Source organism: Gordionus sp. m RMFG-2023, chromosome 1 (assembly GCF_954871325.1).
Source record: "Gordionus sp. m RMFG-2023 chromosome 1, tfGorSpeb1-WG-v2, whole genome shotgun sequence".
Classification (NCBI taxonomy): domain Eukaryota; kingdom Metazoa; phylum Nematomorpha; class Gordioida; order Chordodea; family Parachordodidae; genus Gordionus; species Gordionus sp. m RMFG-2023.
Window position 1 is genome coordinate 56363300 of NC_088775.1, and position 115525 is coordinate 56478824.

The window sequence follows — 115525 nt, forward strand, 5'->3', positions numbered from 1 at the left end:
ATTGTTAAGCCTTTTTTAATTTCAAGTGATATAGTAATAATATGATTTGTTGGATACATAAAACAAATTATTTGTTATTCAATATTCGATTCGGTTCGTATTTTACGAATACGAATAACACAATTATTCTATTTGAAAATTCTAATAAGGAAAACTATTCGTAGAATAATTTTTTCATATTATTCAGATTATTCGACTAAAATAATTTATAGTATTAATAAATATTAAAAAATAATCATATATTATCATTAATAATTATATGAAATTTCATATTTAGTAAAATTTCCTAGTGGAAAAATGAAGAAACATTTTATATTTCTAAAATTTATACGAACTGCATCTCAATGGATATATATGATATCAGGGAAAATGGCAAGATAAAAAAGACATGACGATTAACATAAATTATCTAGGTATAAAACTTAATTTACTTCTAACTACTGTTGCAACTGCGTCTGTTATATATCACAAATCAAATGGAATAGAAATAAATATCAATAAAGATGTTTTATTTTTATAATTTGGAACTTATAATCATTGCTTATCTAGATTATAATTATAACATGTTTACATCTGGCATCAAAAATTGAAGAAGAGTATATAAATATCAAAGATATAATTATGGTTTGTTACAAGTATTTATATTATATATAAATATAAACATTTTTATTATTGGTTAATGTCATAACTGTATTTACAACTCAAGTACTCTCTATCTAAGGAATAAAAATAAATATTCACAAACTTTATCTTCTGAAGAATATGAAAAATACATAGATGCTACAGCATTTTGTGAATGCATTATATTGATTAAATTAAAATTCTGTCTCACATTTACGCATCCTCATATAGTAATTAAACAATATGTTTATATTGTATGTTTTTACTAGTATTTCTTCTCTTTTTTAAAAATATTAATGGATTGGATTCCAAACAGTCAACAATTTGAAAATAAACTTTTAAATGACATTCAGATCCAATCTCTTCACATAAAAGTCTATAAAACAGCATTAAGATTTATGCAGGACATTTATAAATCGAATGAAATGGTGTCATTATTATACCCTAATGAAGATAAAGATAATAATATTGATCCTGCTATGTTTGCTCTATCCTTAATATATTTAACTTTTAAAATTTTAAACATGGAAAAAATCATGAAACCAAATATTCTAATCAATACCAATTTTAATAAATTAATATATTATAAACCTTGGTGGCAATTATTTATTGATATATCTGAACATCAGTTACTTATTATAAGTGAAAAAATTTTGGATTTATATGATTTTTGATCCATAATAATATAAGGGAATTATATGTAAATTATGAAAACTACATATTCAACAAAAAAACATAAATTTTTTGTTTATTTTTCATAATAGATAAAATTTTATAATAATTCACAAATTGGTTAATAAAGAAAGTATTATTGATATTTTAATTAAAATTCATGTAAAAACGAAACAAAATTTATATATTAAAATTACATGATTTAATGCTACCTTGATAGTTTATAAGCTTTAGCCTACTGAATTGTTTACTAAGTAAACAGTTTTATTTATCATAAGGTTTAATAAAATAGGAATTATTCTTGGTTTAATATTATATGACCTGGTCAGATGGATTAACCCAATTTGTTCATAAGCTGTAAAAGTAATATTATTTATTCCTGCACCCAAGAGAAAATTTTACATCCTTCCCTCCTTTATTAGGTAAATTTATATCGATGTGAAGGTAAAAATTTTACTATATTTAAGCCAATGTTTATATAAGTATATTAAGTAGACTAGAGATCTGTAAAATCTAGCTTATGTGTCTACCAGCAAAATGTAAAATCAAATTATTGTCCAGGTTAGAAAATTAAAAAAAAATTATAACCGGACAAATATAAAATTTAATTGGTTGGGAAATTTGTATATAAAAATTATCAAGCTGGACAATTTAGTCATAAAACAGGCAGGGTCTTGAAAATCTCTTATTTTTTGTAAAATTTTAATAGGCAATCATGGGTATTAAAATTTTATTGAATTTCAAGCTAATATTTTGATTGATACTATTTGGAAATACTCAATATTCTTATTTTTAGGGCTCTCTAAAACTAAACCAAATTATATATATAATAATTTCACAAAGAAATTAACCAAGTTATTTATAATATGATCTTACGAATTATCTAGAGAGCCATAGATGAGCGATATAAGTCTTAATTGACACTGGGAATTAGTTATTAAAAATGTAATGGCCAGAAATTATGTACAAAAATATTTAATGGAATGGGGTGGACTTTCATAAAACTCAAATGTGATCATCTTTTGCATAAAAAATTTACTCAAAATACCTACAAATATGTTATGGCATGAAAACTCCCCTTCTATTGTCCACCAATCATAGACTCCAAAAAAGATATCCAACAGGGTGAACCATTTGGTTCACACCTATTATGTCTTGGTATCCATGACCTTAAATCCAAATTTGGCTTGAATTTTAATATATGGTACCATGATGATGGACCATCTGCAGATCACTTTCTAAAATATTAGAAGTTTTAAACTTACTCAAATCTAATTCCAAAACATGAGACTTACTCTTAATCGTAAAAACCCTTTGCTTATAAAAGCCATACACAATTATCTTTTCGAAATTTGTTAAATAATTTTCTATTGTTTATTACCACTCTACCGACGCAAAAATTCGTGGTAAGCAATAAACCGCTGATTAGCTTGAAATATAACTTAAAAATTTCGTCAAAGACTTCTCACAATACCAGATCCAAATTTATGTCAGAGAAAAGCGCTCAGCTTAAATCATGCTATACCTTTGTTAATTAAAAAATATGATATAATTTATGAAAAAAAGTTAAGACGTTTAAATGATAATCAATTAGACGTTAAACGTAAGGAGGGTTTTTCACCCATTTTCTTGGCTTGTCGAAGAGTTCCTTTTGAGTGGAAAAAGGAAATCGATGAAGAATTAGATCAATGGGTTAAAGATGGCATCATCCAATTGAATATAGTGAGTGGACCACACCCTTGGTACTGAGACTCTGTGCAGATTTTCGTGTAACAGTAAACCGGTGGGTTGTTGAAGTGAAATATCCATTGCCTAGGATTAAAGAAATTTTGGCCAATTTAAAAAGGGTCAAATATTTTTTCAAAATTGATTTTTCTTCTGCATATTTACAGTTACCTTTAAAAGAAGAAATTCAAAAATTGTTTACAATAACGACTCCTAAAGGATTATTTGCCTTTTGTCGGTTACCATTTGGATTAAGTGTCAGCGCCGATTTTTTAGCATACTATGGCATCTGTTTTCCAAGGTCTTGAAGGAGTCTTTTATTATATGGATGATGTGTTGGTTACTGGTATAACACAGGAACAACATAATCAACGTTTGAAAAGTTTTCAAACGAATTCGCGATAAAGGTCTGAGGGCCATTAAAGAAAAAAGTGTTCTTGGGGTAACAGAAGTTATCTACTTAGGACATCAAATAAATGGAATGGAGGTGAAACCTCTTGATAAAAATTTAAAAAATATAGCAAATATAAAACCGTCCACTAATGAAGCAAAATTGTAATCCTTTTTAGGTATGATAAATTTATTGCCGTACCTTTGTATAAATTATTACAAAAGGGAGTTCATTTTGAATGGGCAAATGAACAACAAATGACATTTGAAATGTTAAAACAGAAAATTGGGGAAGAACCGATTTTAGTATGTTTTAGCAATGATTTAGAAATCATATTAGCTGTTGATGCATCTAACAAAGATGTTGTAGGTGCCTTATTACATTTAATTGATGGTTTAGATAGGCCAATTTTATTTTTTTCTAGAGTTTTCCGAGAAGTAGAAACGCGATATTCGGTTATTGAACAAGAAGCATTAGCCGTTATTTTTGGTTTAACCAAATGTCGGGAATATTTAATTGGGAAAAAATATATAATTTATACCTGAAAAATATCTTGACTTTAACCAAAATAAAATAGTAAATAAAGAAAAGTCATTGATTTGTTCTTTATAACATATGAAGGTGGTCCTACTAATTACGAATACCTTAAATTCAATAATTTAAAAGATAAAGAATTGAATCAAATCAAATTATTTTTAACTGGAAAAAAACCGAAAAAATAATTGTAAAATTTATCAAAAATTGAAAAAAAATTGTCCGTGGTGGATGATTGTCTAATGCGAGGCAATAGAGCTGTAATTCCTTTTAAATACGGGATAAAATTATTGATCTATTACATGCCAGACATCAGGGTCGGGATAAAATGAAATCTTGGGCTCGTGAATATTTATGGTGGCCTGGTATGAGCAATGATATTGAAAAAAATTACGAAATGTATTCCATGTAATACCTGTGTCTCTATGCCCCCTAAAGAAGTAGGCAGATTTGGCCCAAATCAAAGAAACTGTGGGAACGTCTCCACATAGATTTCTTCGATTTAGACAAAAAATCATATTTTTTGGTGGTAGATTCTTATTTAAAATGGATAGAATATGCAGAAGTGTATGGTTATATCACAAAAATTGTTGTTAAAAAATTAAGAGAATTATATGCCCGGTTTGGTTTACCTGATACGATAGTATCTGATGGTGATCCAGCCTTCATCAATGATTATTTTAAACAGTTTTAAGCTGAGTCACAGACGACAAAACATATTCTTGCTCCACCATATCATCCCAGCTCGAATTGATAAGGTGAGAGGATGGTAGCACTTGTTAAAAACTGGATTAAAAAGGCTGGAAACCATAAAGATGAGGCTTACAAGTCTCAGTTATATTATCTCAATTCTCGAAATCGAGAAGGGATAACACCTGTATAATTATTCTTAGGTAGAAGAACCAAAGTGCCCTTAGATTGTTTAAAAAAAAGGCGTTGTTAATATATTACCCCTAGATAATATACATATAAAAATTCCAGTGGGACAAAAGGTTTGGACCCGTTTGTTTGATAATAAACATAAAAAATGGTGGAAAGGCCATATAGTAAAAAATTGTGGACATAAATTAAGCCAAGTAACTTTGGAGAATGGGGTTATAATTGTGAGACATTTTTGTACTAAAATATTAAATATATATATAAAGATCATATAAACCTAAGATCTTATAGAGGGTATTCTTAAACCCGCATATATAATTAATTGTTAATGATAAATTAAATAGGAATATATTACAGTAACAAAAGTAAGTTATATATCAAAGATATTTGATATAGTGATCATTAGACGTAAAAATCATATAAACCTGAGATCTTACAGAGGGTATTCTTAAACCCGCATATCTTATTAATTGTTAATGGTATGATAATTAAATGTGTATATGTTGTTTGTTAAATAACAAGTTTAAGTAATAAATCAAGGAAATTTTATTGAAAGTATTTGAAGTTTACACATGAGTTAAAATTTCAAGTCGACACATGAGTGTATTAATGTGAGTAAAGCCAAAACAAATAATACTATTTAATTAATGGTTGTGGATGAATTTAATGATAAGATAGTCATAAACAAGGGATAATATATGGTGAAGATGTTAATTTTTAAAATAACACAGATTTATTGAAGAACTGGTAAATTTAAGAAATAACGGTTATTATGATAAACATTTTCTTTTCATTTTACTTAAAATGAAAAGAAAATGTTTATCTTCATAAAAATAATTGATCCTTATTGTTAAGGATATGAGGTAATAAAAAATGTGTTATTTTTGTGAAAATTATCATATGCATTATAAAAAAAAAGGAATATAAAAACATGTATATGTAAATAATTACAATGTGTTATGGTATTTAGTAGACTATAAAAAGTGTTAATTCAAAAATAAAATTAATTAATAATATTAAAATTTTTTTTTTTATTAACGACCATGAATGGCTAGACGCGATTCCGAGTGGTAAAAGGGAAACGTTACTCACAGACGATGAGTTTCAAACTGCCATTGGCTAAGACTTGGTTGTCTTATCATTTCTGTAGACACCTGTGCTTGATCCCTTCTCAAGACTGTTTTTCTTGTCTAAAAGTTAGTGGCCGTTTTCTAAGGCACGACAACCTTGCAAAGCCTAGATTTCGGCAGGTTTCCCCAATAGTTTAGAGCCGTTAGGTCTCCTAAATGCGGATGGTAAGCGTCCCGACGGTAAGTCTTTGACGTCTTGGCACGGCGGCAAAAGACTTGTCTGGGATGTCTCGTGAATTACCTCCTTTCCGGCTAAAGAAAATTTCGACCCTTTGGAACTCCAAGAAATCAATAAGTTTAATAAATATAGATCCCTTCCTAATTTATTCATTCCCCTAATTTTTAGCGTTCTGGGAAACCCCGGTCCCCAATCCTTTAAGTTCGTAAAACAATTGGGTAGATAAATTTCAAGGACAATGGTCAAAAACGCGTATCACGTCAATACCGCGAAACTTTTACCGCGAAATGTATTATCGCGAATGCATTATCGCGATGTCGATTAACGCGAAAAGATATTATAGCGAATGTATCATAGCGAATATATTAGCGCGAATGCATTACCGCGAATGTAATACCGCGAATGCATTATCGCGAATGCATCATAGCGAATATATTAGCGCGAATGCATTACCGCGAAAACATTATAGCGAATGCATTACAGCGAATGTAATATCGCGAATGCATCATAGCGAATGTAATATAGCGAATATATTAGCGCGAATGCATTACCACGAAAACATTATAGCGAATGCATTACAGCGAATGTATTATCGCGAATGTATCATAGCGAATGTATTAGAGCGAATACATTACAGCGAATTCATTAGCGAATGCAATATCGCGAATGTATTACAACTAACATTATCACAATGCAATAGTGATTTATATTTGACAAAATTATATTTAACCCATTTATTAAGTTCCAAAAAACCAGAGAATCAGTTTAATTGTCTATATTTATTTAAAGTAGCGTTTTAAAACTATTTACCTCTAAAACACGTCACTTGTAATTTATGAAATTCGTATTTTATTAAAAAATATGTGGAATTTGGTATACTCAATTTTTTTAACGATTAGATTAAGTCGTTTTTTACAAAAGACCCTTTTAATAAATATTTTTATATTTTAAGATTGATTCTAGTAAAAGTTAATTTTTGCTCCAACAAGCCCCAAACTCCAGGCTTGTAGATTATATTGGTTTATTAAGTCTCCTATAGGATAATTGTTATTATCAATAATACACCATTTGTATATAAATAATTCATAAAAAATTTCAAAATGTGATATTTTATTTTAAAAAATGTTTAAGTTTTAATTTTTTTTCTAATTCCTTTGATTATCAACCACCAGAAAAGGGGAAAAAATAGAATTTAAAGCTATAATAGCCAATGAATACTTATTATATCATATTTTTAAGCATAATATAATTAATTCAACCTAATTCTACTAGCCCCTAGTTACTGATTTGATTAACCCTTTCCAGTGCTAAAAAAATATGTTGATAATTTTTAAATTTTTTTAAATAAGATTAGATGAAGGGGAACATTGGATTGAGACCTTTATCTTATTAAATCTTTTGTAATCGTCAAAATTATTAATTTTATAGCTTTATTGTTAAATATAAAAATAATAAATGCCAACTCCTGTTTCAAATATAAATCTTAAAATGATAAAAAATATATTTAATTATATATTTTGGTGGTTTCAATAGAGATGATATGTGAATTTAGTTCAAATTTAATATTTTGTAAGTTATTTTCAAATCATATTATTCTGCCTGAAAGGGAATGCCTACAATAAATATTTTTAAACATAATGATTATGAGACTTTCTGAAATGGGAAAAGAAGATTTTTTAATTTCATATTCTGTCTATTTAATTATTTCTAAATCTCACTGTGCAAATTGGTTTATTATTCATGATACTGTTAAACAATTTCAACTTTAAGAGAGACAGAAGGCCACAAATACATATTTTTATGCCGTTTAATATTATAGTGAAAAACATTTTAATTATGCTTTAATATTATTTACTTATCTTAAATTTCGTATAAAACAATTTATAAAATACAGAGAAAATATTCAAAATAACAAAATTTGAAAATTTAGGGCAGGGCTTTAAATAATCAGAGCTAAAAAATGCAGACCGAAGAACACAGGTATATTAATTTACGACATTTATATTATTTATTTTATTACTAATTATGACATTGAAATATGTTAAATTCAATTTTGTCTGTACTGTAAAAAATAGCTAAATATTAATAAAAGTATAAATTTTTTTGGCTTTGATAAAGCTATCCTTTCAAAAATAACCCAGCGGCTGAAATAATATTTTTCTATTAAAATCTTTAGACATTTTTGGAATTTTATCTTATCTTATCTAGCACGTTGGTCATGGACCTGCCCAAAATGAGCGAACGTGAATTACTATAGAGGCCCTATCCTCCATAATAATTATGCCGATTTTTTCCTCAAGGATACCAACAAACCTTGTAATCCAGATATAATTATTAAGAGGAGTGGAACTCACCCAATCCAATAATAATAATAGCGTAGGGAATAAGATTATGAGCATATTTAAAAGGAAAAAATAGTAGTACTGTATCATCCAATACAAATTATTAGTCATTAGTTAATTATCTAAAATTATTTTTTTATAGTTAGTCTTAATTTTTATTATGATTATTAAATTTTATTTAGTTTATTTACGATTTATTCCCAATTATTTAGTTAGAAGATATAATTATATTATTTTTTATAATTATTTAGTTAAAAATATCTATCTATTTAATCTATTAGACCTAAATCTCATAATGTAATGTAATCTATTAGAATTTATCTTACAATGTGCATTAATTTAATCTGCCTTCATTTACTATAGCCCTATTCAAATAACTTCAACTCTTAGATATATATCAAAGCAATATATGAAATTGTATTTTTAAGTAATAAAATAAAATAACTTTACTTACTCAACTTTACTTGTTATATATCAAAGTAATATATGGAATTGTATTTTTAAATAATAAACTAAATTTAATTTAATCATCTTTACTTGTTACATTCTCAGCAGTTATTCGTCAAGTGTTCGTAAATAAGTCTTAATACGATTTTGTAAGTTTTTCTATCTAACGAAGCACGTTTTATGAATTCCCAAGATAGATCTATGTCCGATAATGATCGATTTATTCTACCAAACCAACTATTTTTGTAGGATAGGAAAGGTTTGAGAGATAATTCTTCCAAAGGGGTAATAAAAAGGGCTTGATATACTAGGTTGTTTGGGGCTTGTCTGAGAATGTGCCCTAATATTTCGATTTTCCTATATTCACATGGTCTATATATAGGGAGAATGTCACATCTGGACCAAAGATTATGATTCGAAGTATTATACGGGTAGAAAGTTTTGGTAATATATCTAAGACATTTGTTAATGAACGTTTGCATCTTTTTACTTTCTTGTTTGGTATCTTTCCAAGTTTCTATACCATAGATTAAGGAGGGGAATATTAAAGTTTTAAATAATCGAATCTTTAACGGAATTGATAATTGATTCGAACTCCATATTTTCATAAAAGATCTATATTTCAGTCTGCCTTTATTTATTTTAGCTATTAGGTCTAGTTTAGTATTTCCTTTTCTATTCAGTATCACTCCTAGATATTTTAATTGTTGAACTTCTGCTATTTTTCTCACTTGTATCGTTAGATTCATGTTTGGAGGGGAGAATATTGATGTCATCAACTTTGTTTTATCAATATTTATTTTTAAACCAAAAAAATCAGCAACTTGGGTCATCATGTCCACTAGCAATTGGAGGTGTGATATAGAATCTCCTATAATGCAAATATCATCGGCAAAAGCAAGAATATTAAATTTTACGATGGGAATCTGAGCTAAACATTGTTTAGTCACTCTTTTTATGATATAGTTTGTAATAAAATTAAAAAGAAGAGGAGAAAGGACACATCCCTGTTTCAAACCTATCTTAACTGGTATTTTTGTTGATTTATGACCCGCATGGATAATTTGTATCGAGTAATCATTATAGATATTTTTTAATATTTTTACCAAAGAAGTTGGAGTATTAACTTCTTCTAATGCTATCCATAACCTATCATGAATAATCGTATCAAAAGCTTTCCTAAAATCCAGAGCTATAATTATTAATTGCCTTTTTCGTATTATAGATTTCTCTATTTGTATCTTTAAGTTGAGAATAGCCTCAAGAGCATTATGCCCCTTTCTAAATGAAACTATTGAATCCACATAATCTCGTTCTATAAAAGGTTTGAGTCGATTTAGGATTATGTTAGTGAAAATCTTATAAATTATAGAATTTAGTGAGATTCCTCTCCAATCCTCTAGAGTTTTAGGGTACTTAGTTTTTGGAAAATTAATTAGGGTAGCCGATAGCCAATCACTAGGGCAGATCCCTTCCTTCCATACTCTCGATATGATAGGGAATAGTATATCGGCGGATAATATAGGGTCCGTTTTTAAATATTCACTACGAATATTATCTTGACCACACGCCTTGTGATTTTTTAGTTTCTTTATTATATTTATTATTTCACTCTTGATAGGATCTATGATTCTATCTGTATTTTGGAATAAGGTAGAGAGGGAAGAATGTGTAGATAAAGATGTAGTATTATGAGTATTATCTTGTGGGAGAAATAATTGTGGGGGCCAGAGGTACGAAGTGGATGGACCATGATGAATGCAAGACTCACTTTGGTTTGGTAAATGTAATAATTTAGATGGCAAGAGATTATAGGAAGAAGAGTTTTGAGGGCATAGATCAGAAGGCCATTTAGGAGGGTTCTGGAGTAATTGCACCTGAGGAGGCCAGGAGTTTGAGGAAGATGCATTTTGGTCAATGGGAGATTCTAAATTTGAGTTGTACGTAGAATTAGATAAAAAATTTGAGATATAAGAATTTTGAGCGGGAAGGAGTTGGGCCAAGGTTTAGCAGATTTGGAAGCCAGAAACTTGAGGTAGATGGACTTTGATCAATGGGAGATATTACTATTTGGTTATTTGATGTAGAGGAGGGATCGTTGCAATTATTTGATGTAGAGGAGGGTTCGTTGCTATTAAATATTTTAGAGTAATGTGAAACCCATATTTCCATTTGTATCTCTGGATCTGTAATTTCTTTTGAGTTGTGACTAAGTTTAAAAAATTGCTCTTTTTTGAAAGAAGTGAAGGATTTCAATAATTTAAAAGCTTTATATGAATCATTTGCACTGAACGAATTACTTATCTCAGTGGCACGATCCTCAAGGAATTTCCTCTTATCTCTTCTGAGTTTATGACTTATATCGTTTAGGATATACATGGCTCTGTTTCTCCTATAATGACCACTCCCCACTAGATTTGAAATAAGATTTTTTGATTCTATTGAGATCCAGTCCGGATAATTCATCTTGGCTGGTAAGGAATTTGATGCCGCATTGTTGAAAATGTCACGGGTATTTTCCCATAGTGTGTCCGAGGATAAGTTGTTAGTATGATCGATAAATTTATGAGAATTATTTCTGATTTGTTTTATATATTCTGTTTTGATATTGTGATCATTTAAAGCCTCGATATCTAATTTGGGACGTTTCGAAAGTGACTTTCCGTTTCTTTTCTTCTTCATATGCCATATCTTCGGGTCTATTACCATAGAGCAATCTATAATTTTATGGTCAGAGTTAAATAAAACCTGATGAAGAACTTTAATATTTTTTATCCAACTCATAGTCGACCTATTACAAATAAAATAGTCTATTTGAGACCAAGTATTGTAAGTTGGGCTAAAATATGTGTATATCTCTCTTTTATCCGAATGTTCGAAGAAAGTATTAGCTATTCGAAGATCTAACTTATGACAGAGTTTTAATAGTAGTTTTCCTCCAATATCGGATTTAATATTTAGTGTTCCTGAACCAAGGGAAATATGATTCTTTATATCAATTTTTCCTACTTTCGCATTAAAATCCCCAGCAATTAGTAAGTTTTCGCGTTTCGGAAATTTATTTAGATATTCGTCAAGAAAAATGAAGAATGGTTGTTTTTCAGTATAGTTCACTGGTATATAAATATTTACAATATTTAAGGTTTTACATCTCATATTTACTTTTATGCTACATACCCTACTATTTACGCCATCGAATTTTGAGATGTAGCCCGATAGATTCTTTTTGATCAATATACAAACTCCACACCAGTTTTTTTCAGTTTCGCCCGAGTTAAAGAGTAGGTAACCTTTGCAATTAATTTTACAAGTATCAATCCAATGTGTTTCTTGTATACAAGCAATGTCAACCGCTAGGGTATCTAATATTATTCTTAGTTGGGCAAATTTATTATTATTTAGGGATCTAGCATTTAGGGATATAATTCTTAGAGAACCAGAAAAATTGTTCATTGTAATGTTAGTAAATTTATTTAGTAATTAAAAATTAGAGAAATAATTTATATTACTAGATTAAAAATTTATTTAACGATTTATAAAACAAGATATCGGACAATATATATTATCAAGATTTCACTATATAAAATAAAGTTTTTCAGACAATTTATTTAACGATTTATAAAACACGATGTCGACAATATATATTATCAAGACTTCACTATATAAAATAAAGTTTTTCAGACAACTTATATCACTATTTATCAAAGCAATTTTTTTGACAGCTTATTACTACAATTAAATAGATTTTTTATCAAGATTTCTCTATAAAAAAAACGGAATTTGAATTATCATAACAATTTCCGACAGCTACAACAATATAATATTTCCAAGAATTTTTCCCTATTTCGTCTATTAATATCAGTTTTAGATATTAGTATTACAACGATATAATATCAAATTTGAGACAGGTTTCAACAGCACTAAAAGTGAGTAATAATAGAATTAATAAATCATACGAGAGAAAAAACTTGTAAATATAATAGATTTTTTTTATCAAGATTTCTCTATAGAAAAAAAAAATGGAATTTAAATTATCAAACAATTTCCGACAGCTACAACAATATAATATTTTCAAGATTTTTTCCCATTTCGTCTATTAATGTCAGTTTTAGATATTAATATTTCACGATATAATGAGACAAGTTTCAACAGCACTAAAAGTGAGTAATAATAGAAGAAAATCATAAATCATACGAGAGAAAAAACTTGTAAATCTGTTGTATATATAAGAATTGATAAAAGTAATTAATCTTTTGAGAAAGTTTCGAGAATTTTAACGATATACTAGGAATAATTATAATTTAAAAGTTATAATAGTATATAAATTAACAGAAGATAAAATTAAAGAAAATAATAATATATATAAAATAAAATAAAAAATAAATAAAAAATAAAATATAAAAATCTAGGAATAATTGTAATTTAAAAGTTTGACGTTACATATAGTATATAAATTAATAGTATTTAAATTAACCGAAGATAAAATTAAAGAAAATAATAATATATATAAAATAAATAAAATAAAATTATTATCCGATTTATTTTGTTAAAATATAAAATATACATTTTGTTTTATAAAAGAAAAGAAAAAACAAATGTTATTTAAAAAGTTTAAATAGAGATTATCAAATTTAATAAATCATCGTATTATCCAAAGAGTTAACATAGTGATTACCTTATCATCGTATTATCCAAAGAGTTAACATAGTGATTACCTTAAATAGTGATTCTAAAAATTACTTAGTATGAATTTTTGTTAAAAAACAAATGTTATTTAGGATAAAAATAAAGTTATTACCAAACTATAATTTACTACTGGCACCTTACTTTAAAAAGATGAAATGTGCAATAATTTTTTTTCAATTTTTTTAAAGATTTATATAAGTTAATTGATGATACTACGAAATAAGATTTATAAATAGATTACATGACTTGTTTATTAACTCATATTTTGTTATATTTTATTACTCTAAAATAATAATTTAATTTTTTTTAAATTCTGGAACCCTAACTGAGGGATCTAGACTAGTGCTTGAGATCTAACTCGTTATATTAAAATTTATTAATGTTTACAGCCCTTAATATTTTTGATTAGTAATTTTTTTAAATCTCACTTTCGCGTTTCAATTTGTATATAGAATTTAATTTTATTTATAAAACTCTTCATATATTATTAAAGATCAATTCACTATATTGCCACAATATACAAATGGTGTATTATTGATAATAACAATTATCCTATAGGAGACTTAATAAACCAATATAATATACAAACCTGGGGTTTGGGGCTTGTTGGGGCAAAAATTAACTTTTACTAGAATCAATCTTAAAATATAAAATATTAAAAATATTTATTAACGTATAACTTAAGTTAAGTGTTTGTTGGGCTATCTCATGGTATTTAATAAATTCAATTATAAATTGTCAAGATTATGATGATATTGACAAAAACGACTACTAGCCCTATTCCTACTATTGGAAGAAAGTTGATAATGAGATCAAAAATTTTGATTATTTACCGGGCGGCTAAAAATCATCGCGTTTTGAAATCTTATTAACTCCGAAACGTGTCATTCGTTTTTTATGAAATCTCCTGTCTTAATATTCTCAAAATATATAATTTAAAGTGGTTTTTAGAAAATTAAGATAAAAAAAATGTAGTCGTACTATATTTTTAAAGATTTCCTTTAATTCATAAACTATAACATAAAAACAAAATATTTTAAATTTTATAAAGTGGCTTTTAGAAAATTAAGATAAAAAAATGTAGTCGGACATATATATTTTTAAAGATTTCTTCAAATTCATAAACTATAACATAAAATATTTTGGCATTATTAAACAAATCTCATTATTAAATACCACTAACAATATAAACATACGTTAATTTTTCTAAATTATGTATTTTATCAAAGATCTGATAATGATGAAATTTTGACATGAGAATAAAAATTGGAATCAAGTTTAATTCCTGAATTCTCTAAGAAAAAGTGGAATATTAATCCAGTTCACCAAGCTAACCCCATGGTTATCATATAACTCATCAATCTCCTTTTGTTTTTCAACTAAGATTTTATCAAGCAAAACCATAGATTCGTAATACGAATTTCACTAGAATTTATCAGATACCTACCCAATTTCTTGATGTTACCTGTCATATTAATAGACATTTTTTGTTTATTTCACAAAGTAAGACTTTTGGAAAGAACTTTGTGATATTATTTTATGTTATCAGCTAAAGCTAAAAAGTTTCTGATGCCCATAATTAGGGGAGACCGGTGTTATAATGAACCCAGGGTTATAGTGAGAGTGGCTTTATTTTCTAGAGTATTAAACTCTAAGAGATAATTTTTACCAAAACTATATACTTATATATTGCATATGCGGCTATAATTTTTATTTCTATCAAACCGCTTGAAGAATTTTTATAATGCTTTATATCATTCGTACCTTCAAAAGTAACTTTTTACACTTTTACTATTTTTCAAAAATAAAGATTAATATACAATTTTACCACACAAAAATCATCTTATATAAAAGAAAAAATCCTATTTTATAGAATAACAATTTACCCGAACAAAATTGATATAAATACTTCAAAATATGATCTTAATCAAAGTGGTGCTACTGGGGCTATTTTTATGGTGCTAGGTAGAACCTTTTTTTTTGCTATTTTTTAAAAATTTGACATGCAAAAAAAAGTCAAGGAGAGACCAACTAAAAGAAAAAAAATCGAAAAATGTTATTATATGATAAATAATTGTTTGGTATACAAATAAATTATATCAAGCATAACAATCAAGACTGCTTTCAATGTCAGTTATTAGTTACATGGCTTTGCAATTTTATTGTTTTTTTATTTGCAAAGATTGTGAATGTTTTAAATGATTTTATATAACACTTTTATGTTTTAAACCATTAAATATATCTTAATAAAAAAATATATAACTTTTATATATGGAAAATTAAGCAGAGTTTATAATAGCCTCGACCAAGCGCTTGTTCGTCACCCGGTAGGGTTCACTCGGTTACCAAAATAAATTCCAGGAAAAAGGATATTTTGAAAAAATTATTAGAGATGTATTTTTGTAATTTAAACATATCATAAAACTAATAGAGCTGAACAAAATGAGATATTTTTTATTAAAAATGATAAAGTACTTATAATTTTCTTAAGGTTTGCCTTTATGGTTCGCCATAACCCCGTTCTCCCCTACAAGTTTTCAATAAATTAAAAAGAAAAAACTTGATGTTTAATATTTAAAATGATTAGATGAAAAAGAGAAATCTATTTTATTACTTAGAATCTTTTTTATATATTTTGAGTCAAAAAAAAGAAAAGCCTTTTTCAATAAAAAAATGTTTTTAGAGCCAATCCCCATTTTAACTTAATTTTCAGATTCAACTAAGTCGAAAAGTCGATAAATATAAAATTGTAACTTTCATGAAACTCCATTCGCGATATGATAATATTTTGAGCTCGGCTAATTACAATATTAAATTTGTTAAATTTGAAATAATATGTGATTATATTTATTTAATTATGGTTATATAATAATTTAAATAATAAAAGTCAATTAAACTTCAACTGTTAAAGCTTAATTAATATTTAGTGAGTTATTGATATTATATTTTTAATACAGAATTTGATTGCAAGCTGACATAGTGAAAATATAATTTATATGTATAATCTAAACTAATAATTAAAATAGTATTCATTTAATAAAAATTTAAATAATCTTATTAATTTCTAAATAATAAAATTAAATCTATATATTACTTAATGGAATTATAAAAGAAATCATTCAAGGAGCTATCAAAAAAATTCATTTTTAGTTCAAGTGGATATTAAGGAGCCATTAAAAAAATTTTTTTTTGCTTCAGGGGGCTCTTCAAATTTTTCAGAGGGCTCGAGCCCCTGCGCCCCCCCCCCTCCCTAGCGACGCCATTGACATATTTTAAATTTATGGACTACAATTTCTTCTATATTCAATTTTATTTATTTGTATAAAATAATTTTGGATAAATTTGATTAATATAATAAAAACATTTTATTTATAATTTTAATAAAATTGATAGGCTATAAAATAAAAATAAATTTTACCTGTCAATACTCAGCTTACCTGTCAATTCTCAGTTTAGTTACACCGCGAGATAGGTGTTATAAGATATGAAAAAAAATAATTATATTGGCACTCAAAATATAAATATTAAACTTGAAAATATAGAACAAAATATATTGCCAGTTACTAATATATATGGGGAGAATTTTGATAACACTCATCCAATCTTAAGAAATCTCTATCAAAATCAAATTCGAGAATCTGAAAATCATCGAAGATTACAAACACCATCCATATCTTCTGGTACATTAATTAACAAGTAAACTTTATTATAGTTGTAATAAGAATATTTTTATAAACAATTAAATTATTTTTTAGGGATTTAATATTACAATAATTTTTATAAAATATTAGGAGAACATTTGCAAATTTTAAAGATAAATTAAATAGTTGCTATAAAAATTATTATTTACAAAAAAATAAGATATTAGTGTATTGAGCTAACTTATATTTACATAGGTAAATCTTACAAATTATAATTTAATAGATTTTATTTCCTATTCAGACATTAGCCTAAGCCCAAAAAAACTAATGTTATAGTCTATAATTTTTTTTTTTAATTTTTTTATATTAATGTTATATTCAAATACTTCTTAATATATTTGTAAATAATTAAGTGGTGAACTCTGAATTTATCTTTAAAAGATAAATAATAGTTATTTATCATACAACAGTTTTGGCAATTTAAATTCTTAAAATAATTATACCATTCTAATTATGGACATTTTATTACAATGATTTTTTGATATACAAATTAAAATCCATATCTGTTCTTTATAAACTTTAAAGAAAAATTTATATCTTCTACCAATAATAGATAATTTATTTAAGAATACCTAATTTATTATAGTTTATGTATATTTGGTTAAATTATTCAATTGGGTCTATAAATTATTAGTTTTAGTTATTTAACTTGTACTTCCATATATAAAAATATAGAATTAAATAAAATAATTTAGGATATATAATTAATATAAATTTTGCATCATAATTTGTTTACATTTAAAGAAAGCATTCCATGTCAAGGTAGAGTAATTAGTTTTGTTAAATGGCACAGTTTTTGAAATGGCTAGCGAAATATTTTAGCCAAAAAAATAATATACAACTTTGAGATTTTGTTTATAGGCATCTATTAATAAAATATCAAGGCTTGCATAATATTGCTTAGCAAAAATATTGGGTTAGCTTTTTTAAATCAAGCCATTTAACAACACTAAAAGCAGGATTGTATATTTGAATAGACAAATACGATTTGGTCACATGATATTTGACGGCTCAAATATGTAGTGTTGTTAAAAGTTACTTTTGAAATTTAACTAGCTACAATTACTAATTAATCCATAAGAAGATAACTCTGCAATTTACTATATAAAAATATAATCACACTGAAAAAAAATACCGGTGAATAGAATATATTTACACTGATGTATATCAAGATATCATTTATTTGCCCTTATTTTTTATTCATAATTCGGGCTTAATACACTTTTATTTACATTTAACAAACTATTTTTATATTTTCTGTCTATAGGGCATGCTCAGCCCTGTCGAAAAATAAGTTTCCCTAGACTGAACAAACGTTATTGGCGAGCTCTTAGTGTGAGGATAGAATTATATTTAATAATAGAAAAATTTAATTTCCTTTTAATTAGTTCATTTGCTAGCCTTAGATTTATTTTGTAAATTCCACAAATGTTAGCTTTATGATATGGTAATTAACCGATTTTTTAAAAAGATCGAATCCCTATCACGATCTTTTCAAAAAAAGAGGATCGAGATCCAGGATCGACCTTTTTTTAAAAAAAGATCGCGATCACGATTTTTTTTTCTATTCAAATTTCTGAAGGAAATTTCTGACCAATGCAAAATTAACTAATATATGTTATAAATTTATTGTAACTGAATAATAATATAATATAACCGATGCAAAATTAACTAATATAAAAATAAATTAAATATGGTAGAAATTTATTGTAATTGAATAATAAATATAACAATTATAATATATTTATTTATAATTAAAATTAGCTTTTAATAATAAAATTTTTTCTAAATTATCATCATTTAAACATCCGCATCTTTCATTTAGAACATGTTTAGCTTTACTAAACAAGTGCTCCACAGGAGCGCTTGAAGGCAAAGGTGTATTTTTATTCAGTAAATATTTTTTTTAAATTAATATAAGTATTAAAAATATTCATGGAATCATCATTTGAATAAAAAATTTTTTAACGGAACAAGCATTTTATACAGTATTTTTCCCAAAAAAGCATCAATGTCATCCATACATTCATTTGAGGTATTCACATATGGTTGTTCCTGCATATTTTCCAAATGGGCAACTAATCTTTCGTGTTGGCAGATTAATATAAGGCCAATTAAATTTAAATTTAGGGTGAATCATGGCTGCCAAAATGTTAATGTCTTCATACAGTGAAGAAAATCTATATTATGAAATGATAATTAATTTATTATTAAATAAGTGTTCATTTTATTCATATAAATCAAATCAAGTATCTGCAAAACTTAACCCTTTTAAATTTTACAGTCAAGTCTGGCACATCATCTGTATGGTAATTTGGGTCATATCATAAATATTGATTAAATGTAAACTTAATACTTAATATACAAAGAAATTAACATTGTAATTTATTTACAAAGAATATTAATCAAAATATTAGCTTAAAATTCAAATAATCTAATAAATTTTTAATGTCTTCAAAGGCCCATTAATATTTTACTAGATATCAGAGGTTTAGTAGAACTGGCCTGTTAAAAATATTTTACTAAATTTGCCAGATCTTTGCAATTTTTTAATATATTTTGCAGATATCTGAGAATATAAAATAATTGCATAAAAAAATATTACCTTTTATCAATACCTCTAAGAACACTATCTACAAGGGGCTGACAATACCGCAGGCAGCTAAATTTCGTTAATTTATCTATCAATATCGATAGAACGGGAGTTAGATATCCCTGTTCCATATTATCCTCCCATTCCAAGATTTTTAACGAGATCGCCAAAGGTTCCATAACCTATAAAATTTAAATTTATTTAGAGAATATCATTGTATTACTGTTGCATACTCTTTAACAAAAAAACATTCCTCTTGCCTAAACATTGCAAATCCAATTTGATCACATACTTGTTCTACTTCTGAAGATGAAAACTTTTCAGAAAGCATCTTATCTATTAATTTCATGGATTGGTAATAAGAATTCCATCTTGTCTTGTTGGGAGCTATTAAATATCTTCCCAACTTCTCCAATAAAATATCTGCCATTTTTTGTTTATTAACTAAAGCAAAACATTTTGCAAAAGTGGATCTAGATATTCGTTTATAATTGAGATCACTATCTGCCATCTCCGCATCTGTTGTTACAATAAGGTTAAGATAATGGCAACAGAGTTGTTAAACGCTATTTTTAAAAGTAGCGCGCTACCGTAATAGCTATTTGTCAAAAAAAGTAGCGCGCTACCGCTTTCGCTATTTGTCAAAAAAAGTAGCGCGCTATTAGCTACTTTTTTTCAAAAGTAGCTTTAGCTACTTTTAAGCTACTTTTTATAAAAAAAAATTTAGAAACAAATGAAACAAATTTTTTTTATTTTTTTTTCTTATAATGTAAATGTATAATAAATAATATATAAAAATCAACATTTATAAATATAAAAATATAGTTAGTTTAGATTATAAAAAAATAAGTAATATAAATAAATATTTATTTTAATTTGTTGCATTTTAATAATAATATCATTTCAATATTATCATCCCCAAGTCTAGAGCGACGATCAGAAAGTATAAGCTTTGCATTACTAAATAATCTCTCGACACTAGCACTTGAGGGCAAGGGGGTATTAAATTTTATATATAAATTTTTAATATATGAAAAATTATCAAAAATATTCATTTCAATATTTTTTGATTGAAAAAAAATATCAATTGAATTTTCTATTAAATCATCTTTAATTTCAAAAAACAGATCTTCTTTTTAAAGTCCTAGGGTCTAACCAATGGCCTGTGATTCCCAAATAAGCTCTAAAAATATTTAATCAGATCAATTTATAAATATAAATAAGTTTTTACCTTCTGTTATGTGTCCAACTATCTGCTATGGTACATACATAAGATATATCTGATAACTCTACTATTAGAGCATCTTTCATCACTTTGAAGTTGTCGGCTATTTTATTCATAAGTGTCTGGCGACATAAACTGTTGTGCCAGGGGATAAAGTTTTAATCATAAGAGTAAATGATGGATTATCAACCAAAGACACTGGCTGAACTGTGTCAATAATAAAATCAACAATAACTTTATCAGCCAATTTTTGTGAAATATTGGCATGTTTATTATCCGTTAATTTGGTTTGGATAGTATTTGTCTTTTTGAATGAAGATTCTCCTATACCAAAATTTTTTATATGTTTCTCTATTTCCTTATAGCAATTGGCGTGAACAGTCTAATAAAATAAATATTATTATAATGTAAAAATAACAATTTACCTTTAGGTGTTTCTTCAGGTTATAGCTATTCGATTGATTTGATGATATATTTTTTTTACATTTTAAGCACATGAATTTGAATCCAGATTTTGTTTTAATATTTATTTTAAAAAATTTTTCAAATTTAGGGAATGGAAAAACGTTATTAGAGCTATTAAGTACATTTTCTTCCATTGAATTTTCCATATCTGAATCACTTTCAAGGATTTGGATATCCATGGACGATGCCATTTTAGATTATTAACACAGATTGAAAATATAAATTAAAAATTGAAAACATATTTAAATTTCAAAATTAAATAATAAATTATAATTAATTATGATATTATATTTAAATTTTTATGTTTATACTTACATTCATTATATTTTTAAAAGTAGCGAAGTAGCGCGCTAAAAAATTAAATAATTTTAAAAAAGTAGCGGCTATTAGCTATAGCTACCAAAAAAGATAGCGCGCTATTAACAACTCTGAATGGCAACAACAACGTTGATGTTTTGGTAGGCTGATAGTAGGAATAATTGGGTCATCAACGGATAATATGTCATCCAAATTTATCAATTCCATATCCTCACTACTATCTTCTTCATTTTCTCCAAAAACTCTAGAAAAAATAAATTTATTTAAATATTTTTTGCTAAATATAAATATTACTTAAATGCCTTGACAAAGTTGGTTACATTGTCAGTCACCATCTTCACCACCTTATTATGAATTTTATAAAACTTGTGGATACCCATGATTTCGTTGGCCAAAACATCATATGTTTGCCAAAGCGGCTGACCTTCTCTCGAGGGTTAACAGACCCAGCCAATGTGCAGTAAGTCCAATAAAAGCCCTAATAAAATAAACATTATAAAATTCATATAAATATAATATACCTTCGATGACCACTCCAACAATCAGCAGTGGTGCAACATAAGAAACTTCAGACAAATCTCTTATAAGATTTGTCGTCATATAAGAGAAGGAAGTAGATATCCTGTTGCCCAGTGTTTGGCGACAAATAATTTTTGTCGCATGAGGAAAAGTTTTAATCATTTTTTCAAATTAAGGATCATCAACGAGAGACAGTGGTTGGAAGGTGTTAATAATAAAATCCATGATAACCTTGTCTGTTGTTTTTTGCGATACAGCTGGAATGTTTAGATTGTTAAAATTTAATTTAGATTGTCTGGATTTGCAACCAGAACCACTTTGGTTTTGCAGTGATATATTTTTTTGTGTAGAGAATTCGTTGAGGTGTTTGGTAATCTCATTTTTAAATTCACTGTGCTTTTTCTTTATAAAAGAAAAAAATAGTATGTATCAAAGTTGGATGAAAATAACTTCTCCTGAATCAAATTTCATTTTTTGAATTTTATATGGAAATTTAAAGTTAAAAAAAACAATGTACAGGCTGAATGTAAAACCTATATAAACAAAAAAATGATAAAGGGTTCAACACAATTGTTAAACATATTAAAGTATATTATTTAATTTATGTTAAAAAATGTTCATATAGGTTATTTTAAATTTTAAGTAATATTGTCTTTGTCTATCATTATTAAAAGTTGCCCAAGATAATATGGGCTAAAGATTTTGATAAAATATTTTCCTATATATGAATATAATTAGCCTTTTTGGTATTTAAGAACTATGGATTAAGGGTTCAACAAATTTTGTTAAACATATTAAAGTATGTTTTATTAGTGGTTAAAAGGGGGTAGGTTATCTTAAAAATTTAAGTTTACAATATTGTCTATCATTATTAAAAGTTTCCCAAGATGATATGGGCCAAAGATTTTGAAAAGTATTTTCCTATTATGAATATAATGAGGCTTTTTGGCATTTAAGAACTTATGGATTGAGTCAAATGATACAAAAAATACTTTCAATTCAAAATATATTGTTAAAAAAAGCCCTAAAAATGTTTCAAGAGGATTATATAATCAAGCTCAAACTGAAACTATAATACTAATTAATTAGATTTAACATATTATAATAAAGAAATAATAGAATAGATATTTATTTTTCTTTTGGTGAAACATTGCTAAGTTCAATACAAATAACATTGAACTGGATGTTTTAATTATATTAAAGAAAGTCAAAATACATTATAAAGGCTTAATTATTAGTTATTACACTTCCATTTATTATAAATACTCTTCTTTTGAAAATTAAACTAATATAATAGTAATATTAAAAAATAAATGCCTAATTATTATATATAAATACAAAACCAAGATTAACTCTTCATCAAATATTTTATTAATTATACTGTATCTAATAATTCATTTTTTTTATAAAGAATCTGTATCTAGATTCTATTTCTGTAGGACCTGCTCAACTCAGGAATGTAATAAATTAAATTTAAACATGTTGACATTAAAATTATCAAATAAAAAAAATTTAAAAGAATTACTTGTAAATGTCTCTTTAAGTTCGAGGATGATATTTTGGAAGATGATATTATCTTCTTACAGAGATGGCATTTGGTGCTGATCATAATTATAAGAGTTGCTTTCATCCATTTCACATAAAGTAAAATACTTACGTAATTTCAAAAATGGTAAAAGATTCTCATTCTCACTTATATCTGCTGTTACATCAATAGTAGAAGCAATAGAATCTTCTAAATCTATAATCGACATTTACATTTACCTATTAAAATAAATATTAATATATTATTATAAATTTATTTTTATATAACTTGTAAGAGCTCTAAATCTCGTAAAATCTAGGAAATGAATAAATATATCTATAAAATAAATGGTGGAATGGAAGTTGATAATGGAAGTTGATAAAATATGAAGATATATATTTTTTTTAAAAATAATATTTTAATTTAATTTTCAAAATTTTTATTTTATTTATTGCTTTTAAGTAAAAAATTAATTTTTAAAAAGATCGGGATCGAATTTTAAACAAAATGATCTCGATCCTCAATTTAAGTCAGAATCATAAATCTCGTAAAATTGACAAATTTGCGATCGAATCCAGGATCGTCGATCTTTTGATTCGATCTTTTAACAACTCTGGGTAATTATATATGCTTTCTTATAATTGGAACACAATTATTTCTATAATGAATCAAGGTGCCCTTACATGAAAGATTTGATGGTCAAATCGATATCCACCATCGCTTCTTCTTCCCATGGCAAATATGGTTATGTTTCTACGAGTTATTTTACCCCTTCCATTTGTTATCATTGCAACCCATTTCACAATGTTCATCAAAAGTGCGACCCCTCGCCTGGATATCACACTTTCAATGCGACTCTGCTCAACAGATATTCTCCTAACTTGCTTCCACTTACTTCTAACTCCTCGAGGAGACCTTGGGATCAGCATTACGTTACAAATCCCAACATTTTTCAAACGTCAATTCATACTAACTCTTCCAAGGAAGGCTTTAGGAATTATAGAAATCACGAGTCTAACTTTACTGCCATGTATATTTTTATTCATCTTTTACCCTAAAAATTTGAATATATAATGTATATGTTAGCGTCAATGCTGTTATTTTTACTACTTAAAATCATTTTTTGAGTGCGTTTTTAAAAATTTAACAATCTGATTTTACCGGAAATGTATGACGTCATGTTTGGAAAACCTATCCTGCGAATTTCAGACAATTTTTCCATTAACTTTTTAACTTAATATAATTTATATTAAATTTTCCATATATTTTTTATATAAAGTATAAATGACTCAAAGGTTAACGGCATTATTATCTACAATTCATAAGATAGGCATTCCAAACATGATAGAATATTATTCCGGTAGAATCCGATTTTTAAATTTAAAAAAACGCGCTCACAAAATGATTTAAAGTTATAAAACACATTGACGCTAACATATATATTATGTTTAATTTGCTTATTCAATACTGTCTGCAGTATTATTTATTAAGTTTAAATATTTTGAAATTAAATTATATCGATTATTAACTAGGACTGTGCCGATCCACAAATATTTCACCGATTGGATCTGATATTATCAAAAAACCGATCCGATATTTATTTATCATAATCAATATTATCTATATTTTAAAAAAACCAACTAATTTTCACTTAATATAAAAAAAACGTAAAATAAAATTATGTCAAAATGTATCTATATATCGATGCAGATATATTTATATTTAGATACAAATACCACATTTTTGTATTAAAATACTTTAAAAACTCTGGTAATTATGTTCATTTGCTACCATTTATTATTATAAAATATATTAATTACATTATTCATAAAGTCGTCCACTAAATATTTTTAAATAAATGAATTTAAAAATTATTTATTATTTTCAATTATAGGCTATTTAAAAGTTTACATTTATTACTTTATATTCTTGAAGTTTTAGAAATTAAAATTTATATAAATAGTGCTTAGTAGAATTGTAAAAAAAGTAAATTGACATCAATAGATTTTTTTTAAAAATATTTTATAAACATTTCTTTTAAGGCACTATGTATTTAAAGGTGAAAAATATGAGTGAGCATTTATAATTGAATATAAGTCGAACATGTATTCAAATAAGCAGTCAGCAAAACCGGGTAATTGGAACTCTGACCTCTTGGAACTCAAAAAAATCAAAAAGTCTATTAAATATATATCCCTATAAATTTTTTCATTTTATTTCTCTAATCTTTAGTGTTTTTGGGACCCCTATGCCTAAAATTCTTAAATCTATTAAGCAAAAATATCGTAAAACGAATTTCTTTTCCTAAAGTAAAAATTAATTTCAAAATTCTAGTAGGGAATTACAAGGCTTGCTTGAAACACTTTCTTTTCCCTCTTATCTTAGTCTTCACAATACACATTAAAACTTGGGAATTGATATAATGTATATTAGAGTTTTGCAAACCCGCCGGCCGGTACGGGGAAATTTTTTAAAGAATTAAAATGGGGAAGACCGGGCAAAAAGTTTAACGGGCCGGACTTAAATGTATATAATTTTTTGGGCTTTGCTGGGCCCGACAATTTATACATAAAGTAAGGGCATCTCAAATCTCTAATTTTTCATTAAATTTTAAAAGGCCGGCTTGGGCATTAAAATTTTGATATTTTTTTTTGAATTCAAGCTAATATTTTGATTAATACTATTTGAAAATAAATTATCGCCGAGGTGGCTTAGTGGTATATGATGTATGCCTGTAAACCGAAGGTCCCGGGTTCAATCCTGGTAAGGAGCTAAAAATTTTCGGGTATTTCTTCGATGACGGATGTGTACAGACATATGATAAGATGATTTTCTGAGCTGAGAAATGCCACCCCGGTCACCGACAGGCTTTTACAGCCGGGTGCTAGGATACTTGTCCAATAAACCAAATAAAATGACCAGCTGAACTCGTGGGTCATTCAAGGTTGATAACGATCTCTTGGTTAGCGCTAGGATGGTGACCTCGGGGGCCGTTCAAGCACAATGTATACCAAGCTACAATGGACTTAATAACGATACTCCAGTGGGAGATCCATCGGGATTGATACTCCGGTGGGAGATCAAGCTTACAATGGAATCGATAAGAATACTCCCGTGTACTCCAGTCTGTCTATATTGATGCTTTGTTGTGAGGAATACTTGGGATATCTGTCGATATTGATAGTGTGAGACCCAGATGGCCTCGATAGCGATACTCCCATTGGGGATCCAAATGGAATCGATCAGAAATATAAGAAATAGATAGTATATATGTAATAAATTTGAGAGAGATTGAAGGAGCTTACCACCAGAAAGGTGAAAGCTAAAAGGAAAAAAAAAGAAAAAAAAACTATTTGAAAATAAATTACGATACGCTTATTTCTTCATATTTTAAGAAACTAAAAGACTAAATCTTTGAATAATATAGTAAATTCTAGGTTAAAAGTTATTATTGAAAAGTAACTAATTATATTTACTAGTTACATTCATAAAAAGGTAACTAGTAATTATATTTCAAAAGTAACTAGTATAAATCATTTATATACGCATCATTTTTATTTAATATAAAAAAAAGAAACTACAAATCATTTACATCAATAATAATTACACTGAAAAATATACCTAAGAATAGATTATTTACACTTAAGTAAAATATCACAATATCATATATATTTGTGCCGATTATTTTTTATATAAATTCGGGCAATAAATTTTTATTTACTTTTAACAATAAACTATTTTCAAAATTTCTGCCTAAATGACTCACTCGTTTATCTCTAAAAATAAGCTTTCTTCGACTCAGCAACGGGTGGGCTAAAAAATTTAAGAACGGTCGGGCGGGTTAAAAAATTTAAACAATGGGCGGGCGGCTAAGTAAACATTAATAAAAAATGTTCCTATGAACTTTTTCGGGTATTCTACTTAGGTGGAAACGATATGAAAAAGATTTGCAAAAACCATTAAGATTAGCTAAAAAAATATTGGCAATTCCTACAACTAGTGCTTCTTCTGAACGAGGATTTAGCATTGCTGGAAGGTTTTTAGAAAAAAAACATGTTTGAATACAGAAAATGTCGATTCATTATTATTTTTGCATTATAATTACATATGATATCAATAAATATATATTTTTTTTCATAAATATTTTATCTAAATTTAATATTTTTTTATGCATTTTTATTGAAAGAATGGCTATAACTAAATTTTATATTGGCGGGTTTAGGATAAAATTTTTTATAAATAATGGACAGCGGTATTTAAAATTTTTTTTTTAACCCCGCCACCCCTTCCCCCTCCCTCGGGTATATTTAAAAATTAAAATACTCCCCGGCCCGTATACCCAGGCCGAGCCTGCAGACTTTCGATTTTTATTATCCAAAAATTAATCTTTTGGGCAGTATTAAAAATTAAATAAAATTCAGTTGTAATCTTAAATTGTCTACTATTAGTTTGAAAGTTGTTTAGTATTTTATACAAATATTTCTTTATTATAAGCTATCAAATATTATATAAATCATTAATCTCAGTTAAAATCAGGTCCTCACATTTACTATATATTTATTAATTAAATGCACATTATATTTAAGTAATATATGAAAATTAACATCAAATTAGATTTAGCACATTAAATATAAAAAAATAAGATTTTATTGCACATTGTGTCATTGAGGTTGAATCTAAATGAAAGTAAACAATCTCTATTTTTGGGTAGTTTTACAAACCAGATTAAATTTTTAACATTTATTTTTATTGAATAATTGCTTTCTTTTTATGTGCAAGAATAGAAATAAATATATTCATCATTTGATAGAATATTTTCGTTAGTTCTTGTATTATTAGATTCGACATAAATTATTTTTTCATTGACCATGTTACTACTATTTCAAAGCAATAATTATGAAATTAGACAACTGCAAATTTTCTCTTAAAGTATTTTCATCATTATTTACCCTATTTTTTTTTCTAATGTAGGTGTAAAGTATTTAAAACAGCCATATAATGTTCTATTTTTATCTAGCCATTTAGTTTTAAAATATTTAACAGTCATGCACGACTAATTACATTTAAATAAGTTATTCAGAGTCTTTATTAAAAATCAATTGGCTTTAAGCTAATTGTTAATGATTGATACTTTACTTAATGTAATTGATTGATTTCATCTATAATCTCCTTAAAATTTTGTATTAGAGGTCATATTTAATACATTTCTATAGATTTGTTAGCAAAAACAATGGTAAACCAATGTGAATAGCTTTTACTGCATCTATAAGTTGGATTTATAAATTATATATAAATTGCATAGATTTAATGGACGAAAGGTTTTTTTTATAAAATTAAAATTTGAATATATCGTCTGTTAATATAATATGTTGTATTTTGGTAAAGATGTAATTTAAGTTTCAGTAGACATGTAAATATTAGTATTTTTATTATGATACTAGGTGATAGCCCATCAAGAATGACGAGGAATCAGAATTTTCTCCCTATAGATAAATAATAAACCTTCATTTGACAATGGATGAATTAGAATTGAGAAGAAGATTATCCGTATTCATTCCTCCAAGATTTCTTTAAATTTTTAGAGAAAAGGACAAATATTTTATGGGAAATATGGAATAAAAAAATATGATTTGTGAGTTATGATATTTATAAATTCTTTTTTCCACATCCAGACGCAATGGTTTTTGGCTTCACACTTCTTATAAAATCTACATTCTTCTCAAAGAATCATTTAAATGCTTTTAAAACCTTCCTAAATACTCTTTTAAAAAAAGACCTGCCATCATAATAGATTCCAATCAATTATGGGGGCAAATCTGATTATCTCACGAACACTGTGGTGGTATCCACCTCATTGCAATGGGCTATTTAAAAGATTATTAGCAAAAATAATTGCCACGGGTCAAAACCTAGGGTCTTATCTTCACATGCCATTTGTATTATATCCAAAATCCTCATCCAAACATGGCTATTATCAAAGTAGACTTTAAATGCTTTCAGTAGTAAATTCGTGAACATTTCATAAATTGTTTTTTTTCCCAAATTTCCTGTTTACTCCAAATTTCTAGAGACATACTTTAACATTAAAACTCCTTTATTCAGCCCTCATGACATAGATTCTGACGAAAGGATCCAACAGAGGGCACACGGCCTCGTTTATTTTACCTTGATATTCATTATCTTATATAAATTTGATTTGGATATAAATTTTTGGTATCTTGATGATGGAACAATCTGTGACGCTCTTCCTAAAATAATTGGTTTCCAATTTCTTGAAGCCAATTTAAAAGACTCATTCTTATAAGTTCAAATCCAAAATCTGTTTCCATGATAACAATATACAAAATCCTCAAGTTATAAAGGGGTTGGATATCATTAACCATCTGGATATCTTGATTGAGATATTGTGAGAGTAATGGACAATATCGTGCAAGGGAAGATTTTTTAAATATAGCAAGGCACATCATTTACAGATCCAGTGATTTGGTGGAAAGTTTGAATAGTTTTATATTTTAGTAAACAAAAATATAACTCTTTTTCTAATCTTAAAATTGTGTTATTCAATATTTTATTAGGTTTATGTTGCACAATACATATCGACTCACAGATTTTATCAGTGCCACGGACAATTGCAACGTCCGTAAGAATATGGTCCTCCTTTGGAAATGTTCATTGGAAATCTAAAAACAGGATAATAAATGATAAGGTTCGGAAATTAGTTTTTGTAAGAGCCTATCTCCATTTTATGGGAAAAGAAAATTCTGCAAATCAATTCTAGAATTTAAAGCTCTGAATCATTTTCTTCTTGAAACGAAGATAACTAATACTCAAAATTCAAATAAAACATGTAAAGAAATCACAAATTAGTTGAAAAAGATACATATAGATGAAAATGGAATACACCCAGATAAAAAGAAAATAATAGAAATACAAAGATATCCAACTCCAAAAGATAGACATGACATAAAATCATTTTTAGGTTAAACTATCATACACGGTTCATACCAAACTTACATGGAATTATCGCCGAATTACATAGTAAAACTAGTAAAAATGTTAAACGTAATTGAACTAAAAAAGATGATACATTATTTGAAAGAGCAAAAGGAATAGTAACAAAACAAAATACTATACAGTTTTATAAACCTGACCTCGAGTTAATAATAGAAACAGATGAATCTAACCAAGGATTTGGAACTGTACTCCTGCAAAGATACAATAATGGAGAGGAATTTCCAATAGCTTACACCTCAAGAACTTTACAAGACCCTGAAAAGAATTATACTACAATAGACAAAAGCAATAATAAACGGCGTAGAAAAATTTCATAACTTTTTGCATGGACATAAGTTTATAATACAAACGAGGCTCGGCCAGAAGCTCGCCCTGGTTAGATGGGCCGGGCCATGTTTTAATTTTTTTAAAATCCAGGTTAAAAAAAAATTTTTTTTTAATGCCAGGTCGGTCTGTATATTTTAAAACACCATTTTAATAAACCCGGGGCGGACCGATAAATTTTTTTTAAAAAAAATCGGATCGGGCATGCAAATGGCACCTCTGCAGGTCTCTGATTATAGCCTCAAGTACCCATTTTAAATCCTATTACCTATAATTATTAATTGTCTTTTTTTTTGTATGAACTAGCTAATGTAATAATTGCATAATATAATGAATTGTTATAAAAGTATTTTATATATAATATTCAAATGAATGTAGAAAACATAAATATTAATAACGATACTTAATTATAGATATAGCAAAAATGAATGAATGTTTTTATATAATTATGATTTTATAACGAATGACGTATTATATAAATTATAAAGAATTAAAGAATACTTTTACATATATGAGGATGAAATAATAATAAAATTCGTAATTAATATAGATATTTAATCATTTAGATTTTAGAATGATATTTATAATAATAATTTTATATATTTTAACCCTTTATCCCCAGGGTGGCCTAATGGGTTAGATGTATGCTTGGAAACAGAAGGACGCAGAAGACGCAGGTTCAAACCTGGCAAGGAGCATAAAAACTTTTAGGTTTTTCTTCGATGACTGATGTGTAAAGACATATGGAAAGATGAATTTCGGAGCTTAGAGATGACACCCCGGGTCACCGACAGGCCTGGACAGCCGGGTGCTAAGGATACTTGTCCAATAAATAAAATGAAGGAAACGAAAAGTAAAATAAAGGTCAAAGCAAAGAAGACAAGGTTAGCTAGTTTGAATATTGGGACACTTAAAGGTAAAACGAGAGAATTGGCATCAATGTTGAACAAGAGATAAGTTGATATAGCGTGCATACAAGAGACGAAATGGAAAGGTCAGAAGACTTTGATGATTGGAGATGGGTATAAATTGTACTATAATGAAATTGTTAGCAATAGTAACGGTGTCGGCATCATCCTCAGTCAAGATCTAACCTCCTCAGTAGTAGAAATCAACAGGATCTCTGATAGACTAATGAAGATAAAACTCTGCATTGGTCAATCAATACTACACATCCTTTCAGTATATGCTCCTCAAACGGGTTGCAAGGAAGAAGAGAAAGATGACTTTAGAGCTATCCTTGATGAAGCTGTAATGGAAATCCCTAAGGATGACCTAGTCATAATAGGTGGTGACTTAAATGCGCATGTGGGGAAAGCAAGAGATAGCTACAAAAGGCATCATGGTGGTTTTGGATATGGAGAAAGAATTGATGAAGGGGAGCACGTACTGAAATTTGCATAAGCCTTCGACCTTGCCTTAACCAACACCTACTATAGGAAAAAAGACAGTCATCTAATATCATATGAAAGTGGTACAAGGAAAACACAGATAGATTACATGCTAATATCTCGCAGAAGATTAAAAGATGTAATAGACTGCAAAGTCCAGGAGAAGATATCGCCTCACAACACAAGATACTAGTCATGGATTTATACATCAAAACAAGATAAAACTGGAACCATGCATCAAATGGGGCAAATTAAAAACAATGACATATGCCTTTGCAATCAATGCTAACATTGAAACAATAGATTCCTCACAAGTCAGTGAAAAAATGTGGACAGACCTTTTATCCAAATTAATATACACTTCCAAGACACTATTGACAAGGGGAGGTAACAAATCATACAAAGAACTATGGTGGTGGAAAGAAGAGGTACAACCACTATACAGGAGAAAAAAGCCCTTTATAAAATATGGTACAAATCCAAAAACCCAGATGACGATACAAAAAATCCAAGAGAATAGCTACAAAGGCGGTGGTCAGGGCCAAATCTATGGCATACGATGACATATATGAACATACCAAAGAAGGGCAAAATAAATTATACAGATTAGCCAAACAGCGAAAAAAGAATTCTAGGAATATAAACGGAGCTCCGAATGTAATCAAGAATAAAGATGGGAAATGATAATAAAGGAAAAAGAAATAATGAATAGATGGTAATAATATTTTCAGGAGCTTCTCAACTTTAATCCCCACATACTACATCTAGGTGAACACTCCCCATGTCAAAACCTTGTACAACCTATAACAGAACAAGAGATAATCATATTCCTCAAGTATATGATAAACAAAGCTAGGGGTCCAGATGATATTCCAATAGAAAGCCTTAAAGCACTAGGAGATGATGGAATACATTTCCTCACAAATCTTTACAAAAAAATATTTGAAAAGGAAGAGGTTCCTAAAAAATGGAGGCAGAGATTAGTTCCTATCTTCAAAAATAAAGGGGATCCACATAATTGTCAAAATTATAGGGACATAAAACTAATGTCATACTGTCTAAAACTTTACGAAAAATAATAGAAAAAAGATTAAGAGACATAATCGAAATAGGAGAGACTCAGTTTGGCTTTATGCCTGGAAGATCAACAACTGATGCTATCCACGCAATTAGGCAAATGAATGAAAAATACAAGGAAAAAAACAAAATTCTCGATCTAGAAAAAACCTTCAATAGAATCCCAAGAAAACTTATCTGGTAGGCGCTACGCCACAAAAATGTTCCCGAAAAATATATAAGAATAATACAGGATAAGTATATGGGCCATACAACAATGGTCCGTAGCACAACAGGTACTTCAGCAGACTTCACAATAGCCGGAGGAGTTCATCAAGGGTCGGCTCACAGCCCACTTCTCTTCACTACAGTAATAGATGTATTAGCACAGTCTATACCTCAAACAGTCCCGTGGAATATGATATTTGCAGATGATATTGTGATACTTGCCGAATCCAAGGATGAAATGAAAGAAAGATTAGTGAGTTGGATAAATATCCTAGAAAAGCATGGACTAAAAGTAAATAGAAAAAAGACGGAGTATATGGTGATAGGAGGAGATGAAATAGAGTATTGATATAAGTGAATGGCAGATATCGGCAATTGAAAGCTGAAAATATTTGGGCCCCACTATACAAACAAACGGCACAATAGAAAAAGAGATAAAGAGTAAAATTAATCAAGGGTGGTTAAAGTGGAGATCTTTATCTGGATGGTATTTGACAAAAGATTCCCACACAAATTAAAGGGAAAAATTTACAGTTTCATAGTACAACCAACTATTCTATATAGTTCGGAAACATGGCCAACCAAGGAATCAGACGAGAGAAGTCTACAAACTATGGAGATGAGAATGCTGAGGATGATCGCTGGGGTAACAAGAAAGGATAAAGTGCGCAATACAATAATACTAAGTAGCTTAAAGGTAGTGCCCATTAAGACTAAGTTAATGGTAAACAGACTTAGGTGGTATGGGCACAAAATGAGAAGGCCTATGAACTATATAGGAAATAAGGTTGAGAGTTTGGAAGTGATGGGCAAACGTAAAAGAGTAAGGCCAAAACTTCAATGGGGCCATAAAATTAGAGCCAATATAAAGAAGTAAAAATTAGATAAAAGAGATTGTATGAATAACATAAAGTGGAGAGAGATGTTGAAGGAGCTTACCAAGAAAAGGTGATAGCTAAAAGAGAAAAAAAATATTTTAACCCTTTGACGCCCAACTTTTTAATAATTAAAATAAAAAATTTCTATAAATTATTCATTTATACACTCCATAGATGCCCAAAATTTTTTCCAACTTTTATTTTTAAATACACAGGTAAAAAAAAATTTGATGCTATTTGACATCATCAGGCATATTGTAATACAAAAAAATACAAATATCTATTTATTATTAAATCACGAAAACAATTTCTATATTGATTAAAACATAAATATATATTACATTTTGTTTTAAAGTATGCATTCATGAAAACAATTTCTATATTGATTAAAACATAAATATATATTACATTTTGCACATTTTGTTCTGGAGTATGCATAACCTGCATCTTTGCCTCGTTTCGCAGACATCCGGCAATAACCAATGTTGTCATATCTGATATCATAGGAGCCATTATAGAAGTACTTTTTTAAATTATAGGTTCATTCAAAGTTCTCCCTGATTTTCTTTTACTAAATTTACCTGCCTATGAAATGCTTTTACAATATTTGTTTTAAATTTGATAAGTTTCATGAATTTATTAAAAGCCATGAATTTACTACACACATATCAATATGAAAAATGATTCTCAGGTAGAACCTTTTACCTTTAATATCTAATCGATAGCATTCAACAATCACATCATGTAAATCGTCTCCTCCCAAACCTCATTATATATTTTTAATATATTTTATCTTGGCATTTCAATATATTTTATTACTTAGTGACCATCTTTTTACATTTACCATCGGATGAACACCGACAAAGGAAGAGATGACGTGCACAAACTTTTGTCGTACCATTTGACATTTATTACATTTTCTTTTTTATTAACTTTACATACTTAGCTCCCGCGACCTTCTTTTTTAAAGTTTATCGCATTTTAACTTGCAATCTTTCATCCTTACACTTCGAATAGTCCATACCATAAATACGATCTCTTTTAATTTTTTAGCCAATGCTATTGCAAAAAAATAATTGTAAGATTTTATGATTTCGGAATATTTTTAGCCAATTAGAGAAATAAATCACCATATACTAATTCTGGTGGTGTTGGATTAGTTTGCTTTCCAGCATAAATCTTAAAACATATAAAATACCTGAGGATCTGATCTGGTCAATACAAAAACTTTGATACCCAATTTATGAGGCTTTGATTTTATATATTGTTTAAAGGATTCCGCCCTTTGAACTGAATGATTAAAATTCAATACATATTTTCTGGTTCTATCTCGACTTAAACATTATATATATTAGAGCTGATGAAGTTGAAAGAAAATCATCCTAAAGAATTTGCAATATCTACTTCATTGTCAGATTCATCGATGTCGTCATTCCGAAATATCTCCCTCGACTAGTATTAAATTATTTGGCATTTATCAATTATACAGATTCATTTAAAAAATATAATAAATGAAATTATAATATGAGTGAGAAAACATAGGTCTTATTAACATCAAATTCAAAATTGGTGTGGTCTGATTGAATTTGAATACATTTTATGGTGATATATAATTATAACTATAGAAAATCATTATAAATATAAAATAAAATAAATGTTCAAAAAAGGTATATAAAATGATTTATTTTGTTGATATAAAAAATAGCATATTCATTATAAATAAAATAATTATTCATAATATTATACTCAAACCTTTAATAATGAATAAAAATGTTAAATTATTAAATATTGTCTTCGTGTCAGTATAAAATCATATAATTCAGTAATGGTAAAAAGATAAAATTATTAAAATATGATTGGATGAATTTTAAAAATAAAACATAATTAGATAATATTTTTAATAAAATATGTAAGTATTTTTATTATATTTATGATGTCAAAACTAATCGTGAGACGTTAAAGGGGTTAATAAAGATTTTAAAAACAATAAATGCCAACTTGCGGATTTAATATTACAGGGTTTCCCATTCAAAAAAGGAAAAGTTTCAATCATAAAAGTAAAAGGTCCGATCAAAACAGGAAAAGAGTCAATCATAAAAGGAAAGGCTCAATCAAAAAAGGAAAAGGCCCAAACAAAAAAGGAAAAGTCCCAAAGGTTTAGGAAAAAGTCCGATCAAAAAAGGAAAAGGTCCAATCAAAAAAGGAAAAGTGTCATCAAAAAGGGAAAATTCCCATTCATAAAAGGAAAATCGTAATTTTTTTAAATATCTTGTCATTTTTTCTTAAATTTTCATTTATTTTTGTTATTCCTTATTTTATTTCAAACTTTTTGCAATTTCTTTACGTTTTTTTTCTTACTGTATTTTTTCTCAATTTATTTTTCTTCTCATTTTTGATAATTCTTTTGTCTTTTTAAAAATAATTTATAAATTTAGGTCTCATGTATTTAATTGCTAAATTAAATTAATCGTTTGGTTATAATGCACCTTTTTAAATTAAATAAGTTTGAACTGTAATACCAAACGATATGTAAATTAATAAAATAATCATTTTTAAATTATCAATAATGAGAAGAAAAAAAATTCAGAAAAGTCAAAAAAATAAAGATTAAAAATGACTTAAAGAGATTGAAAAGGTTAGAAATATGAATGTAAGAAAATAATTCCCCGGAAAAAAAATCCCGGAAAAAAATTCCCAGGAAATAATTCCCCGGAAATAAAATCCCCAGGAAAAAAATTCCCCGGAAAATAATTCCCAGGTAAATAATTCTCCGGAAAAAAAATCCCCGGAAAAAAATTCCCTTGGAAAATAATTCCCCGGAAAAAAATTCCCATAGAAAATAATTCCCCGGGAAAAAATTCCCCATTTTATAAATCCTATAAAATATTAAATTATTTTTATATAACAATATAGGAAAAAATATACCCGGAAAAAAAATCCCTAAAATATTTTTTGAGAAAATCGTCAAAAATTCCTGTAAAATTTTTCCAAACAAAATAGTACTTGTGATTAATATTAAACCTAACAAAAACTTAAATTATCAATTAATACTAATAAATATATTGTATAATGTTATGGACTTATCCCGTACCCAGGTTTAGTGAAAATTATACAAAGCAATATTTATAAAATAAACGAATTGGATGACCCGTTCAAGGTCCATAGTCCAAAATACATTTTAAAATCAAGGTCTAACATATCTCGAAGATGTAATTAAATCGTAAAAAGAAACCTAGAGTATTTTCGACGGCATTGATTGCGGCCTTTTCAAAATCCATATTAATTGTTATCGGTTCTATGACTAAATTCCGTTCTTGGGCTTTTTCGAGTAAAATCATAAAAATTTCTTCATACGTTGTATGTTTTTCTTTGTAACAAAAAATATGCCGCTGTAATAAACAGTGTTTTAAAGGGTATTCTAATTACATATAGCTGCAAAAATAAATAAGGCGCCAATTTGAAATTCCCGTCTATATACTAAGTTTTCGTTTCGGCTAACATTTTAAGCATATAATCGGTGACAAATATAATTATTCGTTCATTAGAATCTCCGCCATTATCATGCAAAAGAAATCTCTCATTCATGGGAGATCCGGTTGTAGCCTAATCCTCTAATATTAAAAGATATTTTCAATTAAAAATTTATTTATTGACATAAATATGATTTAACCTGAAATGCTTAATTCTTCCAATGTGGGAAGAAAACTTTTTATTTTGTGATTTTTAAGTGTCCTCTTGATACTATCTTCATTCGGAAGTCTTTTTATGAATTCGGTGAAACAATTTAGATATTTCTTCTGCCTATATTTGGCAAGTATTTTGATTTGTTTCAGAGGCTTTTCTTTTCATTGTGCTTATTTTGAATTTGATATTCATGTGGGTTTATAGGATGAATATGAGGCGTATTTTCCAATGTATAGTCATTTACATTGTAATATTTCAAAATAACTGGGAATTTTTCAGCATTATATAATGTACATTTGTATCTTTTAAAATTTTTCGTAGTTATATGATAATTGTAAGAATAGCCCTCATGAAAAATTTTAGCATGCTTATTTAACGGAAGAATAAACTTAAAAAATTTATTAAAATTATCAAAAATGTTTAAAAGTAAAAGAAAATTTTATAAAAATTAATAAAAAAACTAAATAAAAATCGTTTGCTTCAAAATATATTAATTTATTTATTCTTGAGCATAACTTTCCTTTCAACGTTATAAATAATAATAATTTAAGGGAACTAACTGGGATTATGTAATAACATTTCCGGAGTTGGAAACTTTCAAATAAAAAAAGTTTCTATTTTAAGATTATAGTCCCTCCTGTGTTTTCTTTGATGAATTAAATATATTAAAAATTGTAATATTTATAAAAATAAACAAATATTATTTAGAATAAATAGTATATTTTTTGGTAGCGTTCAATTACTTGAGATAGTCTTTGAATTAAGTAAGCTTTTGTAATTAGTGATTAGGATCAATACTTTTTTTGAAAATTTATAATCAGATACAATTTTTAAAATCAATAGTATTAAAACATAAAAAATTTCCATTATGTTATTTTTGTCCGGGATTCAAACTGATATAAACGAACGGAACAGAATAGTGTCATAATATTCATTTTAATGTTATATATATTTTAACCTTAGTGGCGTGTTAGAAATACCTCCCCCCCTCTTCATGATGAATATAATGTGGTTTAATTACCTGTTTTCATAATATCTATTCAAGTCTAGATGAAAAGTGGATTATGGAAATAACCTTTCTTTTTCTAGGAAAAAATTTGCTTTCACATTTTTCTTTTCAATTTTAAATTGTAAAACCTCTTTCATAATTTTCATATATTTCTATAAAATCTCTCGTCACAAATCTATACTATTTATGCTATCTACTAAATTATAAAATATAAAAGTTACCAACCGATTTATCAATTCTCATTTAAAGATTGCACTTTTGGAATTAAAAAAAGAAATACTCTCAACTTTCAGAAAATACTAATATCTTTTTTAGAAGTATTTTCGTTATTTTAGCGGCGGGATTATTTTTTGATAATTAAAAAAAAATTATTCGGGGAATCTTTTCCAGTTTTTTTTTCAGGGGATTAATTTCCCCCCATATTTAATTTAAAATCTAAAAAATTGGGAAATTATTTCCGGGTAAATATTTTCCGGGGAATTATTTTCTATGGGAATTTTTTTCCAAATATTTTTTTTCCAGGGTATTATCTTCCAGGGGATATTTTTTCCTGTGATTTTTTTTCTGGGGAATTATTTATCAGGGGATTTTTTTCCGGGGAATTATTTTCGGGGATTTTTTTTTTGGTTTTTTTTTCCGGGGAATTATTTTTCGTTTACCTAGAAATATATGTAAAAGATTACAATATAAGGAGAAAAAAATCATAAAAATAATATTGTATGTATGATGAAAAATAACTTAAAGAATTGATAAAAATATAGACCTAAATTTATAAATTATTTTTAAAAAGATAAAAGAATTATCAAAAATGAGAAGAAAAATAAATTGATAGTAAGAAAAATAAAGTTAAGAAATCGCAAAAAGTTAGAAATAAATTGAGAAAAGATACAGTAAGAAAAATAACGTAAAGAAATCGCAAAAAGTTAGAATTAAATAAGAAGGAATAACAAAAATAAATGAAAATATAGAAACAGTATCGTCGGTTTGTGACTTTTTACACCACCCAAGAAGAGGCAGTCTTTTAACCGAACGTTTATGATATTGATTCAAATAATCCAAAAAAAAACTAAAAAATTTTGCCAAACTATTTATTGAAAGACAACAATCAATGAGACTTTTCATCTTATATGAAGTTATTTTTGCAGCGCTAGAATCTTACATATCAAGCAAAGTAAAAGATTCCGCAGATGCTGAAAATCTTTTGCAGGCTATTACGAAGTCACATTTTTAATATCAATTTAATGTGTATATTTTTTATTAAAATATACATATGATTTTAGCAAAATGCTACCTAAAATTGATTTGGATTTAAGGGAGGTTATGAATAGAGCAAAGGATAATGTTGTAAAGGAGATCGCTAATATGTTTGGGATTGAAATTTTTAAACCTAGAGTAGTTTTTAGACAGTCCAATCGCTTAAATATTGAAACATCTAGATTGAGGATTTTTATAAAATAAATATTTTATTCCCCTTATTGATACATTTTTACTTCAATTAAATGAAAGATTTATTAGTCACAACAATTTTCCTTTTTTGAATAGGAATTTTCCTTATTTGATTGACACTTTTCCTTTCCTTTTGGGAATTTTCCTTTTTCGATTGACACTTCCATTTTTGATTGGACCTTTTCCATTTTTTTTGACACATTTGATTGAACCTTTTCCTTTTTTTTGGCACTTTTCCTTTTTAGATCAGACTTTTTCCTAAACCTTAGTGACTTTTCCTTTTTTAATTGACACTTTTCCTTTTTTGTTTGCGCCTTTTCCTTTTTTGATCGAACCTTTTCCTTTTATGATTGAAACTTTTTTTGATTGGGACTTTTCCTTTTTTGAATGGGAAACCCTGATTATTATTATTTTTTTTTTAAAATATAATCACATAAATAGATTTAAACTATGTATTCAGTGGCGTAGCCAGGATTTATCTATGGGGGGAGGGGGGTTTAAAATTTTTTTGGGAGCCTCGCCCATAAACCCTATTTATAAATTTTGCTAATATGTGCTTTATTATTGTAAATCACTCTATAGTAGCCAGCATAAATGAAAGAATATAAGTAACAGAATTTTGGCCAAATTTATAATTAATAAACGGTTGGAAACATTATTCTAAAAATTATATCAATGTTTAATAAATTGTAAATTAATCCATCCAGTGGAAAGAAGAACCTTCCATTTTTTATGATCACTCAATATATCTTATTGAGTGTTAAAAATAATTATTTAAATTAAATTTTAGAGATTTTATTTATTGTTAAAATACTATAGTATAAATAACATCCCTTATTTATTTTAATGATAAAATACAATAAAATAAATTTCAAAATGTAGAACTTTATACAGATTATTATATTAAAAATTTATTGTTAACTATATTTAAAAAAATATAAATCAATAAAATATTAATAATTCTTGTACGGTATTTAAAAAAATATAATTTAACAATTTTAATTAATACAAATGAATCAAAATATAAATAATTCATATTGCAAATGCAATACTTTTATTAAAAATAGACAGAGAATCTAAAGTTACACGTGGAAAGGGTCTGCAAAGCGTTTTTTGGTCTCAAAGAGTATTCTATTTTATCAAGATTTTTATATCAAAATACGACATCACAAAGTACTTATCATGCGATCTTGATAAATCATCAGAATAAAATGAGATTTTCTTAATATCCTCTCGCGTTTTAAGTGTAATCAACAATCAGACTCAACTGGCAGAAGAAAATAAAAGCTTTTTAAAATAAAATTGTGACTAATAAATCTTTCATTTAATTGAAGTAAAAATGTATCAATAAGGGGAATAAAATATTTATTTTATAAAAATCCTCAATCTAGATGTTTCAATCAGGGTTGGCAAGTCGGTCAATTGACCAGTCAAATTCAGTCAATTGACGGGTCAATTGACCAGAGGAGTATTTGACCTGTCAAATACGGTCAAATACTCTAAAAAATTTAAAGGAAGAATAAATTGAAAATATGTTTAAAAAAGGGAAAAAAGATGTAAATACATGTGATCACAATGTTTGCTTATTTTTTGTGTTCACAATATCAAGAGGAGAACTCACAAGTATGTGATATAATTCAAGAATTAGCTCTTTTACAAGATAGTGATGACCAAAATATTTTAAGTGATATAATTAATTTCAGAAGCAAAAACAGCATGTTTAATATAGCAAATTATGCGGAAAGTATAATTTCCAGAGAAACAATCAATTCCGACCTCTAGTTAATAGATTAAACTTTGTCCACCCTGCCCATTAAGAGACTAACAATTCCTAGTTCTACTTCTTCTTTAGAAAGAAATAGGTCGATTAGGGTTAATATTCTTATGAAAATGGAAATCGATTGAAGATCTAAGACATCAGGAAAATTGATTAAAAAATATTAAAGAAAATGATAATATTGAAAATGAATCAGAACAGAACTCTGCTACAATAGCTACACGTTAGTTATTGAATGACAATGAATTTAAAAAATTAATATTATAGATTTTATTTTACTATTTTATTCAAAATAAAGTTAATATTAACTTTAAAAAAACATATATTTGAATTTGACCACATTTGACCGTATTTGACCATATTTGACCGGTCAAATATCGGTCAATTGACCGAAACGTATTTGACCGGTCAAATGTTTCAATATTTAAGCGATTGGACTGTCTAAAAACTACTCTAGGTTTAAAAATTTCAATCCCAAACATATTAGCGATCTCCTTTACAACATTATCCTTTGCTCTATTCTTAACCTCCCTTAAATCATCAATTTTAGGTAGCATTTTGCTAAAATCATATGTATATTTTAATAAAAAATATACATATTGAATTGATATTAAAAATGTGGCTTCGTAATAGCCTGCAAAAGATTTTCAGCATCTGCGGAATCTTTTACTTTGCTTGATATGTAAGATTCTAGCGCTGCAAAAATAACTTCATATAATTAGATGAAAAGTCTCATTGATTGTTGTCTTTCAGTAAATAGTTTGACAAAATCTTTTTAGTTTTTTTTGATTATTTGAATCAATAGCATAAACGTTCGGTTAAAAGACTGCCTCTTCTTGGGTGGTGTAAAAAATCACAAACCGACTATACTGTTTCTATATTTTGAAAAATTTATTAGAATTATAAAAAATATCTATAATACATAATAAAATCCAATAAATTCCAATTAAATTAAAATATTTTTACGTAAACTGTTCCGGATGTCTCGAATTTCACATGCCTCATATATCATCAAATTTAGGCAATGTGAACTACAGTGATAAAGCTCTCTAATTCTTGACTGCACCCCTTTAACGTGACTACTCATCGAGGGAGCTCTATCATATCCTTGGCCTCTCATTAGATTTAAATCTAGGTCTAGAATGGTTGCTAAAATTTTTTGGCTAACGTCTTTGATTTAGTGTCATGTAAGTCAATAAATTGAACAAAGTATTCCTTCATTTTGAAATCACCTGATTCCATATCAATAAACCTTACTGCTATGAATAATTGCTCTATGTTACCAACATCCGAAGTCTCATCCACCAAAACACTAAAAATGGTGATGCTTTCACTCTTGAAGAAATTTCTTTCAATATGAACCTATTACATATGGTTATTATTCCATTTTGAATATTTGAACTAAGGTAGGGTAGGTGGCATTTTTAACAGAGTTTTCAAAAAACTTTATATAGTTATCATTATTATTACATAAAAGTTTCAACAATTCCTTGAAACTCCCTTCATTATGAGAAGACTATGTAAGTGTCAAGGGGCCAACAGATATTCTATGAGCTTTTAATGCTAAGCCCTGCCTCCCTAACCAAATGATTGCATCAATTATAATTATTCTTGCTCTGTTGGTTGTAACAATATCAAAATTTTTTTATTCAATACATTAGATATTGATATATTTTGATTCATAGAGATAGCTTTTAAAGCATCCGATATCTCACTAAAATTGAGATGTATATTTTTAAACCATGTGATCATTTAAAATTGAAAATTCTTATTTGTTTTTTTAAATATATTTCATTTTGATATCGTATATAAATTTATTTATAAATTGAAACCGTTTTTTAAATAAAATTATTCGCAATAAGAAAAAAATTTATATATTATTTTATTATTGAATATATCTAGTTAATTAAATTTTTTTAAGCATTAATATCTATTAAGGTATCATACAATGAATTCCATCTTGGAACACAAGGCACAGATAAAACATTCCCAAAATTTCTTTCATTATTTCTGCTGATTTTGATCTATGAACCATTTCCCAATATTTTGATTGTAGCCCTAAAGTTATGATATTGTGGTAGAGTGCACACGAAGCGCTTAAGCAATTATGTGTTATCTCAGAGGAACTCATTATGTTTCCATTTCGGCCAAAAATATGAATGAATGTTATTTACAATTATTACGCTTTTTCATAAAAATTAATTAAATAAGAAAATGAATTATAAATGTAATTAGGAATCATAATGAATTTACTTATACTTGCTAATTACGTCCCTGAAAAATATAATTAATTATAATTATCAACTCCTCTTTTTAAATTGGAATTAACTACAATCTCTAATTATAAAAATTGAACTGTAATTATTTACTGTCCAACCTTGACTCGGACATATTATTTTTAATAAAAAAAACATAAAATAAAATTATATCAAAATGTATCTGAAAATAGAAACAGATACCTCGAAAATACTTTTATATACCACATTTTTAAATCTAAATACTTATATTTAACAACTGTATTTTTATTTTTACAATAAATTCCATATCGTCCAATTCTATATATTTAAGTAATCCGACCACTGCCCATCAACTTGTGCCTTCTTCTGATCTCGCTCACCACTCATTTTATAACCCTGGTTATTTGAATACTACTTACCCCTCTTTTCATGTGTCATCCTTAACGTCATTATCTTGTTCTTCGGCTTATAACCTTACCACCGCATCCAGTTTTAAAGGATCGAATAACAACAACATTCCTGAATATCTGATTCATCCACATGGACACAACGCGGTGCAAATTACCAACGGTAAAACTACATTAAAAAAAATATATATAATAGAGATCTGCTAAGCCCAGCATGGGCCGTTAAAAAATTTTGCACAAGTTGCCTAGCCCGGTCCTAAATTTTTTTGCCCAGGCCGTTAAAATTTTACAATGCGTCAGACCTAGTCCATTAAAATTTTATAAAAAATTTGGCCTAGCTGGTTAAATTATTTTGTACGGGATGATCACATTTTTATTGTCTATATCTAAATTGTAATTAGATTATAAATAACGTTAAAATTTTTGTGAATTTCTTGTTATTTATAGATAGAATATTTTATTTAGACTACTTCAAAAAGTAAGCATATTGTAACTTATTTTTAAATAGGGGTTATCAATCAAAATGTGGGGTATGTATGTATCTCTCGGTTGGGAAATATCGCTCGGGTGGCCATATTTAAATCATTTCTAATTGCTCGGTTGGAAAATATCCCTGGGGTGGTCAGCGGAAAAAAATCCAATAAATAATTTCCCATTTTTTGATTTAAAATATATAAGATGGAAAATAATTTCCCTGAAAAAAAGTGAATGCCCCCCCCCCCCCCCCGAATGTATTAAATAATTTTCGAACTGGAAATTTAAAAAAATACATCTAAGTATAGATTGGAAATTTAATTCTCAGTTAAATGAAGTAATAATTTTTGAAATTATGTTTAAGATGTTAGTTCTCTTGAATGTATTTGTTACAAAATTTTTCGAACCGAAAACGAAAAAAAATCCACCTTAAAATTTATTTATCCTTTAATTTTTATTCAAGTACTTACAATAACTTTATACTTAATTTCAAATTTATTTTGAAAAAAACCTAGATGGAATGAAAATATAATTTTAAAAATAAATTCCTTATATTCTTATTTGACAACATTTCATATAAATTACAAAAATTTAGTACTGTAAACCTTTCTAAAAAATAGAGCGCGTTCAACGTTCAAACCTAAATAGAATGAAAATATAATTTTAAAATAAATTTCTTATATTCTTATTTGACAACATTTCATATATATTACAAAAATTTAGTGCTGTAAACCTTTCTAAAAAAATCGAGCGCGTTCAACGTTCATTGACAAAAATGTTCACTTTCAAAAAAGGAACTACAAAAACTGATATTTATTAACAAAGACCTAGAACTTCCTCTGAAATATAGTTAATTCAATTACTTCCCAATTATGGATACTTTAAAATTGACACCATTATTGGATTTTAAAATATTTTATTTTCTTCAATAAATTGAATAATATAATATTTATAACCAGAATAATCAAATTTGAAAAAAGTAAAAAATAAATAATTCAAAATATATTTTCCTACAAAGTGAAAAAAGTTACTAATGATTTTTTTTGTAATAAAAAATTCCTCCTAAAACAATATCAAATAATTGACGTTTAATTTTTTAATAATAATATTTTGCTCTTTCACTAATCACAATATCTTATACTTTTGATTGGCGTTTGTATAAATATATATATACAGTGTTGTGATGATTTAATGAAACATATTGACGATCAGGGCTGTGTCCAGGAATTTCGCGTTAGGGGGGCCAACTGTCCATTTTTTAAAAATAAAACAAATAATTAAGCCTTCATAGAAATTTTTTGCTCTTTTTATTAAAAAATTATTAATGTTATATGAATACAAAATAATACTATAATATGAACATACAAAAATAATAATATATAATACGACGATTTTTATTTTTAAATTTTAACATAAATGAATTAAAGGATAAATTTCGTGTTAATTTTTTTCATAAGCCATCAATACTAAATTTTGCTTACTTTGATCTTTCATCGACCCTCTAGTGTTCGATAGAACTCTCTTTATTATAGAGAAAGAAGCCACACAAGAAGCCGTTGTTACTCCAATGCTGAGTAGCATTTCAATTCTTATGCATGATGATATTTTTTTATACATAATATTTAGGATATTTTCAAAATTATGGGTTTCCTTAACTTCTGCAGCTAATAATCTATTAGTTAATTCTCATTTCATGATGTAAAGTTTCCATATTTAAGTTTAATAATTATTCTAATCGGGCCATTTAGTTATAAAATGATCACTATCAAAGGGGGGCAATGCATTAAAACTTGAATGATTATAATCATCTTGTGTAAATCTATCTAAAAAATTATCAATAAAGTAATCAATAATTTCATACTAATTCTATTTTAAAGAACTCCAATGGAGTGTTTTCGCAATCAAATTGTAATTTGGTTTAGACTAATAAATCTTGGAAATTTATAGGCGTTTTACGTACGCTTGATGATTTGTGGGGAGTGAGATTAAATTTTGTTAAAAGCTTTTCAGCCTTTATTCTAATCAAATCAATAGAATTATTGCTTTTTATATTTTTTAAATGTATTGATAGTAGAATCAAAACAATTTTTACATCCACTTGATAAGTACCTACTGACTGTGGATACATAGTGGATTTATTGTTATTAATATCTCATAAATTATAATGGCTAATATAATGTAATTTATATTAACGTATTGAGATAAAAGACCAGAGGCTTTGACAATGAATGCTAACCTCTGAATTAAAAGTTCTATTAGAAAAATAAACTAATACTTCACCTAGCCTCAAAATTAACATAAATGATGTGAGATGTTTCTAAATCACAGTCCACCTCTGGTCTAAAAGTCTCTTAAGAATATGGCCTGCATATTTACAGGATACGTTAAACCGCCTAAATATTATGCAATGCCTTGAATAAATAATTAGAAATGTAAACAATATTATTTTACCAATTTTGAACCACAAATGCAACATGTGGTTGTAGCAAATATAAAAGGAACTTTTTTATTAATTTTTTTTTGAAGTAGGGTTTGCACTCCTCCATTTCGGCCAGACATAACGTTTGCACCATCATATGCCTGGTTTATCATATTCGTTGAATTAATATTTAACTCATTAAGTTGCTTTAAAATGCAATTAGTAATGTTTCAGCAGAAGGACACTATAAATTAATAATCCCTATTAATTTTTCTTGGACTTCTCCAGAAAAAATATATATAATTATGTTCAGATTTTCAAAACCTGATGCATCTTTTGTTACATCAGCCTTAAGACAAAATAAAAGGCATCTCACTTTTATTATATTTATCTGAAATATAATCAAGCATCATATCTACCATAATAGATATTACTTCTTTTTAAATCTGGGTGATGTATGTATATCGCGTATTTTTGTATATAAATTTCGTAATTTTATTTAATTCAGGATCTTTTTGGATGGTGTATGAAATTGCTATAAATAGTCCAGAAAGAATAAATTATGTTTTCTACATTTGCAGCATCTGTAATTTTTGTTGAACCAGTCCCAGGGAAAAATAGCTTATGTTAAGAAATATCATGAAATCTTGATTTAAGATCCTAAAGATTACGGTTAATTTGTTGGCTTAGCAAAATTGTTGTTATCTCAGTATTTTCTTTATAATTATAAATTATTCACCGCTGTTTTAAATAACTGGTTATATCGGGCTTAGATAATATTATTTTGTCTAAGATCTTAATCGGACCATTTTTAAAAATAGGCTCAAATCGAGCTGTTTAGCAACACTGCACAATAATTACCAAATTTTATAAAAATTTAATAAGAACCTTTTTTATTTTAATAAATATTTACGGATCGGTATCAATCTGTTTCCTTATATTTGATATATATATATCAAGCCTTGAGAAACCACTTGATTAGCTTCCGTTTTTTTATGATTTGCACCCAGATCTATATCAGAGACCTTTAAAAGATAATAATATTTTGATTGAACCATAATAAATAAAATAATTATCATTGAAATAAGTTCAATTTAAAAGTTATAATTAAGCGCCTATATAATGTTATACACAAACACACAAGAAAATGATAAAATATGAATGAATGATGATTTTATATTGGATAAAAATAAAATAGGATAGGAAGAAATTTACAAATAAGACATGTTTTTTGAATAAATATTTAAAATTTATTATAAAAATATAAAAATAAATCAATTACAATAATTTTTTTTAAATTTGGGGGGCCAGAAAAATTTTTTTTTTGGGGGGGGGGGTACGATTAAATTAAAACCATATAAAATTATAATATTTGCAAAAATAATTAAAATATAGACAAAGCATTATTGAAATTTCTTTTATTATTCCTTTTGTTATTTTAATTATTTTTGCAAAGATTATAATTTTGAATCCCGGAAAAAAACCTCCGGAAAAAAAACCCCGAAATTTTTTTTCGAATTTACTTAAGATCTAATAATATCGGTATATTTTTATTTGGATTTATATAAGGTATTTACAAATTAGTATTTTAGAAAAGAATATTATAAAAATATAATTTAATAATAAATTTATCAATAAAATAAACAGATCTTATTGCAAATTTTGTCAAATTTAGTCTACTTAATATAGTAATTAAGGATAGATATTGTATTTATTACTATAGCAAAAATTTTTACGAAAATAAGTAATACATGGGTTATTTTACTGGGGTTTTTTTTCCCAGTACCAATTTGAATATCAGCATTTTTTCTTGTTTAAGCACTGCGATTTTGTTTTCAGTGTCCAACTACTTACACGCCATCGTTCAAGTTTGGTTTCATCGGCAGCCACATCGCATTTCATTTTTTTTAATCAATTCCCAGATTGATGGGTGTTTATTCCCAACCAGATTAGAAAAACGATGATTCGAACCTTCGCATTGATTATTTATAAAGTTATTAGTTGGATAGAGTGCTCTGATTCAAGTTTCTGGAGGAAATCGAGGCCCAATTCGACCTGTCTGGGATTGAGAATTGTTGTGACCTCCCTTGATACTCCATTGATGCAATTTTTATCGAAATATTCAAGAATATCCATACCATTGCTCGGAGTAACCGATCTAAGGAAAGCCATTGCATTGCCTATATCACATAAAGGAACAAATGCTAAGCATCATGCCACAAGAGAAGCTTAGGCATCGATTCTGTATTGGCTTTTCAGAACTAGCTTTTAAATTTTTCTATAGGTACTTTGACACAAATGGTAAAACCATCCTCTGATTATGATGTGATCTCCTAATTGAAAAAATAAATATAAATAATTTAACATATTAATAATCATACCAATGACAGTTTTAACCGCGCTCCTGCAGACTTTTCGAAATCCATGTATATATATATAATGGATCAGGAAATAAATCCCGTTCTTGACATTTATACATTATTACTTCGAATATTTTTTCGTAAATATTTTGTGTTTTTTTTGGAGACTAATAGCTGTTAATGATTGTGGCATTCGCTTATAAAATTATTTATCAATATTAATTATTGCTAGGTTATAATAAAAAAATTAAGTGAAAATTGAGAAGAAAAAATTTGGAAAAGGTTAGAAAAATAAAGATTAACAATGACTTAAAGCTAAAATTGGAAGAAAATTATAAATTGAGAATAAAATTTAAGAAAAATTATTTTCTTTTTTTAATCTTTTTTCCATGGGGTTTTTTTTCCTGGGCTTTTTTTTCCTGGGGGTTTTTCCAGGGGTTTTTTTTCCTATCACCTATAATTTTATTGGATGGGTTTTAATTTAATCGTCAATATGTTTCATTAAATCATCACAACACTGTAATTATATAAAATACGCACAGTGATGATAGGAACGCGTTCAAGTTCATTCAAAATCTTATGATAATTTTTTTTTAAAATTTAATTTAATATAAATAAATATTTTATATATTTTAACACAATATATTAGCCATGTTAAAAAATAATATAGATAATATAATTATAAATATATTATAAATATAAGTGAATAAAAAGATATCTTTATTTATAAAATTTTTTTTTATTAATTTTTAATAATAATTGTTTTTCAAAATTTTCATATGATAGACAGAAACGCTTAGCAGTTAATACGGCATTAGCATAACTAAAAACGCGCTCTACAGGGGGATATGAGGGAATTGTGGTATTATACTTAATAACTCTTTTAACATGGGAAATATATTAAAAACATTTATTGTTTTGCCCTTTGCTTCAAAAAATTGAGATAAGTTATCCTCCTACAATACATCCTCTATTTCTTCGTTTTATATTAAATATTTTCATAAAAATATTAAATTTATCATTTAATTTTTTACATTGTAGATAAAAATATAAAATCCTAGGTATAGTAGATTCAAGAAAATCATTTTTATATTAAAACTTTTATATATCATAAAAGTTAATTCTACAATATATACAAATTGTGTTCAACAATTAAAATATAAAATCCTTGATTAAAATAATTAAGAGATAATTTTAAAAAATGGCATTAAACATAAATTCTAAATGTTTTCTATCTATATAATATAAAAAATTTACCTTATTCTAAAATTAACTGGCTACTTAGTATCATATGAAATAAAATAATTAATATTACAATCAAATGTCGTTTTAAATTGGAACTTGAAGATTTTCAACTGATAAATTATACTTTTTGGGCACATTTTACATTTTGTAAGTATTCAATTTGTTCCTTCAATATAGCATGTTAATGTAAAATATTTATGAATTTGAGCCATGGTAATGTTAATTCACCTGATCTTGAATTAGAATCAGATAATGACTTAATAAAATCCATGCTTATACAAATCTATTAAATTAAAATATAAACATTAATATTCAAATTAATAAACTATAATTAATGGCTTGTTAAAAAATTGAAATATGAAAAAGGAAAAACAGCTGATTAAAAAAAGGCTTTTTTTCTTAAAAAATTAAGATTAATATTAAATTTTTCAAGTAAATAAAAATAAAAGTATTTTTAAAATTGAACGAACGTTAAATTCGAGCGTTTATCAAAAGAAAGGGAACGCGTTAACGTTCAAAGTTCGTCAAAAAAAAAATGAACGCCGTTCATCATTTTTTTCTAAAAAAACGAACTTCGTACAACACTACAAAAATTATATTTTTATTCATAATTTTAAAAATAACAAATCATTGACATTTTCATGAACATATTTAAATTATTGGGCAAATAAGGAGGTTCAGGAAAAATAGGCAAATGAGTTAATTTTTTTATAACAATGACTGGGTTGGGTGTAATGGTGTTAAATAGTCGAGTTCGTTCGACTCAGAGGTGTTAATGGATTAAGTCGGCTAACTTATTTCCGAACTAAAGTTATGAATTCGAGGACGAGTAGTTAGTTTATAATTTCCTTAAATTAAAAAATAATTATTAATTTTTAAGAATGTGGGAAGACTCGCCTAGATAATTTTTCGGTAAAATTCCCATCTTCTTAAAAGTTTGATTTTAATTGTGAACTCAAATCTTTAATTCAGCATTAAAATTAAATAAAAATGTCTAAATAATTTAGATCTAAAATCTTTTATTCAACCAATCATTTTGCTTTATTGTATATTTTTACTTTACCCTATAAAAATATTGGAAGCAAAGGACACTTACTCCCTCTTCGTATAGATAATGCCTAGGTATATTTCCTAATAAAAACACTCGAAATGCATACTTTTGCAACAAAACCTGGGAAATTCTTCTCACTAATTTGCTATTTTACGCCTTTCCTAGGGGTAGTTGGTTAGCAACCCCAAGCCTGGTTTATTCGGTAGCTTGGACATTGAAAAATATATCCTATAAATTTCATAAAACTTAGATTACCTTTGCTTCAAACTAAATAATAAAATATTTGCTAGCTTTTGACTCATATTTCACAATTATTGTTTAATATTAAATATTATAAATAATTTTTAGCCTATATATAATAAAAATTCGAAAGAAAAAAATGTCGATCAAATTTTATGATTATTTCCGGGTTTTGACATTTATTTACATTATGGGTCTTTAAAGACCTATCTTTTAGAGGTCTGGGCAAAATTTTTAGGCCGCTCCCAGTGTGAATTTATTTTTGCACAACCCTGATTTTTGCCCAGCCGGGTATGGTTGGCCAATAAAAATCGATTTGATTTGAATTAAGATTTTTAATGAAATTCAATTTACTAAATTTGATAGAAATATTTAATATAAGGAAAGACAAAATGGATTATTTTAGATTTAAATAATTTTTATATAAATAATACTAATTGTGGTAGTAGTCATTACTCCCGATACCACTTTTTGGAGGCCGATCCGATATTCTCGATATTAAATTGATATCGGCGTATTACCGATCCGATATCATATCTAATTTTGTATTCTAAAGATACCAATGGTTTTAATTTTTAATATACTTTTTATTAGTATAACATCTTATAATTTAACGGCGCGGGCCGTGAAATTACGCTTGACCCATCGTGTCACGTTGGGTCAAGACGTGAGTGTGAATATATTTTAAATCCCAAGGCGTGATGGGCCTTCCCAAAATTTTCCCCGGGCGAGATCGGGCGTGAACATAAATTTCCCGTGAATCACGGAAATTTTAATTTTTAAAATTGTTTTTTTATAAATATAAATTTGCAATTTTTTAATTATATTATATATTTTCTTATTTAATTTAGTTCTTTTTTAAAAAAGAATAATTTATGAAAACTAAAAATCTTCCGCATTTTATAAACAACATCCGGTATCATTTTGTTAGTTCTATTTTCTTTTTATGTTTAGGTGTTTTTTATCGCGAGACTATATGCTAAATTTTGCATAAACTTTTTACAGAAAAGTCAGTTATATTTTATTTGTAAAAATCTTCAATCTTTAAATGCAACAGAAAGTGAAGGATTTTAAAGCTAGGCCAAGAGATAAATGTTGGTGTTACATATGGATAACAAAATATAAAAGTTGTGAACCGGAAAACTCTCATGAATATTATAGGTCCAAAAATATACTATAAAATAAAATTTAAGATTAAAAGCATGATCAATAATAATTACTTGTCCATAATCACTGATATTTGACGAATGACTATAAAAATCTAGGTTTTTTAACCATTACACGACATATTACACTGTGTGACAAATTTCGACTTGATTTTTTGGGAGAAAATAAAATAAACATGTTTTAAGACAGTTTTTTATGCATATTCTAAATCTGCTGTCAGTTTTTTTCTAGCACGTCAGGTTTTTTATTTATTTTAGGAAGTAGCCAAAAAGGTCAATTTTAGCACTTTTCGAAGGTTTATAACTTCGGTTCTAATGATCCCTACAACTAAAAAAATATCTTAATTTTTGCAGCAAACCTTCCTTATTATTATTATACATTTTTTTTTATAAAATCCTTACTCAATTTTTTATCAACCTATATTTTTTAAATTTACCTTTATTTATAAAATCTTTTTTAATATAGCTTACATTTAATATATTTATTTATTGTGGCTTTCGTTCTCAAAAAAAAATTAATGAAAGAAATTAAATGTTTATGAAAAATTAAGCGCGAAAAAAAATAATTCTTCTTCTTCCTACTCGTTATTTGGCATATTTATTTCAAGGTACTCCATTGGAAAATCATATATTTTGATATAAATTTTTTTAAAAAACAAATATTCTTGAATACATCTAAAAAAGATAAATATTAATAAAAATATGAAAAAATTACCAATTATTGCATTTTAAATGAATTTTGCTTCAAAAATGCTCAATTCAAAAAGAGTACAAATTAAAAAAGTGGGTACAGATATCTGATTTTGGTATAAATTGATCATAAATGCATAAAATATTACTAAATACAACTAAAAAAGATATATTACCTTAATTTTGCTTTAAAAATGCTTTATGCAGAGAAAATTCAATAAAAGTATACAAATTAAAAGGTTCGAAAATATCTGTACCGACTTTTTTAATTTATAGATTTTGATTGAATTTTCATGGCATAGAGTACTTTTGAAACATAATTAGAATTAATATATAATCTTGAGCATATTTGAAGCAAAATTATATAAAATTTATCTTCTAAAGTTAATAATTTTGATAGTAATTTAAATTGAAAACTTAAGGCCCCCAAAACGAAATTCTTTACCATTTTTCTCAAAAACCAATCGATAAAAAATTATAAAAATTGGTAAATTTATAAAGAAATATAAGTTTAACACTATCACAAATTTTCAGGGATTTTTATTCGATACTTTTTAAATATATCCGTAAAAGACCTAAATTTTACCTTTTTGAGATTTCGAAACATTGTCTTTATACGGTAATATTTTTAAAACTTGGCGTGTAGGGAAAATTTGGAAAACGGATTCGAACTCAGCGTCAAATTCTGCACCAAAACTTGTTTTTATTTTCTTCTCCCATTCTTCTTGTCACACAGTGTTATCATTAAGGATTTTAAATTAAAAACATTTGTTTTGGCCACAAGGGCAATGGATGAAAAAAATGTCAAAATTAAAAGCGTAGTCTTCAATTTTAGGAGAATATACAGAAGTAGAAAATTACTTAAATAAATGTATAGTTGTGAGTGATAACGGAGCAAATCTTATAAGTGCATTCAAAGATGACGAAACGCTAGCATGTATATGCCATATACTAAATAATATTATGTATTATATTTTTGACAATTGTTTAACTGAAATAGCTTTTAATATAAATTAAAAAAATTATACAATATTTCAAACAATCTACAGCTAATATCAAACTAAACCACACCCTTAAACAAGATGTAATAGCAAGAATAACGAGATGGAACTCTGTATATATCATGTTACAGAGTTTCTTAAAATTATATTCTGAAATACAGGTGTACTTGTTTAGCAAGCAAAAATTAAATAGATTAGCCACAATTGATATCAGTATCATACGCGAGTTAGATAAATTTTTATCAATATTTAAAGAATGCTCGGATAATCTGAGAGCAGATTCTCGTCCCACAATAAATAAAGTTTATCTATGGAAACAAAAATTAATAAAATTTTGTTAACCTTCTAAACGTGATACAATAATAATCAAAACCTTAAAATACAGAACAAGATTTCTTTTAAAATATTATTATGCAGCCACTACCTAAGGTAGGCTTAATTCTAGATCCGAATTTCAAAAGACAATAATCATAAAAATGCTAAATGATATAAAATTAGATGATATGCTTAAGTCGATGCCAACTATCATTTATAACTTTCCTAACTTATCCTAAACTCATAAAAAACCGTATATTCTAAATGGTCAATACCAACTATCACTTCCTAATTCATCCTACATTCATAAAAGACCGTATATTCTAAAAAAAATTTAGAGAATTTCTAGAAGATTCTGATGAAGCATCAACATCACTGATGAAAGCTATGAGGATGAACTTAAAAGATTCATATAAGATAAATAACGACAATATTTTGAAGTTTTGGAAGCAGGAATATTCATTTCTTTTTTGAGAAAATTATCGAGTAAATTTTGTCAGCTGCAAGTTTGGCTTCTAGTGAAAAGTTTTTTTCTGTAGCCAATCTCTTATTAGAGGAAAGGCGTACACAATTAAAATAAAAAAATATGGACATTCTTCTTTTTCTAAATAAATTTCGATTTATAGATTATATTTATTTTTTGTTATTAATATGGATTATGAAATTAGAGAAATAAATAGAATGAATTCAAAAAAGTGTAAAATTATAACAATAGTTTTGAAAAATTAAAAAACACCGTGAAATTTCGGGCGTGACGGACCTGAATCAAAATATTGCTTGTCGTGAGCGGGCAGGTCGGGGCGAAAATTTTTTAATGGTAAGCGTGAATGGGCGTAAATTTTTTTTATAACCACCGTGAGCGGGCGGGTCGTGAATTGAAAATTAAGCCCGCGCCCACCTAAACTCTACCATAACTTAAATCATTTGAATATATTATAATGATCAGATATATTTTATATTCAATTTAATTGCAATTCTAAAAGTATATAAAATATTTTTATTGTTAAATCACTTTTATATAACATTAATCTATGTACATAATAAGTAATAAACAAATATATTATGAAAATAAATAATTAAAATAATATTTAAAATAAAATATCGAAGATTTCTTTTTAGAAATACTAAAATTTTAAATTTATCAGAGGTCAGCCTGCGGCGATGGTAACTGTCAATATCACCAGCTTCACTAAAAAGAGATTATCGCACACTTTTAGAATGCGCAAAAAAAATAACAATATGTCAGAATGTTAATTAATTATTAAAAAAATATACATAAAAATGGATTTCGAATTTATTTATAAAAATAAATGATTTTAAATATAACTTTTTTTAAAAATTTTATAACATTTTATTTTTGAAGACGCCATTTTATATCGGATCGAATCGGAAAATTTTATAATATTAACCGATAACCGATATTTTAAAATGGGATCGGCACTATCCGACATAAAATATCGGTACATCCCTACTCATTGGATAAAAAAAATACTTCATTTATTTTGTATTTTATTTCAATTTTTGACATTATTAATTGTTAGTATAATTCTGATCTCAATGTAGTGAGAAATTATCTATTATTCAAAAAAATAATTAGTTTGTTAAATTTAGGGCTGTAAATCCTCCTTCTAAAAAAGGTTATGGTTCTCTGAACCCTATTCGATTTCAGGTTTGCAGTCTAGTAAAAAAAGTCATAAAATGTAGTAAAAATAACAGAAACATCAGTTTTTTTAAAAATTTTATACTATATTTAGCATTTACCATAAAAATAATGTTATCATTATAATTAGAATAATACAGTACAAATTAAAAAATAATATACTATTTGTTTTTTTTTAAATTTTTGGCACATAGCAAACAATTGCCACAAAACTATTAACCAAGATTTTTTTAAAAAGAGTATTAACAAATATTTTAATTTGGCTAATGCATCAGGGCGCCCAATTGGAAAATAACACTAGCTAAAATTAAGACTAATAAAACCACCATTATTCTATTAGCTTAAAAGATAAATTTTTAAATTTGGGTTAACAGTTTTATTTGAGGATATTCATAATAGTATTCGTCAGAGAGCTGCATTCCCGTTCCGGGTACATGGGTCGGCCCGTATTTTAATTTTTTAAATTATATTGGACCTGGCCATATATTTTAAAGAAATTTGGGCCGGGCCGTAAAACTCTTTTTAAAGAATCTGGGCCATGCATTCAAATAATACCTCTGCAGGTCTCTGGTATATTCGTTTTATAAAAAAGGATGATTTCCGACCCACTGATATTTACTAATTAAAATTTTTAAACTGTTTGTACATATAGAAATTTTGTTTGAGAGCAGCTTTTCATTTAAAAAAATATTAAATTAACTCATGACTATCAATATATTATTTTTCAATAATTTCCCGACTGGATCTCCTTAAACATTAACCATTTTTTTATAACCATATTTATCATGGTTTCAATGAGAATATTTATGTTATTATATGATAATAGATTTGAATATAATTTCGTTTTTAATCCTTTATTTTTTTTTCTCCCTACTTCATTTTGTTGTATATACATTTTGAGTACAGGTTCAGAATCAGCAATGAGTTTAATAAGGCCCATCATATTGCTTTCTTGTTGCCTGTTTCCCCAGAAGGCTAGTTACTAGATATTAAATAACTTAGACAACTTATACTTATGATAGAACGGTTATTATCCACACATTCTTTCTGGGGTATTATATATTGTAATATGGAGTTTTTATTATGTGAAAGCCTTCTATAATCGGCCATCATATGTGCCTGTGAAGATTCATGCACAATAATATCACGATTAAATTTCATGATCATTATCTGAGTCAGATACTATATATTTTACGTTATTATAGTACACTTTTAAAAAATAATCATTGAATTCCCACTTTTTACTTCTTTTTTCTTAAATTGCGATTTATTACCCTTTATTAAATGAGGATAAACTAGGGCTGTGTCGATCCACATATTTTTCACCGATCCGATATTTTCCTATATTGATTCAAAACCGATCCGATACCGATACGGATCCGATATTTATACTGATTTCTAATCACCCCGATTTGAACCAAATGTAATTAATGAAATCAATATTTTTTATGCAAAAAATCGAATTATGAATTTAATTTAATTTTTTTATTTCTACAATTAAGACTATAATAAAAAAATATATATTTAATAATATATCCATTTTATGTTGGTATGAATTATAATTTTAATATTTAATATATAAAAAATAAATATGAGAGCCTCTAGATTTTCTGGGAATAATTCTACGATATGGACTATCTATATCACCTGCCGTACTGAAGGCAGACTCAGGTGATTCCACAGATAACGCATTTTGCAAAATTATCTTTGTCTTTTGTAAAATATTTCCATAATTCACATACCATATTAAAAAAATTCTTTCATTTAAAGTACAAATAAAAATATTGGCGCTTTTTAAAAAGATTTAAAATAAATAAAACTTTGGGTGTTCCTTTCTATTTTTATAAAAAAAACTTTTAAAATACTATAAATCTATTTTAAAAAAGAAATAAAATTTAAAAAAATTATTTAGAAAATATTATAATAATGTAAAATAAATATACACAACATAAAATAAAATAACAAAAAAAAGAAACGTAAAAAGATCTGATCGGATCGGATCGTTTTTTATAGGTATCGGCCCAATCCGATATTTTCGGAAAACGCTAAATATTGGTACCGATCCGATATTTAATATCGGCACAGCCCTAGTATAAACCATTAAATATTTAATAAAGAATTGACTTTGTTATTTGTCCAATTTTGAGTAATTTTCTTAAAAGATACTATTTCAAAGCTTTTCTTTATATCTTAAAATTAAGCCCAACATGTCTTTTTCTAATGTGGTCTGTCCATTTATCATCTCTTATATTATGCGATGTGCAATTTTTAATTAAGCATTTTGGGAAAATAATTTATGACAAGAAATCTCGGATAACAACCTATTTTACTAAACATCTACCAAATTTTCCGTCAATACATATTAAATTAAATAATTAGTGGGGGAGGGGGGGGGTCCTTTTATTACATACATAAACCAGAAAATTGGTTATGGATGGTTGTTTTTCGAAAAATACGATTTTTTTAAATTGAGATAAGTTAAAAAATAATGATTTTATAAATATAAGTTATATGTCATTTTGTTAAAGGCCTTTTATTAAATATTAAGGATTTTTTTGAAATAATATTGTTGCGGTTTTTTTTACGTTATAAATTTTAAACATAAAAATTCCAGGTGTTTCGCTTTCCAATTTTTTTTGAATTTAATATTTTCTTATTCTCTAACCTTATATCTATTCACACAGCCATGGGTTTTTTAGTTATTACGATAAAAATAAATATTTTTTTCAAAAATAGATGGCGCTCCTTTATAAAATAACGTGTTGGTTATAATTATTTTTTTAAACTATATTTCATTTTTAAACATAAATAATAAGATTTTCCAGCATTAATATCATGAAATGAGATTATTTAGCTGCGGTTATAATCATTTTTTTTAATAAAAAATTTTAATTTTTGAAAAATTATTTTTAAAATTTTGAAGATATAATAGATAAATTAAAATTTATGAAAGATATTACCTATTTTCGGTTTTTCATTAAATATAGTTTTTTTGACGCCATGATAATTTCGTTTTGCGATAAATTATATGTACTCAGTAGCCGTTGATGGGCTGTTAAAATATTATTTTTTGGTATGAAAAGGATATCTTGTGCAACTGGATAAACAAAAGAATTTGTTGGTCCTTTAGGGTGAAGAAAATTAATTTTTACTTCATCTCTAAATACATTCTATTCTTGTACAAATCCTAACCACCAATCGTTTTCATATTCACATGTTACATATCCTCTAATCTCATCGATTAACAGATCCTCAATCAAAGGATCCTCACGTGGATATACTATATTCTCCACAATAAATGTCTGCGAATTAGAATATTATTAGTGTGAGTTTAGTTAAGCCAATCGGAAACACTGCATGAATTTTTTGTGTCCCGGGTATTGAAATAGATTTACTAAATCTCTCACTTAGCTTTATTCTCTTCTTCTTCATAATCTGGTATAGTAGCATAAGAAAAATTTATACCTTTTATATGCTCTTCCGCATATATATAAAATTGTAAAGGTGTAATTATTTGATCAGTATAAGGTCTTTGTAAGCTCGCCTTGGCAACTAACCTTTTTACTGTGCCGCCTATGCCCTCGCAGGCACTTTTACCATGTGCCGTAGGAAAAAAATGACATTCTGCTTGAACACCAAAATCGATTTCATGGTAGCAAACAATGATGAAGTTTTTCTATTTTTATATTGCGCTGCTGAACCATCAGAAAAGTAGTAAATTTTTCTGGTGGAGTGTCGAGTTTATTTTTTAAAAAATGAATCAAATGCGATTGGAATAAATGGAATGAAACATTATTATGAATTAAGGATTCCGATATTACCACAAAACTTAGATTTTTTATTTGATCTCCTATTTTATAATAAAGTGAGAATGGGTGCAACGTAACTTGCGAAGTTGTCCAATGATAACCCTGAACTTCGTCTTGGACAATAACGGAATAATTTTCTGAAAAGTCACAAATAATTACATAATGATTATTTTCTAAACTATTTTTAAGGTTATTGTGAAATGAATTTTGTTGTTCACAAATAAATGAATGGCGTATGAGAATATTCATTTTATCGAAAAATTAAATTCGTCTAACGATTGAGAAATAGTCTCTAGAATTGTTCTATCTACGAAACCCACTGTTTAAAAGTAACAAGAGCTATATCATTTTTTATAAATAATTTTTCGATGCGTTCTTTTAAGAGTGCAGAGCCAGGACATTCGTTGCAGTCACCAAAATAACAGGTGGGTAAAGGGGGATTGCAAATCATTCTGCCTATAACATCTCTAGTTAATGTATCCTCACCATTTTTAGTCAATGTTGCTAATTCACAGCCTAAAATCATAAGTTTAATATTCTGGTATATGCTATAAACGCATACACTATTTGTTCAGCTAGCCCCTGCTAATATACAATTTTTTTGGTCTTAAGCTAGCAAATTTCGAAAATTCAATTGTTAAGTTTGAATTACTCGCCTTAAAATGATTATATAATTCTTTCAGAACTAACCTTTTGAGCGTTCACTCGTTCCTTTTCAATGATAGATATGCAATCTTTTTTTCCTGCTAATACTCTACTAACTTCATCACTGCAAATTTTTTTTTAACAATATCAACTGTTTTTGATTGAGATATTTTGCAGGCTTTCGATTTGGAGTTGAAAGATCCCCTTTTATTCTAAAATGATTTTGGAATTATATGCCATATGATATGTAGCGTTGAATGTCGTTTTTATTTTATTTGCGCTCCAATTAGGAGGCAGAATGGTCAGCAATGATATTTAAAATTTTTAGATAAATTAGGATATTGTAATTTCATGTTATTGAGTATATCATTATTATCTTTTGTTAGGCAAAAAGTAAAATTTATGATTTCTCCATCATCAAACAAAGAGAAATATCTGCATCGCCCGTCATTCTTGACAGGATAGCTACTAGTTTATTATAATTGTGTATGTGTTATTAATTTCATAAAATAAATACCTTCGTCCATAAAAGAAATTTCTGAAGTTGTTTTGGATTATAAAGTTATTTAAAATTTTTAGAATATAAAATGCTTCTTCAATATTCCAATAGGAAATTTTATTAAATAAGAATAATATTAAGTAATTCCTAATTATCTAATATATATATATATATAATTATTTTTCAACATTTATTAATATAATACTATAAATTATTTTAGTCGAATAATTCGATCGAATAATAGAAAAAAATTTATTCGACGAATAATATATTTTCCTTATTCGAATTCGATTCGTATTTTCGAATCGAATAATTATAATTTCCTTTTAAAAATTAAAAATAGTTATTCTTATTCGTAAAATACGAATCGAATCGAGTCGAATATCGAATAACAAATAATTTATTTTAGGTATAGTTGTGAAAAAATTTTAAATATAAGAATACCTATTTAATAGTTTGAATTTTAAAATAGCAACAAACTTTGAATCGTATGTGAATATGTAACACTTAATTATTTTATCTTCTATTTAATTAATTTTGCTAGATTAAGTAAAAAAAAATCTTTACTGGGATTCGAACCCCATGACCTTCACATTTGTGAGCGAGGCTCTTGCCGATTAGGCCACAGACACTTTTAAAAAATCGTGAATTTTTAAATATATATTATAAATTGTGTTGTGACAGTGACATTGTGACTGTGACACGGCTTTTATACATATTATAGATTATAGATAGATATTATTAAATTTTATTTTTTATTATATAATTTATAAGTTTAAGTTAAAAAACATAGCGCAAAATCAACCAATATAATAATTTTTATACATTGGACAGGCAAGTTAAAAAAAATTATTAATAAGTGAGCAAACAGGTGTACCAAAACTTAACCATTGCAGTCGTCTAATCAGGATGACATCGGAAATAACAGATCATAATGGATTTTACCTCTGCCAAAATCCATTTATAAATGATATGCGTCTGCCACTTTTATTTTCCCATGCATTTACCACCAGAGGTCTGCAAATAACAACATTTTCTGGTCCAATGGGAATTTAGTTAACATCATAAAGGACGGAACCACTAAGTTAGATTAAGAAAAAAAATAATCATTGCCGAACCTAAGTTCATCAAATCGACGCTCTTACCGATTAGGCCATAGACACTTCAAAATTCACTATTTTTGTGATATGACTCCGACACTGAGAGTGTGACGGCTTTTATATATATCAGTTAGTTCTAGTATATATATATATATTATGATGTATAAGATGGTAATGGTTTCTTGGTAATGGAAGATGAATGAATGATTGATTAGATAGGATTCTATGGTAATTTAACGAATATTTTTTAAAAGAATATTAAAAATTTAAAAATATAAGAATACCTATTTAATCGTTTGAATTTTAAAGTAGCTACAAACTTTGAATCGTATCTATTTGATTAATTTTGCCAGATTAAGAAAAAAAAAAATATTTTGCCAGATTAAGAATAAAATTTTTTGCCGGGATTTGAACCTAAGTCCATTAGATTTGTAAACGACGCTCTTACCGATTGGGCCACAGACACTCTTACCGATTGGGCCACAGACACTTTTCAAAATTAACGATTTTTTAAATATATATATTATAAAATGTGAAAGTGTGACTGTCACAGTGTGACAAGGCTTTTTATATATATTATAGATACTAAAATCTAAAAATCATCATTTTAATTTTGATAAATGTAATATCTGGTCAATAAAGTTTTTAGCTCATTTCATACATTTTCACAATAGAATCCTAAATTAGGTTTATGCAAAGCTTATATAAGAGTATTTAAAAATTGTATCTGTTTCTAGATACATTTTAAAAATTGTATCTGTATCAAGATAACTTTTTAGACGATGTATCTGGATCTAGATAACTTTTTAGACTATGTATCTATATCTAGATCCATTTAAAAAGTATCTTTTAACAACTTTGGAAATATTATAAAATCTAATTAAATTATTAATATTTGTATTTACAATTATACAAATATCTTATATTATTTTAAACAATACAGTGAACCCGATTGAACCCGGGTTCAATTAAAATTCCCAGGTTCGGTTCGGGGTTTTGAAAATTTTATAAACGGGGTTCAGGTTCGGTTTCAGATTTTGGTTTTCTTTTCCGGGTTCGGTTCGAATCCCTGGTTTTATATATGTGTTTTTTGTTTTAATTATGAAATAAATGAAAATATTCTTTCCCTATTTATAATTCAAATGTAGGTTTGAATACAAAAATGTTCAACCGGTTTTTAGAGGAACCGAACCGATATTTTTATTTATTACGAACCGAATCTGAACCTTAAACCTTTATTTTTATTCGAACCTGAACCGATATTCGTTTCGGTTTGGATCCCTGGTTATATATAATAAATGGAAACCAAACTTAAATTTCATGGAATATTTACCTTAAGATTTCCGTCCTCCATGAACATATATAGCAGAGATGATTTACATATATTTGAACATTTATGTATATATTTTTTTGTTCTCTTTGGTTTTAAAAGGGTGGACAGGTTTAATAAATATTTATAAAGTTATAATTTTTAATATTTAATTAAATTTTTTTAAAATTTTATATTTTTTTTCGGTCACAGGTTACTTTATTTGAATATCAAAATGTAATAGCATATAATTTATTTTTTTAAAAGATAAAATTAATAAAGGTGGAAAATGTAGAAATTAGAACTATGCCATACTAAATATCGGATCGGATGGGCACCAATATCTCCAGTTTTCCAAAAATATCGGATCGGGCCGATACCTGTAAAACCCGATTCGATCTTTTTACTTTTCTTTTTTTGTTATATGTATATTTATTTTACATTAATAATATTTTATAAATAATTTTTTATTAAACAATGCAAATGCACAACGCCAGAGTTGTTAAACGCTACTTTAAACTAGCGCGCTACCGCTATTTGTCAAAAAAAGTAGCTCATTAATTATGATATTATATATAAATTTTTATGTTTATACTTACCTTCATTATATTTTTATTTCAAAAAAAGTAGCGCCCTAAAAAATTAAATAATTACAAAAAAGGTAGCCGCTATTAGCTATACCTACCAAAAAAGTTAGCGCGCTACTTTAACAACTCTGCACAATGCCTCTTATATTTTATTTATTTTTAAAAATAGATTTATAGTATTTTAAAAGTTTTTTTTATAAAAATAGAAAGGAACACCCAATTATTTATTTTAAACCTTTTTAAATAATGCCAATTTTATTATTTATACTTTAAATCAGGGACAAGAACCCGAATTCAAACCCTGAACCTGAACCCTCAATGTTTCGCTGAACCCAAACCCTTTTTTAAAATATAGGGTTCAGGTTTTAATTTTAAAAAATTTATATATTAATTATAAAAAAAACATTTTTTGATCATTTTTTCGTGTAATTATTTTTGTTATTTATTAAATTTTTAAATTGTAATGTAGTATTATAATTATGATGATAAATTATTTTTATGGTGACACTAATTAAAATAAATTTTTTAAAAAAATGATGTTTAATAAGGCATTATTTTTCTGGTCTCCGAACCCTGAACTCGAACCGGGTTCAGAGATTTTTCACTGAACCCAAACCCGAACCCATTTTTTAGAAGGAGGGTTCTCGTCCCTGTTTTAAATAAAAAAATTTTAAATATGTCTGAATTATGGAAATATTTTGCAAAAGATAAAGATAATTTTGCAAAATGCGTTATATATGCAATTCTAATTTCACAGGGAGGAATAAAGAAAAGTTTATTTAATACTACCAATATCAGTAAACTTTTAAAAAATTATTTTAAAAATTAAAAAATTAAATTAATTGCATAATTCGATTTTTTGCATAAAAAATATTGATTTCTTTATTACATTTGGTTCTAAGAGGGGTGGTGAAAAATCAATATAAATATCGGATCGGTTTTAAACCAATATCGGATCGGATCGGTGAAAAATATGTGGATCGGCAGAGCCCTAGTAGAAATATACGGGAAAGGATAGGGGATAAAATAGGAGAGCTAGGAATATGGAAGAGATAAAACTTAGATAGTTAAAGCGAATAATGGCGGTAGCAAGTCTTTGACGTAAGAAGAGGGATTCCTTAGGCTGATCAGTTTTTTCGCGAATCCGTGTGCCTAATTCTTTAAAAAAACTTAGAGCTTTGCTACCGAAGATGGTGAGAATGGAGCAAGCGATGGGTATGAATAAGAAAGAAGGGTCTAAGGAACTGTACTTTAAGATTTTTCGAGTTTCTGCGAGGGCAAGGGCATCGACGTTGTGTTTAGATGGTGCATTTGGGTCAATGCAGGTGAAATCCCAAACCAGGAGCTGACCCCTTGACCTTGGAATCAAAGACATTCCATCAGGACGTTTTCCATCGGTTCTAAAAATTATGGTTGGTTAAAGTTAGACATCATTTTTTAAAAAATTATAGTAATTTTTATTTGATTTAGGAAAAGATAAGTTAGTAGGTCCTTTTTTTGTTTTTGGATTAAAAGTATACATATATTTATTTATTAAATTTAATTTGTTTATAGTTAACTACATCATTTTATGAAATATATAAATCTTTTTGTATTAATGTTTTTAAGTTAAGTTGTAGCGAAATATTTTAATGTTTCCCAGACATAATTCCCGACAATGTTAAAGTAGTTATAGAGATTTTTTAAATTATCATTTGGAATGAGAATTTTTATCTTATTAGAAATTTGATCTCAAAAGATTTTTTTAATTTATAATTTTATTTAATCATTATTTTTTTAAAATCTATAAAAGTGGACTCTTATAGTGCACACAAATTGAGCGTTTCAAACGTTGCGTTGCAAACGTAACATTTTAAATAAGTTCATAAAAAAAGGATTTGTCTTTTAAAAATTATATTATCGTCTGCGTTCTTATATCTTTAATTTCTAAATATTCCTTTTTAGGATATAAGTAAGATATTTCATTTTATATAATATTACACAGCGAATAATAATAAAAAGTAATGAAAAAGCAAACCTATTTGCGTTTTTTAAAATGGTTGCTAACGCCAAACTGTAATTACCAATTCGCACGAGGTCATTTGAAATGCATTATTTGCGCTTAAAACGCAGTGTTTGAAACGCTCTATGCGCACTATTATGAATGTAACTATGACTTTTTTAAATTTACAAAATTTTACATAATAAATTTAAAATTATATAATTATCCTTAAGTTTAATTATATTTTATAAAGATTTTAAATAAAAATAATTAATTATCATAGAGGTTTAAAAGATGCATTATATTTTATAAAATTCTTCGGAAAATAAATGATAAAAATTTCTAATTTACAAAAAATCTTAGTTTAAAAAAAATGTTTACTTTTTTAAAAATAAATTATTAAAGATTAAAACATTATAAGCATTATTATATTAGTAATTTTATTTAAAAAATATAAAATATATAAAGTACACTTAATCGTTAAACAAGAAATAATTCCCCGGAAAAAACCTCAATTTGGGGAGGTTGGAGGCGTATTTTCGATATTTTTTTAAGAAAATATAGGGAATATTTTTCCCGGCCAATCTGTGATTGGATTATTAGGAAACTAAATATTATCGAAAACCAGATGTTTAGGCCTTTTTATAGTTTTTATTTGGCCCATCGTCAATTTTTATTTTTTTCGTTATTAACTTTTTTATTATAATTTTGGCTACTAAACTGAGTTGAAGCACTAATCGTTACTAACAAAGCACTAATGAATGACATATATGCTTCATCATTAGTATTTTCATTTTACCTTTTGAAGTGGCCAAATATTTTTGCTAATAACTTTTTTTCATTTTACTTTTTGAAGTGGCCAAATATTTTTGCTAATAACTTTTTTCCTTAATTTCGTCTAATGCACGTATTGAAGCTCAAACAAGCATTAAAAAATGGAAAAATCGTTAGTACCTTCAATCTATCTTATGTAACTATATTTATCTTAAAATATAACTACCGATTATTTTCAAACCCTTTTTAAAAAAATTGACCATACTCCATACCATGCTGGCTTGCTACAAACTCCCTAACCTTTAGCTAATTGCTCTTGCTGTCTAACTCTAAAAAAGGCCTCCGATAAATGGGTTCTGTCAGTATTCAAGTACATAAACCTGGAATAATTCAGATGTATTAGCTTAGCCTCTTGCCCATTATATTACTAGAATACCTTAAAATATTAATAAAAATGTAAGGAATCATTTTATTTAACGACCAAATTTTATTATACTTGTATATTAACCCTACACACGTATTCTTCCTGGCTAACTATATTTCTAACTCTTAGCAACTGCCAGGAATTCCGAAAAATGCATTACCCCGAGAATCGAACCACCGACTCATCAGCTATCATTAAAAAAATAACGATTTTTTTAATATATTTATTATTATTATTATTAAAAGTATTTTTCTTTTGTATATTCAAACTATAAGTAACATTACCCCATTATAACACTTATGTGCAATAGTCGTACACAGCGGCTCACATTATCATTAGCTACATATTTTATTTAGTTAAGATTGATACTGATATGTGGAAGAGATTAATATATTTTTTAAAAAAATCACATTTTTCTAAAAACTCATTTTATTAAAATTGGGGTATTATTTTTGTCCAGGATACTTCTACCCGATTACATAGTATAATATATTATTAATATTAAGACCATAATTTACATTTTTTAGGAATGATGGTTAGGCCAATTCTTTATTCGAGTGACGATAACCTTACGCTTCGTGTACCATGTCCTCCTATCCATGTCCTGCCTTGTCATCAAAGACTCAACTCTCCCCATATTGCTTTATCGCAGGACAGGTGTAGTGCTATTCATTGCCCAGTAAGTCTTTTTCTCTTATTTTTTAGCAATGCCGATATTAAATATCGGGGCAGGGCCAATACTTACAGTTAAAAATCTTATACCACCGATATATTTTAAAACCTTTGATATTTATGCACCCTTTAACATTATCCAAACTATTGCATGTTTTATTTGCACCAATGTATACAAAAAAAAACTACGGAGGGTTGTTAAAATGCAGCAGGCGTGATTAAATGAAAAATATATATTATACGCATTTTTACAAAATTATCTGAAATAAAAATCACTAGTTGCTTTGTTCTTATTCCAGAACTGGGTTATTCCATGTCAAATGAGCAAAAAAATCAAGATTTTCGGTCGACCCCTTTCAATTTCGATAAAAAGTTGTAGACTGGTTATATATGTTCCCATTAGATTATAAACAAAATTTTAGCGCATTAGCAACTATATTAGCGGAGATAATCGGGGTTAAAGGTCCAAAAAACGTCTTTTTTTGCTTTTTACTAATGTCAAATAATTAGTTTTTAATTTAAAACTAAATATGATCAAATATTGAATCTAATATCAATAGCTAAGTTAATAATTGATAATTATGGCTAAAACATCAAAATTAATTTTTGATAAAATATGGGTCATCTTATGGTCAGTTGAAAACTTGAAATTAATATTTAGAAATGTATATGATCTCCGATTTTTAATTTTTTTAAGAAATATTATCCGTTTATTATTTTTTTAATAATTTCTTCAACAATTAGGATGGCTGGATATTTATTTTAAAAAATATTGCGATTTTTATACTTAAAAAATAGACAATTGTCACTTTTCTATGGTACATCTTCACTAAATTTTTATTTAAAAATGTTTTTAATATTTATTTTAACATATTTTCTTCAAAAAAATTCAAAAAACTTTTAAAATAACGATTATGACAATTGTCACTTTTCTATGGTACATCTTCACTAAATTTTTATTTAAACATGTTTTTAATACTTATTTTAACATATTTTCTTCAAAAAAATTTAAAAAACTTATAAAATAACGATTATGATAATTGTCACTTTTCTATGGTACATCTTCACTAAATTTTTATTTAAACATGTTTTTAATACTTATTTTAACATATTTTCTTCAATAAAATTCAAAAAACTTATAAAATAACGATTATGACAATTGTCACTTTTCTATGGTACATCTTCACTAAATTTTTATTTAAACATGTTTTTAATACTTATTTTAACATATTTTCGTCAAAAAAATTTTAAAAATAACGATTATGACAATTGTCACTTTTCATTGTCTTCACTAAATTTATATTTAAACATCATATTAATACTTATTTTAACATATTTTCTTCAAAAAAATTCAAAAAACTTATAAAATAACGATTATGACAATGTCAATTTTCTATGGTACATCTTCACTAAATTTTATTTAAACATGTTATCAATACTTATTTTAACATATTTTCTTCAAAAAAATTCAAAAAACTTATAAAATAACGATTATGACAATTGTCACTTTTCTAAGGTACATCTTCACTAAATTTTTATTTAAACATGTTTTTAATACTTATTTTAACATATTTTCTTCAAAAAAATTCTAAAAACTTATAAAATAACGATTATGACAATTGTCACTTTTCTATGGTACATCTTCACTAAATTTTTATTTAAACATGTTTTTAATACTTATTTTAACATATTATCTTCAATAAAATTCAAAAAACTTATAAAATAACGATTATGACAATTGTCACTTTTCTATGGTACATCTTCACTAAATTTTTATTTAAACATGTTTTTAATACTTATTTTAACATATTTTCTTCAATTAAATTCAAAAAACTTATAAAATAACGATTATGACAATTGTCACTTTTCTATGGTAAATCTTCACTAAATTTTTATTTAAACATGTTTTTAATACTTATTTTAACATATTTTCTTCAAAAAAATTCAAAAAACTTATAAAATAACGATTATGACAATTGTCACTTTTCTATGGTACATCTTCACTAAATTTTTATTTAAACATGTTTTTAATACTTATTTTAACATATTTTCTTCAAAAAAATTCAAAAAACTTATAAAATAACGATTATGACAATTGTCACTTTTCTATGGTACATCTTCACTAAATTTTTATTTAAACATGTTTTTAATACTTATTTTAACATATTTTCTTCAATAAAATTCAAAAAACTTATAAAATAACGATTATGACAATTGTCACTTTTCTATGGTACATCTTCACTAAATTTTTATTTAAACATCTTTTTAATACTTATTTTAACATCTTTTCGTCAAAAAAATTTTAAAAATAGGGATTATGACAATTGTCACTTTTCATTGTCTTCACTAAATTTATATTTAAACATCTTATTAATACTTATTTTAACATATTTTCGTCAAAAAAATTCAAAAACTTTAAAAATAACGATTATGACAATGTCAATTTTCTATGGTACATCTTCACTAAATTTTATTTAAACATGTTATCAATACTTATTTTTGCATATTTTCGTCAAAAAACTTTAAAAATAACGATTATGACAATGTCAATTTTCTATGGTACATCTTCACTAAATTTTTATTTAAACATGTTTTTAATACTTATTTTAACATATTTTCTTCAATAAAATTCCAAAAACTTATAAAATAACGATTATGACAATTGTCACTTTTCTATGGTACATCTTCACTAAATTTTTATTTAATACTTATTTTAACATATTTTCTTCAAAAAAATTCAAAAAACTTATAAAATAACGATTATGACAATTGTCACTTTTCTATGGTACATCTTCACTAAATTTTTATTTAAACATGTTATCAATACTTATTTTAACATATTTTCTTCAAAAAAACTTATAAAATAACGATTATGACAATGTCAATTTTCTATGGTACATCTTCACTAAATTTTATTTAAACATGTTATCAATACTTATTTTAACATATTTTCTTCAAAAAAATTCAAAAAACTTATAAAATAACGATTATGACAATTGTCACTTTTCTATGGTACATCTTCACTAAATTTTTATTTAAACATGTTATCAATACTTATTTTAACATATTTTCTTCAAAAAAATTCAAAAAACATCTAAAATAACGATTATGACAATTGTCACTTTTCTATGGTACATCTTCACTAAATTTTTATTTAAACATGTTTTTAATACTTATTTTAACATATTTTCTTCAAAAAAATTCAAAAAACTTTTAAAATAACGATTAAATAACGATTATGACAATTGTCACTTTTCTATGGTACATCTTCACTAAATTTTTATTTAAACATGTTTTTAATACTTATTTTAACATATTTTCTTCAATAAAATTCAAAAAACTTATAAAATAACGATTATGACAATTGTCACTTTTCTATGGTACATCTTCACTAAATTTTTATTTAAACATCTTTTTAATACTTATTTTAACATATTTTCGTCAAAAAAATTTTAAAAATAACGATTATGACAATTGTCACTTTTCATTGTCTTCACTAAATTTATATTTAAACATCATATTAATACTTATTTTAACATATTTTCTTCAAAAAAATTCAAAAAACTTATAAAATAACGATTATGACAATGTCAATTTTCTATGGTACATCTTCACTAAATTTTATTTAAACATGTTATCAATACTTATTTTAACATATTTTCTTAAAAAAAATTCAAAAAACTTATAAAATAACGATTATGACAATTGTCACTTTTCTATGGTACATCTTCACTAAATTTTTATTTAAACATGTTTTTAATACTTATTTTAACATATTTTCTTCTAAAAAATTCTAAAAACTTATAAAATAACGATTATGACAATTGTCACTTTTCTATGGTACATCTTCACTAAATTTTTATTTAAACATGTTTTTAATACTTATTTTAACATATTTTCTTCAAAAAACTTATAAAATAACTATTATGACAATTGTCACTTTTCTATGGTACATCTTCACTAAATTTTTATTTAAACATGTTTTTAATACTTATTTTAACTTATTTTCTTCAAAAAAATTCTAAAAACTTATAAAATAACGATTATGACAATTGTCACTTTTCTATGGTACATCTTCACTAAATTTTTATTTAAACATGTTTTTAATACTTATTTTAACATATTTTCTTCAAAAAACTTATTCAAAAAACTTATAAAATAACGATTATGACAATTGTCACTTTTCTATGGTACATCTTCACTAAATTTTTATTTAAACATGTTTTTAATACTTATTTTAACATATTTTCGTCAAAAAAATTTTAAAAATAACGATTATGACAATTGTCACTTTTCATTGTCTTCACTAAATTTATATTTAAACATCATATTAATACTTATTTTAACATATTTTCTTCAAAAAAATTCAAAAAACTTATAAAATAACGATTATGACAATGTCAATTTTCTATGGTACATCTTCACTAAATTTTATTTAAACATGTTATCAATACTTATTTTAACATATTTTCTTAAAAAAAATTCAAAAAACTTATAAAATAACGATTATGACAATTGTCACTTTTCTATGGTACATCTTCACTAAATTTTTATTTAAACATGTTTTTAATACTTATTTTAACATATTTTCTTCAAAAAAATTCTAAAAACTTATAAAATAACGATTATGACAATTGTCACTTTTCTATGGTACATCTTCACTAAATTTTTATTTAAACATGTTTTTAATACTTATTTTAACATATTTTCTTCAAAAAACTTATAAAATAACTATTATGACAATTGTCACTTTTCTATGGTACATCTTCACTAAATTTTTATTAAAACATGTTTTTAATACTTATTTTAACATATTTTCTTCAAAAAACTTATAAAATAACGATTATGAGAATTGTCACTTTTCTATGGTACATCTTCACTAAATTTTTATTTAAACATGTTTTTAATACTTATTTTAACATATTTTCTTCTAAAAAATTCAAAAAACTTATAAAATAACTATTATGACAATTGTTACTTTTCTATGGTACATCTTCATTAAATTTTTATTTAAACATGTTTTTAATATTTATTTTAACATATTTTCTTCAAAAAAATTCCAAAAACTTATAAAATAACGATTATGACAATTGTCACTTTTCTAAGGTACATCTTCACTAAATTTTTATTTAAACATGTTTTTAATACTTATTTTAACATATTTTCTTCAAAAAAATTCAAAAAACTTATAAAATAACGATTATGACAATTGTCACTTCTCTATGGTACATCTTCACTAAATTTTTATTTAAACATGTTTTTAATACTTATTTTAACATATTTTCTTCAATAAAATTAAAAAAACTTATAAAAAAACGATTATGACAATTGTCACTTTTCTATGGTACATCTTCACTAAATTTTTATTTAAACATGTTTTAAATACTTATTTTAACATATTTTCTTCAATAAAATTCAAAAAACTTTAAAAATAACGATTATGAAAATGTCAATTATCTATGGTACATCTTCACTAAATTTTATTTAAACATGTTACAAATACTTATTTTAACATATTTTCTTCAAAAAAATTCAAAAAACTTATAAAATAACGATTATGACAATGTCAATTTTCTATGGTACATCTTCACTAAATTTTTATTTAAACATGTTTTTAATACTTATTTTAACATATTTTCTTCAAAAAAATTTAAAAAACTTATAAAATAACGATTATTACAATTGTCACTTTTCTATGGTACATCTTCACTAAATTTTTATTTAATACTTATTTTAACATATTTTCTTCAAAAAAATTCAAAAAACATCTAAAATAACGATTATGACAATTGTCACTTTTCTATGGTACATCTTCACTAAATTTTTATTTAAACATGTTTTTAATACTTATTTTAACATATTTTCTTCAAAAAAATTCAAAAAACTTTTAAAATAACGATTAAATAACGATTATGACAATTGTCACTTTTCTATGGTACATCTTCACTAAATTTTATTTAAACATGTTATCAATACTTATTTTAACATATTTTCTTAAAAAAAATTCAAAAAACTTATAAAATAACGATTATGACAATTGTCACTTTTCTATGGTACATCTTCACTAAATTTTTATTTAAACATGTTTTTAATACTTATTTTAACATATTTTCTTCAAAAAAATTCTAAAAACTTATAAAATAACGATTATGACAATTGTCACTTTTCTATGGTACATCTTCACTAAATTTTTATTTAAACATGTTTTTAATACTTATTTTAACATATTTTCTTCAAAAAACTTATAAAATAACTATTATGACAATTGTCACTTTTCTATGGTACATCTTCACTAAATTTTTATTTAAACATGTTTTTAATACTTATTTTAACTTATTTTCTTCAAAAAAATTCTAAAAACTTATAAAATAACGATTATGACAATTGTCACTTTTCTATGGTACATCTTCACTAAATTTTTATTTAAACATGTTTTTAATACTTATTTTAACATATTTTCTTCAAAAAACTTATAAAATAACGATTATGACAATTGTCACTTTTCTATGGTACATCTTCACTAAATTTTTATTTAAACATGTTTTTAATACTTATTTTAACATATTTTCTTCTAAAAAATTCAAAAAACTTATAAAATAACTATTATGACAATTGTTACTTTTCTATGGTACATCTTCATTAAATTTTTATTTAAACATGTTTTTAATATTTATTTTAACATATTTTCTTCAAAAAAATTCCAAAAACTTATAAAATAACGATTATGACAATTGTCACTTTTCTAAGGTACATCTTCACTAAATTTTTATTTAAACATGTTTTTAATACTTATTTTAACATATTTTCTTCAAAAAAATTCTAAAAACTTTTAAAATAACGATTATGACAATTGTCACTTTTCTATGGTACATCTTCACTAAATTTTTATTTAAACATGTTTTTAATACTTATTTTAACATATTTTCTTCAAAAAAATTTAAAAAACTTATAAAATAACGATTATGATAATTGTCACTTTTCTATGGTACATCTTCACTAAATTTTTATTTAAACATGTTTTTAATACTTATTTTAACATATTTTCTTCAATAAAATTCAAAAAACTTATAAAATAACGATTATGACAATTGTCACTTTTCTATGGTACATCTTCACTAAATTTTTATTTAAACATGTTTTTAATACTTATTTTAACATATTTTCGTCAAAAAAATTTTAAAAATAACGATTATGACAATTGTCACTTTTCATTGTCTTCACTAAATTTATATTTAAACATCATATTAATACTTATTTTAACATATTTTCTTCAAAAAAATTCAAAAAACTTATAAAATAACGATTATGACAATGTCAATTTTCTATGGTACATCTTCACTAAATTTTATTTAAACATGTTATCAATACTTATTTTAACATATTTTCTTAAAAAAAATTCAAAAAACTTATAAAATAACGATTATGACAATTGTCACTTTTCTATGGTACATCTTCACTAAATTTTTATTTAAACATGTTTTTAATACTTATTTTAACATATTTTCTTCAAAAAAATTCTAAAAACTTATAAAATAACGATTATGACAATTGTCACTTTTCTATGGTACATCTTCACTAAATTTTTATTTAAACATGTTTTTAATACTTATTTTAACATATTTTCTTCAAAAAACTTATAAAATAACTATTATGACAATTGTCACTTTTCTATGGTACATCTTCACTAAATTTTTATTTAAACATGTTTTTAATACTTATTTTAACTTATTTTCTTCAAAAAAATTCTAAAAACTTATAAAATAACGATTATGACAATTGTCACTTTTCTATGGTACATCTTCACTAAATTTTTATTAAAACATGTTTTTAATACTTATTTTAACATATTTTCTTCAAAAAACTTATAAAATAACGATTATGAGAATTGTCACTTTTCTATGGTACATCTTCACTAAATTTTTATTTAAACATGTTTTTAATACTTATTTTAACATATTTTCTTCTAAAAAATTCAAAAAACTTATAAAATAACTATTATGACAATTGTTACTTTTCTATGGTACATCTTCATTAAATTTTTATTTAAACATGTTTTTAATATTTATTTTAACATATTTTCTTCAAAAAAATTCCAAAAACTTATAAAATAACGATTATGACAATTGTCACTTTTCTAAGGTACATCTTCACTAAATTTTTATTTAAACATGTTTTTAATACTTATTTTAACATATTTTCTTCAAAAAAATTCAAAAAACTTATAAAATAACGATTATGACAATTGTCACTTCTCTATGGTACATCTTCACTAAATTTTTATTTAAACATGTTTTTAATACTTATTTTAACATATTTTCTTCAATAAAATTAAAAAAACTTATAAAAAAACGATTATGACAATTGTCACTTTTCTATGGTACATCTTCACTAAATTTTTATTTAAACATGTTTTAAATACTTATTTTAACATATTTTCTTCAATAAAATTCAAAAAACTTTAAAAATAACGATTATGACAATGTCAATTATCTATGGTACATCTTCACTAAATTTTATTTAAACATGTTACAAATACTTATTTTAACATATTTTCTTCAAAAAAATTCAAAAAACTTATAAAATAACGATTATGACAATGTCAATTTTCTATGGTACATCTTCACTAAATTTTTATTTAAACATGTTTTTAATACTTATTTTAACATATTTTCTTCAAAAAAATTTAAAAAACTTATAAAATAACGATTATTACAATTGTCACTTTTCTATGGTACATCTTCACTAAATTTTTATTTAATACTTATTTTAACATATTTTCTTCAAAAAAATTCAAAAAACATCTAAAATAACGATTATGACAATTGTCACTTTTCTATGGTACATCTTCACTAAATTTTTATTTAAACATGTTTTTAATACTTATTTTAACATATTTTCTTCAAAAAAATTCAAAAAACTTTTAAAATAACGATTAAATAACGATTATGACAATTGTCACTTTTCTATGGTACATCTTCACTAAATTTTATTTAAACATGTTATCAATACTTATTTTAACATATTTTCTTCAAAAAAATTCAAAAAACTTATAAAATAACGATTATGACAATTGTCACTTTTCTATGGTACATCTTCACTAAATTTTTATTTAAACATGTTTTTAATACTTATTTTAACATATTTTCTTCAAAAAAATTCTAAAAACTTATAAAATAACGATTATGACAATTGTCACTTTTCTATGGTACATCTTCACTAAATTTTTATTTAAACATGTTTTTAATACTTATTTTAACATATTTTCTTCAAAAAACTTATAAAATAACTATTATGACAATTGTCACTTTTCTATGGTACATCTTCACTAAATTTTTATTTAAACATGTTTTTAATACTTATTTTAACTTATTTTCTTCAAAAAAATTCTAAAAACTTATAAAATAACGATTATGACAATTGTCACTTTTCTATGGTACATCTTCACTAAATTTTTATTTAAACATGTTTTTAATACTTATTTTAACATATTTTCTTCAAAAAACTTATAAAATAACGATTATGACAATTGTCACTTTTCTATGGTACATCTTCACTAAATTTTTATTTAAACATGTTTTTAATACTTATTTTAACATATTTTCTTCTAAAAAATTCAAAAAACTTATAAAATAACTATTATGACAATTGTTACTTTTCTATGGTACATCTTCATTAAATTTTTATTTAAACATGTTTTTAATATTTATTTTAACATATTTTCTTCAAAAAAATTCCAAAAACTTATAAAATAACGATTATGACAATTGTCACTTTTCTAAGGTACATCTTCACTAAATTTTTATTTAAACATGTTTTTAATACTTATTTTAACATATTTTCTTCAAAAAAATTCTAAAAACTTTTAAAATAACGATTATGACAATTGTCACTTTTCTATGGTACATCTTCACTAAATTTTTATTTAAACATGTTTTTAATACTTATTTTAACATATTTTCTTCAAAAAAATTTAAAAAACTTATAAAATAACGATTATGATAATTGTCACTTTTCTATGGTACATCTTCACTAAATTTTTATTTAAACATGTTTTTAATACTTATTTTAACATATTTTCTTCAATAAAATTCAAAAAACTTATAAAATAACGATTATGACAATTGTCACTTTTCTATGGTACATCTTCACTAAATTTTTATTTAAACATGTTTTTAATACTTATTTTAACATATTTTCGTCAAAAAAATTTTAAAAATAACGATTATGACAATTGTCACTTTTCATTGTCTTCACTAAATTTATATTTAAACATCATATTAATACTTATTTTAACATATTTTCTTCAAAAAAATTCAAAAAACTTATAAAATAACGATTATGACAATGTCAATTTTCTATGGTACATCTTCACTAAATTTTATTTAAACATGTTATCAATACTTATTTTAACATATTTTCTTAAAAAAAATTCAAAAAACTTATAAAATAACGATTATGACAATTGTCACTTTTCTATGGTACATCTTCACTAAATTTTTATTTAAACATGTTTTTAATACTTATTTTAACATATTTTCTTCAAAAAAATTCTAAAAACTTATAAAATAACGATTATGACAATTGTCACTTTTCTATGGTACATCTTCACTAAATTTTTATTTAAACATGTTTTTAATACTTATTTTAACATATTTTCTTCAAAAAACTTATAAAATAACTATTATGACAATTGTCACTTTTCTATGGTACATCTTCACTAAATTTTTATTTAAACATGTTTTTAATACTTATTTTAACTTATTTTCTTCAAAAAAATTCTAAAAACTTATAAAATAACGATTATGACAATTGTCACTTTTCTATGGTACATCTTCACTAAATTTTTATTAAAACATGTTTTTAATACTTATTTTAACATATTTTCTTCAAAAAACTTATAAAATAACGATTATGAGAATTGTCACTTTTCTATGGTACATCTTCACTAAATTTTTATTTAAACATGTTTTTAATACTTATTTTAACATATTTTCTTCTAAAAAATTCAAAAAACTTATAAAATAACTATTATGACAATTGTTACTTTTCTATGGTACATCTTCATTAAATTTTTATTTAAACATGTTTTTAATATTTATTTTAACATATTTTCTTCAAAAAAATTCCAAAAACTTATAAAATAACGATTATGACAATTGTCACTTTTCTAAGGTACATCTTCACTAAATTTTTATTTAAACATGTTTTTAATACTTATTTTAACATATTTTCTTCAAAAAAATTCAAAAAACTTATAAAATAACGATTATGACAATTGTCACTTCTCTATGGTACATCTTCACTAAATTTTTATTTAAACATGTTTTTAATACTTATTTTAACATATTTTCTTCAATAAAATTAAAAAAACTTATAAAAAAACGATTATGACAATTGTCACTTTTCTATGGTACATCTTCACTAAATTTTTATTTAAACATGTTTTAAATACTTATTTTAACATATTTTCTTCAATAAAATTCAAAAAACTTTAAAAATAACGATTATGACAATGTCAATTATCTATGGTACATCTTCACTAAATTTTATTTAAACATGTTACAAATACTTATTTTAACATATTTTCTTCAAAAAAATTCAAAAAACTTATAAAATAACGATTATGACAATGTCAATTTTCTATGGTACATCTTCACTAAATTTTTATTTAAACATGTTTTTAATACTTATTTTAACATATTTTCTTCAAAAAAATTTAAAAAACTTATAAAATAACGATTATTACAATTGTCACTTTTCTATGGTACATCTTCACTAAATTTTTATTTAATACTTATTTTAACATATTTTCTTCAATAAAATTAAAAAAACTTATAAAAAAACGATTATGACAATTGTCACTTTTCTATGGTACATCTTCACTAAATTTTTATTTAAACATGTTTTAAATACTTATTTTAACATATTTTCTTCAATAAAATTCAAAAAACTTTAAAAATAACGATTATGACAATGTCAATTATCTATGGTACATCTTCACTAAATTTTTATTTAAACATGTTTTTAATACTTATTTTAACATATTTTCTTCAAAAAACTTATAAAATAACTATTATGACAATTGTCACTTTTCTATGGTACATCTTCACTAAATTTTTATTTAAACATGTTTTTAATACTTATTTTAACTTATTTTCTTCAAAAAAATTCTAAAAACTTATAAAATAACGATTATGACAATTGTCACTTTTCTATGGTACATCTTCACTAAATTTTTATTTAAACATGTTTTTAATACTTATTTTAACATATTTTCTTCAAAAAACTTATAAAATAACGATTATGACAATTGTCACTTTTCTATGGTACATCTTCACTAAATTTTTATTTAAACATGTTTTTAATACTTATTTTAACATATTTTCTTCTAAAAAATTCAAAAAACTTATAAAATAACTATTATGACAATTGTTACTTTTCTATGGTACATCTTCATTAAATTTTTATTTAAACATGTTTTTAATATTTATTTTAACATATTTTCTTCAAAAAAATTCCAAAAACTTATAAAATAACGATTATGACAATTGTCACTTTTCTAAGGTACATCTTCACTAAATTTTTATTTAAACATGTTTTTAATACTTATTTTAACATATTTTCTTCAAAAAAATTCTAAAAACTTTTAAAATAACGATTATGACAATTGTCACTTTTCTATGGTACATCTTCACTAAATTTTTATTTAAACATGTTTTTAATACTTATTTTAACATATTTTCTTCAAAAAAATTTAAAAAACTTATAAAATAACGATTATGATAATTGTCACTTTTCTATGGTACATCTTCACTAAATTTTTATTTAAACATGTTTTTAATACTTATTTTAACATATTTTCTTCAATAAAATTCAAAAAACTTATAAAATAACGATTATGACAATTGTCACTTTTCTATGGTACATCTTCACTAAATTTTTATTTAAACATGTTTTTAATACTTATTTTAACATATTTTCGTCAAAAAAATTTTAAAAATAACGATTATGACAATTGTCACTTTTCATTGTCTTCACTAAATTTATATTTAAACATCATATTAATACTTATTTTAACATATTTTCTTCAAAAAAATTCAAAAAACTTATAAAATAACGATTATGACAATGTCAATTTTCTATGGTACATCTTCACTAAATTTTATTTAAACATGTTATCAATACTTATTTTAACATATTTTCTTCAAAAAAATTCAAAAAACTTATAAAATAACGATTATGACAATTGTTACTTTTCTATGGTACATCTTCATTAAATTTTTATTTAAACATGTTTTTAATACTTATTTTAACATATTTTCTTCAAAAAAATTCTAAAAACTTATAAAATAACGATTATGACAATTGTCACTTTTCTAAGGTACATCTTCACTAAATTTTTATTTAAACATGTTTTTAATACTTATTTTAACATATTTTCTTCAAAAAATTCAAAAAAATTCAAAAAACTTATAAAATAACGATTATGACAATTGTCACTTCTCTATGGTACATCTTCACTAAATTTTTATTTAAACATGTTTTTAATACTTATTTTAACATATTTTCTTCAATAAAATTAAAAAAACTTATAAAAAAACGATTATGACAATTGTCACTTTTCTATGGTACATCTTCACTAAATTTTTATTTAAACATGTTTTAAATACTTATTTTAACATATTTTCTTCAATAAAATTCAAAAAACTTTAAAAATAACGATTATGACAATGTCAATTATCTATGGTACATCTTCACTAAATTTTATTTAAACATGTTACAAATACTTATTTTAACATATTTTCTTCAATAAAATTCAAAAAACTTATAAAATAACGATTATGACAATGTCAATTTTCTATGGTACATCTTCACTAAATTTTTATTTAAACATGTTTTTAATACTTATTTTAACATATTTTCTTCAAAAAAATTTAAAAAACTTATAAAATAACGATTATTACAATTGTCACTTTTCTATGGTACATCTTCACTAAATTTTTATTTAATACTTATTTTAACATATTTTCTTCAAAAAAATTCAAAAAACATCTAAAATAACGATTATGACAATTGTCACTTTTCTATGGTACATCTTCACTAAATTTTTATTTAAACATGTTTTTAATACTTATTTTAACATATTTTCTTCAAAAAAATTCAAAAAACTTTTAAAATAACGATTAAATAACGATTATGACAATTGTCACTTTTCTATGGTACATCTTCACTAAATTTTATTTAAACATGTTATCAATACTTATTTTAACATATTTTCTTAAAAAAAATTCAAAAAACTTATAAAATAACGATTATGACAATTGTCACTTTTCTATGGTACATCTTCACTAAATTTTTATTTAAACATGTTTTTAATACTTATTTTAACATATTTTCTTCAAAAAAATTCTAAAAACTTATAAAATAACGATTATGACAATTGTCACTTTTCTATGGTACATCTTCACTAAATTTTTATTTAAACATGTTTTTAATACTTATTTTAACATATTTTCTTCAAAAAACTTATAAAATAACTATTATGACAATTGTCACTTTTCTATGGTACATCTTCACTAAATTTTTATTTAAACATGTTTTTAATACTTATTTTAACTTATTTTCTTCAAAAAAATTCTAAAAACTTATAAAATAACGATTATGACAATTGTCACTTTTCTATGGTACATCTTCACTAAATTTTTATTTAAACATGTTTTTAATACTTATTTTAACATATTTTCTTCAAAAAACTTATAAAATAACGATTATGACAATTGTCACTTTTCTATGGTACATCTTCACTAAATTTTTATTTAAACATGTTTTTAATACTTATTTTAACATATTTTCTTCTAAAAAATTCAAAAAACTTATAAAATAACTATTATGACAATTGTTACTTTTCTATGGTACATCTTCATTAAATTTTTATTTAAACATGTTTTTAATATTTATTTTAACATATTTTCTTCAAAAAAATTCCAAAAACTTATAAAATAACGATTATGACAATTGTCACTTTTCTAAGGTACATCTTCACTAAATTTTTATTTAAACATGTTTTTAATACTTATTTTAACATATTTTCTTCAAAAAAATTCTAAAAACTTTTAAAATAACGATTATGACAATTGTCACTTTTCTATGGTACATCTTCACTAAATTTTTATTTAAACATGTTTTTAATACTTATTTTAACATATTTTCTTCAAAAAAATTTAAAAAACTTATAAAATAACGATTATGATAATTGTCACATTTCTATGGTACATCTTCACTAAATTTTTATTTAAACATGTTTTTAATACTTATTTTAACATATTTTCTTCAATAAAATTCAAAAAACTTATAAAATAACGATTATGACAATTGTCACTTTTCTATGGTACATCTTCACTAAATTTTTATTTAAACATGTTTTTAATACTTATTTTAACATATTTTCGTCAAAAAAATTTTAAAAATAACGATTATGACAATTGTCACTTTTCATTGTCTTCACTAAATTTATATTTAAACATCATATTAATACTTATTTTAACATATTTTCTTCAAAAAAATTCAAAAAACTTATAAAATAACGATTATGACAATGTCAATTTTCTATGGTACATCTTCACTAAATTTTATTTAAACATGTTATCAATACTTATTTTAACATATTTTCTTCAAAAAAATTCAAAAAACTTATAAAATAACGATTATGACAATTGTCACTTTTCTAAGGTACATCTTCACTAAATTTTTATTTAAACATGTTTTTAATACTTATTTTAACATATTTTCTTCAAAAAAATTCTAAAAACTTATAAAATAACGATTATGACAATTGTCACTTTTCTATGGTACATCTTCACTAAATTTTTATTTAAACATGTTTTTAATACTTATTTTAACATATTATCTTCAATAAAATTCAAAAAACTTATAAAATAACGATTATGACAATTGTCACTTTTCTATGGTACATCTTCACTAAATATTTATTTAAACATGTTTTTAATACTTATTTTAACATATTTTCTTCAATTAAATTCAAAAAACTTATAAAATAACGATTATGACAATTGTCACTTTTCTATGGTAAATCTTCACTAAATTTTTATTTAAACATGTTTTTAATACTTATTTTAACATATTTTCTTCAAAAAAATTTAAAAAACTTATAAAATAACGATTATGATAATTGTCACTTTTCTATGGTACATCTTCACTAAATTTTTATTTAAACATGTTTTTAATACTTATTTTAACATATTTTCTTCAATAAAATTCAAAAAACTTATAAAATAACGATTATGACAATTGTCACTTTTCTATGGTACATCTTCACTAAATTATTATTTAAACATGTTTTTAATACTTATTTTAACATATTTTCGTCAAAAAAATTTTAAAAATAACGATTATGACAATTGTCACTTTTCATTGTCTTCACTAAATTTATATTTAAACATCATATTAATACTTATTTTAACATATTTTCTTCAAAAAAATTCAAAAAACTTATAAAATAACGATTATGACAATGTCAATTTTCTATGGTACATCTTCACTAAATTTTATTTAAACATGTTATCAATACTTATTTTAACATATTTTCTTCAAAAAAATTCAAAAAACTTATAAAATAACGATTATGACAATTGTCACTTTTCTAAGGTACATCTTCACTAAATTTTTATTTAAACATGTTTTTAATACTTATTTTAACATATTTTCTTCAAAAAAATTCTAAAAACTTATAAAATAACGATTATGACAATTGTCACTTTTCTATGGTACATCTTCACTAAATTTTTATTTAAACATGTTTTTAATACTTATTTTAACATATTATCTTCAATAAAATTCAAAAAACTTATAAAATAACGATTATGACAATTGTCACTTTTCTATGGTACATCTTCACTAAATATTTATTTAAACATGTTTTTAATACTTATTTTAACATATTTTCTTCAATTAAATTCAAAAAACTTTAAAAATAACGATTATGACAATTGTCACTTTTCTATGGTAAATCTTCACTAAATTTTTATTTAAACATGTTTTTAATACTTATTTTAACATATTTTCTTAAAAAAAATTCAAAAAACTTATAAAATAACGATTATGACAATTGTCACTTTTCTATGGTACATCTTTACTAAATTTTTATTTAAACATGTTTTTAATACTTATTTTAACATATTTTCTTCAAAAAAATTCTAAAAACTTATAAAATAACGATTATGACAATTGTCACTTTTCTATGGTACATCTTCACTAAATTTTTATTTAAACATGTTTTTAATACTTATTTTAACTTATTTTCTTCAAAAAAATTCTAAAAACTTATAAAATAACGATTATGACAATTGTCACTTTTCTATGGTACATCTTCACTAAATTTTTATTTAAACATGTTTTTAATACTTATTTTAACATATTTTCTTCAAAAAACTTATAAAATAACTATTATGACAATTGTCACTTTTCTATGGTACATCTTCACTAAATTTTTATTTAAACATGTTTTTAATACTTATTTTAACTTATTTTCTTCAAAAAAATTCTAAAAACTTATAAAATAACGATTATGACAATTGTCACTTTTCTATGGTACATCTTCACTAAATTTTTATTTAAACATGTTATCAATACTTATTTTAACATATTTTCTTCAAAAAAATTCAAAAAACTTATAAAATAACGATTATGACAATTGTCACTTTTCTAAGGTACATCTTCACTAAATTTTTATTTAAACATGTTTTTAATACTTATTTTAACATATTTTCTTCAAAAAAATTCTAAAAACTTATAAAATAACGATTATGACAATTGTCACTTTTCTATGGTACATCTTCACTAAATTTTTATTTAAACATGTTTTTAATACTTATTTTAACATATTATCTTCAATAAAATTCAAAAAACTTATAAAATAACGATTATGACAATTGTCACTTTTCTATGGTACATCTTCACTAAATATTTATTTAAACATGTTTTTAATACTTATTTTAACATATTTTCTTCAATTAAATTCAAAAAACTTATAAAATAACGATTATGACAATTGTCACTTTTCTATGGTAAATCTTCACTAAATTTTTATTTAAACATGTTTTTAATACTTATTTTAACATATTTTCTTCAAAAAAATTTAAAAAACTTATAAAATAACGATTATGATAATTGTCACTTTTCTATGGTACATCTTCACTAAATTTTTATTTAAACATGTTTTTAATACTTATTTTAACATATTTTCTTCAATAAAATTCAAAAAACTTATAAAATAACGATTATGACAATTGTCACTTTTCTATGGTACATCTTCACTAAATTATTATTTAAACATGTTTTTAATACTTATTTTAACATATTTTCGTCAAAAAAATTTTAAAAATAACGATTATGACAATTGTCACTTTTCATTGTCTTCACTAAATTTATATTTAAACATCATATTAATACTTATTTTAACATATTTTCTTCAAAAAAATTCAAAAAACTTATAAAATAACGATTATGACAATGTCAATTTTCTATGGTACATCTTCACTAAATTTTATTTAAACATGTTATCAATACTTATTTTAACATATTTTCTTCAAAAAAATTCAAAAAACTTATAAAATAACGATTATGACAATTGTCACTTTTCTAAGGTACATCTTCACTAAATTTTTATTTAAACATGTTTTTAATACTTATTTTAACATATTTTCTTCAAAAAAATTCTAAAAACTTATAAAATAACGATTATGACAATTGTCACTTTTCTATGGTACATCTTCACTAAATTTTTATTTAAACATGTTTTTAATACTTATTTTAACATATTATCTTCAATAAAATTCAAAAAACTTATAAAATAACGATTATGACAATTGTCACTTTTCTATGGTACATCTTCACTAAATATTTATTTAAACATGTTTTTAATACTTATTTTAACATATTTTCTTCAATTAAATTCAAAAAACTTTAAAAATAACGATTATGACAATTGTCACTTTTCTATGGTAAATCTTCACTAAATTTTTATTTAAACATGTTTTTAATACTTATTTTAACATATTTTCTTAAAAAAAATTCAAAAAACTTATAAAATAACGATTATGACAATTGTCACTTTTCTATGGTACATCTTTACTAAATTTTTATTTAAACATGTTTTTAATACTTATTTTAACATATTTTCTTCAAAAAAATTCTAAAAACTTATAAAATAACGATTATGACAATTGTCACTTTTCTATGGTACATCTTCACTAAATTTTTATTTAAACATGTTTTTAATACTTATTTTAACTTATTTTCTTCAAAAAAATTCTAAAAACTTATAAAATAACGATTATGACAATTGTCACTTTTCTATGGTACATCTTCACTAAATTTTTATTTAAATACTATTTAACATATTTTCTTCAAAAAACTTATAAAATAACTATTATGACAATTGTCACTTTTCTATGGTACATCTTCACTAAATTTTTATTTAAACATGTTTTTAATACTTATTTTAACTTATTTTCTTCAAAAAAATTCTAAAAACTTATAAAATAACGATTATGACAATTGTCACTTTTCTATGGTACATCTTCACTAAATTTTTATTTAAACATGTTTTTAATACTTATTTTAACATATTTTCTTCAAAAAACTTATAAAATAACGATTATGACAATTGTCACTTTTCTATGGTACATCTTCACTAAATTTTTATTTAAACATGTTTTTAATACTTATTTTAACATATTTTCTTCTAAAAAATTCAAAAAACTTATAAAATAACTATTATGACAATTGTTACTTTTCTATGGTACATCTTCATTAAATTTTTATTTAAACATGTTTTTAATATTTATTTTAACATATTTTCTTCAAAAAAATTCCAAAAACTTATAAAATAACGATTATGACAATTGTCACTTTTCTAAGGTACATCTTCACTAAATTTTTATTTAAACATGTTTTTAATACTTATTTTAACATATTTTCTTCAAAAAAATTCTAAAAACTTTTAAAATAACGATTATGACAATTGTCACTTTTCTATGGTACATCTTCACTAAATTTTTATTTAAACATGTTTTTAATACTTATTTTAACATATTTTCTTCAAAAAAATTTAAAAAACTTATAAAATAACGATTATGATAATTGTCACTTTTCTATGGTACATCTTCACTAAATTTTTATTTAAACATGTTTTTAATACTTATTTTAACATATTTTCTTCAATAAAATTCAAAAAACTTATAAAATAACGATTATGACAATTGTCACTTTTCTATGGTACATCTTCACTAAATTTTTATTTAAACATGTTTTTAATACTTATTTTAACATATTTTCGTCAAAAAAATTTTAAAAATAACGATTATGACAATTGTCACTTTTCATTGTCTTCACTAAATTTATATTTAAACATCATATTAATACTTATTTTAACATATTTTCTTCAAAAAAATTCAAAAAACTTATAAAATAACGATTATGACAATGTCAATTTTCTATGGTACATCTTCACTAAATTTTATTTAAACATGTTATCAATACTTATTTTAACATATTTTCTTCAAAAAAATTCAAAAAACTTATAAAATAACGATTATGACAATTGTCACTTTTCTAAGGTACATCTTCACTAAATTTTTATTTAAACTTGTTTTTATTACTTATTTTAACATATTTTCTTCAAAAAAATTCTAAAAACTTATAAAATAACGATTATGACAATTGTCACTTTTCTATGGTACATCTTCACTAAATTTTTATTTAAACATGTTTTTAATACTTATTTTAACATATTATCTTCAATAAAATTCAAAAAACTTATAAAATAACGATTATGACAATTGTCACTTTTCTATGGTACATCTTCACTAAATTTTTATTTAAACATGTTTTTAATACTTATTTTAACATATTTTCTTCAATTAAATTCAAAAAACTTATAAAATAACGATTATGACAATTGTCACTTTTCTATGGTAAATCTTCACTAAATTTTTATTTAAACATGTTTTTAATACTTATTTTAACATATTTTCTTCAAAAAAATTCAAAAAACTTATAAAATAACGATTATGACAATTGTCACTTTTCTATGGTACATCTTCACTAAATTTTTATTTAAACATGTTTTTAATACTTATTTTAACATATTTTCTTCAAAAAAATTCAAAAAACTTATAAAATAACGATTATGACAATTGTCACTTTTCTATGGTACATCTTCACTAAATTTTTATTTAAACATGTTTTTAATACTTATTTTAACATATTTTCTTCAATAAAATTCAAAAAACTTATAAAATAACGATTATGACAATTGTCACTTTTCTATGGTACATCTTCACTAAATTTTTATTTAAACATGTTTTTAATACTTATTTTAACATATTTTCTTCAATAAAATTCAAAAAACTTATAAAATAACGATTATGACAATTGTCACTTTTCTATGGTACATCTTCACTAAATTTTTATTTAAACATCTTTTTAATACTTATTTTAACATCTTTTCGTCAAAAAAATTTTAAAAATAGGGATTATGACAATTGTCACTTTTCATTGTCTTCACTAAATTTATATTTAAACATCTTATTAATTCTTATTTTAACATATTTTCGTCAAAAAAATTCAAAAACTTTAAAAATAACGATTATGACAATGTCAATTTTCTATGGTACATCTTCACTATATTTTATTTAAACATGTTATCAATACTTATTTTAACATATTTTCGTCAAAAAAATTCAAAAAACTTTAAAAATAACGATTATGACAATGTCAATTTTCTATGGTACATCTTCACTAAATTTTATTTAAACATGTTATCAATACTTATTTTAACATATTTTCTTCAAAAAAATTCAAAAAACTTATAAAATAACGATTATGACAATTGTCACTTTTCTATGGTACATCTTCACTAAATTTTTATTTAAACATCTTTTTAATACTTATTTTAACATATTTTCGTCAAAAAAATTTAAAAATAAGGATTATGACAATTGTCACTTTTCATTGTCTTTACTAAATTTATATTTAAACATCTTATTAATACTTATTTTAACATATTTTCGTCAAAAAACTTTAAAAATAACGATTATGACAATGTCAATTTTCTATAATACATCTTCACTAAATTTTATTTAAACATGTTACAAATACTTATTTTAACATATTTTCTTCAAAAAACTTATAAAATAACGATTATGACAATTGTCACTTTTCTATGGTACATCTTCACTAAATTTTTATTTAAACATCTTTTTAATACTTATTTTAACATCTTTTCGTCAAAAAAATTTTAAAAATAGGGATTATGACAATTGTCACTTTTCATTGTCTTCACTAAATTTATATTTAAACATCTTATTAATTCTTATTTTAACATATTTTCTTCAAAAAAATTCAAAAAACTTATAAAATAACGATTATGACAATTGTCACTTTTCTATGGTACATCTTCACTAAATTTTTATTTAAACATGTTTTTAATACTTATTTTAACATATTTTCTTCAATAAAATTCAAAAAACTTATAAAATAACGATTATTACAATTGTCACTTTTCTATGGTACATCTTCACTAAATTTTTATTTAAACATGTTTTTAATACATATTTTTACATATTTTCTTCAAAAAACTTATAAAATAACGATTATGACAATTGTCACTTTTCTATGGTACATCTTCACTAAATTTTTATTTAAACATCTTATTAATACTTATTTTAACATATTTTCTTCAAAAAACTTATAAAATAACGATTATGACAATTGTCAATTTTCTATGGTACATCTTCACTAAATTTTTATTTAAACATGTTATTAAAACTTATTTTAACATATTGTCAAAAAAATTCAAAAAACTTTAAAAATAACGATTATGACAATTGTCACTTTTCTTTGGTACATCTTCACTAAATTTATATTTACACATGTTATTAATACTTATTTTAACCTATTTTCTTCAAAAAAATTCAAAAAACTTATAAAATAACCATTATGACAATTGTCACATTAAAATATTATCCTTAAAAAGATCATATAAAATCATCAAAAAAGTTTCATAAAATCCACCTCATTTAATAATAAATAGATAATTTTAAAAAAATGATAATAGATTTCACCTAAAAGATTGTTTATTTAACTAATAAAATTTACAATATAATTCCTCAATAAAAGATGTATTTACAAAGAAGATTGTGAAAATCACTAATAAATTATATTAAAGAATATTACATTTTTACTATATAGCAGCATATTATTTTTTTTATTAAAAAAACATCAAATAAATAAATTTATTTTCATTTCAAAATATAATAATATAAATAAAAAATATTAAATCATATCATGTTTATTTGTTGATAATATTAAAATATTTACATTAAATATAAATAAAATAAATTATTTTACTAAAATAAATAAATAATAATTAATACTAAGCATCGATGCAAAATTTTGACTAATTTAATTTTAGCAGATTTATATTTTCTTAGCTGATTTTTAGGCTTAACCTAATTAGGCTTAGCCGATTTTTTAGGCTTAGCCGATTTTAGGCTTAGCCGATTTTAGGCTTAGCCGATTTTTAAGCTTAAGCTTAGGCGTAGTTTTTAGCCGATTACTCAACACTAGGTTTGAGTAGTCCAAGGAATTGTGAAATGAATATCAGGAATATTAGATTCGAGAATGCTTGATGTTGCAATATTATCATGATATGATGTAGATGGAACAGATGACTCTGTCACAGAATTCAAGAGAGAACTGTGGGGGATTGTTAGGAGAGGAATAGAGGGGACTGAGCCACAAAGAGGGCATCTTTGTCCATTCACACTATGGACCCTTAAACGGGCATTCACTAGTATTAAAATAGAGTTTCTACATTGAGAACTTAAACTTCTATCCAACATAATATGCGGTACCATTGGGTATTACAATCTGATGATCATCTATTTATATTTTTATTATACAATCAGAAAATAAAAACTGGTCACCAACTTCTTTGAATACAAGCATATGTTGTTGCATAAGGATCTATATTAATTTCATTAATACTGATTATACACACAAGAATGACATTTATGTATTAAGAAAGTTTCATTAAAATTATTAATATTGTAATGTAGTTAATTAATGTTAAGTTATTTCTTTCATATTGACTATATAAGGATGATATATAAAATTCTATATATTAATGTTGGAATGTAGTTGCATAAATGTTAGGTTACTTCTTTCAATAATATTGATCACATAATTTTTATTACATCTCATCTTCAGGTTTGCTTAGTTAAACTAGTTCTATTGTATTCTCAATGCATACTGCTGTAAAACTGAACCCATTTTTTTCCTTTATTTTATTGAATATCTATAATATATATAAAAGCCTTGTCACGCTGTGACAGTCACACTTTCACAATTTATAATATATTTAAAAAATCGTTAATTTTAAAAGTGTCTGTGGCCCAATTGGTAAGAGCGCCGTTTACAAATATATTAGACTTAGGTTCGAATCCCACCAAAAAAAAATTTTCTTAATCTGGCAAAATATTTTTTTTTCTTAATCTGACAAAATTAATCAAATAGATACGATTCAAAGTTAGCTACTTTAAAATTCAAAGTATTAAATAGGTATTCTTATATTTAAATGTTTTATATTCTTTTAAAAAATATTCGTTCAATAAAAATCACCATAGAATCTTATCTTATCAATCATTTATTCATCTTCCATTACCATAAAACCATTACCATCTTATACATCATCATATATATATATATACACTAGAACTAATTGATATATCTATAATATCTATAAAAGCCGTCACACTCTCAGTGTCAGAGTCACATCACAAAAATCGTGAATTTTGAAAAGTGTCTATGGCCTAATAGGTAAGATCTGATAGACTTAGGTTCGAATCTCAGCAATGATTATTTTTTTTTCTTAATCCAACTTGGTGGTTCCGTCCTTTAAGATGTTAACTAAATTCCCATTGGACCTGAAAATGTTGTCATTTGCAGACCTCTTGCGGTAAATGCATGGGAAAATAAAAGTGGCAGACGCATATCATTTATAAATGGATTCTTTGGCAGAGGTAAATTTCATTATTTTTCTCTGAATGAATAGTAGTCTATCCAAAATCACATTTATATTTTTATTTTATAATTAATATAACAAATAAACATGAAATCGGCTCAGGAGTCAGGTCCTCAAGTCGAAGTTGAATTTTTCGACTAGAAACTAGGCGCGGCTAAACTGTGTGGAGTTAGCCGTCTGGCATCACTAGTCCCTTCCTCGGCAACATCTATGCTAACTATAAAAAAGTTTTTACTAGAAAACGGAGTTTATATAAAAAGAAATAATATTTACCAAAAAAAATCAGGTTTTTGCAAAAAACAGGGTTTATGACAGATAAACGGGGGTTATCACCAAAAAAAACGGGATATGCCACGACTCGAGTTGTTAGTTTAATGTTAAAATATTAAATATTTGAAGATTAAAAAAAAAGAACAATTACTAAAAATAGAATTTAAATTTAATAATTCAATATAATTATTCAATAATACTAGTTTAAACTACTCGTTCTAACTCGATTTAGTCAATTTAAAACACTACTAATTATTAATAATATAATAATTGAAAAAAAAAGAATTTAGAGATATTAGCCTCATGTCTCTAAATTAAAAAAAATAAAACACCAAATATATGAGTAGCTACAGAAAACTAGATTAAATACATGTACTTAGTGTTGTTAAACGGCTCGTTTTGAGCCGATTTTTTAAAACGGCTAACACAATATTTTAGCCAAAAAATATCGCCTAAACCTCGAGATTTCGATAATATATGTCTAAATATTTCATAAAAAAATTATAAATTGTTATTTAGGATAAGAAAGTAAAAGAATTGTTAAAAATGACAGGGAAAATAAAGCATTTTTAAAACGACAAATAAAATGATCAAAAATTTGAGAAAAGATAAGAAAGATAAATAGAGAGAGATCTCTAAAGTTAGAAATAAAATTAAATAGAAAATATAATTAAGCTAAAAATTTATAAGAAAAAAATTATAAATTTTTTAAAAATTTTTTAAAAAAATAACGATTTTTGATTGACACTTTTCCTTATTTGTTTGACATTTTTCCTTTTTTGATTGGACTTTTTCCTTTTTTTATTGACCTTTTTCTTTTTTGGATCGCTTTTCCTTTTTTGAATGAAAAATCCTGTGTTTAATTAAGAATTTTGTACTTAATTTTCCCTTCAACCTTGTTGATATATTTACTTTTAATTTTTTTTACTAATTTCTTATTTATAATAGGTGGTTGGATCAGCAAATATTGACGAGGTTTTCCGGGGGGTAAGGAGAAATATCCCTTCATCTATAAATAATTTCCATACCGTAACCTTTTTCCAAAATTTTCTGGAAAATTCAACATCCATTCTCAACGAAATAACCTTGGTGCCTAGCAATCAATCATTGAACGAAGGCGCAACTGATAGTCTTATTAAGAAATATACCCTGGAATATAGATTCAAACGGGTAAAATACGATTTTTTTTATAAAGGATAATAGAAATTATTATTATTTTTGATATTCTATAATTAAAGAATATATATAAATTTAAAAATATTTTTTTGCAATTGTAATCTTATTTTTTATCTGTTGTATTCAGAGGCCTGCGGGGAGAGGGTTAATCTGAAAAATTTGGGCCATGCCAGAGTTAAAAAAAACAAATCCGGGGTGGGCCAATTAAAAACAATTAATTTAAACCATATCAATTAATCAAGAAAATAATTTAATGGATCGGGATGTAAAAATAAGAATCAATTTGATTTAATTCAGTAAAAAATATATATTGATTTAAATTAATTTTTTGAAAATTATATTCTAAATAGAAAATTATATCGATTAAATTTTTTTCACCAATTTTTTTTAACAATTTCATCGCTATTATTTATTTTTTATTGTTGAATAATATCTTGGTTTTAGATTATTTAATTTTATAACTTTAACAATGATACTGGAAAATGTGATAATACTATAATTAATTATATTAAAAGATTTATCAAACGTAAAGAAATTCAGCTGATATAGCGTTGCTAAACAGCTCGTTTTGAGCCGATTTTTAAAAATGTCGACAAGCTTCGAGATTTTGTTAATAGTTGTCTAAACCTTTGTGCCATCTATGAGCAAAATATTCAGGCTTCGTAATAGTTTCCTGGATAAATATTGAATTAGCCATTTTTAAAAATAGGTTCAAATTGAGCCGTTCGTTTATATTTGATAATATATTATTTCAACATCATCATTCTCATTTCTAGATCCTGACATTTTGCACAGTACCTGTTTGATTCTTCTTTCCTTTAATTCTCATTAACCCTTAGCTTACCAGACAAAAAATGTAACATCACTTACCACAAGGACTCAATGGATCTTTAAAATAATGGACTCTATACTCATTCTAATTTGCAGAGTTGTTAAAGTATCTAGATACTTTAAAAGCAGGTCGGTATATTCATTTTAGAAAAGGGATGATTTCCGACCCACTGATATTGACTAATTAAAATTCTTAAACAGTTTGCACATAACGAATTTTTGTTTTACAACAGCTTTTCATTTAAAAAAATATCAAATTAGCTCATGACTATCAATATATTATTTTTCAATAATTTCCCGACCGGATCTCCTTAAACATTAACCATTTTTTTTATAACCATATTTTTCATGGTTTTAATGAGAATATTTATGTTATTATATGATAATAGATTTGAATATAATTTCGTTTTTAATCCTTTATTATTTTTTTCTCCCTCCTTCATTTTGTTGTATATACATTTTAAGTACAGGTTCAGAATCAGAAATAAGTTTAATAAGGCCCATCATATTGCCTTCTTGTTGCCTGTTCCCCCAGAAGGCTAGTTACTAGATATTAAATAACTTAGACATCTTATTATTTTCATGATCATTATCAGAGTCAGATACTATATTTTATACGTTATTATTAGTACACTTTTAAAAATAATCATTGAATTCCTTTTTTTTACTTCTTTTTTCTTAAATTGCGATTTATTACCCTTATTAAATGAGTATAAACAACTAAATATTTAATAAAAAATTACTTTGCTATTTGTCTATAATATTCTTAAAAGCTACTATTTCAAAGCTTTTCTTTATATCATTAAAATTAAGCCCAACATGTCTTTTTCTAATGTGGTCTGTCCATTTATCATCTCTTATAATGTGCAATTTTTAATTAAGCATTTTGGAAAAATAATTTATGACAAGAAATCTCGGAAAACAACCTATTTTACTAAACATCTACCAAATTTTCCGTCAATACATATTAAATTAAATAATTACTGGGGGGGGGGGGTCCTTTTATTACATACATAAACCAGAAATCAATTGGTTATGGATGGTTGTAGCAAAAAAATAAAAGAATTAAATTTAAAAAAACAAATTTTTTAAAAATAAGTACCCCACTCAAATTTTTAGAAACAGTTACTTCGGACACCCCCCCCCCCTATCGTTACAGGGGTCTCTGCTTTTGCAGATCTCTAGTAAGTTATTACTAGTATATTGCTAAAATTTTAATTATATCCGAATTGTTTTAAAGATTATTATTAATCACATTTGATTGATAAGTGTCAGTCAAATTTTTATAAGCTTTAGTAAATTGCCATTTTACAACATTTTTTAAATATTTTAAGCTTAAAAATTAAGATGCCTAGAGAAAAATTATATCCAATATATAAATTATTTACATATAGTATTATAAATGACACATTAAATCTTATATCATACTGGCAATGCTGGCTACCCAAGTTAATGTGGAAAGATTTTTTTCAACAATTAAATTTATATTATCTCCTTATAGATGTAATTTGAGTGAGACGAATTTTGAAAATATATTAATTGTGCCGAATAAAAAAAATGTAAGTAATTGTTCATAAAACATTAATCATAAGATTAAAAATGACCAGATTGAAAAGGTTAAAAATGTATGCAAAAGATTAAAATGTATAAATTATAAAAAGAATATTATATCTGTATGTATTATGAAAAAAAACGTAAATTGTTAAAAAAATGGACCTAAATTTATAAATTGAAGAAAAATAAATTGAGAGAAGATATAGTAAAAAATAAAAGTAAAGAAAATCGCAAAAGGTTAGAAATAAATTGAGAAAAAAAACGTAAGAAATGGCAAAAATTTAGAAATAAATTAAAAAGGAATAACTAAAATAAATAAAAGTTTAAGAAAAATTGACAAAAAATTAAAAAATATTATGATTTTCATTTTTTGAATGGGAAACCCTATATCAAGGGTACATCTTCACTAAAATTTTATTTAAACATGTTAGCAATGCTTATTTTAGCCCATTTACGTCAAAAAAATTCGAAAAACTTTAAAAACAACGATTATGACAATTGTCACTTATCTAGGGTACATCTTCACTAAAATTTTATTTAAACATGTTAGCAATGCTTATTTTAGCCCATTTACATCAAAAAAATTCGATGAACTTTAAAAACAACGATTATGACAATTGTCACTTATCGAGGGTACATCTTCACTAAAATTTTATTTAAACATGTTAGCAATACTTATTTTAGCCCATTTTTGCCAAAAAAATACGAAAAACTTTAAAAACAATATATTCTTATTATAATTTTGTTCACATTAATCAGTTTCAAAAATTTAGCAATTTACCAGATTTTATAAAAAAACAAAAAAATTGAGCAGACCCAACGAGTCAAAAATGAGTCAGCTTATTCGGCTCCTTGATCGGCTTGAGTCGGAGCCTTTTTTTACGACTACGACTCCAGTCGCAAGTCGTAAGAACTCGACTTTTTAACAACACTAATCACGAGAACACAAAATACGTAATCAACATCTTTATAATTCTAATTTCATCAACAAAAAATGTCAATACCCCTATTTTTATCATTCTTTCGAACAAATCTAATTTAAAATGATATTAAAAAAAATTTTTTTTCATTAAACTTATAATTTATTCATTAAAAGTAAGCGGAATATATTATTATTTTAAAAAGTTCTAAATAAATTTGTTTACTTAAAATAATTTTTTACATCATTGGTAGTTTTTAATAAATTAATAGGCGTCATGGCTAATCAATGATTTATATATTCTTTTACATATATATCCTTCACAATCTTGAACTGATATCTATAGATTTAAAAGAATAATATTTAATGAATATTTATATTTTTTAAATATAAGTTTTAATATTAATTTTATTATATTAGTCATAATATTTTTTTAAGATATATTTATTTATAAAATAAAAACGTAAATAATAGTATATCAAAATTTATCTTGAAAAGCATCTAAAAACAGATACTTGTTAAAAAGTATATCTATATACAGATGCAACACTATCTAGACACTTTTACAAATCTGATTTAATATATTGAATTCGTTCCTAAAATTCTCATTTTTTTCAAACAGTAAATTCACGTTGCAATCTATTCAATCTTAATACATTTACTTCTAGAATACCTAAGAAGTGTACTTTCTTAGTTAAATCATTAACGATAAAATTTATACTATCTGTCTTATAAAATTAAATGCTTCAGGTATTACATATCCTTTAACATCCATATTTCACGAGGAATATATTAATCATGTTGCCCTTAAATTTTTATTAATTAGTGATACACCATCTAAAACGAAACGCCTAAACGAAAAAAGATATTTTATTTAAAGAAATTTAAAAAGATATATTGACTATAGACTTATCAACGATTAAAAAACGATTATTAAAATAATTATCAATATTGCAACCCTTATTTTAATAAGTTTATGTTTTTAATTTTAACCTTAAATATTTCTTATATTCTCATAAAAAAATTTTTTATTCCATTTAAATCACATATAAATTATAAGATATAACATTTTTCAAAAATATACAATATAAAAATAATTAATTATTGTTTAAAATATAAAATTAATTATATATACATTAATCAATTTTTATAATAATATATAAAGGAAAAATAAAATATTAAAAAAATTTTTGATGAAGCATTTTGGTTTGGGTCCGCTAGTATTACTATTAAAATAGATTTAAAAAGCAAATAATCTAAAATGGCCCTTATAAATTTTAAGCGAGAGAATTTATAATGGAATTAAAACATGGTAATCAAAATATTGCAATTTAACCATTCCTGATATACATAAGTTTCATAAATACCTGGCTTTCTTATTAGATATTTGAGTCTCTAATTTAATTTATTATAAAAAATCTTATATCAGTATGATGGGCAAATTTTATTTAAATGATATGATTGTTTTATTTTGAAAAGTATGTGAAACCAATGATATTTGATAAATATTTTTTAGCTTTAAGTTTCATTGATAACAATTCCTCTTATATATTAATATTATAAATTCTACTCCACTTTCCATTTTCATAACATTAAATCATTTATTAAAATTAAAACATAATATAAACTTACAATGACATTTGCAAATATATTAAATCTTATAATATCGGGGTTGTGCATTTGACCGGTCAAATTCGATTCGGTCAATTGACCGATCAAATATGGTCAAATTCAAATAAATGTTTTTTACGCCAATATTAACTATTTTATATATATATAATATTATAATGTATCTATGTAATTTTAAATTTCAGAATATTTTTTTAAAATCATTCCATAGATAATGTTTTTCCTACTCTTACAAATTTTCTTGTTGTAGAAGTCTTCAATCGATTTCTGTTTTTCATATTAATATTGCCCCAAACAGACCAATTTTTTTCTGAAGAAAAAGTCGAATTAGGAAATGTTAGTAAAATATTAGCTACTTCTATTAATTAGCAAGGTGGGCAAAGTGCATTCCACCAACTTATGCAGAAATCTGATTGTTTCTTATGTAAGTTACCACTTTCCACATATTTTGGTTTTTAAATATGCCGCTTTTACTTCTGAAATTTATTATATCACTTTGATTATCACCACCTTGTAAAATACCTAATTCTTGTATTATATTACATGCTTCATCAAATTCAGTACTAGTAAGATGCTCCCCTTGATATTGGGGGTCCAATAAATAAGCAACATTGTCAGGAGATGTATTTTGATCATTTTTTCTCTTTTCAAACATAACTTTAATTTTTTTTCTTCAGATGGAGAAAATATAGAATCTTGGCATGGTTGTATTATGTGTTTTTCCAAATTAAGCTTCTAATTTTTTACGTGGACCAAAGTATATTTATCCCCTTGCAATTTCAACAATGAGGTAGTTAAAGGTTGGAGTATAGTTAAAAATTTTAATTTTTTGCCAAAATATTTCTTCATTTAATATATTATTTGTAATTTCTATAGGACAAATATCACATATACAGTCTCTTCAACAACTGATGCTTTCAGAGATTTCTTACATATTTATATTTGCTCCATACATTTTATTGACGATGCTCATATTGTATAGCTAATTGTACTTATGTAGGTGGTATACCATGTTGATTCTTATTACGGGAAAATAATACAGCTTATGTGTTTATTCTTGAAAAATTTAATTTTTTTAATTATTGAAATATGGCAACTGAAATCGTTCAAAATCATGAAAGAATGACTGCAATGTATGTGCTGCACAACTAGAACATTGTATTTATAAATAGATTTAGTTTTTAAAATTCTCCAGGCTGCTTTCATGTTAGCAGCATTATAGTAACTAACGAATATACTTTTACCGGATTCAATTCATGAATTACATTTTTAAATTCCTGGGCAATATAATCTGAGGTATATTGATTTTCCTCAGTATTTAAAAATTTGTAGAATACTGGAACAGGCGTTATCACCATAAAATTAATAAAACTCACATTTGTGGTTAAAATAAGTATTAATAACATGTGTAAATATAAATTTAGTGAAGATGTACCAATGAAAAGTGACATTTGTCATAATTGTTATTTTTAAAGTTTTTTGAATTTTTATGAAGAAAATATGTTAAAATAAATATTAAAAACATGTTTAAATAAAAATTTAGTGAAGATGTACCATAGAAAAGTGACAATTGTCATAATCGTTATTTTTAGTTTTTTGAATTTTTTTGACGAAAATATGTTAAAATAAGTATTAATAATATGTGTAAATATAAATTTAGTGAAGATGTACCAATGAAAAGTGACAATTGTCATAATCGTTATTTTTAAAGTTTTTTGAATTTTATTGACAAAGATATTTTAAAATAAGTATTGATAACATGTTTAAATAAAAATTTAGTGAAGATGTACTCTAGATAAGCGACAATTGTCATAATCGTTATTTTTAAAGTTTTTTGATTTTTTTTGACGAAAATAGTTAACTTGCATCGATATTGATTTTAAAATAGAAAAAAAAGTTTACCCATTTTAAACAAGATTGTCTGGTGAAAATTGGTAAAAAAATAATTTCTAACTTAGGATTAGATATTATGATTTAAATTTTGCATATTAATTTCTGACCCGATTAACTAATGTAATAAAATGCCAATTTGCTCCTGTTTTTGGGGAAGAATCTATTATTACCATATGTTTTTCTATGGCATATACTCAGGCAGTTTTAATTTTACAATCTATATTTTTACCCATTTACATTAAAGAAATTTTAAAAATAACGATTATGACAATTGTCACTTTTCTATAGTACATCTTCACTAAATTTTTTTAAACATGTTATTATTACTCATTTTAACATATTTTCGTCAACAAAAATCAAAAAACTTAAAAAATAATGATTATGACAATTGTCGCTTATCTAGAGTACATCTTCACTAAATTTTTATTTAAACATGTTATATATACTTATTTTAAAATATTTTCGTCAAAAAAATTCAAAAAACTTTAAGAATAACGATTATGACAATTGTCACTTTTCATTGGAACATCTTCACTAAATTTATATTTACACATGTTATTAATACTTATTTTAACATATTTTCGTCAAAAAAATTTAAAAATAATGATTATGAAAATTGTCACTTTTCATTGTCTTCACTAAATTTATATTTACACATGTTATTAATACTTATTTTAACATATTTTCGTCAAAAAACTTTAAAAATAACCATTATGACAATGTCAATTTTCTATGGTACATCTTCACTAAATTTTATTTAAACATGTTATCAATACTTATTTTAACATATTTTCTTCAAAAAAATTCAAAAAACTTATAAAATAACGATTATGACAATTGTCACTTTTCTATGGTACATCTTCATTAAATTTTTATTTAAACATGTTTTTAATACTTATTTTAACATATTTTCTTCAAAAAAATTCCAAAAACTTATAAAATAACGATTATGATAATTGTCACTTTTCTATGGTACATCTTCACTAAATTTTTATTTAAACATGTTTTTACTACTTATTTTAACATATTTTCTTCAAAAAAATTCAAAAAACTTTATAAAATAACGATTATGACAAATGTCACTTTTCTATTGGTACATCTTCACTAAATTTATATTTAAACATGTTATTAATACTTATTTTAACCTATTTTCTTCAATAAAATTCAAAAAACTTATAAAATAACGATTATGACAAATGTCACTTTTCTATTGGTACATCTTCACTAAATTTATATTTATACATGTTATCAATACTTATTTTAACCTATTTTCTTCAAAAAAATTCAAAAAACGTATAAAATAACGATTATGACAATTGTCACTTTTCTATGGTACATCCTCACTAAATTTTTATTTAAACATGTTTTTAATACTTATTTTAACATATTTTCTTCAAAAAAATTCAAAAAACTTTAAAAATAACGATTATGACAATTGTCAAATTTCTATGGTACATCTTCACTAAATTTTTATTTAAATATGTTATTAATACTTATTTTAACATATTGTCGTCAAAATTCAAAAACTTTAAAAATAACGATTATGACAATTGTCACTTTTCTTTGGTACATCTTCACTAAATTTATATTTACACATGTTATTAATACTTATTTTAACCTATTTTCTTCAAAAAAATTCAAAAAACTTATAAAATAACCATTATGACAATTGTCACATTAAAATATTATCCTTAAAAAGATCATATAAAATCATCAAAAAAGTTTCATAAAATCCACCTCATTTAATAATAAATAGATAATTTTAAAAAAATGATAATAGATTTCACCTAAAAGATTGTTTATTTAACTAATAAAATTTACAATATAATTCCTCAATAAAAGATGTATTTACAAAGAAGATTGTGAAAATCACTAATAAATTATATTAAAGAATATTACATTTTTACTATATAGCAGCATATTATTTTTTTTATTAAAATAACATCAAATAAATAAATTTATTTTCATTTCAAAATATAATAATATAAATAAAAAATATTAAATCATATCATGTTTATTTGTTGATAATATTAAAATATTTACATTAAATATAAATAAAATAAATTATTTTACTAAAATAAATAAATAATAATTAATACTAAGCATCGATGCAAAATTTTGACTAATTTAATTTTAGCAGATTTATATTTTCTTAGCTGATTTTTAGGCTTAACCTAATTAGGCTTAGCCGATTTTTTAGGCTTAGCCGATTTTAGGCTTAGCCGATTTTAGGCTTAGCCGATTTTTAAGCTTAAGCTTAGGCGTAGTTTTTAGCCGATTACTCAACACTAGGTTTGAGTAGTCCAAGGAATTGTGAAATGAATATCAGGAATATTAGATTCGAGAATGCTTGATGTTGCAATATTATCATGATATGATGTAGATGGAACAGATGACTCTGTCACAGAATTCAAGAGAGAACTGTGGGGGATTGTTAGGAGAGGAATAGAGGGGACTGAGCCACAAAGAGGGCATCTTTGTCCATTCACACTATGGACCCTTAAACGGGCATTCACTAGTATTAAAATAGAGTTTCTACATTGAGAACTTAAACTTCTATCCAACATAATATGCGGTACCATTGGGTATTACAATCTGATGATCATCTATTTATATTTTTATTATACAATCAGAAAATAAAAACTGGTCACCAACTTCTTTGAATACAAGCATATGTTGTTGCATAAGGATCTATATTAATTTCATTAATACTGATTATACACACAAGAATGACATTTATGTATTAAGAAAGTTTCATTAAAATTATTAATATTGTAATGTAGTTAATTAATGTTAAGTTATTTCTTTCATATTGACTATATAAGGATGATATATAAAATTCTATATATTAATGTTGGAATGTAGTTGCATAAATGTTAGGTTACTTCTTTCAATAATATTGATCACATAATTTTTATTACATCTCATCTTCAGGTTTGCTTAGTTAAACTAGTTCTATTGTATTCTCAATGCATACTGCTGTAAAACTGAACCCATTTTTTTCCTTTATTTTATTGAATATCTATAATATATATAAAAGCCTTGTCACGCTGTGACAGTCACACTTTCACAATTTATAATATATTTAAAAAATCGTTAATTTTAAAAGTGTCTGTGGCCCAATTGGTAAGAGCGCCGTTTACAAATATATTAGACTTAGGTTCGAATCCCACCAAAAAAAAATTTTCTTAATCTGGCAAAATATTTTTTTTTCTTAATCTGACAAAATTAATCAAATAGATACGATTCAAAGTTAGCTACTTTAAAATTCAAAGTATTAAATAGGTATTCTTATATTTAAATGTTTTATATTCTTTTAAAAAATATTCGTTCAATAAAAATCACCATAGAATCTTATCTTATCAATCATTTATTCATCTTCCATTACCATAAAACCATTACCATCTTATACATCATCATATATATATATATACACTAGAACTAATTGATATATCTATAATATCTATAAAAGCCGTCACACTCTCAGTGTCAGAGTCACATCACAAAAATCGTGAATTTTGAAAAGTGTCTATGGCCTAATAGGTAAGATCTGATAGACTTAGGTTCGAATCTCAGCAATGATTATTTTTTTTTCTTAATCCAACTTGGTGGTTCCGTCCTTTAAGATGTTAACTAAATTCCCATTGGACCTGAAAATGTTGTCATTTGCAGACCTCTTGCGGTAAATGCATGGGAAAATAAAAGTGGCAGACGCATATCATTTATAAATGGATTCTTTGGCAGAGGTAAATTTCATTATTTTTCTCTGAATGAATAGTAGTCTATCCAAAATCACATTTATATTTTTATTTTATAATTAATATAACAAATAAACATGAAATCGGCTCAGGAGTCAGGTCCTCAAGTCGAAGTTGAATTTTTCGACTAGAAACTAGGCGCGGCTAAACTGTGTGGAGTTAGCCGTCTGGCATCACTAGTCCCTTCCTCGGCAACATCTATGCTAACTATAAAAAAGTTTTTACTAGAAAACGGAGTTTATATAAAAAGAAATAATATTTACCAAAAAAAATCAGGTTTTTGCAAAAAACAGGGTTTATGACAGATAAACGGGGGTTATCACCAAAAAAAACGGGATATGCCACGACTCGAGTTGTTAGTTTAATGTTAAAATATTAAATATTTGAAGATTAAAAAAAAAGAACAATTACTAAAAATAGAATTTAAATTTAATAATTCAATATAATTATTCAATAATACTAGTTTAAACTACTCGTTCTAACTCGATTTAGTCAATTTAAAACACTACTAATTATTAATAATATAATAATTGAAAAAAAAAGAATTTAGAGATATTAGCCTCATGTCTCTAAATTAAAAAAAATAAAACACCAAATATATGAGTAGCTACAGAAAACTAGATTAAATACATGTACTTAGTGTTGTTAAACGGCTCGTTTTGAGCCGATTTTTTAAAACGGCTAACACAATATTTTAGCCAAAAAATATCGCCTAAACCTCGAGATTTCGATAATATATGTCTAGACTTTTGTTCCTTCTATGACAAAATTTTCAGGCTTGCGTAAAATTTTTCTGGATGAAATATTGAGTTAGCCTTTTTTAAAAATCGGCTCAAAACGAGCCGTTACTGCTATGGAATGGTCTCATGCTCAATGTGCCAAAAATTATGTTCTATTTTTTTTATATAACCATCTACTGCACTTATCGCATTAATACACATGCTGATACCAACAAATAATTAATAAATTTTTCGGTAAAATATTTTAAGCCATATTTTGAAAAGGATATGATAGAGAAAACACTATACATTCATATAAATGTGAATCAGATTATCAATGATTAAACGTATAATATTTATGCACATTTTGAATTTTTATTTGAAATCGCCATTTTTTTGTATGGAGCATATTTATAGTCATTTTATTTGTATTTGTATAATAAATACTTATATTTATCATTACGACAAAATAACGGAAAATTTAGTAATCATGATTTATAAAATAATTTTTTTTTGTAGTTTATTATAAAGAGTAGGAAAATATAAATTTTGATCATTTACTATGTTTTTCCAGTGAGCTCACAATTCCAATATTATTTTAAAGATGAGTTTAATTTACTTGTAAATAAAAATTTGCTGAACAAAAATGCATTAACTAAACAAAATAGTTATCTTATAAAGATAAATTGGATGAATACCTGAGAATTATCTTAAATAATTTACAATCAGTGATAAAGGATTGCTCTCATATGATTTCTAAGTATATGTGATAATTGCATATAATATTTTTTTAAATCTTGTTTTGATGAAATTTAAGATTTTTTAACCCTATGCTAAATATATGATAATGCGAAACTGCAATTTTCAAAATGGCTTTAAAATTATTTACGTTTAGAACAGTATCCAAGTCTAAACAAATATAATTGGTTTTACCTAAGCATTTAACCACGGGAGGTGGTTATGACAGAAAAAAGTAGGTATTTATAAGAAATTTTGATTTGGAGTTGTGAAAATGCTTTATCAGAATAAAATGGGAAGGGAAGTATGCCAATTTGATTTTGATTTCCTTATTTTTGCGAATTTTGACTTCCTCTTTAATTTTGATAATTTGAATTTCCTTATTTTTGTTTAGGTATGTTAGAAGGAGGTGTGTAATATTCTCATTGCTTGAGGGGGGTGGGGTATAGTTATTTGAAGTCTACAAATACAAAATTTTCAGGGCCGATCCAGTAGGAATTTAGTTTTTGCTCAGCGGTCTGGTACGGTTCCAATTTTTTTTATTAAATTTTCCAGGCCGGGTTTTTAAAATCCAGAAAAATATCCTATGGAATGAGGATTTAGGTTTTATGATTTTTTTATAACAACAACACAAAATGTAGGCATTTATGATTGAATTTAGTAGCAGATCATTTAATAACTAAACTTATAAGCAAAATAAAATACATTATAACAATTTTCTATATTAAGCATTCCGGGCATTTCTGCTTTTGGAAGACCCGGACCGTTAATTTCTTTACCCGGCTCACCACTAGTAAATTTTTTCAGACTTTACCCGGGCCGGTCCCAGATATATAAGGTTATGCCTAAAGTATTTCTTAGATTTGGTGTATTTTCTATATTGCTATCATTCAATTCCTCAAAATTAAAAACATTAGAATTTTAATATACTATGGAAAACAATATTGCATATTTATAAAAAATCATTATTTTTTTTATATTTATTTGCTTATATTCGTCGTAAATTTAGCCCTCCGTTGGTTATGAATTAAATGAAAAGACTAAGAGGAAATGTTCGATTAAAGAACCTAAAAATGAAAGTGAAGATATTAAATATTCGCCTAATGTTATATCGATTAAAGAGGAAATAACCGATTGTCAAGCAGATGAAATGGTATATTTCTTTATTTATTATTTTGTAAGAAAGTGATTGGTAATTCATCTCACAACTATATTTTTTCATAAAGCTACAATTAAACTAAACTACTTAAATTTTTTTACTACGCAGCCCTTGTCCCCTGTAGATGCATTTCTAACTGACGATGGTATTTCAATCTCAGTTGATGCAAAAGAATTAACTCATTTGGCTCCAAAGTCCCACGAAGAAAATTGTGTTATATGTTTAAGCGAATTCGAGATCGGCAATTCCGTCAGGAGGCTACCTTGTTTCCATTTATATCACGCTGTTTGCGTAGATAAGTGGCTTAAACTCAAAAAGAGGTGTCCTATATGTAGGCTCGCAATAGATTTTAACAACTATAAGTCAATCATTTAACTATCACATTTTTTTATAAAATCTGCTTACTTACCCTTCCTTTCTTTTTATCGACTACCATTTTATTTAAAAACTTATATTAACTTTTAATTAGTTAAGACATTTACTGAAATCAAACTTTAAATATCTGATCTATATGCGACATATTTATAAATGCCTGTTTTAAAGGAAAATTTATTCGTCTTATATTTTTTATATTTATTCTTAAATTTTTCATGGCTAATATATTAACAATTTTATGCTTTCTTATAGTTAATGTTAATTCTTATATATTTATATATTTTTAAATTCACAAAAATATTAAACATTCTTTGAATAAAATATTAAAATGAAGTTTATGTTATAGAATGGAAAAGTTAATTTAAGTGGTAATTTATATAGTCGATCGAAATAATATATATTTAACCTTGTAAATTAATTAGTTGTTATTTATTTGTATCATTCTTTTTCTCCGTTTAATGGTGATACTCCAGGTTTACCCAGGTTGGCCAGCTTCTCCTCTGATTTAATCATTAGGAAATGTTAGCAAGGTTTTACAATCGGATGCCCTTCTTAACATCAACCCTTTTAGGTGGTTTTTACATCTCGTCGAGGAAACGGTGATCCTATTCTAGACCCCGACCACAAAGAACTTTTAGACCTCCATTAGCCGCCAAAAGACGTTGCTACTTTCCCGCCACGATGCGGCTAAGGGTAGGATTTTGGGGGAAATTTATTTGTAATTATCTTAATATTTATATTATTATAATTAGTTACATTATTATAATTAGTTACTTGTGAAAAAATATATATACCTGAAAATATGTCAAATGAAGTCTCAAAGTTATAAATAGTTCATTGGCAGATCATGACACAGTCGACTTATTTTAATTTTGAAAAATTTAGTGAAAAGATTGTAACATCAATATTTACATGTCGCTTATCGAATTATATATATAATACCAAAAATTAAAGGGCGTTTTTATTAGCAAATATTGAACTAGATATATTTTCCCGATTATTTGCTTTATGTCTACCGAAGACGTTAGCAGAAACATAGAATTAGTTAATTAAATTTTAAAAAGTTATTATTCCAAGGAAATGATAACCTCTACAAATATATCTGTAAATGAAGTTTTAAACCTATGCCAAGAAAAAAGTATAACAATTATAAACCAATATCGAAAGTTGTTTGTCATAATTGCAGTATCAAAGGACATTTACAGAATGTATACAGAAGGAATCGTGGTAAAAAATAAATATTCAAACGATAGATGTCTCAGAAGAGTCGCGAGAAAGTTTCGAGGTGTAATTATTGATATTTAATTGACACAGGATCGACCATCTTCATTTTGAATGTAGCAGACGTAAACCAATTAGGAATACCTATAACAAGCTTGAAAATCTGGGGAGGGCAGATGGGAATATAGAACAAAATTTTCATCATTTATAAAGAAATTATACTGAAGTATTTAAAGCAAGTTTAACCTCTAAATCCAACCACAACTATCAGGGGCGGGCCATAAGACCAGGTGGGAATTTTGCCCACGAGGCCGCGAGAAAATGTCGATTTTTGAGGCCGATCAGAGGAAAATATCAAAAAAGAGGCCGATTAGAAAAAAAATATATTATGTTTACATTATTTTCTCTTATCATCTATTTATTTTTAATGACATCTATATTATTTGAATATCACATTCCTTGAGAATTATGTCGTTTACTATATTTAGATGCATAAAATATCAATAACGTCACTTGTTGCTATACATCTTATCATGTGCTTTTTTTTGTTTTTTTTCAAATGAAGTGAAAACGCTTCCGTTTGATTTGAGTAGAGTGAAAGCTAAGTTTTGACTAATTTATTATATTATATTTTTATACATTGGTTTATTGAAGAAATAATATAGCCAACATTTATAATTGGATATCTTGTTCTTAATTCATTGAAATATAATAAAAACTAGGTATTATAATTTTAATAAAATAAATTTTTGATCAATTTGATTTTCCAATAATGTTAATTTATGTGTTACAATAAAACTAATATGCAATAAAGCCAAAACTTTATACTGCTCAATCTGCCTGGCATTTGTAGTATGCGAAGACACTTTCACAACAAGCTCAACAAATTTTATTAGTAATTAAAATACATGAAATTCAAAAGTTCATATTAGTGCAGTCGAGGCCTACCTCAGATCAAAAAGTCATTTGATAATTAAATTAGTCTTAAAATATTAAATGGGAAAAATTGACAAATTTATAACAACGTCCACATAATAAAATAAATATTGGAGATAATAAAGTTTTTAGGCATATAAAACTTACCCTACAGAGGATCAAATGTTAATTAAACACAGCCACTTTATAAATTAAAATTTGAATTATGAAAATTTCCTGGAAATGATTCGTGTTATATCAAAGATGATTAATTCAGAGATCATTTAGAGAAAGCTATTTTAAAGAGCAAGCTTAGAAAAGAACAACTTAAACTCTCTGACAAATTATAATCGAAGAGAAGAGGTTCACTCATAACCTTGTTGTCAAAAACAACTGTTAAAAAATTATTAATGTTGTTCTTGATCAAATCAGGAATTTAATAAAAAAAGGAGATTGGTAACAAATGGTTTAGTTTGAAAATGGATATTACTCAAGACATTAGCGTTTATGATCAAGCAACCATTTGCCTAAAATACTTATATAATGGCAAAATAACAGAAAGGCTTTTCGCACTTACAAACTCTTCTGGAAAAGGATTTTTTGCTATCTTGAGTGAATGCTTTTAAAACATGGAATTCAAATTAGAAATATAACAGAAGTATCATTTGATAGTACTGCAAATATGCGGGGTGAATTTGTTGGGTTGCATGCTCTTATTAGACTAAAGGCTCCAGGTATATTTATATTTGGTGATAGAGTCACATATTAAATCTCAGTATATGTGATTCATGCAATAATATGAAGGCAAAAATTTATTTGGATTATTGAACAGACTAGCAACTTCTTTGGTAAATCATATAAAAGGATGGATGCTTGGGTAAAACAGAATAATTCATCTGGCTAAAGTAAGTTGAGAAGGCTGCAAAAATAGGTGAGACAAGTGGTGGGCACGTGAAATAGCCCTTAGATGGATATATGGTAAAGAGAGCTTGCTCCCAATAACGATAAATACACTTCAATTTATAATAGATAATAAATCATTTGAGGCAAAAACCTCATAAGAAGCTCAGTCTTTGATCGATAATTTATGTTGATGTCATTATATCTTCAAACTAAAAATTTAAATATTTTATCAGCATGGAAAATGATAGAAGATGCTAAGTCTTCTGTATCATCGATAACTATTACATCGATTCAAAATAAAACAATAAAAATGGCTTCTAATTTAATTTTGATGAAATAAATAGTAAGGTATTTGAAAAGGCTTTGGAAAAACTGGCACAATTGGCAAATATATTGGGTGTTAAATTACGTAACGAATTGTGTTCATTTGCCAGTGTATTCAACGATTTGATAGTAGAATTAAATGAAACGGACTATGATATCGTATGTATCAGTGAGAAGTCAAATGAAGTAGATGGAATATTACAATATGATAATAACTCAGAGTGTGATATAGCAAGTGTATAATATGCGTGTATAAAATTCTTAAAAGATACAATATGAACACAAGTGCATACACTAATTTATTTTTGGCATATGAATACATTTTAACTATATCATTTACGCAGGTTAATTTCGAGAGAACATTTAGTAAATTAAAAATTATTAAAAAATATAGGTTGAGAGCTAATATAAGCCAAGAAAAATTAGAAGTATTTTTAATGATGTCAGTTGAACGAGAGCTATTAGCGCAGATTGAACTAGAAGATATTCTTTGCGCAATGGTTTAAAGTTAATGAGAGATTTATTAACGTAAAATTAAATATTATATCATAATTCTTGTATTTAAATCTTATTTATATCTATAATATGATCGGTGCCTGATTTTATAAGTGCAGCAATTTTATTCTCTGTGTAAAATTGTATAATTGCAATAATTTTATATGTGTAATTAATTGATTTTATTCAGGGATGTGAACCCTTCGACAAAAAAAAGGGTCCGAATTCGGGTCCGGTAATAAATTTAAAAAGGACCCGGGTCCGGGTTCAGAGGAAACATAAAAATAATGACTCAAAATAAGACTTTTTTTCATTCATTTTTTATTATACTTCAATATATACACATTTATAATTCGAAATGAGATAATTTATATTTTAAATATTTTATTCAATTGCACAATCATGATATCTTCTAAAATATCATCCTTCAGATTTCCACGTAAATTAGTCAACGATGAAAATCCACTCAACGATGAAAATCCACGTTCTACGCTTAACTAAAATAGATAGTCATTTTTATAATACATAAATTATTGTATTTGTGTCGCCGGTACAGCCATGACGATTCTAGAAAAGGTATATAATTCTGGATATATTGAAGAATTTTCCTCCCGAATTTTAAAATGTTTGCATCTCTATTTATTCTCATAACTTCCGAGAACTTTTCTATTAAAGATACAATAGATATTTTTTTCTCCTTTCTATCAGATGATAATTTAATTTTTTTTTCTCTATCTAATAGTAAAATTTCCAGATCATCAATATCGTTATCATTATCATTGTTATCGCTACAACCAGTAGATATTGTTGTAACCACCAATGTATTGTAAATAATAGAATTTTGGGTATGCCATAAATCTTCAAGATGGTCTATAGCCATTTGTTTTTGCTCACTACTTAATAAAACGATATCGCGGGTCTAAATATATAGAAGCATATACAACACTATTTTGTAAATATTGTTGCTCTCTTATTTTCGTATTTTCTAATACTTCATTTGAAAAAGAACTTGTTAATCTCCCTAACTCTAATCGACATCTTAACCATATGCCATAAAAATCCTATAAACATAATTGTTCTGCTTGCACTCTTAATGTAGTTATTTTTAAAGGAGCTCTTTTACTTAATTCCAATCATCTTCTGACAAAATGATTTCACATGCTCCTATGATAAAATCATTACAGAAATCTTTCAAACTTAATAATCGCTCTAGCATCATACATATAGAGGACCAACGTGTTGTGCAATCTAAAATTGCCATTTACCTTTTCATGGATTTTAATATTCTAACAATTGTGGGAGTTCTTAAATATTTTACAACATCCCTTGCTTTATCAATTATAGTTTTAAAGTGACTATTTTTTAGGGAGATTCCACGAAAAAAATTATAAAAATTTTACATTATTTTTTAAAAATTTTATATTATTTTTTTAAAAATTATAAAATTTATATTATTTTTTTAAAAATTATAAAAATTTTCTATTATTTTTTTAAAAATTATAAAAATTTTCTATTATTTTTTTAAAAATTATAAAAATTTTATATTATTTTTTAAAAATTATATTTTTACATTAATTTTAAAAAAAAATTTTAAGTTAAAAATTTTTAACACCCTGAACCCTTGGACCTTCCACTTTTTAAAAGGGTCCGGGTTCAGCCAAAATACGAGGGTTCAGGGTCCGGGTTCACATCCCTGATTTTATTATGCATTATTTTAT

At 25.0% G+C, this 115525-nt stretch overlaps 2 protein-coding genes and 1 long non-coding RNA gene across 3 annotated transcripts; 2 read left to right on the top strand and 1 right to left on the bottom strand.

The window, feature by feature from the left end:
* The first annotated feature begins 286 nt into the window (after positions 1-286).
* Positions 287-1390, top strand: LOC135922175 (uncharacterized). Its single transcript, XR_010570765.1, has 5 exons — positions 287-372; positions 414-505; positions 550-635; positions 707-851; positions 891-1390. It is a non-coding gene; the product is annotated as an uncharacterized LOC135922175 (long non-coding RNA).
* Positions 1391-9020: 7630 nt separating this feature from the next.
* Positions 9021-12372, bottom strand: LOC135927702 (uncharacterized). The gene is made up of 2 exons (XM_065463876.1): positions 10950-12372; positions 9021-10846 (listed from the first exon to the last, which is right to left on the bottom strand). The coding sequence occupies exons 1-2, from the start codon at positions 12370-12372 to the stop codon at positions 9021-9023; spliced, it is 3249 nt and encodes a 1082-aa protein (XP_065319948.1).
* A 4710-nt stretch (positions 12373-17082) lies between these two features.
* LOC135931459 (uncharacterized) lies at positions 17083-110117 on the top strand. The gene is made up of 7 exons (XM_065468585.1): positions 17083-17301; positions 24625-24981; positions 45327-45565; positions 69679-69830; positions 96147-96368; positions 109425-109568; positions 109683-110117. Exons 1-7 carry the CDS (start codon positions 17090-17092, stop codon positions 109947-109949), a joined length of 1593 nt encoding a protein of 530 aa, XP_065324657.1. The 5' UTR covers positions 17083-17089; the 3' UTR covers positions 109950-110117.
* The last annotated feature ends 5408 nt before the right edge of the window (positions 110118-115525 follow it).

Coding starts and splice junctions, on each gene's coding strand:
- LOC135927702 (XM_065463876.1), bottom strand. CDS start 12,372: ATGAACAATTTTTCTGGTTCTCTAAGAATTATATCCCTAAATGCTAGA. Junction 10,847..10,949: donor TCAAAGTCCATCTACCTCAA/GTTTCTGGCTTC, acceptor ACTCAAATTTAG/AATCTCCCATTGACCAAAAT.
- LOC135931459 (XM_065468585.1), top strand. CDS start 17,090: ATGAAAAAAAATAATTATATTGGCACTCAAAATATAAATATTAAACTT. Junction 17,302..24,624: donor TCTGGTACATTAATTAACAA/GTAAACTTTATT, acceptor TAATGAATCAAG/GTGCCCTTACATGAAAGATT. Junction 69,831..96,146: donor GTAGTGCTATTCATTGCCCA/GTAAGTCTTTTT, acceptor TATTTATAATAG/GTGGTTGGATCAGCAAATAT.